The 142,978-nt window shown below is 45.8% G+C and overlaps 2 protein-coding genes, 1 non-coding gene and 2 pseudogenes across 9 annotated transcripts; 4 read left to right on the forward strand and 1 right to left on the reverse strand.

Moving 5' to 3' along the window:
- Positions 1–4,248: 4,248 nt before the first annotated feature.
- On the reverse strand, positions 4,249–44,946 carry SAFB (scaffold attachment factor B). 4 transcript variants are annotated; one of them, XM_036239650.1, is made up of 21 exons: positions 44,598–44,946; positions 41,419–41,503; positions 31,569–31,633; positions 31,280–31,483; positions 29,950–30,012; positions 27,114–27,141; positions 25,664–26,174; positions 25,190–25,239; positions 24,380–24,474; positions 21,408–21,557; positions 21,245–21,327; positions 20,806–20,945; positions 20,532–20,620; positions 17,472–17,578; positions 10,477–10,776; positions 8,810–8,947; positions 8,512–8,554; positions 5,662–5,780; positions 5,277–5,377; positions 4,812–4,878; positions 4,249–4,554 (listed from the first exon to the last, which is right to left on the reverse strand). In XM_036239650.1, exons 1-21 carry the CDS (start codon positions 44,784–44,786, stop codon positions 4,425–4,427), a joined length of 2,757 nt encoding a protein of 918 aa, XP_036095543.1. In that variant the 5' UTR covers positions 44,787–44,946; the 3' UTR covers positions 4,249–4,424. The 4 variants fall into 4 exon arrangements, 3 of the variants coding, with proteins under 3 accessions (XP_036095543.1, XP_036095542.1, XP_036095544.1); XM_036239649.1 differs by having other exon boundaries at positions 5,277–5,383; XM_036239651.1 differs by lacking the exon at positions 44,598–44,946 and adding an exon at positions 43,290–43,317 and having other exon boundaries at positions 4,316–4,554; positions 5,277–5,383.
- Positions 44,947–45,156: 210 nt separating this feature from the next.
- SAFB2 (scaffold attachment factor B2) lies at positions 45,157–92,155 on the forward strand. 4 transcript variants are annotated; one of them, XR_004956394.1, is made up of 23 exons: positions 45,158–45,435; positions 46,551–46,638; positions 48,687–48,751; positions 48,835–49,038; positions 51,191–51,253; positions 52,068–52,095; positions 53,000–53,510; positions 53,935–53,984; positions 54,553–54,653; positions 64,374–64,523; positions 64,613–64,725; positions 69,115–69,245; positions 70,040–70,057; positions 70,811–70,902; positions 74,477–74,613; positions 76,199–76,480; positions 81,529–81,669; positions 83,079–83,121; positions 84,457–84,587; positions 87,596–87,708; positions 87,861–87,927; positions 91,571–91,711; positions 91,870–92,155. XR_004956394.1 is itself a non-coding variant. In XM_036239646.1 (22 exons), exons 1-22 carry the CDS (start codon positions 45,250–45,252, stop codon positions 88,373–88,375), a joined length of 2,865 nt encoding a protein of 954 aa, XP_036095539.1. In that variant the 5' UTR covers positions 45,157–45,249; the 3' UTR covers positions 88,376–88,572. The 4 variants fall into 4 exon arrangements, 3 of the variants coding, with proteins under 3 accessions (XP_036095539.1, XP_036095541.1, XP_036095540.1); XM_036239646.1 differs by lacking the exons at positions 91,571–91,711; positions 91,870–92,155 and adding an exon at positions 88,225–88,572 and having other exon boundaries at positions 45,157–45,435; XM_036239648.1 differs by lacking the exon at positions 91,571–91,711.
- LOC118615133 lies at positions 49,137–50,542 on the forward strand (annotated as a pseudogene).
- LOC118616574 lies at positions 63,736–63,842 on the forward strand. Its single transcript, XR_004956571.1, has one exon. It is a non-coding gene; the product is annotated as a U6 spliceosomal RNA (small nuclear RNA).
- A 13,815-nt stretch (positions 92,156–105,970) lies between the features above and the next one.
- Positions 105,971–109,737, forward strand: LOC118643895 (annotated as a pseudogene).
- Positions 109,738–142,978: the final 33,241 nt, after the last annotated feature.

The following is a 142,978-nucleotide window of genomic DNA, read 5'->3' on the forward strand; positions in this document are numbered from 1 at the left end:
GGGGCAGTCTGGGAGACGGGTTGGTGGAATGGGAAGAATTCATCTCTCCTGTGCCATCTACACACCTAATCTTGCCTTGTCTCCATTCTCACTCGTTCTCCCTGTTTCCTACGATCTGGTATTCCTTGGGAGCACAGGCCTGGAGGTCATTGCCACATAGAAGAGATTTTTCCCAGCCCACAAGGGTCCTACCCTTCCAACTTCATCTTCCAGAGGTACTCTGCAGAAACCTTCCCTGACACCCTATTCCACACTGGATCGGCTGCCGAATGACCTAACTATTTGCTGCTTCATTGAGCTAGAGTTCTGGGAGGTTGGGCTCTCTAGATGTTCCCAGCCACCCCACCATTGAGGGCATCCCACTGTTATGGTACTAGAAGGAAATCTGTGCCCCAGTCAGGGTAGGAGATGGGCATAGATAGGAGCCAGAGGCTGACTCATGAACCTGCCCTAGAGCAAGGAGAAGACCCTAGGGGCATGGGGTGGCCCCGGTTATAGTGCTCCAAGCCAGTATGGCATCCTCTGTTCCTAAAAGTTCTGGATGGGGGGGTGTCCCTCAGTTTAGGGCTCACCCAGGCCCATGATTCTGGAGGGGATGACAGGTGTTACATGTGAGGAAAACAGAGGCCTGGGCATTTCCCCAGAGAAGTGTGTGTCCATTCACCTGGTGACAAGTAGGGAGGGGTGTAGCTGAGGATGGGTGGCCCAGCCTGGGGTGCTTGGGGAGGGAAAGCTCACAGTAACCTGTGGGTCTCCCATGTCCTGGGTGCTGCCCAGTTCCCTTTGCCACCTCTGCCCTTGATGGGCCTTGGCTGGGGTGGGAGCAAGTCTAGGGTGAGGGCAGGATGGGCAAGGCCAGGGAGCATCCCTGATCCTTGGTGCTGTCCAAGAGGGAGCTGGTGCTGGCCATCTTGGAAGTCAGGAGTATGGCCCAGGTTCAGGACCCACCCAACCTTGCTCTCCACCTACTGAGCCCTTCCATCAGTTCCATGGGCCTATTTTACAGATGGAGACACTTGTGCAGCCAAGTTCAAAGCCCACTCTGTTCACCAGGAGCCCAGATGATTAATGTTAAATCCTACCTGGGGCACAGGATTTCCACTTGCCTCACCCCCATGGGTCCAGTCCCGGGCCTTCACATATAGGAGGAGTTTATACTCTGGCTGTGCCATGTGCTCCACCAGGTTCCCTGAGTGCTCTGGGGCCTCCTGTTATCATCACTATTTTATCAAATGGAGAAAGACCTGCCAAGGCCACTCCACTGCACTCTTGAGCAGATGTTAAAGGCCCATAATTGGTCCAGGAAAAGAAACCAACCATTGTAGGTTGGCAAGGGGCTGCCCTAGGGACATGCTCAGCCCTCTTGGCACCCTCACCTCCAGGAAGCTGACCTGCAGCTCTATAAACGTGTATGTGTGTGTATGTGTGTGTGTGTGTGTGTGTGTGTGTGTGTGTCACCCTCACCTCCAGGAAGCTGACCTGCAGCTCTATAAACGTGGGGAGGGGGGGCATTGGAGGGTCCCCTGAAATTGAACCCAAGCCTTGGTCTCTAGTCACTGTGATTCAGTCACTGCCTACAGACTCAGCCCAAAGTCAGTCACTGACTTCTGATTCCCTGTGGCTACTCTCACCATCCATGTGGATCCAGCCACCAGCCGAGACGAGGGTGTCACTCAACCCCCTCCATTGCCTCGCCTAGACAGACTCCCAATTCCTCTCCATCTACTTGTATCATCACCAGTGCCAAGACCGCCTCCAGGCTGGTTCCCGCCAATCTGTTTCTCAAAGTCCAAGTCTGATCATGTCACTGCCCTGCTCAGAAACCTCCTGTGGCTCCCCACTGCACGCCCGTGAGCCCAGATACCTTAGTGGGGACCTCCTCTTACTCCTCTAGGGCCCTCTAGACATCCAACTGGCCCTCAGTTCCTGAAACAGCTGGTTTTCACTTCTAGCCTTTGCCCACAGCCAACTCATGTTCACCTGGACATCACCCTCCTGGCTGACTCCTGCCTACAGCATAGACACTGCTTCCCCTGACACTTTCTACCCCAAGACTGAGTTGAGGGCCCACTCTGGGGCTCCTTGACACCCTTTGGATGCCCCCTCACAGTGCCTACCACCTCAGAGCAGGGTTTCCTCACCTCAGCATCACTGACATTCAGGGCCAGATAAATCTTAGGGTTGGCCATTCCAGGCACTAGACATTGAATAGCATCCCTGCCTCCACCTCCAAGTGCCAGTAGCATCCCCTTGCCTGCCAGTGATGACAACCATATGTCTCCAGGTGCTGCCAGATTTCCTCTGGGGACAATCACCCTAGCTGAGAATTGCCTTGGGGGTCAGTATGAGTATCCTATGGCCACTGCAATGAATGAGCACAGTCTTGGCCCTAACATGCCTTGCTTCTCCCAGTTCTGGAGGTCAGGAGCCCAACGTGGGTCTCACTGTGCTGAAATCCAGGTGGCATCATGCCTGGCTCCTTCCAGAAGCTCCAGAATCTGTTTCCGGGCCTTTTCCAGCTTCTAGAGGCTGCTGCATTCCTTGGTCCATGGGCTATTCATCATCACAGCCAACAGTGTCATCTTCCTCTCTCTCTTACATCTCCTCTGGCATCCCTGCTGCCCTATTTCTAAGGACCCTTGTAACAAATTTGGACATACCTGGATAACCGAGGATCGTCTTCCATCTCAGGGTTCCTAATTTTATTATTTTTTTTAAATCCTCACCCGAGGACATTTTTCCTTTTTTGTTCAGGTAGAGTGGGAGGGAGAGACAGGAAGAGAGAGAGAGAGAGAAACACCGATGTGAAAGGGACACATCGAGTGGCTGCCACCTGCACGACCAACCAGGGCCGGGGACAAACTGCAACCGAGGTACGCGCCCTTAGCGGGAACCGAACCCGGGCCTCTCGGGACCGCAGGTCGATGCTCTAACCGCTGAGCCAAACTGGCCAGGGCAGGGTTCCTAATTTTAAAAATCTCACCTGCGAACTCCCGTTTGCCACTAGGATTCATTTTGTTTGCCCCTACCCTGAGGTGGGATGGTGAGTTCTGCTGAACCACAGGTGACCAAGGTATATGAGCCCCAAGGATTCTACTTGCTGTGTGCTGGGCTCAGGGTCTTCGTGTTATTTGCTGAGAGCAAAGCCCAGCTGATGTTCTGTTCTCAGAGCCATGTTCTGGGCAAAGGCTGAGCCCACCTTGGGGCCAGATGGGCTAACAGCCTGGTCTCTTTCCATAGATAGCTGAGGGCCAAACCAGTTTTTATTAAATCTGGAAGCACAAGGTGACATATCCAGGCAACAGCTATGTTTCCCCATCATGGCCCTGGAAACAGTTTTGTAGTTAATAGGGATTCTGGTGGACTAGAATTTGGGAGGTGTTCTGTGGCCTTCAGAGAATTAGGCTATTTGTACCTGAGGTGGGCGGTGAAGGAAGAGGGGGATACAGTCCCACAATGGCACCTCTTAAAGCAACCCAGTAGCCCCATTATACAGGCAAGCAAATAGAGGCTCATGGAACTGAAGGAAATTGCCCCAAGGCAGGACTTAAAGGCAGAACTTGGCCCAACTCAGGCTGTGTCCTGACTGGGATCATTTTTGTCACAGATCGGGTGGTTGGTCTCTGGCAGAAGGAACACAGCTGGCTGCAGTTGACAAACCCCTGGATTTCAGGCAATGCTTGGTTCCTGATCAAACCTGCCTCACACTGTCCAGCCATAAGGTCTCCTTCCTCTGTATCCTGGGAACTCCCCTTCCACACTCAGGCCCCTGCTCCAGCAGAGTTCATCACTTCCTGGTGTTCAACAGCTCTTCCCTCAGCTCCCCACTTTAAATTGTCCTCACCCCAGTAGGATGTAATTCCACTCGTGAGGTCCCTAAAGGAGTTAGATCCACAGAGACAAAGCAGATGGTGGGTGCCAGGGGCTGTGGGAGGGGAGTGGAGAGTTAGTGTTTAATGAGTTCCAGGTTGGGAAAATAATTTCTGAAGATGAATGATGATGGTTGTATGTAGTGTGAAATGACACTGAACTGTGCATGTAAAAATGGTTAAAATAGTAAATTTCATGCTACATATTATTTTACCATACACATGCAAAATAACAGCCTGCTCAGCAAGGGCTACAGGATTGCTGGAAACCCCAACAGTCCTGGAAGCTGCCTCTTTTGGCCCTCCTTCCCTGAAGGAAAGCTGTAGCTTGGCTATGCTGAGTATAAACTTTGTTTTACTTAAAAAAGAGACAATTCTTTAAAGAGTATGTGAACAGAAACACATTTATTACAAAAAAAAACAAAAAACAAATTCACATTGTATCGAGCTACAATATGGCAGCAGATAAAAAAAAATTTATTGTACACAGTTTAAGATAACTCCTAACAGAACATACTCTGGTTGCCATGTGATGGAACACAGGATTCCAAGCACTTAGTAGCGGCGAGTGAAGCGAGCGTCGTTGGGTCGGCTGCCCCGGTTCTGGCCACCAGATCCGCCTTGCATTCCACCACGTGGGATCACGTGGCCCCGAGAAGCCCTACCTGGGGTAAAGCTGCCTCGCCTGGAACAAACAGATATGCTCATGTCTTCAGAGCCTGTTCAGTGGGCTCTATTGGGTGCCCGTGGGACACGTGCTTTTTGGGACTCTCTTCCCCCTCAAGCAGCACCAGGGAACAGACCCACACCATTTTAGGAGCAATGACACACAACAAAGCACACAGCACATTAGGGAAGTCAGAGTAAGGTGGGAAGACTTGGATTGTTTCTAAACATGCAAAAAAGAAACTAGTACAGAGACCAACAGACAGAAAGTCTTACCCTGACATCCCTCCCCGGTTCATCATGTGACCTGGCCCAGAGTGACCAGACATGCTTCTCTCACCACCTAGAAAACAAGAGAACTTTTCACACTGTGCCTCTAAGCACACAATGTAGTTTCATGGATACCAACACAGAGTTCTGGCAAGTCCAGTCTCTTTCTTGAGCTACCCAGTCAACCCAGGACTTGCAGATCATCTCAGCACCAGAATGCCTTGGACTACCCTCAATAAACCAGAGCAAGGAGTTACCAACACCCACAGTATTCTATGCCACTCCTCACTTCTCACCCCCATCCAGTCATTAAAGGGTGTCTCCTATGCCTGGCCCTGGGGAAGGAGAGCAAAGAAAGTTGCTCCTGCCCTCAGAGCAGGGAAATGAGTAGTGATTAGTGACGAGAAGATGCAGCATAAGCTTTCTAGATGCTTCTCCACAGACAGATGCATCCCTAGAGCCAGTCCTTACCTTGCCACCTCTTGTGGTCCCTGTCTATCATGCCTCCATCAGCAGCGCCCTGCCATGCACGGTCATCCTCTATTCTTCGGCCATGGTCCCCCCAGTCACGTCTGCCCCTTGGAAAAAGACATCTCTGATTTGGGTTGCTCCCATCTCTGCCTCTCAGAATAGCAACAGCAGTTGGTTCTGGAGCCTGGGTTTAACATTCTGTATTCCCAGCCCCCCAGAGAGTAGGGACTGCAGGAAATAGGATGGGCTCTAGCCCCATGTTGCTCAAAGAGCTCCAACGTGGCCTGAGCAACGGTCAGTGCACTGAGTCACATCCCTGAAAATGGTGGGTTCTGTCAGCTATGTGTGAGGCCCACAAGTGCACTGTGGGGAGTGAGACACAAACCTGGGTGGAGGAGGTAGCCCCCGGCCCTCGCTCATCCTCTTGTCAGAGCCGTATCCGCCCCACCCGTCACGGGAGTCCCGCCCGTGGCGCTCTGGTCCTCCATGGCGTTTAGGGTAATGCTGGATGTCAAAGAGCCAAAACGAAAATGCTTTAGTATTAACCCTGCATCCCAAGGCCTTTGGGGTAACAAGTTAATCAAGACAACAACTTCAGAAGCACTTGCAGGCCCAGGATAGTGCTGCCAGGAACTCTACATGCTGTCTTATGCCACATATACCATTTCACCTCACATGACACAGGTGCATCCCTTGAAGTCTGCTCATGGCCTGGTGAAGAAAAGGTGCTCAAAAGTCAAGGAAAGCAGAAGGAAATTTAAGGCTGAAATTCACCCTCATCAAAAGGTAAAGAACTGCCCTGGCCAGTTTGGAGCATCGGCCTGTGGACCAGAGAGTCCCGGGTTTGGTTCCCACTAGGGGCACATACCAAAAAAAATAGGTAGGGAATTGAGGTACTGAGGGGTGCTATGACTTAACAACTGCTCCATGCCAAGAATGGATCCTTGTGCTCACAATATAATCAATACCTCCATAGAACCACAAGAACAGAAGGACCATGAGGGATCCTTTAATACAACTCACTAGTGGGCTTGCTGAGAATGCAGGACACCTGTCTGACAGAGCTGGGAGCCCCGTGGTTGGCACTAACAATGCCACTGACTGTACCATCATTGTGTCAAGTGCTGGGCTGGCACAGCTCCAGGAGTGCCCGGTCCCATTCTTCATGCTCCACAAAGGAGGGATGCGAGAAGCCCTGTCTGCTAGAGGAACATCCAAGGCTGACTTTTAGGGAACTGGGGAGGTGTCTTTCTCTCCGTGGTTTGCTGTTCACAAACCCAACCTGTGACCTTGGGGGCTTTTGCCCCAGGACCATATTCAAAGTAAGAAGGAACCAGAAGGGGGCCCTGGTCATGAAGCTCCTTAGATGCCTGCTCCAGCAGCCCAGTCACTGTCCATAGCCATACTCATCTCCCCTTTAAGCTGGGAGCCCCTCAACAAGAGAAGGGGGTCAGTTTTACAAAATGGAAAAAAATAGAGCACTGTCCCTTCAAGGGGCAAAATCAAAGACCAAAGTGTCCACGAAAGACAGTACTGTCAAAATGAAACAGAGCTGCTTAAACTGGACACTTAAAGTAACACTTCTAAAAAAAATATTATAGCTCATGATTTACAGAGTTTCATTTGGTTATGGACAAAGTCAAATGCTTAAGAAAGAATTTTTTATACATAGCCTTCTATCCAAAAACACAAAACTGGACAGAGGAACATTTTAATACAGGCAAGCAGGGAAGTTCAACTTAGTAAAACCTGGTTCTTTAACTAAAGCCCATTTCCATCTCTCCTTGGTATTTTATTTAAAAAAAATTTTTTTTTCTGTATTGATTTTTAGAGAGAGGAAGGGAGAGAGAGAGAGAAACATCAATGTGAGAGAGAACATTGACCACCCCTTGCAGCCCCCCCATTGGGGATCGGGCACACAACCCAGGTATGTGCCCTGACTGGCAATCAAACTGGCGACCTCTTGGTGCATGGGTCGACGCTCAACCACTGAGCCACACTGGCCGGGATCTTCCTGGTATTTTAAAGTTGAACCAATATTCTTCTGTCCAATCAACCAGCCCATGTAACAGTTCAACAAGGCCCTGAAGGTCTGTGCTATTTTCCTTTTCTGTTGTTACATGTTACCATCTACCATTTGGGCAGCACTAAAAACAACAAACACTTTCAGTTTTGTTTTGTCTGATATCAGATAAAAAACCACTGGCAATGGTAAGAGCTACATGTGAGGGACTATGCAAACACTTTCTGTGGACATATTTATTCAACCACCTATATGCAGTAGCATAATCAACCTCATTTCATGGTAATTGGAGAAACAGGCTTGGCAAAGTGGTGGCACCAGGACATGACCATGGTTCTGATTCTAGAGCCTGGACAACTTAACCATTGCACTCAACTTCACCAAAGAAAAACCAGAAGACTGAGTCTAGATTTGGCTGCATGTAAGATTTATCTCCAAGAGTAGGGAAAAAGCACTCATGTGAGGATCACAGAATTACTCCTGAGGTGGTAGAGGAACTGCTTGATATACCAAGAAACAGAGCCATCTCCAGACACATTTCTCAGGAACTGAGGGAGGAGATTGGGACCAAAAAGTCTCTCTGCTGGAGTCAGGGAAAGGATGGACTCACAGAGCAGCAATTCTGCCAAACACCCTGACCACAACCATCCCTCAATACTCTCCATTTTCTATGTAAGTCCACTCAAGAGTTGGGGCTCCTCGGAGAAGTTCTCAATCCACATGTAAGACAGGAAAAAAAGGAGAAAATTGAGTTTATTTTCTAAGGTGTTAATTCTGCAAAGAGAATGAGCGTGGACGAGAGACTTGAGTTGCTATCTGATGCTCAGCAGGGTAGGCTTGACCAGCAATCACAGGTGCAGTTGGACTCCACAACATGGAAGTGACAGATGTCAGCTATGTGGGTCATAGGTACATTATGACAGAGACTGTCAGACTCACCCAAGGCTCCCTAGCATTTTACTACCAGTGCATTTAGTTACTGGGCATATAGAACTTCAAGTCAAAGCCAAAAAGGACTTCAGAAAACCTGTTTGGATTTCCAACCAAGAATGAACACAGATCATTCAAACTGTCATCCTACAGACAGTGAAGGGCTGCCCATCTCCTTTACTCATTCTTCTACTAGTGCAAACAGGAGGAAGAAGAGGAAGGGTGGTAGAAGGAAAGAAGTCAACTCAATGGGAAAACCTGCAATCCTAGCTTCTGACTTACCTGTCCTTCTCGTTCTCCCATCATTGACCTTGAACCTTCTCTCCTGAAAGAGACAATTGAAAAGAAACCATGAGAGGAAGGATAGATTGGTTAGATCCGCAAATAGAAAACATCTCCTAAATTGAACCGAGTATTACACACACACACAGACACACACAAACACACTCTCTCTCTCATGATTCCAGTGGATTCACAGAACCTAGAAGGGCCAATCTCATTTCCTCATTATTAAAAATGACCCAGGACAAAGACCACCTGCATTAGGCAGGGCCAGGGGGGCCTGGCTGGCCTGACTGACCTGTCTACCGAGTGGTCAGGGTAACGGCCCCGGTCCCTGTGGTCAAAGTCATGGAAGCGGTCCTGGCGGTTGAAGTCAGAATGGTAACGCTCATCCAGGGCAGCTCGCTTGGCTTCTGGCCAATAGGCATCATCTCGCCTGTAAGTGGAAGAAAGAAAGGGCTGAATACATTTATCGCCCCCACCCACCACCAAAGAGATCACCTCAGTGGGAGTTGATGAACTATACCCTGAGACTGTTCCTGGCCCCACCACTTCAGAGAATGAGAATTAACTTTATCAACATAGGATTCTTTGCTGCATGAGCTGAGAGGCTGGAGGGGTGCCATAAGATCTGACTGAATGACTGTTCTATTTTGTCCAACACGACTGCTTTCCCTGAGCAGGAGGGCTTTGGTTTGACTAAAAGAGGTGATCAGTGAAGTAGAGAGGCAGGTGCACATAAGCATCTGCAGAAAGGCCACCACAATGGTCAGCCTCAACCTATCAAGAGAGCAAGGTGTAATCTGAGCTCTACAGTGCACTTCTGTGTCTTCTACCATGACACTGACTTGATCCAGCAAAGACATCCACTGGGAGGACCTTTAGGAGCACTTGAAATGTACTGTTTCAAAACATTCATGAGCAGAACAAACTCTCAGCATCAGTATTTTGCTCAAAGGCATTAAAAAGTCCTAAGGGAGCCTAAGGACTTATAGAAGTCATGACCTCTTTTAGCCCATGCAGTAGAAAGATGATAAAAACAAAGCACGGTTTTCCAAATCTGTAATACACTTGGAAACACTGATAGGATCACTACTGAGATTATCACACAGACTCTTCACAGCAGGACTCAAATTTAGGCCTCTTTTTTACTGGTCATTTGCACTTTAGTTTCACATATCGCATCAATATTGTTTATAATATTATTATTTGAATAAGCAAAAACAGATTACTGCCGTGATTACAAGGTCTGGAAGGGGCCTGGCCAGTGTGGCTCAGTGCCTTGATTGCTATCCCATGGACTGAGAGGTGCCGGTTCGATTACCAGTAAGGGCACATGCCCAGGTTTTGGGCTCCATTCACAATTGATGTTTCTCACTCACACTGATGTTTCTCTCTCTCTCTAAAAAAAATAAAACAAAACATTATTTAAAAAAACAAAAAGCAACCCAGCTGGTTGGCTGAGTGGCTGAGCGTCAACCCATGCACAAAGAGGTTGCTGGTTCGATTCCCGATCAGGGCTCATGCCCAGGTTGTGGGCCTGATCCCCAGTGTGGGGCATGCAGGAGGCAGCTAATCGATGTTCTCTCTCATCAATGTTTCTTTCTGTCTCCCTCTCCCTTTCTCTCTCTCTAAAAATCAATAAAGAAAAAAAAAGCCTGGAGGGGCCCAGAGGCAGCTCTCTTTGGTCTGGCTGTCTGCCCAGCTACTCTGGTTACCTGAAATCTCAACCCAGGGAATCTGTGCAGGGACTAGAACCTAGTGACTTCATCAGCACAACTTTCCTCAACCATTTCCCCACTGACCTCAGACCACTACAGATTCCTTGACCAAGCATGGGACATCAAATTGGGCTGTAGCAAGTACTTGTGCTTCCTTGTAAATAATAATCTTAAGTTAACATGATTTTAAATTCTACATGTAACGGGCCGCCTAAAGACAGCCAGTGGGAGCAGCTTGGCTTACCGGCCATCCACATCGTAGGGCCTCCGTACAGCAGGCCGCCGCTCCTGTTCATAGCGCAACTCCTGTTGCCGCCGCAGCTCCTCCCGCTCTCGGTGGATGCGCTCCTGCTCCTTCCTGCGCTCGTGCTCCACGTGCATGCGCTCTCGCTCCAGCCTCTCCCGCTCCATGCGCTCCCTCTCCAGGCGGTGCCGATGGAAGGCCAGCCTCTCACGAGCAAACTCCAGCTGTTCCCGCTCCTCCCATTCCTCCTGCTCCCACAGTGCCTGCATGAGCTGCTCCCGATCACTACGCTCACGCAACCTGTGGGCCAAGAGCAGCAGTTGCAGGGGTTCACAGGCTGCAGTTCTGGCAGAATCATCCAGTGGGGTAAGCTTTATGAATGCAGAGTAGCAGTTCCCACAAGGAAGTAAGTATAGAACAGCCACAGAACACGGCAGAAATGCAGCTTGCAGGGCTGGGCCTTGACCTGCAGGACTGCTGCTCTAGCAGGGAGAAGAAAGTTGGGGGCCCATTGTCTCTGAAACAGCAACAAGAACTCAGTAATGCCAGCAAGGGCTCTGCTTCCAGCTAAGATTGAGACCAGCCCGGTAACAGCAAAGGGGTGTGTGTGGGATCAGCTATAAATAAACTAAGATCTTTCCAGAGTTCAACATCTGATTCCATAAAATTCCCATTAAAAATAAGAAACAGAACCCTGGCCAGTTTTGCTTAGTGGTGGAGCGTTGGCCTGCAGACCAATGAGTCACGGGTTCAGTTTCAGCCAAGGACCTGTTTCAGTTCATCCCTGGCCCTGGTTGGGGTCGTGCAGGAGGCAACCAGTCAATGTGCCCCTCTCATGTCGATGTTTCTCCCTCTCTCTCCCTTTCTCTCCCTCTCTTTCCCTCCCACTCTATCTGAAAATGAACGGAAAAATATATCCTGGGGTGAGGAATAAAAAAATAAAAAGAAAAGAAACAGAACATATTTTTCATAACAATTAAGTATGAATTAGAACCTTTGCTCTCTAAATCATAAACTTTAATCATCATGAAACCAAGCTAGTGCATTTGAATCAAAATCTTTTGATGCTGTTACATAAATTCAGATAAATTTAACAACAAGCAAAGGCCTGAAACAGCTGAGTGGTAAAGTGCCAACAAGACTGAGCAGGGTCCCTGCCCCATGTTGGACAACTATTCTTCTGATAGTGATAGTGAACACATCACAGTACGTTTCCTTCCAGTCTCTATAGAGGCCAGGCTGCCTGCTTTCCATTCTTTGCTAAGCATTTACAGACACATATCTGTACCAGCAGAAATACACAATCTCGTTTTGTTTGTGTCTGCATTTGGTTCGATTCCCAGTCAGGGCACATGACCAGGTTGCAGGCTCATCCCCAGTAGGGGTTGTGTAGGAGACAGCTGATCAATGTGTCTCTCCCACATAGATGTTTAATTTTTTTTTAATCCTCACCCAAGGACATTTTTGCATTTTATCTTGAGTTATAGAGTGGGAGGGAGAGAAGGAGGTAGAGAGAGGAACATCAATGTGATAGAGACACACTGAGTGGTTGCCACCCACACGAACCCAACTGGGGCCGGGGACTAACTGCATTTGGAGCAAAATGGCAGTTTCCTTGGTTCACGTAACACATCCAGAACCCTCCCACATCCCCACCTCTACCGATCTACAGCATACTTTCGGGAAGGAGCTCATGGAGCAGGCAGGTTTGCATAACTAACATCCAGAGGCAGACCTCATGGCTATTCCCAACCTCACAAAAACAGACACCAATGCCCCCATGCCCCCATTTTCCTGTGCACAGATTACTCCAGGGAGGTTTGAAGAGGTGGCATTTCTGTGGCTGGGGCACTAGGATTTAGAAGTGCACCTACTTGGAACGTTTTCCCAGGTTGCATGCCCATGTACACTCCCACCTCTACTAATACCCATCTCCCACACTGTAATTCAAATGGTGGATCAAATTAAGCTGATGAATAAAAAAACTGGTCTTGCTTGGCCAGAGTGACTCAGTGGATTGAGCGTCATCCCAGGGACTGAGAGGTCCCGGTTCGACTCCCAGTCAGGGCACATGACCAGGTTGCAGGCTCATCCCCAGAAGGGGTTGTGCAGGAGACAGCTGATCGATGTGTCTCTCCCACATAGATGTTTATTTATTTATTTTTTAATCCTCACCCGAGGACATTTTTGCATTTTATCTTGAGTTATAGAGTGGGAGGGAGAGAAGGAGGAAGAGAGAGAAACATCAATGTGACAGAGACACATTGAGTGGTTGCCACCCACATGAACCCAACTGGGGCCGGACAAACTGCAACTGAGGTACATGCCCTTACCAGAAACCGAACCTGGGCCTCGCTGGTCCCTGGGCCAACGCTCTAACTGCTGAGTTAAACCGGCCGGGGCTCACACAGATGTTTCTATCTCTTTCCCTTCCCCTCCCTCTAAAAGAAAATCAATAAACATGTATTTAAAGGGGGAAAAAAACCAAAACTTGTTTCACTGCTGTTTTCACCTGCATTTCCCTGATACTCAGTGAGGCTGAACAATTTTCCATAGGTTGCATGGCCACTTGTATCGTCTTCTGTTCATTTTACTGTCAGGTTATTTTTTCCTTATTACATTTATTTGTATCACTTTTATTCCACCTGTCACATGTCTTTTGACTTTTTCTACATTCATTCATTGCAGAAAGTCCAAGTTAAGATTTTGTCTACTTCTTCTTTATAACTTTTCAGGCCTTCCAAAGCTCAAATTCTTAAATATATTTACTTTCACATTACATGAATTAGTTTTTAGGCTTGTGTTCTGTTATCAGTTTATTTTGACTATTTTGTCAATGATGTTAGTGAGTTGGAGACCCAAAGGACTATCCAAAGGAACAGCCAAATGACCTGAAGCAATTTTTGGGAGAGCCCATCATTTCATAACTAGTGGGATTTTATCAGGTTAATTTCCAGATACACATGGTTCAGTTCTGCTGCTTTATTTGCCAATTACTTCACCAAAACAAAACTTTTGATTGCCCAATGCCTTTCCCTTTTAGGCATAAAGTTCTGTATGGGGCATTAAAAACAAACAACAGCCCAGTCCACCTTTCTCTCTCTGACTTTCCTAGAAATTTCTCCTAATGGTTAGTTATTTTTTAACTATAGTTTAAAAGTTGCTTCTTGATAAATTAACAGTCACCCTAGCTGGTTTGACTTAGTGGTTAGAGAGTTGGCCCTCAGAATAGAGGGTCGTAGGTTCCATCCCCAGCCCCAGTTGGTCATGTGGAAGGCAACTAATTGATGTGTCTCTCACACATCAATGTTGCTCTCTCTTTTAACATCCCTCCCTTCCAGTCTATCTAAAAAAAAAAATCAATGGAAAAATATCATCTGGTGGGGATTAAAATAATAATAGCCCTGGCCAGTTTGGCTCAGCGGCTGGAGAGACCCGGGTTCGGTTTCCACTAAGGGCGCGTACCTCGGTTGCAGTTTGTCCCTGGCTCTGGTTGGCCTGGTTGGTCGTGCGGATGGCAGCCACTCGATGTGTCCCTTTCACATCAATGTTTCTCTCTCTCTCTCTGTTCCTATCTCTCCCTCCCATTAAAAATAATAACAATAACTGTCACTCAACATCATCAATACCATTTTTTTGTTTTTGAAAACTATAAAGAGGAAGTTCCCTCAACTTGTGAGGGCGGTGCACACACCTCGAATCACCTGTCAGAGCTCGTTGGAGGCGGAGGCAACACAGTGCCAGACCCGAGTTTCACTTTCTGGGATTGGACTTTGAGCCATCAGAACCATGAGCAACTACAATGTGTCCCTTGGTTGGTCCAGCTCCTTGGGGTTTCTGGCTGCAAGGTGGCAAGGATTTCAACATGCCTCTAAAAATCTCTAGTCTAAAAGATGGTAGCAAAGCATCCCAGGCAAACGTGAGAATAGGCAACATGCTTCTCAGCACTGATGGAGTTAAGTGCCCATGGGATGACTCACCTTGTAGCCCAGAACAAGATTAAGGGTTGTATAGGCTCTTTGAATATGAATGACTCTGCAAACCCCACTACTTCTCACCTCTTTTTACATGAAGACAAACTTGGAAATCGAGAAAAATGGAAAAAGCTGCTTCTCAGCTTGTCCTGACTCCTAGGCTGAGGAGATTAATTTCTCGGCCAAGTAACTGGGAAGCAGAGCTAAGGCTCAGTGCTTAATTTCTGGACTTTCTTCAAATTGCATCATTCTTCATATACTAAACATTTTCTATTGCTGACCTACATGTTTGTTTCTACCTCATCTCTAAATTCATGTAGTCTGTCCTAATAACCAATACAATGATTCAATCTAAATAAAACTAAGACAGGCAAAACCTGGATCTTATTATGAGCAATATTCCTTCCTTCTGAAATCTCAAACTTAGAGCTTCCCACTACTTTTCAGTTCCCTTACTCTCTACTCTTCCTATTCACACCCCTCCACTTACCTATTAGCTGGTTAATTTTTTTGCTTACTACAAACTGCAAGTGAAATGCATAGTCCCTTCGAAACTTGCTCCTCTTCAGTATGTTATTAATAGCAACCACAAAAACTAAATTTGAAACTTGGAACCTATTGTAAAAAGTTTAAACTTCTTTTTAACTTCTTTCTCAATCAGATTCATCTAGACTTCATGAATCTGTTCTTAGAGCCTTGCTCATCCATTTATTATTTTGTACTATGTGCCTGCTTTAGTTCTGACCTTATCCCAGGATTCTGCACTAACCTTTAGAATGACACTGTCTGTGCTTTCATTCTTTCTCCCTAGATTACTAAATGTTTTTTAGATATCAGACTAGTTAACACTTCCTCTCCATTCTAGATTTTAAACATTAAATAATCATAGTTATGAGTGGTGTATTTACCTTTTAGGATTAGGACTTAAATGATAAATTGACTTAGGGTAATATAGGAACTTTTAAAAGACATACTTTATAGTTTATTGGGTGCAACTGTAAAAACCTGTCACTGCCACACCATTTTGTAATTAAAAGTTTCTGTTATTTTTGAGGTACTGCAAGAGGATTCTGAGTCATGAATTGGATACTAAAATGTTGAACAAACATTTATACACTTAGGTAAATACTGTTTAGATGGAGTATTCTTTAAAACTATTCCTGCTAAATCAGTTCATCTTTAGATATACTTTCTTTCTTTCTTTTTTTTTAAATTTTTTCCTTTATTGATTTTAGAGAGAGAAGTGAGAGGGAGAGAGAGATAGAAACATTGATGAGAGAGAACATCGACTGGTCACCTCCTGCATACGCCACACTGGGGATTGGACCCACAACCTGGGCATGTGTCCTGACCGGGAATTGAACTGGTGGCCTCTTGGTGCATAGGCCGATGCTCAACCACTGAGCCACACCAGCCAGACTATACTTTTCTTTTCTATTTTAGCTTTTTGTGCCCTGGCTATGATAAAGTGAAGCCTTTTATTTTTATTTTTTTCTTTTACTGAATTTAGATAGAGGAAGTGAGAGGAAGAGATAGCAACATCAATGAGAACATCGACTGGCCACCTCCTACATGCCCCTCACTGGTTATCGGGCCCACAACCTGGCTTGTGTCCTGACTGGAAACCGAACTGGCAACCTCTTGGTGCACGGGTTGACGCTCAACCACTGAGCCACACCGGCCGAACTAAAGTGAAGCCTTTAATAGAATTTTCTTTATGTGGAGGCCTCATTACTTAGCAGGTAGAGTTAATGAGGCTAAGGACACTGATCTGATTTTTTTTTTTATCATCCTCACCCGAGGACATTTTTCCATTTTTCGTTCAGGTAGAGTGGGAGGGAGAGAGAGGAACAGAGAGAGAGAGAGAGAGAGAGAAAGAGAAAGAAAGGGGGGGGGGAGGGAAGAAACATCGATGTGAAAGGGACACATCGAGTGCTTGCCACCCGCACAACCAACCAGGGCCAGGGACAAACTGCAACTGAGGTATGCACCCTTAGCAGGAACCGAACCCGGGTCTCTCCAGACTGCAGGCCGATGCTCTAACCGCTGAACCAAACCGGCCAGGGCCTGATCTGATTTCTTAATCAATCAATTATCTTCCTGTTAGTCTGTACTCACAGGTTGTCCTCCAAAATATGGCCATTTCAAAAATATTAGTCATGAGTGAAACAGAGAAGGGGAGTCAGAATTACTCAGTGGCCATTCATTCTAAAACAAATTAAGGCACAGGCCCCTACCAGACTGGTTCAGGAGTTTCATCTTCTCTCTTATTCAAATAACTCACCACTTACTGAATTTTCATAATTTGGCCTTCAACAGTGTTAGCTGTCCATCTTATTTCTCTGGTCTTGAAAGTTGGATGGCTTATTGAATTTACCAAGAGGCAGTGTGTTGAGATGAAAAGAACGTGATTTTTAGAGTCAGACCCTCTGCTCTATTTCTATCACTAATCAGCTGTGTGGCCTTGGTTAAATTTTTTAATCTCCAAGTCTCTCTTTCTTCCTTTGAAAAAAGTACCTACTTTATATAGTTATAAAAATTGAACAAGAAAGTATACATAAGTCACCAAGAAAAAAGTGGATGCATAATAAATGATGAAGTTGTATAAAAAAATAAAAATTATAAAGACATTTTTTTCTCGGCTTATTTAGGATTAGGACCTCTCAACTCACTGAGTGTATCTATCCCACTGTTTTTCCTTTTCCATAGTTTCTGGAGCAAATTGGTGTGTTTTGTTAACTAGCACTATTGCACCAAGAAGCATTCCATTTCCAGTTGCTATTCCCTTCCACAATCTTTAGGAAGAGATGAGTCTATGTGCATGAGAAAATCATTTGAAAAGCCATAGGTTGAAAGTCACAGCACAGCAAGTCTATGAGCTGAAAGCCAAAGGGGCAAACAGATTTAAATAGTTCTCCATGCATAGGGGGCTTTGAAAAATCCCTTCCCTCGCCTTGGACACAGATATAACCAGTCCAGGGCAACAGTCAAACCAACAAATGTTCCTAGACCCTCACTCACCTTCGGGACTCCGAGTCTCTTGACTTCCGAGGCTCTTTGACTTTATCAAAGGACACAACGGATCGCTTCTCTCTGCTGGCTGATTTGCGATCCTGGCTCTTAGAAACCTGGTTCACACCAAGGAACATTGAGAAGTTAAGGTAGAAATGACAACAGGAACAATCAGGCATGTCCAGGTCCAAGCATCCAAAGTGAAGATCAGAAATGAAGATTTAAAGTTTAACAATTAGGTAACAATGTGTTACCTAAGTGAGACAATTAGGTAACAATGTGTTCTCTCCTAAGCAACTTCACATTTTGCTTATTTATTGTACCTCAAAGTCACAGATCTTTATCACAATTTAATACTAATATAGAGTGGGGCAAACGTAGGTTCACAGTTGTTCACATGGACAATACAATAAATAAAATAAATAGTAATACAAGAATAAACTATTTCACACATTCACAACTGTAAATGTTTTTCTTTTAACTGATTTTTTTTTTTTTTTTAGGGAGAGATGGAAACATCAATGTGAGAAAACATCAATCGGCTGCCTCCTGCATGCCCCCTACTGGGGATTGATCCTGCAACCCAGGGATGTGCCCTGACCAGAAATCAAACTGGGACCTCTCAGTCCATGGAATGATGTTCAGTTCACTGGGCCATACTGGCTGGGGCATACATATATTTACAAATGGAAACCTAGTTTTGCCCCACTCTGTATGATCCCTCAAGTACTTTCAATAGGATCAAAATGAAAAATTAGTATTTTCCCCAAAAACTTTTAAAATAAAAAAAAACACATTGTTTTTATACTTTGTCTTTGGCATACAAAATAAATTCCGTAATCTTGTCCTTTTCCTTCATAATTCAATGTGCAATGAGTACCTAACTGAGGCCCCTTCTGGTATCAGAGGACTCTTTATTTGTGCCAACTGCATTCTTTTTGAGATCTACCTATCTTAGCTCTGGAATCCACACTTTCATTTTGACCTCTTCCAAACATTTTTAATAAAGTAAGGGTAAAGGTTATACTATATTAAAGTATTTGCACAAACATGTGCAAACTTCCATAATCAAAATGTTGGCTTGCAACTGATGCACACTATTCAATAGGTGGTATGGTTTGTCATCAGATTAGCATGGGATTAAGAAAACAGGCATGAGGCTAGAATGTAAGAACCTAACGCTCAGAGTGTCCCCAGTGGACAGTTAACTGGTATGGGTTCTAATCCTGAACTATGCAAACGATAGTTTACATTGAACACCTGCTTTTCTTCTGGGAGTTGTTGTCCTTTCTAAATAATCAAAAACCTTGGCTCTGACTCTAATGGGCTTCCCTGGGCAGGAGTATCACCCATATGTTGCTGCATTTTCATTGCTGTGTCAGCCTTCATGGAAGGGAGAGAACACAAAGGAGCCCACGAAGGGTTCTCTCCAGACTCCGCTTGAGTATTTCTACCTATGATCCGCTGTGCATCCTCACTGCATCATTGTAGCAAATCTTAGCTGTGAGTATAACTAGATGCTCAGTCCACTGGACCCTCTAGTGAATCACTGAATGTGGGTGATCTTGGGGATCCCGGACCTACATCTATCAAAGTTGTAAGCTGTCATGAAAAGTTTAATGTATGAACATCGACACTGCCCGTGACCCTAATGTCAGGCAGACTGAAGTGATAACACAGGTACTTTGTAGATTCTGTTCTCTGCAAAGCATCTGCAAGGAGACAGTGCAGAATGAAGCTAAGGTGCAGATTGGCTTAAAGGTGGCTAGAGAGGCCAGGCTGGTGTGGCTCAATGGATTGAGTGTTTTTCCATGGACTGAGAAGACCCAGTTTGATTCCCAGTCAGGGCACATGCCAGGGTTGTAGGCTCAATCCTGAGTAGGGGGCGTGTAGGAGGCAGTTGATGGATGTTTCTCTCTCACATTGATGTTCTCTCTCTCTCTAAAAAAAAAAAAATCAATGAAAACATATTTTTTAAAAAAAAGGTGGCTGGAGAGGCTGGCTGGGTCACATGCAGATTACAAATACACAATGGAGCACTACTAAAACTTTCAGGGCAGGCCTTGGCCAGTTTGGCTCAGCGGTTGGAGCGTCAGCCTGTGGACTAGAGAGTCCTGGGCTCGGTTCCTGCTAGGGGCACGTACCAAAAAAAAAAAAGAAAGAAAATTGACAGCTAAACACTGACTCAGGGAAATGGTCAATCATTCCCATGTTTGAATTTTAAAATAAGCTTTAGAAAAAAAAAAAAAAAAAAGCAACAATTCTTGTCAGAACAAAGGAAAGCATTTATTTATTTATAAAACTTTATAAGTTAGTTATTAGAGCCAAAGTGACAGCCAAATATCTCAAATGCTCTTAAAGGAAAGCTTTTAAGCCCTGATCAGTTTGGCTCGGTGGTAGAGCATCAGCCTGTGGACCAATGAGTCCCGGGTTCGATTCCAGCCAAGGACACATACCTCGGTTGCGGTTCATCCCCGACCCCGGTCTGGGTTGTGCAGGAGGCAACCAGTTGATGTGTCCCTCCAATGTCGATGTTTCTCTCTCTCTCCCTGTCTCCCTTCTCTCTTTACCTGAAGATAAATACAAAAACATCCGCAGGTGAGGATTAAAAAACAACACAAGCCCTGGCCAGTTTGGCTCAGCGGTTAGAGTGTTGGCCTGCGGTCCAGAGAGACCTGGGTTTGGCGCCCGCTGAGGGCGCGTACCTCGGTTGCAGTTTGTCCCCGGCCCTGGTTGGTTGTATGGGTGGTAGCCACTCGATGTGTACCTTTCACATCGATGTTTCTCTCTCTCTCTCTGCCCCCCACTCTATCTGAACAAAAAATGGAAAAATGTCCTCGGGTGAGGATAAAAAAACAAAACAAAAAACTCCCCCACAAAACATCATTGGCAGGGGGGAAAAGCTATTTCATTTCTCTTTTTTTCTAGTTCAAGATATTTACACTTTGAAAAGGGAGATAACCTCCCTCAAATTAAACTCAAGAATTCCCTAAAACAGTTGGAAATGTAAATAGAATAATGTCGAGTGAAAAAGTTACTAAATACCCCAGTTAGAAAATCAATACTCACTCTCTCTTTGGATCCTGATGTTTTGACACTAATAACAGGCACACCTTTAGATTTATCCATTACTACAGTCCGCTCGGTTCCTCGACTTCCTACAGGAAGAAAACAGTAGTGTAACATAAGAAACAAGAAACATCCAAATGAAAATGAAAATACTTAATGCTATGGAAAATAAAGCTACTTTGTGTTGCCAATTGATCACAGCAAACCAACAAACCACACAGGCCAGGAACAGAGCACAAGGTGAGCTCCTGCATATCGATCAGGGGTGGGCTACCTGATTTTGTGGTTCGAGATCGCTCCGAGGGGCCAGATTTCTGATCATCTTGATCTTTACTCTTTTCTCCACTTCCATCTTCACCCTTTTTAGCATCATCTTTTCTGTCAGTTTTATCTTCTCTTTTAAGGTTTGCAGATCTAAGTAAGACCCCAAAACACAGAAGTGTGTTAGATCAGGTATTTAGATAAATCAGCCAGGACTAGATTGTTGCAATGAGTACCAACACCACAACAAAGAAGGAGTCCATACTGCTTTCCCCAGGTGCCCCTGGATTAAGGAAATCCTCCCCAACAACTGGTGTTGAAACCTCCTTTCAAAAAATAGAAAAAATAAAGAGGATCAGGAGCCTCATGTTCTTCCCCATCTGTGGAGAACCTGAAGGATGTGAAACAAAGAATCATATTGGCCACAATTTCCTCAGGGAAGAGAGGAATACCTGTCACTGGTGCTAGACTTCTCTTTTTTCCCTTCACCCTCTCTTTTGTCAGAGGTTTTCTTTCCAGCAGGTTCATTTTTTGCCTGAAAAATAGAAGCAAATGGAAGTATTACCTTATTGTTTCCTCAAATGGTCACAGCCCTGGAAGAAAATGGCCCCTTACCTTTTCCACTGAGATCATCTTCCCATGCAGCTCTGTCTTGTGCAGGTGGTTAATGCATTTTGTGGCCTCTTCTGCTGTGGACATTGTCACAAAGCCGTAGCAGCGAGCTCCAGGACTCCGAGCATTTGTTACAACCTTGGCACCAACCACCTCAAAGGAAAAACACAGAAATATGTCTTGGACACAAAGCCCACACACATAGACCCCAAAACCTACCACTCAAAATGCACAGGTCATAATTGTTCATGCTGCTTTCCTCTGATTCACCCCAAGTCCTGGCTCCCTCCCTAGTATAAAGAGCGATGGGAAAACCCTGTCACCAAGTGCCTGGAAAGAGGCAGATGACTGGGGAAGACAGTGCTTGTCTCACAGCTACTCCTCTACTTCTGGCTGTTCCTCCAAAGAACCAGGATAGCAGTGTAGAGAAGAAAGAAAAGTGAAACGAAAGCAGAGTTCTGCCAACATTCCTTTAGTATCTCAAACTTGTAAAAAAAATTACATTCAAACCTTGGTTTTCAAAAGTCTCCCATTTTGAATAATTTGCTTCTCAACCTGACAACCCTTTCATGCTGATACCTGTATGATCAGTCACGCATCTCTCAGGCGACAAAGGAGAGAATGTGCGAGTATGAGTCGGTTTACCACTGTTAACACCTCGGGAAATTGTGCTATGAATATTTTCGTATTTTTTGCTTTTATTGCTACATTACTAAATTTTCATTTATTACTGTATACTTTATTTCTTTTTTGCCCTTTTTGTGTTTAAAGTGTTTATTCATAGATGTGAGCAGTTAAGTAGAAAGACATATCTATAGATAGGTATCGGCATAAGAACAAGTTTGAATAGAGTACTCTGGAAAGCAGAATCCATCTCACTAGGAATAACAAATTCACTAAAATGTTTGAGGTACTAAAGGTACATCCTCACAAGCTATGTAATACCCCAATGAATCCAGCAAGCTGATGTCAGGCACCAGGCTCAGGAGAAGCCCCACAGGAGCCAGTATTCATTCTCATTGTGCCACAAGGAGTCTTACTCCAAAGGAAGGTTTCAGAGTGGTCTAATTCTGTGTTCAAGTAACATGAAACCTACAATGCACCCAGGACCACGTAAGTTTCAGGGTGACATTTCCTTGACAGCACCCATCCACTGAGGGGCACAGGGGAATCAGGAAAGGGCCCACACTGTATTACTGAGCCCAAGGGAGTCGTCAGTTATTTCTATCACAATGGCATGGTTAGTTTTCCCTTTGTTAGCTCTTGGACATCAATTACCAGGGTAAATACTGTTGGTTTTCTCTCTTATAATTTGTTGAAGCCTTAATATGAACAAGGGCCTGTGTCAAGTTTCACTATCTTGCCCCAAAAGCTGACTCTGAGAGACAAGAAGCACTGGATAGAGTTTATTTTGGAGGTGTGTTCAGGACAAACAGGATAAAGGGGAGGAGAGAGAGAAGGGAGGAAAGCCAACATAAGTACCCAAACAAACAAGGAACTGTAGTGGGAACCTGGTGGGAAGGCTGATATATGAGTATCTATTCATCACTGCCACTTCTGAGGTTGAGTAGGGAGGAAGAGAGGAGAGGGGCAAGTGCTGCAGAGGGGAGGCAGCCATAGCTGCCCCAGCTATGGGTAAAAGCAGGCCATAAGTGAGGGCCACAGGTAGAGTAACCATAGCTCTACTAATGGCTACACACCATCTTTAGGAGGTAGCAACTAAGGGTCCCCAGGGGTAGAGATGATGTTCCCTTAAGGAAAGTGACATGCCCCTGGCCATACAACTGTCAGCGGCAGAGCTGGAACGTGCCAGTGGTGAAAAAGTAAAGGCCCTGTATAGGTACAGCCTCACCCATGCTGTCATGTAGTTACCACTGTCTCAGAGAAGGGCTCACAGCATCTCTGTGCACTGCCATTTGCTACCCCTTGCAGCCCTTCCCGGGTTTAAGTACTAAAGCAATATAAATGAATTCCAGACATCCTATAAAGTCTAAGCAGTTGCTTAAGGGTGAGGGAAGGGGAAGAAGGCATACAAAGTAACCCTGGCTAGTGTGGCTCAGCAGTTAGAGTGTCGGCCCACAGACCAGTCTTGATTCCGGTCAAGGGCACATACCTCCAGTTGCGGTTCGGACCCCAGCCCTGGTTGGGGGTCATGTGGGAGGCAACCAATTGATGTGTCTCTCTCACATCAATGTTTCTCTCTTCCTTTCTTTCTCTCTCTCTCTCCACCTCCTCCCTCCCACTGTATCTGAAGATAAATGGAAAAATAGCCTCAGGTGAGGATTAAAAAAAAAGAAAGCCCTGGCTGGTTTGGCTCAGTGGTTTAGAAAAATTTTGCCTTTGAATGGGAAAATCCTGACACCTATCAAAGTCCTAGTATTATTAGACTATGTTAGCACAAGGATTCCAAACCTCCCAACCCACTGTGGGGAGGCCCTTGCAAAAGATCTGAGAGACCTCCAACTAAAATATGAGTCTGTTTTACAATATATAGGTAACATTCTAATTGCCAGTACATATAAGAAAATTTCAGACAGAAATAACATTATGACCTTAAGAGCGTTGGCCGTGGACCGGAGAGTCCCGGGTTCGGTTTCTGCTAAGGGCACGTACCTCAGTTGCAGTTGGGCCCTGGCCCCGGCTGGGCTCGTGTGGGTGGCAGCCAGTCTATGTGTCCCTCTCATGTTGATGCCCCCCCCCCCCATCTGAAGATAAATGCAAAAATGTCTTCAGGTGAGGATATAAAAAATTTAAAAAAGCAAGACATACAAAGTAGATGGGGGCTCTGGGAGCTTCCACGGACCTGCTACCTCCACACACAGACGGAGTGGGTAGACGACCTTGCACAGGCCATGAGCTGTGAGCTCAAAGAACAGCAAGCTGTCAAAGTAATCACTGAGGGGACAGTAATTTGCATAAAAACCCTACAGTATACTGGCTTAAAGATATCTTCTCCAGAAAACCCTTGGTCTTACCTTTCCATATTTGCTGAATAGATTCTTCAAATCTGTAGCTCTGGTGGTAGAAGAAAGTCCACTAACCCAGAAATTTCTACCACAACTGCTACGACCTATTTAAAAAAAAAAATTCTGGTCAAAAATACAATTCATACTATACCCTGAGTTTTAAAGTCATTCCAAACTATGTATGTTCCCCACTTATCCCAGATACCAGCAGCCCCCAAAGCCCACTGTCCTTACACAACCGGAGTGACACACTAGGCCTAACAGGACCAGCAGTGATGCCACTTACAACAGTGAGTCAGGAGCTAGTAGAACCATAAGAGGTTCCCTCAAAAGTTACCAAATGGCACCACAAAACCCAGTGAGGCTGCTTTTGGGCAAAAAATGCTGATATCTGTGTCAAACCACTTCAGGGTTCCTTTCAAGAGGCACATACTTTTGCACTTATCCCAGGTTCTTGTTCTTTTTAGAACACTGATTAAAAATCAATCTGAATAGTAAAATTTCAATTAGAGAAGAAATTATAACATAGACCTAACGGGCTGATAAAGCTGAAATACCAGGTAACCCCCAAGATTGACACCAGAATCGTGTTTTCGAAAGTGCCCTCACAAAAGCAAGTATCCGCACCACATTGATACAACCACCCTGAGGAACTGGCCTGCTCCCCACAATCTAGGACCTGCAGTGAAGGGCTGGAGAAAGGCCCCATGGAAGACACACAGGAATTCTGGGTAAGAAATGCACTATGTAATAAATCAGAATCAAATACCATACCACTGCTGAGGCTACATACTACAAGAGAATGCCACAAGGACCTACCCTTGTCCTCTTTGGAAAGCCGTTTTGTATCCGAGTCATCTTCGACAGAACTAGAGAGAAAAAATAGTGTCACTCCAGGAGGAAGAAGCAGAGAGGAAACAAACTCAAAATTATAAAATACGTGCTGAGGTTGCATACCTACCCGAAATTTAGTTCTGAAAAAATGATACCCAGGCAAACTTGTATTGGAAATCTGACCTAACCATAAGATTTCACACCCACAGGAGTTAATTAATTCTGCTGGGCTAAAGATACATAGGAAGAATTAAAGAAAACAACCATGACAGGTTGAGAAAAGAAAAAAAGATTATGTAATCAGTTTAAAATAAACAAAGAGAAATAAAACATTCTGTAGAGGTAAACTACAATTTCGTCAGTCTGGCTGGCCAATTGCAGAAAAAACAGCTTATGTGTGTCATTAAACGACCAATGAAAAGGAGATAGCGTCTGGTCTAAAACTGAGAAAAAACAAACCTCATTTTCTGATCAGCGCCCTCACTGGCTGAGGACTCTTTAGGAGCCGGAGGGACTTCATTACAAGCTTCAAAAGCAAACTTCTTCACGTCTTCTTTGCTATCTCTGGGGTCTGGGCTTGAGGCTTCCCGGGGCGCTTCCGCGACCTCCTCGCTAGAGGCTTCTGCGTGTTCTGAGGCTTTACTACTCTGCTCAACTGGCTCCTCTAGCCCTACAGGCTCACAGTCCGTCCTCTCGTCACCGCCTGTCTGCTCCACGGGCTCCCTTTTCACTACCGCTAACAGGGTGTCTGCCTTGCTCCACTGAGCTTGTGCTGTTGACTCGCTGGCCAAATCTAAATCACCCTCCTCCGGATGACCGCTGCCAAAAAGGTCCTCTTCCTCCGCAAGCTTTCTGTCTGGCCCCACGCTACTTGTATCCTGTGCAAATGGCTGCTCCAGCTCGGAACCTTCTTCTTTTACTGGCTCAGATTTACAAGTTTCCCCCAAAATGTCGAGTATTTTCTCATTTTCTACGGATTTAACAGGAATAGAATGGCACAAGGTTTAATTACCAGGGAAATAAAGCAATCACAAATGTGGAACTGGCACGGCTGCCACACTAACACGAAGAGAACTGCTAGCTACACAGAGATTGGAAAACCCGCGGGTACACACGTTACACTGGTTACACTACCTGCACTCCAACCGACTGCTAGAGTAAGCTGCTATGCTACATGGAAGAGAAAAGCATCCCAGAGATTTAACACCCAAAACCTTCTGGCTGTTTCTTGACAGTCTTCATTCTGTCGTCGTTTATATATGACTCTTCCAAATTTAGCTTCCAAAGTCCAAGTTGCTTAACTGAATGTATCACCATTCACTGAACAGCTCAATTTCCAAATTTCTTTGAATTTCTTTTAACAGAACAGTCCAACATGAAAACCAGAATCTCTTCCATCGGTGCTCTGAGATATTTGAAGTCCAGAAAGTGAATAGTATTTGTTTGGAATTCTCATGAAGAAACTCTTTCCTCTTCTGGAATCCAGTTATGTCTCAATGTTTTAAAATTTATCTCCCTACCTCTATCTGCACTGCCTGAATTAAAAACCACAAAGTTAAGGGACTGCCCAATATCACAAGATCTGTTTTGTGGGGTGCAGCTGTATTAGCTTGAGAGGTATGCAAACTCTTTCTACATACATTTAAGTGCCATTTATACTTAAAAAGGCATGGGATCGGTTCACCTCACCGATACATTTTGCAAAATGAGAAGTTAGCCACTTTCACAGATCTGGTGATATGGCTGGGTTTCCAATCTCTATGATCCTGGTATGTTCTGGATCGTAAACCTTTAGAACAATGTATACTACACTAAGGCAACTTTTTAAAATTTAAGAATTCAAATTAGAGAAGGTGGAAAACTAGAATGGTTCCAAACCCCCGCTGGTAAATTTTTCATTGAACAGTACCTGGCTCCAAGGATGGCTCTTCAATTTCCTGTGAAAAACAAAAATAAATACAATAAAATAAAGAAATAAGATTGTACAAGATGGATAAAACCTATAGTTTACTTATACCAAAAACTACAATAACTAAAAGGGAAAATTTAAAAACATAGACTAGAAAACTCACAAATGCAACAGTTGGAGAACTTGCTCGTGAAGGAAAAAGTCCACAGAGCTGGCATTCCAGCTCCTTCCTCTGGGCCCCAAGCCCCACATTTCAGGAGCCTGGTACCTGGTTTCTATTTTTGCTGCGCTTCCCCAGTGCCTGGCAACATTTCATTTTTCATGGTGATGAACTGATCACATGCTTGTCTGTCCCTCTAGACAGAACTCTTAAATGCAAGGAGAGCAGTGTTTTCATTTTTCTACTTTTTGTGTGGAACAGAATGCCTGGCATATCAAACAATCAAGTTTTCACTTAATTAATGTAGCATTAGTTTAATAGGAATGGGGAACCTTTATTCTGCCAACACATTTAGGTCAGGGGCCATTTAGATATTTATAACATCATTAGTAGGCCATACAAAATTATTAACTTAAAAATTAGTCAGGCTAATTTGGTGAGGCATGTGATGTTAGCTGATATTGATTCTGAGGGCCTTATACAGCCCTCAGGCTGGATATTCTGCACCCCTGGTTTAGAAAATTTACAAAGCTCAGGGAATACATGCACAGGTGGTTGAAACCTGTTCTTATTTCACATAGTTGTATCACCCCTGCCTTCTTGTCACCTGAGAGACCTCCAGGATTACATATTCATCCTACAATCAAGGTTTCCACTGGGTCAGCTCTAATTCCCAAATATCCCTCCAACCCTTCCCAGGAAGCCCCATCAATTCAGACCATTACTGTCCCTCACCTACAATAGCCTCTGGTTTACTATTCCCATCCCCAACTGTCTGAGTTTTGCCACTGTGGCAAAATGTCCCCCTGTGGCCTAAAGGCTTTAACAATGGCCCCTCATGCCATCTCCCTCCCCAAAAGGCCCACTTGTACCCTACAAGTCCTATACATTTAGGTCAGGGGCCCTCAGCTCACAGAAAGGTTACCCTGAATGTCTTCAGATGTTGCCCCACTAGTAAAGGACCTTTCTCTCAATATGTAGTCCCTGCCCTCTACCTCTGCACAAGGTATATTATTCTGAAATTCCAACCAATGCTGATGAACACCGACTAAGTTCCAGGTGCAAATTTAAACACCTTACATATACATATATTAATCATCAGACAATCCTAGCAGGTTGGAACTATTAGTATCATCTTTCTTTTCAGATTAGGAGACTGGCACAGAGTATTTGACAACATTGCTCAAGCACACACAGCAGACGAAGCCAAAATCTGAGCAAAGGCTGTTTGATTAGGAGTCTGTACATCAGTCAGGCCTCTTCTCAATGCTCTGTTTACATGTGTACTCCACTCATAGAGGATGAGCCCTGTGAGGATGGAGACCAGCCTTTCTTCACTCATGTCTGTATCCATACCAACACATCGCAGGTTTAATATAGACCCCATAAATGGATGTGGATGGTCTATAGTTTCCACTGGGGATTGACCTGTCATTCTAGGAAGCCCTAGGAAACTGTTCACTTTCCTCAGTTTCATTTAATTGCAATCAATTTGTTTCTAATATAACATATCCCACTAGGGGAAGTAAAACTCTATGAGTGAAACAAAGCATCACTCCAGGCAGAACAATTCTCTTCTTTACTTTTTCCAGAGAAAAATGAATTTATTCCTCTTTGTCTCTGGGAGGGGTTATATGCTTTCCATTTTAACTCAGGAGTCTTTGACCTAGAATGACAACTTGATAAAACAATCAGAATTGGCTCCTTTCTTTTCAGAGGGTGAAATAAATTGCATCTCTTCATATTTGGAAAGAGACATCAGCCCTAAATTGAGCTGGGTTCCACCAAGTTTTTTTGAGGTTTGTACCCTCCTTGAGCCTGGGGTTCTGCCTTGCTAATAAAAATCAACTTTCCCCTGCCTGGCAGAAGCAAATGGAGACCTTGTCTAAAAGGTGATTTCTAATTAAGCAGCATAGGTAACATTAAAAAAATAACAAGGACTGGTATAAGCCAACTATATTTTCAATTTCTCACCAAACTTTCTATTAAAAATTAGCTACCCAAATGACTTTATTCCAACAGTTTATATATATAGACTGGCATAAAAATCAAAAGGAAACTCAAGACCCATATTTATGCAAATCATACCTATAAGTTAGTCCACATCTCAGTTGTTCTCATCTAAAATTTAGTATTTACACAGATGGTAATGAAACAGCCAAGATGATAGAATCATCACACACACACACACACACACAAAAGAAATCTGTGCATTTTCCATAAGGAAAACTTCCCAAAGGCAGAGCCAGCAGCCTTAGAATCCACCTGTCCCAGCTGTGATGTCTATGTTCTGCCTACCCTGCCCCCCTGCATCCTAGTCTGGACCCCATCAATCTCTTTTAGGGAGGGGGCCTTCTTGCTATCTCACCTGATAGTGTTTCTGCAGAGGATGCCCTCAGCAATCAAACCAGCAAAAATTCACCAAGTATTCCCTCTCAACTCTAGGAAAGCCACAGTAATTGAGGGGGAAGCCAAGATGGTGAGTCCTTTGTACCAGGCATGTTGTATTTAGGGAAAGAGGAGCAAAAACCCCTCTAAAGATGCTGACAAAGTAGGCAATGTTGACAAACCTTGCAATGACTTTTCCTTGGGAGTGCTACACAATGTCGGCAGTCATTTCCAGAAACTGTAGTCTAACCTTTGATGCTAATATTATTGAGACATACAACAATTTACCTGTAATATAGTGAAGTCAGATGATGAAGTATCTAAATTATTTATAGTTTCTCTGTCCTCTAGCTGTAAAATAAACAAGAGAAAACAGTTTACTACATCAACAAGGTAACATAATGGTACATCTGTACAATAAAAAATAACAGCCATGAAAAATCACTAACGAGAGCCCTGGCACAGTTGATTGGATGTTGTCCTGTGCGCCGAAAGTTTGATTCCTGGACAGGGCATGTGCCTGGGTTGTGGGCTCAATCACCACCAGCAGGAGGCGTGCAAGAGGCAGCCAATCAATGCTTCCCTTTCACACAGACTCGATGTCTCTCACAGAGACTTGATGTCTTTCACAGAGACTCGATGTCTCTGTTTCTCTCTCCACCCTTCTCTGTCCCTCTCCCTTCCCCGCTCTCTAAAATAGTCAATTTAAAAAAAATCACTTATGACAAAAGTCTAAACAGTGCTGGAATAAAAACAGCAACATAGTGTGATTCCACCGGGAATGTTGGAACGTATCCCCAGGGATAAGGTGGGCTACCGTAGTACACAGACTTTCCAACTAGATTGGAACATGAAGTTTGGGGACACTCTTCCAGGAACAATGTCCAGAATCAAGCTTTGGAGTGGATTTTTGGACTTTCGTTGCCACCACCACTTCCCCAAGCCTGGATCCCAATGACTGGGACTGTTGCCCCTGAGGTGATTCCTGCCCTGAATAGAATGGCATCTCTGAGAACCCTGCCTCCTAGCATTATCAACTTCCAAATCAGAGTATTGGGATAGGAACACAGGACTGGCAAAACCCAGGTAATCCATCACCTCTTTTGTATACTCAGTAAATTCATCCTCTTAAGAGTAAAATAATCTAATAAATGAATGGCATCAAGACAACATGGTATATGAGTTAAATACATGGACTCTGAAGTTGGCCTGGTCTTAATTCTTAATTCTCTTATGACCCTGGAGATATTTCTTTACCTTTTAAATCCAAATTTCTTCAACTGAAAAATGAACATAATAGCATCTATGTCATATTGTTATTAAAAGATAAAATAACATAATGCCTAATGCCTGGCAGACAGGTCTTGAATAATGTCCCTAAAATGTTTAATGTTATATTATGCAAATGGATAGCAAATACTCGTGTATTTCACAAGACACCACTTTTCAACAAAGCAAAGCATGTCTTCAGAATCATCTGAATTTTACATGCGCACAGATTAGCCATTAGCCTACTGAACTGACACTGAGATGAACTTATTCCACGTATAAAACTTCTCATTATGATATTTGAAGACTGATGCATTATGGATATATTCTAGGACTGCTGAATACCTACAGCATGTTCCTGAAGTTGCTCAGGAAGCTCTTTCATTTCTCCCTCTAGATCTCTACTATCAGATAGGGACTCTGGGAGATTATCAGCATCATCGTCTTCCACACAATCTGCAACACTTCCATTATCAATCTCTGCTTCATCTAACACGCTGATATCCATCATGTCGATGTCCTGCAAGTTCTCCAAACTGGTTTCAACATCCTCCTACGACACAACAAAACAAAGCCATCAATGAATGAACTGCCACTGATCCATCACCAAGCAGACTGACTGGCAAGGCTACACATACCTGTCCATCCCCAGAATTTTCCTCCAGCCCATTATCTTCTACACCTTCTTCTTCTGGTTTCCGTCCTGAAGAGATAATTGTCAACAGCATGACATCAATAACATGTATTTTTCAGAAGCAATCATTTTTACTTTTATAGGCCCTCAGCATTACAGAAGTGGCCACCTACAACATCCATGGCACTTTACAACTGAGAGACACTGTGTAATCCAGGAATGGTAAAGCCATCTGGACAAGGCACCCCCCGCCATCTAAGCAGAAGATATTCTTTTCTTATCCAGTGGCTGTGGAAGTATTAGGAGCTGGAAATCAGTTCTTCATAAGGTGAAGGCAGACTAGACCTTTCTCAGGCCTGGTCTTCTTATCAAGTAGCTTTGGTTATAGTGAGAATAGTATCTCATATAAATGTGCTACCCTTTTATTGTTGTTAATCCTCACTCAAGGGTATCCTTCCATTGACCCTTCATAGTGAGGGGGAGGGGAAGGGGAGAAGAAGGGATGGGGAAGGAGGGAGACAGAGGGAGAAAGAAAGAAACAATGATGAGAGAGAGAGACACATCAATAGGTTGTCTTCTGCACAACCCCAATCAGGGCCAGGGATTGAACCTGCAACCCAGGTACGTGCACTTAACTGGACTTGAACCTGGGATCCTTCGGTCTGTGGGCTAACGCTCTGCCATTTTTCTCTACCCAAATTGGCCAGGGTTAAAGGTGCTTTTTATTTATTTTTTATCCTCACCCGAGGACATTTTTCCACTTTTTTTGTTAAGATAGAGTGGAAGGGAGAAAGAGGGAGGGAGAGAGAGAGAGAAAGAGAGAGAAACATCGACGTGAAAGGGACACATCGAGTGGCTGCCATCCGCACGACCAGCCAGGGCCAGGGACAAACTGCAACCAAGGCACGTGCCCTTAGCGGGAACCGAACCCAGGTCTCTCTGGACTGCAGGCCGACGCTCTAACTGCTGAGCCAAACTGGCCAGGGCTAAAGGTGCTTTTTAAAACAGTATTTTTTTAGAGAGAGAGAAACATCAATCGGCTAATTCCTGCATGCCCCCTATTGGGGACCAAGCCCAAAATCCAGGCATGTGTCCCTGACAGGGAATCGAACCAGGACTTCTCAGTCCATGGGACAATGCTCAATCTACTGAGACACATCAGCTAGGCTAAATGTGCTGCTTTTTACATAAGAAATATGGAACATGTTTTCCCACAGAAACAATGACATAGAGCAAAACATAAATAAGCAAAGAGAGAATAAAAGACATTCATAACTACACCTAGAATTAGCCCTCGTGTTGTCACATACTGACATACGTAAATATCTTCCCATACTATGCTATGGACATACATGTACTATGCTTATAAAAAATGGCACTGTATTGTCATTTTATAATCTTTTCACTTACTATGTTGTGAACACACTTCCATATTCTCTGATAGCATTGCTTGGAGATGTCATCATTGATCTCATTAATAGTTATGGCTTGACATTTTTTAAAATGCTTATAAAGATAAATACTCCAGTGGTTTTTTTTTTTTGCATACAGGCAATTATCCTCTTAGAACATGTTTCTTGAAATGGCACCTCCAGGACAGAGTATGTGTATTTTTAAGGCTTTTATTATTAAAACAAACAAACAAAAACTGTACACATTATCACAATATCCCAGAGGAAGGTTATTTCAATTCACACAGTTCCATTAACAGTGAATAAAAATGCCAATCTTCTTGAATCTTCTATAAAAACTGCCATTTTCCTTTATCCTTGCCAATGTGCTAGGCAAAAATTAATACGTACTTTTGTTTTAACCTGAATGTATATAATTTACTGCTTAAGCTGAAATTTTGGCGTTGATCATCTGTAGTTTTATAAAATTCTCATTTATATCCTTTCCCATTAAAAAACTTCTGTTCCATTACTCATTTTATATTTGCAAATCGTATACACAACACATATTTTCTCCCGTCCTTTACCAATCTTTTCATTTTATTTATGGGTTCTAGGTAAATTTCACATTCATGTAGCCAAAGCCATTAAACAGTTTTTATCTATAAATGGTTTTTTACTTTCATGTATAAGAACCCTTCTCCATGCAAACACTATATAAATATTCACCTCTATCTCTTTATTGGTTTTCAACTTAACACTGGACTCTTAGTTTTGTGCAGTGCGACTGTCCTACCTGGAAACTAATTTTCCTACACCATTCACTAATTTTCCCCCTCACCACTGATTTAGAATGTTGGTCCAACTCATTATTATATTCTTATTTATGCCCAGGACTATTTAAAGTTCCTATTCTCACCCTGGCCGGTTTGGCTCAGCGTTTAAGAGCGTTGGCCCGCAGACCAGAGAGTCCCGGGTTTGGTTCCCGCTAAGGGCACGTACTTTGGTTGTAGTTTGTCCCCGGCCCCAGTTGGGGTTGTGTGGGTAGCAGCCAGTCGATATGTCTCTCTCACATCTATGTTTCTCTCTTCCTCTCTCCCTCCCGCTCTGCCTGAAAATAAATGCAATAATGTCCTCGAGTGAGGATAAAAAAAATAAATAAAAAATGAAGTTCTTATTCTCTTCCACTGATCTCTTATTTTTGTCCCAGTTTTAATTATATGGCAGTATAATATTTTTTAAAATATAAAGTATTGAGATTAACTAGAAAAAAGAAAACTAAAGTGAACCAGAAGGAATGGCTTAACTTCAGGTGTTTCAAGAGGTTAGTAATTTAAGGTTAAGAAGAAAAAGAAAAAAAAGAACATTAAGAAGATGGACTCATTTTTAGGCTTGAATTTCACTTTTTAGACAACTTTGACTCAGCACTTTAAAAAAGGAAAAACCATTTCCCCTAACTTCCCTCATCCAACATCGTCATTTTTCTTTCCAATAGATGAGTTTATAACAGTCACAATCTGTTCTGGAGCTAATAGCTCACAGTGGGCATTAGTGTTGGCACTTTCCCCCCAGCAGTATATATGTGGTCATTTAAAATGAGCAAAATAGGGCCCTGGCCGGTTTTGCTCAGTGGTTAAAGCGTTGGCCTGCGGTCCAGAGAGGCCCAGGTTCGGTTCCCGCTAAAGGTGCGTGCCTTGGTTGCAGTTTGTCCCCGGCCCTGGTTGGTCGTGTGGGTGGCGGCCACTCCATGTGGATGTGTCCTTTCACGTCGATGTTTCTCTCTCTCTCCCGCCCACTCTATCTGAACAAAAAATGGAAAAATGTCCTTGGCTGAGGATTAAAAAACAAAATAAAATAAAATGAGCAAAATAGGAACATGTAAATTACGATAATAGAAATGACAGAGCTGAAACAAAATGGAAATTATAAGGCATAAAAATATTTTTAAATTGTAGCAAAAATAAATTTTTGGTCTCTAAAGTTAGGCTTGCTAAAATTAAATAGACTATTTTCTTAATTTTCATCTTTCAGTTACAGTTGACATGCCATATTATAGTTTCAGGTGTACCTGCTGATTGACTATTTTCTATGTGAGTAAAGAATAAAATCACAAGTATAAAATACATAAAATATACTGTGGAGATCATGTCTCAAAAGCAGAGTAGTGTAGTACAGTTTTGTGTCTCTAGAGCTACTGCTAGAGATGCAGCTTCCTATAGCTCTTTATCACGAAGATGGTGCTCAGCTTCTGAGAGGATGTGGGAAAGGACGCTGACCTGCCACACAATTTTAGGAAACCTCACTTCTTGCAAGACCTTTTATGCAGTACGAAGACCAATTTCTCAAGCCTACTAAGTGTTGTCTCAAGTAATATAAAGAAACCTGATGGTAACTTGCCTATATTTAATTAAGCTTGTTAAGTTGTACAAAATGTGCAACATTCAGAGCAAAACAAAACCTACAAAGGACAAAAACCCCAAATCTAATCATTTGTGCCACAAATGGAGGCTTTAAAAAACAATCCTCTCTCAGGGATAAGAATTTTCTTGTTAACATGTTACCTGCTTTTTATTTAGGAACATAGGGCATCGTCATACTAATACCAGAATTCAATACATTATGTAGAAACGGCCTCGGTGGCGCACTCAGAATCCCATTAACATTTTATGATTTTTAAAATTAAATTTATTGGGGTGACTAATAAAATTGTATAGGCTTCAGGTGTACAATTCTTTTTTTTTTTTTTCTTTATTGATTTAGAGAGAGAGGAAGGGAGAGGGAGAAAGATAGAAACATCGATTGGCCACCTCCTGCATGCCCCCCACCAGGGACTGTGCCCACAACTTGGGCATGTGGGAATCAAACCAGCGACCTCTTGGTACATGGGTCGACACAACCACTGAGCCACACCAGCGGGGCTCAGGTATACAATTCTATAATACATCACCTATATAATGTATTGTGTTTACCACCCCAAGTCAAGTCTCCCTCCATTTTATGGTATTACTATAATGTGCTTTGGGCTTCAAAAAAACATTAAGCACTTAACCTTTGCACATATGCTGGGAAGATGCACCAGCAGCATTCCCCAGCTTTACTGGATTTGATAAAGCTGCTATCACTCTGGAAATAGGTACACTGGTTATTGTCCAATTCTATTCTAGTTACCAGGAAAAGTCTGACTAGGTTACCACAAACTTGCCACCCTTTATACCGTATTTCTCCCTTTCACAAGAAAGGCAGCAGATTTTCATTAAGCAGAAATCAGGGGTTTCCACTCTTACAACCAACTTTCCTCACAAGCAGCAGCACAGGCATATTGCAGCCCAAATCTCTTCTAAGGGAGAGCTCATTGGCTAAGACATGATTGGAAATGTCAAGAGAACATGTGATCTTACAATGTTTAATTTTCAATATAGAAAGCATTATCTTCCCATTAGGGCGCTTCTCAACAATCACTATATAAGAAAAGACATCCTAGTTTCCAAAGATGAAAAACAGTATGTTTAAACCAATCCTAAATTAAGGTAAATGAAAAATTTCAACCCCTGGCAAAAACTAAAGCACTGCCTGCCTTTACCCAAAGAAAAAGGTGGCCCTCAAATACTTTCTCCATAAAGTAAACATCATCCTTGTTTGCAGCCTCCAAATTACAGGCATCACTGTTCTTGCCCCTGTAACATGCTTCTGCTATGGATTCTATCTCCTCTTCTGGTTCAGCTTCTGATTATGTCTACACTCACCTGGTAGACCAACTCCTCCCACTTCTGTTGTGTGGTCTGGGGAATGGGTGGGCCATTCCTTCTTTTCATCTCACTACACAGACACAGTTACATAACTATATAAATATACTCATTAAAAGATCCACACTCATTTCACTGCAAATTTTACTTCACTAATAAAACATTCACCCTCCTAAAGATATGAAAAAAAGATAGTTTCCTTTCTCCCCACTGTACTTCTAAAAAGTAATCATTGTTGTCAGCTTGGCGGGCCTTCAAAACATTTTCTTGGGCATTTACATACACATATTACATAAAGAAAAACAAACTTGTTACGTAATAAGATCATATTGTATATACTTGCTGTAACTTGCTTTTGTTACTCAGTAACAGGCCTTGGAGTATTTTCTTGTACTATATGTTGATCTGCCCACACCTTTTATTAATTTATTTATTGTTAAATCCTCACCCAAGGATACTTTTTCCTCAGAGTGGAAGGGTGGGAGGAAGGGAGGGGGAGAGGGGGAGAAAGAGAAACATTGATGCAAGAGAGAGACATGAGACCCCAACCAGGGCTGGGCACTGAACCGAACTGAGGTATGTGCCCTTGACTGGAATTGAACCTGTGAGTCTGTGGTCCGTGGGCCAATGCTCCAAACGTTGAGCCAAACCAGCGGATAAGATAGTAACTTTCAGATGGAGAAATCTGACCAATTTCACTTTAAATCAGTTATAGAATGGACTGCAGGTGTATCTAAAGAGGATACACTGAGGAGAGTAACACTTCCTGTGGTATTGCTAACAAGTATATAATTTGAACCTAATCATAAGAACAGACTTCCAAATAAAGTCATCTATATACTTAAAAAATGGCAATGTCACAAATACAATACAAATCTCAGGAATTGTTCCAGATCAAAGGAAACCAAAGAGGTATGACAACTGAATGCAATGCATGACCGTGAATTTTCCTTTTGAATATGAAGAACATTGCTAGGGGAAAAAAATCTAAATCTAAAATAAGGCCTAAGCATGGATAAAAGCATTTTATCAATGTTAATTTCTTGATTCTGATAAATAATGCTATGCAATGTCCTTGCTTTTAGGCAATACAGTAGTATTTAAGGAAAAGGGGAACAGACTTGCAACTTATTCTCAAATAGTTCAGGAAAACATATACATACATAAACAAAAGACCCAGTAGCATATGTGATAGCTTAAAAAGCAAACGTGTCCGGCTGGTGTGACTCAGTGGTTGAGCATCTACCTGTGCACTAAGAGTTCACCGGTTTGATTCCAGGTCAGGACACATGCCTGGGGTTGTAGGTTGGATCCCCAGCGAGGAGTACACAGGAGGCGGCCAATCAATGTTCTCTTTCATTGATGTTTTGAGCTCTCCCTCCCTCTCTAAAATCAGTAAAGAAAAAAAAAGCAAACGTGCCGACTTTGCTTTTCCACTTAAATGTACTTTGCTGGTAATTATTTTAATTTTTTTATCCTCATCCGAGGACATTTTTGCATTTATCTTGAGATAGAGCAGGAGAGAGAGGGGGGAAGAGAAATAGAAACATCAGCGTGAGAGACACATCAAGTGGTTGCCAGCCACACGACCCCCAAAACAGCAAACAAGGTATGTGCCCTTAGTGGGAACCAAACCCAGGACTTTCTGGTCCGTGGGCCAACGCTCTAACTGCTGAGCCAAACTGGGCAGGGCGCTGGTAATTATTTTAAAAGATTCTTCTAGCCCAGCTGATGTGGCTCAGTGGACTAAGCATCATCCCATGGGCTGAGAGGTCGCAGTTCAATTCCCGGTAGGGGCACATGCCCAGGTTGCAGGCTCAATCCCCAGTGGGGGATGTGCAGGAGGCAGCTGATCATAGTTCTCTCATATCGATGTTTCTCTCTCTCACACACACACACACACACACACACAAAAGAAAGAAATTCTGCTGAACAAATTATTGGTGTAAAACTACTTTGGATGAGTATCGAGATTACCTGAGATATGCTTTCAAGGATTCTGACTAAAATAACCAGTATGCTGGCCCTGTGGTTAGAGCGTCAGCTTTCACACTGAAGGGTCTCAGGATTTATTCCCGGTCAAGGGGCACATACCTGGGTTGCAGGTTCTTCCTCCCCCTACCTTCCACTCTCTTACTGGAAAAAATTATCTCTGATAAGAATTAACAAACAAACAAAAAGTAAGGGAGGGCTTTTTAAAACACAACATAAAATTTAGAAAACACACAGAATAGGTTGACAACACTGCCTCAATTAACAACTAAAACTTCAATGACCAAAACACCACATGCAAGGTAAGTCAAATAACAGATTGGGAGAAAAACAATTGCAACATTTTATAGAGAGTCCTTAAAGGCAAAAAGACAAACAACCTAGTAGAAAAATGGGCAAAGGGCATGGAAAAACAATTTGGTAAATACAGATGACCAATTATCAGAAGCTGTCTAATCTGTGAAGAAAGGCAAACTGAAAACTTTGCCTGCAGGGAAATGCAGATAAATACAACAAAATTTTTCTTCTATATAAGAGGCAACATTAAAAGAAATAAGTAACAGTCAGTATTAAGTGAGAGTTTAACAAAATAGGCACTCCTCTCACACTGTTGGGTTAGAGACTGACCAGTATAGACTGTCAGAATAGCTATTATAAAATAAAATGCATATATCCATTGACCGCGGGATTCTACTTTTAGTTATCAAAAAATATATTCCTTTAACCACACAAACATTTCTGGTTCATGGCAGCACTGAAAATTGGAAATGCTGAGTGAAAACTGAAAAATAATCTCAACAGTCTAGTACCAAGGAGACTGATGAGTTAAATTGTTGCAAGTCATATGAAAGATTACTTTTAACCTATTTAAAAAGAATGAGGTCTTTTACTTGTAGAATTTTGAAAAGATGCTCTTAACATGTTAAGTGAAAAAAAAATTTATAAAATATTTTGTATAGGACCTATTTTCTTTTTAAATAATTTTTTTAAAACTGATTTTAGAGAGAGAGAAAGGAAGTAAGACAGAGAGAAAAAGAGAAAGAAATATCGATGTGAAAGGGAAACATCAATTGGCTGCCTCCTGCATGCCTTCTACCAGGGATTGAGCCAGAAATCCAGGCATATGCCCTGATAGAAAATCGAACCGGCAACCTTTTTGTAGCACAGGATGATGCCCAATCAACTGAGCCACAAGGGCCAGGGAGGACCTATTTTTCTTTAAAGCAAAGAAAAATACACATGCACAGGTATCTTTCTGTATTTATTTTTAAATGATTGCATACACACAAAAAAGTTTGGGAAAGCATGCCCAATTTTCCGTTAGGTTTTCTCCTAAGAAGAAACTTCTACATTTTATTTAATGCATGCCTGTATTTTTAAACATAAACATATTCTTTTAAAGGAAAAGGAAAGCAAAAAGAAGATTCACAATCTCCATTTTCCCACTATAATTGTCTTTTTCTGTTGGTTTTCCTGTAAGCTTTGCCTTGGCAAAGATCTTTACTTGGGCAAAGGCAAAAATGCACAAAATGCACAATGTATCATGGAGCACAGAAGTGACTTCATTCCAAGGTGAGATCACGACTGCTGTTCTCCAGAGCTTACACCACACACATTGTGGCTGACAATGGTGCCTGGCTCTCTGTTTTTGTTGTTGTTAACCCTTACCCAAAGATATTTCTCCATTGATTTAATTGTTAGAGTAGAAAGGAGGGAGGAAGAGAGAGGGAGAGAGAAACATCAATGTGAGAGAGACACATTGATTGGTTTCCTCCCACATGACCCCAACAGGGGCTGGGATCGAACTTGAAACCCAGCTACAAGTCCTTGACCAAGAACCAAACCCTGGACCCTTTGGTCCACAGGCTGACGCTCTAACCACTGAGACAAACTGGGCAGGGCTCCCAGACATTTCAAACCCAGTTCTTTCTTCATCACTGGCCAGGGAATATAAATATTTCATTTTGTATTGCAGCATGAGCAACAAAGTTTCCAATCACCCAAGAGACCTTGCAGAACAGTCCAAATGCCCAATTTTAACTGATTCTTAAAACAGTAGTTGGGTGTTAATAAATTACTAATTACCAAGGGGAAAGAAAAACAAGGAAGACACAAGCCCCTGCCCTCAACAATCTAGTTATAACACATGGCAGAACTACTTAAGCAAAACAGACATGAGTGGGATCAAGAAGTTATCTCTTGATGAACTAGGATGTGAATGCAGCAGGCCAAGAGAGTGAACCACATTTGTAGCCTGATGAAAGCCCAGAATGTAGTAGAGGAAGGTAGTGGAGGAGTAAGTAGGAAAGGAAGGTTTGGGTCAGATGGTGGGAGTCATTCATGCTATGTGAAAGATGGCTTTTATACAGCAGGCAGTTTTTGAAAGCAATGTGTATAAAAGTGACAACTCTGTTTTGGCCAGGTAGCATATAAAAGGGAAGTTAGTTTCCATGAGTCAGAGCAACAGGAGATGCAAGTTGTCCTAAATACTCTCTATTTAAAGAAGGTTAAGGGCATGGATAAGCAAAGGCTACTGAGAAACCTACAGAAGAAAATTAGTAAAGGTGTAAATACCCCTTCCAACCTCTGAATTCCCAAGTTGCACAGAAACAAAATACAGTGATTCATTCCAACCCCAAACACAACCAAGTAAATGAGGCACATTAGCAAAGGAAATAGTTTTGAAGAAGGCTCTTAACATGAGCAGTGCTCATAAAATCCTTGATACCTTTGCTAGATCTCTTTGATGTCTTCTTATTCCCTTCAGAGGTAATTTCAATTTCGTCAGGATTACCCCCTTCATCTTCAATTGCCTAAAGGAAAGGTAAAAAAAAAAAAAAAAAAAAAAAGTTCACCATGAAAGTCAGTGCAGACTTGACTTTCAAAGAAGCTCCAGGCCGCTGATCTGGAAATGCATCATCTTCACCCCTTCCATTCATTCTTTCTCTTGCTCTACACATTGAAGCAAGGGCTCTGGAGTCAGACTCTACCAGTTCTCAGCCATGTGATCATAAACAGATTTATTTAATCACTCCGAGTTTTCTATTCCGTAATATGGGGCTACAAAAAAGTACAGTGCTTACCCTTAAAAGCTGTGTGAAAACTCTATCATCCATGTAAAGCAAGCACTGAACATTCAGCTATTTTTAACATTAGCACCACAATCTGATTTATCCTATTCCTGGGCTCAATGGAACTCCTGGGCTCAATGGAACTCAAAAAGGGAAAGGAACATTCCAATTTCCCGTGTCTTCACCCAGCAAGGTGCTATTTGGCCTTCTCAGTACCCCCACTCAGCACTGTCTGTATAGAACACTAACACTCATTGGCTGAGTTCCTACTGTGTGTGGCATGGATCAAGACATGACATATATTACCTCATGACTGACTCCAAAGATCTTGCTCTCAGCCACCAGGGGACCCACCTCAAAGGGTACAGAATTAGAAGACACTCTTAGCTAGCCCAGCCTCCCACCCCAAGAATTTGTCCTTCACTTCAACAGCCCCACTCACGCTCAGCAAATCAGTACTAAAGTGTCAATGATGACACCCTTGGATACTGGGCTTCATGTTTAGGTTTTACCAATGACCTTTTCTCTTTTTACTGTACTATCCTATGAGCATAATTTTCATTTTAACCCACTTCAAATACTATGTTTTGTTTGTAGGCACTTTCAGATTCTCAGGAGTTTCCCGTTTGCTACCTGAATTTAGAATGGGGCTTGGGGGTCCTGTACCTACCTAATCTGTATCAGGAGCAAAGAAAATTTCTCCCTTCTCTTGGAAGCCAGAGCTAGAAAAAAAAGGGAGTTTTGCCCTGGGATCAAGGAACAGACAATAATAAAGTCCCTTAATTCTGGACCACTAACAGTATAGAAGAACTGCTCCAGACAGGAGATGTACATTTCACCCTCACTATGTCTCTTTGGGGAGCAGTGTTTACAGGTCATCTTTATCGGGACTAAGGGTTCTAAGTCATCCTTATAGGCTTTAGCAAATTAACTTTGTGTGTTCCCTCCACCTTTTCCTCTTTTACCCTCTTCCAGGAAAAACAAACCAAGGAAGGGACACAAACTGGATGACAGAAGTGGAAGAGAAAGAGATGATCACTAGTAATTCCAGACTTGCTTCGGTGTGGTAGTAGATGAGAATATAGGCTCACAGTATTTACATAGTGCCCATGTCCCTAAGAAACTGAAAAGAGGGATTAGGATGAATTTATCCCCTCAAAGATGACAATGATGGAAGATTCCTGAAGTCACACACCAGTCTCAGCCACCAGCCTGACAGGAAGGTTCAATACCATCTTATCAGTTTTGCAGGTTTGCAGACTGTCTGAAGGGGAAAAGGATAAAACCCTCAACTTGGTTTTGACAGGAGGCCCTGGTGACCAAGAGAATGGACTACATCTCCCCAGTGCCAACCCTCATCACCCTCCTTGCATTTTCTCTAGGTAAGCATCTTGGTTGATGACAGGCCTGCCCTGCATAGAGAAATTTAGTATCCATAGTAAGTTAATAAAGAAAGTTAGTATCCATAGCAAAAGAAATACAAGCTCTAGTTAGGAAGGTTCCAACTGGCTCTGTTATGTCAACTCACCTCTCCAGCCTGAGCCTCCTTATCGAGGAAATTAAGAAAAATACCCACTTCCTCTCAATAGCAATCAATAAAAAACAAAATCCCAATCCTCAGTTGTTTGGGAGCCAGGTGGAATGAGTCACAAACCACACTGTAGGAAGTGGGAGATAGGTGTCAAAGCTGAGAGGGTCCCAAGACAAGAGGAGCTAGGTGGGGAAAAGGTAAAGAAAGAAGTCAACAGGAATAAGAAAAACGTAAAGGGTGAAAACATTTACTTAACACCATGCTTTCCACACCTATCCTTCAGTACCCAAGGTAGGGATTATACCCTCCGTTTTGCAAATGACACATGGTGGCAGAGAAAAAGTGAATTGTAACAACAATCACATCTTCGGTGTTTACATGTCAGGTAACATGCCAAGGCCCTTTCAGGCAACCTCACTTAGTCCTAAAATAAAAGCATTATCTTTTTCCTTCGTTTCACACAAGAATGGGCTCAGAAAGAATGGAATGTCTTCCATGCTAAAGATCAAGCCACGGAGACCTGACAGAGCCCCCAAGTCCTGTCGCACACTCTGCCTGCCTTTTGGGGAAGTCCTGAAGCCATCCTGGCGTCCTCCACAAGTCTGTCTTTTACGTTCCTGGTCACTATTGCAAAACACAATTCCCCTTCCGTGTTATACCCCCCAGCTAACGATGACAAAACCCCAAACTCTTTTTTTTAAGTATATTTTTGAGATGTTTACTTTATAAATTAGCCTCCTATTCAAGGCTTCTTGGCCCTAATGGGACAATAAACATCTATATTTCCAGAGAAGACTCCCGCGGCCGCAGGGAACCAGCCGGCTTGGGTTCAAAGCCCGCCGCCTCCTCTCCCCGACCGTGTGACCTTGGCCGAGTCCCCTGCCTCACCTAGAAAACTGGACTTCTGGGTTTCCCATCGACTTTTGGAGTCTGGGAGGATACAATGAGAGGAAAATGCTCAGCGACGTGGCTGATGCGGAAAACAGAAGCCCTCGGTCCATGTAACCCGCCATCTAGAACTGCGGGGGCCGCTGCGGCTTCCCCCGATCGCGTCAAATTTTACTTTTATTTTTCTCGCCCCAGTGCGACACTGGGATTTGAATCTGGGCCTGGCTAGGCTCGCAGCTCCCACTGGGGCCTAGAAAGAGGAGGAAGAAGCGCAGAGCGCCAGGCCGGGCGAAGGCCGCAAATGGATCCAGGGGCGCAAATGGGGCCAAAGGCGGGCCCCGAGTCCAGGGAAACTCTGTCGCGTCCGCGGGGGGCCCCCGACCCAACTCTTGCCCACCCCGAGGGGCCCGGCTCCACCTTTCTGAGCCTCTCCATCAAAACGCTCTTGTTGCCGCTCGAGTCCAGATTCCGTTTCTTCAGCTCCGCCCGCAGATCGATCACCCGCAAGTCGCTGAGGCGCCGCGTCCCGGTCTCGGACGAGGCGGAGCTCAGAGCCGCTGCGCCCGCCGCACCCGAATCGCCTAGGCCTGAGAGAGTCTCCGCCATTCCAGGGACCCTGGCTCCGCCACCCACTTCACACAGAACCGGGCCGGGGTTCTCTCAGCTCCTAGCACAAAATGGCGCCGCCTGCCAGAGAACTGCTCCAGCCGCCCCGGCTCGCCTCCCTTCTGCGCAGGCGCACCCGGCGCAGGACCGACACTCTCGGTAGCGTCTGCAAATGCGTGCTTAGAGCCCTGGGGGGAGTGAACAGACGCGTTGCGTCTCTCCGGCCTCCCGCCGCGAACCGCCGGGACGCATGCGTGTTGCAGATACGGCACCTGCGCGTTGTCGCTGGGAACGTGTGGTTGGTCGACGCGCTAGCCCGTTGCCGCTAAGAACGCATGCACGGCCGGAAAGCGGGCGGGAGGAAGTGAGTGCGTTTTCCTATTAGGCGGCGCCATTTTGTGCTCAGAACCGCTACAGCCGCTGGCTGTGTCGGGAGCAGGTGGCTGAGACGGGGAAACTCGGGATGGCGGAGGCTCTGGCAGGGTCCGGCGACTCGAGTTCTGGCACAGCTACAGTTGGTCCGGGAGCCTCGGAGACCGGGACGAGGCGGCTCAGCGAACTGCGGGTGATCGACTTGCGGGCGGAGCTGAAGAAGCGGAACCTGGACACGGGCGGCAACAAGAGCGTCCTGATGGAGCGACTCAAAAAGGTAAGGTGGCTCGGGGCCCGGGGATGGCGCAGGAGGACGGGCTACGCCCCCGCATGGACCTGTCACCGTGACTGCTGGGCCTGGGCGTCCCCGGCCTGCCCCCCTCTTGGCCGACCCCCGGCCCGAGCTGTCGGGGACAGGGGGCCGGGCTATGTGACCTTGGCCCCTCAAGTGCGCTGACAGCCCGCTTTCTTAAACACTAGGGTGGCCCCTGGACTCCTCCCCGCTCGAGTTTTAGACTGGGCTCTGTGACCTTGGACAAGTGCCTGCCCCTTTCTGAGCCTCAGTTTCCCTCCTTGGAGAGTAGATGACTGAAGGACCTTTGAGATCTTACAGGAAAGAGAGCTGTGCTTGTATCTGTCCCCAGGGCCTTTACACTTACCATGCCCTGCACCAGATTGCACTTCTCGCAGGTCTTTTGGCTGACTCCTTGTCATTTTGGATGTTTGAGATGCCACCTCCCTGATGATTGTCTCTAAATCACTCTGCAAAATGCAGCTTCCCTTCTCTGTCTTTCTCTATCTTGTCATCCTGTGTTTATTATCCACCACAAAGCACACAACACAAAATTGAATGTGGGTTTCGGGGTTGTCATCTCAAGCAGAAAAAGCTTCTTAAGAGTAGGGAACGTGTAAGTTTTTTGTTGAGTGCCCAGTCCTGTGCCAGGCACTAGGAAAGCACTGATGTACCTCCACCAGCACAATCTGTTTGTTCTCCCCCACCCCCGCCCCCAACACACACACCCAGGTCAAAGATGGCTTGTGGAACACCACTCAGCCCTTTGCCCATGTACACCAAGTACAAGCCTCTTGTTGCTATTTGTTATATTGTTAACTTAAACTATAAGGTTGGGCAGTTTTGAGGTTAGGAACCATTTTGGATCTGGTCATTGACCCTGATTCTGAAGACCCAGGTCACACACCTTTTTGTCTTGTGGTAATGGGGCCCAGAGAAAACCAAGTTCTGCTGGGTTCATCCTGTGCCTTTTTGGGCTTGAAGCCCAGATAGCAGAACCAGACTTGCTCTTTGCAAGGAAGGGTTAGAAGTTGTTACTTTAAAAAAACAATGTGTGCCTTGAAGCTCTTGATAATGTAAAATCCATTTCTTTCTGACAGGCAGTTAAGGAAGAAGGGCAGGATCCTGATGAAATTGGCATCACATTGGAAGCCACAAACAAGAAGACAGCAAAGCGATGTGTTAAAGGTATCCACCTATGTTTATAACTGCTTGAGATCTGAGTGTTTATTTTGAGAGCTTAACTTAGAGAACTGGTTTTTTAGCACTCTTTTTGCCCTCCGGGCCAGAAGGAGAATGTCTTTGGCTGTAGTTGTTCTCCATCTCATAATTAGGCCTGCTCTTCACCAGCTAACAAGTAGCTCTGTCATTGTGCTGGAGGAGGACACCAAGTAAAATTAAAATATATACTGAAAACATCTCAGCTCTTGACATTAGTATTTAAAAAGAACTAGAGTAAGATACTGTAAAAAGCTGCCCCAACTGGTTTGAACAACTGAATGCACCTGCTTGGCTTCCTTCTTGGTTCAGAAACATAGAACTTAAATCAAGGAAAAAACAGCAACCCAAGACCATATAGAACCCAACTTCTCTAGGGTCCAGAATAGATTGTCAGAGTATTTGTACCCAGCCTATTTAATTACCAGTGTGGTTTTTTAAAAAATTGAGATATAATTCATATTCTGCAAAATTCACCCTAAGGTAGCCCTGGCCACGTGCTCTCAGTGGTTAGCACATTAGCCCTCTTACCGAATGGTCTTGGCTTCGGTTCCAGATCAAGATCACGTATATGGATTGCAGGTTTGATCCCCAGTTGTGCACATATGGGAGGCAATTGATCAATGTTTCTATCTTACATTGATGTTTTTTCCCCTCTCTCTCCCCCTTCCTTTCTTTCTCTCAAATCAATAAAAACATATCCTTGGGTGATGATTTTTTTAAAAATTGAGGTTTCTTATGTTTAATTTTTTTATTTTAAAAAGTTATAAAAATAATACTTTTCAGTAACTTGGAAAATGTGAAAAGTACATGTGTAAAAATAAAATAATCTTTAATTATACCACTCAGTATTTTAACTATTGTTGGTGGTTTCCTTAGTCATCTCCATCTGTATGTATCTGTATACAAACATATAGGTGCTTTTTAATAAGGCACATCTACATGGTTTGTTTGTTTTTTTAACTTTATAGGAATTTTACCATATCATTAAATGTTCCTTGAGAGCTTATTTATTTTTTAAGTTGCAAGACACTGTATAGTGTACCACAGGGTTTCACAACCTTAGTACTGTTGACTATCTGGAGTAAATATTTGTGGTAGGGTGCTGTCCTATGCAATATGGTATGGTGAGCAGCATCCCTGGTCACTCACCATCCACTAGATAGTTGCCAGTAGCACATACTCCCCAGGTCTGATGGCCCCCAAAATGTTTCCAGATATTGCCAGGTTACTCTCCACTCTTCCCATTGACTCCCCATGCTGGTATCCCACATATGAACAAACTGTGCTTTGATTTGTTTCCCTTTCAGATGTTACGCTGTATACACTTCTAGATGGAATCCCTTGTCATGTTTTGAATCCCTTGTCATACATGTTAGTGCATGTCCTAAGGGGAACACCTAGAATAAAGTACATGTACTTGAAGGCTTTCAGTATATTTGGAGCCTCTCCTTCCCCTCTAACCCCCTTTGGGAATACCATCCTAGCATAAACTATAAATGGTTCTTTTGCATTCATAAGACTCAGGATAACCATGGATTTTATGGTAGCCTTTGCCTTGCAGAAAAAAGTTCCTGATCAGAAGACTGCTGAAAAGCAGGTGGCCTGTTTGAAATGGTGGATTATAGGGAAAACCAGCAAGTTAATAATCCAGAATGTTATTTGAGGTTGCATTTCTTTGATGACTAGATGGATATTACATTTTTAAAATGATGTTTGTTGAAAAATGCCTGTTATCCTTTGCTCACTTTTCTTTTGGGATGTTTGTTTTACTTTAGAGTGCTTTTGAAATCTTTTGAAGCCCTTAAGTATTTTGAGAAAAATCAAAACGCTTTGTTTAATAGAATTACAGAAATTCTAGATATTCGTTCCAGTGGAGACAAAATTACACACATTAGAACAGGCACTTCTTCTGGTTTCTACCTAACATGTTCTCTCCAAGATTGAAATCATTCTGCTAAACTAATTATGAGACCAGACCTGAGTGTTATCTGATTGAACAATTATTCTGTAATTAGGACAGAAGACAGAGGAAGAAGGCACAGAAGACAATGGCCTAGAAGAGGATTCCAGAGATGGGCAGGTATGTGGCATGACTGGAGACAGCGGTAGGAGCTCCAAGTCCTGGTCTACCTGGTCATTGACATCTCTCATTCCTCTTTATAGGAGGATATGGAAGCAAGTTTGGAGAGCTTGCAGAATATTGACATGATGGACGTTAGTGTGTTAGAAGAGTCTGAAATGGACAACAGCAGTGCTCCAGACTTTGGGGAGGATGGCACGGACAGCATCCTCGATTCCCTTTGTGATAGCAAAGAGTATGTGGCTTCACAGCTGAACGAGCTCCCAGCTCAGCTCACAGAACATGCTGTAGGTAACACTGAGACACCTGGAATGTGCCAGGAGTCCTGAGGCTCCCAGTGCTTATATGCTATTTATATGAGTAAGAACATGGTAGAGGTTGATTAAATAACAAGCAATAGAGTCAATCACCATAAACACATAACTTAGGATCTGAACCTTGGTGGTAAATTCTGTCCATGTAAACATAGGTCTGATATTAATTAATAAATAACTTCTCTGTGGTCCTGGAGAATATTTATAATTGGGTGGGAGACACTTTTTTAAGCGTAAATCATAAAGGGTTGACAGTTGATAAAAGTATTTTCCTTTTTAAAAATAGGTTTAAAAAAAAAAACTAGAAAGATAAAACAAAAACGGTTTATAGTCGCATCACCCAGGTAATCCTGTAGGTATTTTAGAAAGTTCACTATATGCATAAGAATAGACAGTCACATTAAAAGACGTGAAATACAGTGTTAAAAGTATTTGTCGACCCAGAAGAACCCCTCTTGTTAAAGCGATCCATTAACATCCTTGTGTAAGGTGGGCTTTAATTCTGTGACCAGTGTTGCCTTCCCAAGTTCTCCCGGTATCTTGGTGTAGAGCTCTCTGTGGCGGCCATCCTAGAAATGATGGTCGTTTTAATCTTACCAACTTGGCATGCCCAGCCATTTTATCTTAGTTGTGGCATTATGGCTTTAAACTGCCTTGGAAGTACTGAACTTTAAATCTTCAAGATCAAAAGTCACAAACTCCAATCATTACCACATTTTGACCTATGATAGAATTAAGCAACCGGTTTGCCCTTTCCGGGCATGATCCTGTTGTATCATGTTAATTATTTTCAGAGCACATACTGGGTTTCTAACTTCTTGGTTAATGGAATAATCCAGTTTCTGGAAAGGGATATTTTTGTATTTCACTTAAAAAGGTAAAAGGCCTTCTCTTCCCCAAAGCAGCCAGAGATGACCTCTGAAAATAGTTCGCTATTCACTTGACCCAGAAAACCCCACAAAATCATGCAAATCAAGAGGTCAGATCTTTGTGTTCACTTTGAGAACACTCATGAAACTGCCCAGGCCATCAAAGGTATGCATATTTGAAAAGCCACCAAGTATGTCTGAAGGATGTCACGTTATAGAAGCAATGTGTGCCTTTCAATCATTAGAATGGCGGAGTTGGTAGGTGTGCCCAGGCAAAACGGGGCTGGACAAAGGTTCGGTGGCCCAAAAAGAGTGCTGCGTTTTTGCTGCACGTGCTTAAAAATGCAGAGAGCAATGCTGAACTTAAGGGTTTAGATGTAGATTTTCTGGTCATTGAGCACATCCAGGTAAACAAAGCTCCCAAGATGCATCATAGAACTTACAGAGCTCATGGGTGGATTAACCCATACATGAGCTCTCCCTGCTACATTGAGATGATCCTCACTGAGAAAGAGCAGGTTGTTCCTAAACCAGAAGAGGAGGTTGCACAGAAGAAAAAGATATCCCAACAGAAACTGAAGAAACAGAAACTTATGTCCCGGGAGTAAATTCAGCATAAAATAAAGACTAATAAAAGAAAAAAAAGTAAAAGGCCTTCAAATTTAGTAAATTTTAAGTTGGGCTTATTTATTTTTTGGGGGGTTATTTTGGTATAGTAAATGGTAAAAACAAACAAAAACAGTCAAGTTAAATGTTTGTTAAATAAAGCACTGTAGAAGAAAGTGCCCAGTTACTATTGTTTATCCCTGAGTTTCGGGCTCGATTTCATGTAGGGGGTGTGCAGACAGCAGCCTGTCAATGTTTAAATAAATAAATAAATAAATAAATAAATAGAAGTGTTGCTACCAAGTGAAATCAGAGGAGTGCCTGGCTTAGAGTTCTGCTTTGGGAATTCTGTGGTTGGTATATGTAGATGACCAGTATGTGGAAACTGCCTGGGAAGTGAATTTATTCATTTATTTGGGCAATGCTGACAATACATGCCCTCTGCAACCCATTGTCAGTGATGCTGGTGTTACCCAGTGCTGGAGCAGGTTCAGGGGCAAGGAGGCAAGTACTAAACTGAATCTAACAGTTGATTTGCAGGTGGCAGTAGATATCTGAGGAAATAGACATGTGGGTTGCCTGTGACATAGTGACACATAGGCCTTGGCATTAATAGCTATGTCCCCACAAAGTGACCTTCCATCTTTCAGGTAGACGGGGAAGGCTTCGAGAGCACTTTGGATGCTTCATCGTTGGACTTCAAGGTACCTTCGGTAAGTGACCATCTGTTTCTGCATGGCTGGAAACTATATGAGTGGTTAACTCTCTGTAGTGGGAAAGGATGTGTACATGTATGTACACATGATTTGCTGAGCATAGGTATTGAGCTGGGTGCTGGGGATAAGATGTTGAGAGCCAGACTGGTCAATTTCAGGGGGCAGGGTTAATAACCAACAAAATTGTAACTGACAGACAAGAGAAGTTCGATAGGGGGAAGTTCAGGTAGTTGGCCAACAAAAGCATCTAGACGGCTTCTTAGTGGAAGTTCTATTTGAAGTAAGGTCTGATATCTGTCAGGAGTTAGCCTAGTAAAGGGGAAAAGAAGACTTTGGGGCAGAAGGGAGCATGGCTTACTGTAAGGATGGAGTACACAGGAGCAAGGGTGGGGCTGACTGCCAGAGTCTACAGGCCGGGTAAGGATTTGGCAGGCGGTCTTGCATACAGTGGGAAGTCGGAGAGGTTTCAAGCAGGGCAGAGAGATGGTTTTGTTAAGAGGGTCCAGTTATAAATAATAGTTTGTGTTGGGAGAAACACATTTTTTTCTCCAGTTCGGTTTGATGTATAAAGCAGTGGCCATCTGTGTGACCTCTGCCTTGATTGTGGGAGTCTGCCAGCTATGCAGGCCATTACATCAGCTTAGACTTGGGGTCAGGTGGCCAGATTCTGAGGGGAGAATTGAACAAGCTAAATAGTACCACTGTCTTTCTGCTTTTGCTGGGGAGAAAATGACAAAATGATTGTAGGACAGAATGGATCTGCCCAGTTTTTAAGTGCCTGTGGTTTTTCTTTCTCTTTTTTTTTAATTAGGATATTGAAGAACCACTATTGGAGCCAGGTACTGATAAGAGAAACACAACAGTTATGGTTTGAAAGTTTTCTCACTACTATTTTATTCAAGCTGTCTATATATTTTATGCCATGTTATGGTCTTATAAATGATTTTAATGGTGGACAATCCAGATCGTACAAGGATCAGAGATTGGAAACCCATTCATATCACCAGATCTGTGGAACAGCCGTTCTGGTTTCTAGAGGTCATGTATATGTGGTGAGATGTAATGATTATGTTCATCTCTCTAACCACATAGAGTGGCATTTTTGTAATTTCTCCTTGTGATTCTTCCATGTGTTTCTACACATGAAACAGATCTTGTGATATTTCTCTGCAGTCAATTTGAGTAATGGAGTTAAGGCAGGATAAAGGTGTTGTCAGGGCTTATAACCTGAGAAGTGACTGGATTCCAGAAGAGGAAACAGAGTTTCTTCATGAAAATTTCCAACATATTATTCCCCTTCTGGACTGCGTTTATCTCGCCATCTGAAGAGTTTCTGGTTTTCATATTGGACTGTTCTGTTAAAAGAAATTCAAAGAAATTTGGAAATTGAGCTGTCATTGAATGGTGACTGCATTCAGTTCAGCACCTTGGACAATGGAAAAATAAGTCAGAAGACCCAGACTTGAACAAAACATGAAGAAGACTGTTGAGAAGCAGCCAAGTGGTTATAGGTGTTTAATCTGTGGGGGCCTTTTCCATGTAGTGTAGAGGCTTACTCTAGCAGTCGGTTGGAGTGCAGGTAGTGTAACCAGTGTAACGTGTGTACCCGCGGGTTTTCCAATCTCTGTGTAGCTAGCAGTTCTCTTCGTGTTAGTGTGGCAGCCGTGCCAGTTCCACATTTGTGATTGCTTTATTTCCCTGGTAATTAAACCTTGTGCCATTCTATTCCTGTTAAATCCGTAGAAAATGAGAAAATACTCGACATTTTGGGGGAAACTTGTAAATCTGAGCCAGTAAAAGAAGAAGGTTCCGAGCTGGAGCAGCCATTTGCACAGGATACAAGTAGCGTGGGGCCAGACAGAAAGCTTGCGGAGGAAGAGGACCTTTTTGGCAGCGGTCATCCGGAGGAGGGTGATTTAGATTTGGCCAGCGAGTCAACAGCACAAGCTCAGTGGAGCAAGGCAGACACCCTGTTAGCGGTAGTGAAAAGGGAGCCCGTGGAGCAGACAGGCGGTGACGAGAGGACGGACTGTGAGCCTGTAGGGCTAGAGGAGCCAGTTGAGCAGAGTAGTAAAGCCTCAGAACACGCAGAAGCCTCTAGCGAGGAGGTCGCGGAAGCGCCCCGGGAAGCCTCAAGCCCAGACCCCAGAGATAGCAAAGAAGACGTGAAGAAGTTTGCTTTTGAAGCTTGTAATGAAGTCCCTCCGGCTCCTAAAGAGTCCTCAGCCAGTGAGGGCGCTGATCAGAAAATGAGGTTTGTTTTTTCTCAGTTTTAGACCAGACGCTATCTCCTTTTCATTGGTCGTTTAATGACACACATAAGCTGTTTTTTCTGCAATTGGCCAGCCAGACTGACGAAATTGTAGTTTACCTCTAAAGAACGTTTTATTTCTCTTTGTGTATTTTTAATGGCTGATTTGATTCCTTTTCTTTTTCCCAACCTACTATGGTTGTGTTCTTAAATTGCTAAGTGTTCTCTTCAGTTAAATCGAATTGATTTAAAAATCTGACATTGTATTTTGGGGGGTCAGATATCCAATATAAGCTTGCAAAAGGTGTCTATTAAAATTTTATTTCAGACTAATTTTCTGGTAGGTATTCAGTTTTAGCATTTACTATATTTTTAATTTAGTTCTCTTGTTTTTTCATGTATGATTAACATTAACTTTTGTCTCTAGTTCTTTTAAGGAAGAAAAAGATATAAAGCCAATCATTAAAGATGAAAAAGGTATGATTTAACTTATGTGACAGGGAGTCACCTATGGATCCCTTACCTTGGGAGGGAAGGGCTTAAAGATTGCCACATTCTGGATATAGTAGTTTGTTTTATTGTGGGTTACTGGAATAAACCATCTAGTTGTATCTTGAGAGATTAGTTTAAAATGCTGTGTCTTTTAAGTCTCTTGTGATTGTCATTTATGGGATAGTAAAAATTATATTACAGTGCATCTATTACAACCCTATTCTCCATTGAATAATGTGACAAGAGTTGTAGAAACTGCTATCATGGTTGAAATCTGATCATTGGAAGACATTAAAGTTTGTAACTGACCTGGACATGATTATTTCTCAAGTTAGAAACTCTGTTTCTGCCATTTAAATTTTTCAACTCTGTCTTAGGTATTGACAGTAATTAAATTCTTGAATTAGAAGAGTTGAAATTGAAAAAAAAAAAGAAGAAGAAGGAGAATTGAAATTGGATATAGTCAGGGTTTAAACGATGGCCTAATCTTAGTAGTGGTCATGCTTCCTTTCATTCCTGGTGGCAAAGCATAATCTTCTCCCCTCTGCTACAGGTCGTATCAGCAGCAGTTCTGGTAGGAATCTGTGGGTCAGTGGACTATCCTCCACAACTCGAGCGACAGATCTGAAGAACCTTTTCAGCAAGTATGGAAAGGTATGCTCTCCTTTCATCTTGCTATCCAGCCTCAATTTGGCATTACAAAATACACTCAAGAGTTTAGAAACCTACTTCATAATAATTTTATCATCAGTCATTTCTGGTTTAAAAAAAGGAAGGAGGGGGTAATCCTCAAAGGGGAGAAATCCACCTGGTTTTGGGTAGTGTGCCTTTTGTTTTTTAGTTGAGAGTAAGTAACAGGCAGAGCAGATCATCATGACATAGAACTCCATGCAGAAAACAAGTGTAAATAGCTACAGTCTGAATGTTCTTGTGGTTCTTTCTAACTTCTCTCCAAGAAATTGCTACATCTTTTGACTTATACAAAACTTAAAGCTGGCATCCTGGGTTTTTTTTTCTTTAACAGTAAATGAAGTGTTGACTTTGATATTTTAAAGTTATCTTAAGTATATAGTTTAAGAACTGGAATGTGATAGTGGTATACAAGTAAATTGCCTAATATGCTGCTTACGGGAACAGGAGGGAAATAATACAGTTTAGAAGGTTTCTGAGGTTGTTAAAGGACTTTTCAAAATGGTTCTGTTATTTTGGAATTAGGTGATGAAGGAGTCTGTTTTGTTTTTTTCTTTATTGATTTTAGAGAGAGAGGAAGTGAGAGGGAGAGAGTTAGGAACATCGATGAGCGAGAACATCGATTGGCTGCCTCCTGCATGCCCCACCGCTGGGGATCAGGCCCACAACCCGGGCACGTGTCCTGACCGGGAATCGAACTGGCAGCCTCTTGATGCATGGGTTGATGCTCAACCACTGAGCCATACCAGCCAGATGAAGCAGTCTTTTTTAAGCCATAGAGATTGCCCTGGTCTCCTGGGTGCCTATGGGAAGTGGCCCTCTGAGGTGGAGGTAGGAGACAGTGCCTTGAGGTTGAGAAGTTGCAGGGATTCCAGGCAGATTTTCTGCAGCTACCTCATCCTGGCTGCTCAATCATACCTTTGCTCAGATCCATGTCATCCAGTTGGGTATTGGTGAATGCATTCGTGACTTAAGCAGACAGGATCCAGAAGAAGCATTCAGAAGGGCTTGGAAAACTATTAAGCTGTAACCTACTTATTTATTTTGTTAACCTCTTTCTGGACTCAGGCTCTAATTATAAAGCCTAAGCAAACAGATAGAAGGTCCCTCTCATTGTAGAGCTTACAGGCTGGTGGAAAAAATTATTTGCAGAATAAACACATTCAGTAAGTATGTTAAGCAAAGTTACAGCATGCCAATCATTTATGACAGGGAGACCTAATTTTTATTTTTATTTTTGGTATGTGCCCCTAGCGGGAACCAAACCTGGGACTCTCTGGTCCGCAGGCCGACGCTCCAACCGCTGAGCCAAACCGGCCAGGGGGGGGAGACCTAATTTAGATTTGGGGGTTGTGTTTGGCAAAGCTCTCTGAGGAAGTAATATTTAGAGCAAGCCCTGAGTGATTGGAGTTTAGCATGCCTGTGGAGCTTGACTCTGGGCAAGGAAAGGCCCAGTACTAGGACAAGGCTTTGTGATTTGGATCAAAGGCTGCTATGAAGAGCTCCAGGGTAGAGTGCAAATGGGGGTAGTGGGTGGGGGTGGACAGGGAGGGATATGCGAGCTTCTCATGGTATCTGCCCTCATTTGGGTTTAACTGTCATTGGAAGTGATGCCTTTGCAAGGATAATTAGTTTGATGGAAAGGTCGTATAACTCCATAATTGGCTTAGCCCCCTGACCTTGAGGAGAGTTAAGAATTCGAACCTTCATCTCTGCTCTGAGAACTGACACCTATGTCCTCAGTCGAGGCTTCTGTCACCTTTGGTCCTGTATGTGGTGCTCTGGGGGCTTTCCTCTGCAGAGCAGCGTTTTTCCATCCTGGGTGGCAGAAACAAACATGAAGGTCCATAGGAAACCTAGAGAGCATAGACCACTCACCCCTGAAATTGGGAGCACACGTCCAAAAAGAGGGGATGGCTTGTTCAAGTTGACTCACTAATCAGAGGTGGTTAGAGCTAGAACCCAGGGTTCCTGTGTCTCAGGGACTCTTTGCACTTTCAAAGAGGCTGGCCCTTACTCCAGATGTCCTACAGCAGCAGTTCTCAACCTGTGGGTTGCGATCCCTTTGGGGGTCAAACAACCCTTTCACAGGGGTCGCCTAAGACCATCAGAAAACACATATTTTCAGTGGTCTTAGGAGCCGGGACACTGCTCCTCTATCCGTCTCCAGGCAGGTCCACCCACAGGCATATATGCCCACATACGAGTACCCGGCATGATGACATCATCATGCCAACCCCATCACATACACCTTGTACAGATACAGGTGTATGTGACAGGGTTGGCGCCATAATGTACTTAGGCGTACCAGTCACACATGTAGAGGGAAGCTGCTGTGTAGAAAGCAGCTACTCTGTTAAAAGCAGCTACTATGTTGAAAGCAACAGTATTGGAGGTAAAGCGACACTTCATGAATTATAATAACTGGGTAAATGTAAAATCATCAACTACTGCAAAAAAACAAAAACAAAAAACATCTGTACCACAGGAACTTAATCTGAATGCTGATCAGTCTTTTTATATTCAGCTGTGGTTGATGTGAATACTGCCCCCTTGTGATAGTAACAAGTGTGTTAAAAGAAACAACACAGAGAATGGTAAATTATAGGAAACTTTAATGAATGTATTGACTAAACTATGCCATGTATCATCTTTTGCTTTTTTTTTTTTTTATCCTTACCCAAGGACATTTTTCCATTTTTTGTTCAGATAGAGTGGGAGGGAGAGAGAGAGAGAAACATCGACGTAAAAGGGACACATCGAGTGGTTGCCACCCACATGTCCCAACCAGGGCCGGGGACAAACTGCAACCAAGGTGCATGCCCTTAGCGGGAACTGAACCCGGGTCTCTCTGGACCGCAGGCCGACGCTCTAACCGCTGAGCCAAACCAGCCAGGGCATCTTTTGTATTATTAAAGTTATTATATATTATTTTTATTAGCAAACCATCTCATGACAACGGATCATGTAGAGAAGAACATTAAGAAAATATAGTGAGGATTTTTTACAATATGGTTTTGCCTCCATAATTACAGCAGGAATTGAGAAACCGCAACGTGTTATTTGTTGTGAAGTTCTATCAGCCGAATCTTTGAAGCCAAACAAACTAAAACGCCATTTTGATAGCAAGCATCCGAGCTTTGCCAGCAAGGATACCAACTATTTTAGAAGCAAAGCAGATGGACTCAAGAAAGCCAGACTTGACACTGGTGGCAAGTACCACAAACAAAACGTAGCAGCTGTTGAAGCTTCATATTTGGTGGCACTCAGAATCGCCAGAGTTATGAAACCTCACACCATTGCTGAGGATTTACTGTTTCCAATGGTCAGACATTGTTCGAGTTATAATCGGAGACGAATTTGTTACAAAATTGAGTGCAATTTCCTTATCTAACAACACTGTCCGCAGAAGAATAGATGACACGTCTGCTGATACTCTTTTTTTTTTCTAAATCCTCACCCGAGGATATTTTTACATTTATCTTCAGAAAGAGCAAGAGGGAGAGAGGGAGGGAGAGAGAAACATCAACATAAGAGAGACACATTGGCCCTGGCCGGTTTGGCTCAGCGGTTGGAGCGTTGGCCTGCGGTACAGAGAGACCCGGGTTCAGTTCCCACTAAGGGCACGTACCTCGGTTGCAGTTTGTCTCCGGCCCTGGTTGGTTGTGCGGGTGGCAGCCACTCGATGTGTCCCTTCACATCGATGTTTCTCTCTCTCTCTCTCTTCCTCTCTCTCCCTCCCGCTCTATCTGAACAAAAAATGGAAAAAATGTCCTCGGGTGAGGATAAAAAAAAAGAGAGACACATCGAATGGTCACCATCCCCACTACCCCAACTGGGGCCAGGGACAAACTGCAACCAAGGTACGTGCCGTTAGAGGGAACCAAACCTGGGACTCTCTGGTCCGTGAGCCGACTCTCTAATCACTGAGCCATACTGGCCCGGGCATCTGCTGGTATTCTTGATCAGGTAACCTAGGAAATTAAATCTGCTCCACTTCCAATATTTAGCATCCAGTTTGATGAATCTACAGACGTTTCAAACTGTTCACAGTTACTGGTTTACCCGAGGTATATTAATGATGGCGACTTTAAAGATGAGTTTCTTTTTTGCAAACTTCTTGAAATGACAATTACTGCATGTGATGTATTTGACACGGTTCATTTCTGAAAGAGCTTAAGATCTCTTGGGAAAAGGTTTGTGGTGTTTGCACAGATGGTGCTCCAGCTATGCTAGGATGTCGATCTGGATTTCAATGTTTGGTACTGAATGAGTCACCAAAAGTCGTCGGAACTCTCTGTATGATTCATCAGCAAATATTAGCAACGAAGACACTGCCACAGAGTTACAAGAAGTAATTAAAAGCGTCATAAGTTCTGTCAGTTTTGTAAAGGTGAACACTTTAAACAGTCAACTGTTTTTGCAACTGCAACGAGTTGGATGCGCTGAACGATGCTCTGCTATTTTCGCACAAGTGAGATGGTTGTCAACAGGAAAAGTTTTAAAACGTGTTTTTGAGCTTCGTAATGAACTCAAAATGGTTTTTTGTTTTTTTTTATCCTCACCTGGGGACATTTTTCCATTTTTGTTCAGATAGTGGGAGGGAGGGAGAGGAAGAGAGGGAGAGAGAGAAACATCGATGTGAAAGGGACACATCGAGTGGCTGCCTCCTGCACAACCCCAGCTGGGGCCAGGGACAAATTGCAACCGAGGTACGTGCCCTTAGTGGGAACCGAACCTGGGTCTCTCTGGACTGTGGGCCGACGCTCTAACCGCTGAGCCAAACGGGCCAGGGCTCAAAACGTTTTTTAATCAGAAAGCAAGACCGCAGATTGAAGTACTTTTCAGCAATAAAAGTGAACTGCAGAAAACAGCTTGCTTGGTTGACATCTTTGCCATCTTGAATGAGTTAAATTTATCACTGCAAGGACCAAATGCAGCATGCCTTGATTTTTCTGAAAAGATCTGATCATTCCAAATGAAACTTCAGCTTTGGCAAGAAAAATTGGATGAAAATAAAATTTACATGTTGCCTACCTTATCTGCTTTCTTTGAAGAACGTGACGTTGAACCAGACAAAAGGATTATGACGATAATTTCTGTGAAAGAACACTTGCACATACTTGCAGACGAAATTTCATCGTACTTTCCAAATCTACCTGACACCTCATTTGCACTTGTCAGAAGCTCATTCACAGTCAAATTTGAAGATGTTCCTGAGACAGCACAAGAGGAGTTCATTAAACTTATTAACAGCGATGCAGCGAGAACTGATTCCTGTACAATGCCAGTTACAAAATTCTGGATCAAGTGTTTGCAGTCATATCCTGTTCTGTCTGAGACTGTTACGCCGCCTTCTTCCATTTCCAACAACATATTTTTGTGAAACGGTTTTCCAAGTTGTTGGTTATACAGAAGTAGACTTATTGTGGAAGATGATCTTTGTTGTGCTCTTGCAAAGACTGCCCTGGGAATTTCTGATCTGGTGAGAAAGAAGCAGTCTCAGCCTTCTCACTGACATTGGCTTTTTACGCATACTGTCGCAAAATGTAGCAATGTAGTTTACTGTTGTTATATTAAGACTGTTACCCATGCTACACCATGCTTCAAGACAAAATTTCATTTATTTGTAATTAGAAATAAATATTTCACAATATATAATTACATATTCTTTTTGTGATTAATCACTATGCTTTAATTTTGTTCAATTTGTAACAATGAAAATACATCCTGCATATCAGATATTTACATTACAATTCATAACAGTAGCAAAATTACAGTTATGGTGGAGTAACAAACTAATTTTATGGTTGGGGGTCACCACAACATTAACTGTATTAAAGGGCTGCGGCATTAGGAAGGTTGAGAACCACTGTCCTACGGGAACATATACATTTAATGCAAACATTTGTACATTGGGCTTTAAGTCTGTAAGCTGGCTCTTTTTTCTCTTTCTCTTGTTTCTTCTTGAAATGCTTGTTTCTGTATATTTGCCACCTTTTGTATTGGGTATTTTCTGTGATTTGTGGCTTATTCCCTATGACTGTATGTATAACTAGTTGAAATTATACCAGTACCTTAGAACAGTACTACTACTATTACCCCCTCCCAGCCTTTGTGTTGTCATTACACATTTTACTTCTATTTAGTAAACCACACAGTGTATCAAAGGCTTGTTTTTGTGGGATTTTTTTTTTTTTTTAAATCCTCACCCGAGGACATTTTTCCATTTTTTGTTCAGACAGAGTGGGCGGGAGAGAGAGAGAGAAACATCGACATGAAAGGGACACATGGAGTGGCTGCCACCCGCACAACCAACCAGGGCTGGGAACAAACTGCAACCGAGGTACGCGCCCTTAGCGCGAACCGAACCCGGGTATCTCTGGACCGCAGGCCGACGCTCTAACCACTGAGCAAAACCGGCCAGGGCTTTGTGGGATTTTTTTTTTTTTTTTTTTATCCTCACCGAGGATATTTTTCCACTTTTTGTACAGATAGAGTGGGAGGGAGAGAGAGGAAGGGAGAGAGAGAGAAACATCGACGTGAAGGGACACATCGAGTGGCTGCCACCCGCACGACCAACCAGGGCTGGGGACAAACTGCAACCGAAGTACGTGCCCTTAGCGGGAACCGAACCCGGGTCTCTCCGGACCGCAGGCTGACGCTCTAACCGCTGAGCCAAACTGGCCAGGGCGTTTGTGGGATTTTTTAAAAATATTTTTAATTGGTTTTTTAGAGAGAGAGGAAGGGGGAGAGAGAAACATCCATGTGAGAGAGACACATGGATCAGCTGTCTCCTGCATGTCCCCTACTGGGGACCAAGCCCACAACCCGGGCCTGTACCCTGAGAATGAATCAAACCAGGACCTCTCAGTCCATGGGATGACACTCAGTCACTAAGCCACACCAGTGGGACTGTGGGTTTGTTTGTTTGTTTGTTTGTTTGTTTTTTAAACAATTACCTTTGAAAAGAATTGTAAATAAGAAGAAGTGTGGGTTTTTAATTTCTCACAATGTTCACAATTTTTCTTTATTTTTGTTTTTATCTAAGTTTTCACTGGTTATTCTCCTCCCTCCTTGAACATTTCTTATAGGGCAGGATTGCAGATGAGGAATTTGTCTGCAAGTTGTTTTTTTTTTTATTTTTTTAATAAGTTTTATTGACACTTTTAGAGAGGAGGGGAGAGGGAGAGCTAAACATCAATTGAGAGAAAAACATTGGCTGCCTCCTGCATACTCCCTGCCAGGGATCAAGCTGGCAACCTAGGGATCAAGCTCTCTCCCTCCCACTCTGTCTGAACAAAAAATGGCATGTGCCCTGACCAGGAATCGAACTGGAGACCTCTTAGTGCATGGAGCAGCTCTCAACCAACTGAGCCACACCAACCAGCGCTGCAAGTTGTTCTTTTGCCTTTATTTTGTAAGCTGTTTTCACTGGGTGTGGAATTCCAGATTGATTTGTTTTCTTCCAGACGGCACAGCTATTGCACTGCCTTCTGGCCTACGTTGTTTCTGACCAGTTGGCTGTTCTTCCCATCTTTGTTCTTAGCACCCATGTGGCTTTTCTTCCTCTGGTTGCCTTTATCACTGGTTTGGAGCACTTTGCTGATGATGTGTTGATTTCGTTAGCTGTTTTTTTCCTGTGCTCCTTGCCTTTGGGGATTCCACAAGTTGCACTGCAAGTCAGTATTGCTCTGATTTCTTTTGTATTGTGAGTCTTTTTTCTCCGTTTCATTTTGAATAGCTTCTCTTATGTCTTCAGGTTCCCTAATCTTTTCTTCCACGGTGTCTGTTGTCAATCCCATCTAATATATTTTTCATCTCAGAAGTTTGGTTTGAGTATTTTTAAATATTGTCCATGTGTTTACCGGACATGTTCAGTTGTTTGTTCGCCTTCTTGAATACTTAGGGTATAGCTAAAACAACTTAGTGTCCTTGTACACTAATTCTGTCACTGTCATTTCTGAGTCTGAACTATTGGTTGGTTGGTTTTCTTCATTAAGAGTTGGACTTTCTTGCTTCTTGGCTAACCCAGTCATTTTTTATTGGTAGCCTGGCATCGTGACTTTTACCTTGATAGCTAGTTGTTTTGTGTCCCTGCAAATGTCCTTGGGCTTTTACTGGGATATAGTTCAGTCCTTTGTTTCTTCTGAGGCTTGCTGTTTAGCTTCATTTAATCAGGTCAAAGCTCAGGGCTAGCTTCATCCACTCCTGGGGCAGCACCCTTCTGAGCACTCGGCCTGGTGCCCATGAATTACAGGCTTTCCCACCCAGCCACTGGATTCATTCTAGGGAAAGTGGGCGTGTGTGTGTGTGTATTTTTAGAGAGAGAGGGAAACAGAGAAACATCTGCCTCCTGCATGCCCCCTACAGGGATCGAGCCCACAACCCAGGTGTGTGTCCTGACTGAGATTCGAACCAGCAACTTTATGGTGTACGTACAGGACAATGCCCAACCAACTAATCAACACCGGCTAGGGTAGAAGGGCCTTTTACAGCACTGAATGAGCCCCTGGGATTGTTCCCTCTGCTGCAGGTGGTCTTCTCTCTAGCTTTGATGATTTTCTCACATATGTGTGCTACTCAGAGGGACCCTGTGCAGCTCTCTGCAGCCGTTTTTGTGTGGCTCTCCCTGTGATAGCATGATTGCTCACTGCTTTGATGTCCTCAGACTCTGACATCTGCTCACTTCAGGGATACCACCCCTCCTCAGTTCCTCCTCCCTGCCATGGCCTAGAACCTCTGGGCAGTAAGACTGGGCAAGCATAGGGTTGCCTCATGTGTTTCCAGTTTTGCAGGTGTCACCATCCTGTGTAGCCTGACATCTGGTGTCTGAAAACCCTTGTTGCCTACATTTCCTCGCTTTTTTTAGTTTCAGGCAGCAGGAGGGTTAATGCTTGGTTCTCCATGCTGGCTGGAAGTTTGCTCTGCATCTGCGTCAGAGGTCTTCTTAGCCTTGGTCCACATAGATTGGGGTGTATTTCTAAGTAGATATCCCCTCAGCTATCTGTGGATACAGAATAATTGGAGAAAATGATCCCAATGGGTGCCTGCTTCGGCAGCACATATACCAAAATTGGAACGATACAGAGAAGATTAGCATGGCCCCTGCACAAGGATGACACACAAATTTGTGAAGCGTTCCATATTAAAAAAGAAAGAAAATGATCCCAATGGGAAGAGCTTGTTTAATTAACAAGTTGTAGTTAGTGAAGTTTAACTGCCTTTAGCTTTTCCAGTTTGTTTTTTGTCCCTATGTGAGCTAATCTTGTGTTAAAAGCAATTGTATTTTGATAGGTCAGGATTAGCTAGAACCACTTTAATAACTATGAAGAATGGACAATTCCTGGAGAAGTACTAGTAGAAATGACTTTTTTCAGATTGCTTTTGTTTTATTTATTTAGCTGTGGTCATGGAGGCTATCTCAATTTTCCATAAAATCATTTTGACCGTGCTGTAAAGTCACAGCATAAAAGATTCCAAGTGCCACTAGACATAAGGACATTGTTGTTATAATCATTATTTTGGGTAATATTTGAATGGGAGCATTTTATATGGATAGTCAGGTGAAAAGGTACCAAAACGTCTAGTGAAAATTATTTTTGATAATCAGTTAACTGCAAGTAATTTTTGACATTGTGTGGTTATTTGTATGAGAAAATAAGAGTGCCCTTTCTCGTGAAGGTTGTCGGGGCCAAAGTAGTGACCAACGCACGCAGTCCTGGGGCTCGGTGCTATGGTTTTGTCACCATGTCGACATCCGATGAGGCTACGAAGTGTATCAGCCATCTTCACAGAACTGAGCTTCATGGAAGAATGATCTCCGTAGAGAAGGTGAGGCAGTCCTTGCCTGTTCTAACTCATGAGCTTTACATGGGGGAAGACCTGGTTCGTGAGCTACTTCTGTCTGCATTATATTTTAGGCCAAAAACGAACCTGCTGGGAAAAAGCTGTCTGACAAAAAGGAGTGTGAAGTGAAGAAGGAAAAAGTATCTAGTGTTGACAGACATCATTCTGTGGAGATCAAAATTGAAAAGTAAAGTATTTTTTTTTAAGGCTTCTCTTGGGATTGCTGGGAGGAGGGCAGGTGACTGCCACAGGGTCACTCATGAAAAAGCATGTGTCCTTTGCATAGACAGACTCACCAGCTTCTCATTTACATCAAAGGTGATTTTTGTGTCTTGCTGCCTCTTCAGTATTCAGCTTTCAACAGATACTATTAAAATAGTATATATAAAATATAAAAAACTATAAAAAAACTTATAACTATAAAAAATGGATTCAGATGATCCTTAATGAGTACTTACATCCAAACAACCTAGTAGCCTGCTGAAAAAAATAACACACACAAAATGAACAAATAACTCCGTTTTTATTTTGAATATCCTGGGCCCTTGCACAGCCTCTCAAACCTTGGAATCATTTTGTGGCCCAGGTTGATTATCATGTGAGTCTTGCTTTTTATCCCAGCAACTGCAAAAACCTAGCTTTGCAAAGATACAGCAATAGCCAAAGGAATGTAAGCTGATTGAATATTGAAATGAACAACCTTAAGCTAGTAGTTTGTACAGCATCTGACAGTTGTCAAGTATTGCTCTGTTGAAATATCCCAGAGTACCTGTGAGTTCACTGTGGTACCTTGGCAAGTAATTTGGGGACCACAGTTCTGAGATACTATTTTTATAAAGTAGGTGGTTTGTAGCTTTAATCAAGATTGAAATATGGACAGATCTTTCAGAGCAGGCATCATTTATTTATTATACTTTTATCAAAACCATAGGCTTATCTCTTGGGGTGGGTAGGCTTTGGTGATATACTTGATAACAGTTTTTTTCTCAGAACACTGTGTCTGTGTCAAGTTTATTTTGTCAACATAGTTTATTTCCACTTTAGGTCCACTCACACTATAAAAATTGAACCCTTTGCTGACAATCTGTTAGTCTTTCAGTAATTCCATTTTATTATTTTTTATGTAAGAAAATTTATAGTTTTGAGTAAACATGGCTGTGGACTTCAGTACTTATAAGTTGGATTTGGTTTTTTTTTTTAATTGCTAGTCTTTATTATGGCCAGGTTGGAAATTATAGGCCTGTGAGAAATGGCTGTCAGTGAGAACCACAATTTTATCAGCAACTTCTAAAAAGAGAGACACATATATTAGCAGTGCTAAAAGTATCTGTATTAGAATATGGGGCACTGTTGAGTGTTCGTGGTTTTCTTAGTGTCTTGCAATGCTTTTCATTGATTTTTTTTTTTTTTTTTTAATTCAGAAAAGTGAGGTGTGTTTATGGAAAAAAGGAAAGGGATAATAATCAGGTAATATGTCAGGGGGTCCTTTAGTCCCTGGAAGAGTCCTAGGAGGTCTGTACTCTGTGTAGAAAGAAGAGGAAACTGGCTCAGAAGGAGGAAGTGCCGACCCAAGGTCACACAGCTCAGCTAGCAAGTAGCAAAGCCAAGATTTAATCCTGGGCTGTTGCTCAGTGCTGGGGCACTTAACTGGGTGATGAACTTAAGATGTTTAAAACCAAACTGCCTTTAGGTGGTTTGCCTAGGAAGTTGAACGTTTTAAAATTTGTTTTTAACCTTATTTCTTTTCTTCAAATAAGCATCGTTATTATCCTTTCATTTTAAGAATTTCTAGGCTTAGTCATCAGCCTGAGTGAAATAGAGAAGCTTGTCCACAGAGACGGCTTGTCTTGGCTTTTGTGGATGAGTAGTGATTTTTCTTAATTTTTTTTTTTTAAATCCTCACCCAAGGATATTTTTTCTATTTATCTCAGATAGAGTGAGGGAAGGAGGGAGGGGGGTGGGGGAGAGAGAGAGAAACATCAGTGTGAAAGAGACACATTGACTGGGTGCCTCCTGCACAACCCCAACCAGGGCCAGGGACCACAACTGAGGTACAGGACCTTGACTGGAATTGAACCTGAGACTCATTGGTCTGTGGGCTGACACGCTAACCGCTGAGCCAAACCAGCTAGGGCAAATAGTGATTTTTCTGTAATTGCCATTTGGAAAGCACGCACTGAAGTCAGGCATAATCCCACTACCTGGTGGGAACACTTTTTGGTGTATATCCCTCCAGCTTTTTTTCCTACATGGGTTTTTTGTGTGGGTTTTATTTAGAAATTATATTTTAGTGTTATTAACAAGTTCTTTGGTTTTTTGTTTGTTTGTTAACCCTCACCCGAGAGCATTTTTCAGTTGATTTCTAGATAGAGTGGAAGGGAGGGAGAGAGAAATATATATGTGAGAAAGGCACATCAATTGATTGTCTCCCGCAGGACCCCGACTGGGGCTGGGGATCAAACCTGCAACCTAGGTACATGCCCTTGACCAGGAGTCAAACCTGAGACCCTTTGGTCCGCAGGCTAATGCCCTAACCACTGAGCCAAACTGGTCAGGGCCGTAATTTTTTTGTGTCTAGGAGGTGTCGTGTGAGTACAGAATAAGTAGAGAGGGGTCTTCTATTGCAACATTTTTCAGGTCTCCTTGGAGGGAGGAGGCATCACTGCATAATAGTGGAAGAGGCACATTAGAGATGATTCATGGTGGCTTTATTTGCAGTTACATAGTCATTGGAAGCAACCTCTAGTCTATCAGAAGGGAAATGGTAAACAACTGTGAACTGTTGTGTAGCAGTTGAAAGGAACCAGATCTGTCTATATATCCACACAGACTAACCTTTAAAGCAGTGATTTTTCAACCAGTATGCCGTAAGAATTTTTAAAATGTAACACCTAACTATTTAGTCAGGGGCACTGTCCTCTTTTCCTTTAGGTTGTCAGATTAAAAAATGACAAGAGCCAACACAACAATAGCTGTCTGGTGTGAATGAATCAAAATCAGACCTTTTTTTTTGTCAGATCGGCAAAAAATATATTTTTGGTATGCTGCAGAATTTTAGTAATTAATTTGTGTGTGCCATGAGATGAAAAAGGCTGAAAATTTGCTGCTTTAAAGCATGAAGTGAAAAGCGCTAGAGAGTGACATACCAAGGGCCATCCCATTATTATATCACTATCTAAAAATGTCATAAAACATCTGAAGATCTTCAGTCATATGAAAGTGCCTATAAAGGTTTGAGAGGTGGGGCCAAATGATTGACAGTTATGGCACCAAGGGTGGAGGTTGTCTTGGGGATAGGACAAGTGTATCTGTGACATTCGCTGCATGAGTGTTTTTTTTGTGTGTTTTTTTAAGGAAAACCAGTATGTTAAAAACATTAACAATTGTCGCCCTGGCCGGTTTGGCTCAGTGGTTAGAGCGTCGGCCTGCGGTCTGGAGAGACCCGGGTTCGGTTCCCGCTAAGGGCACGTACCTTGGTTGCAGTTTGTCCCCAGCCCTGGTTGGGTCGTGTGGGTGGCAACCACTCGATGTGTCGCTTTCACGTCGATGTTTCTCTCTCTCTCTCTCTCTCTCCCTCTCCCTCTATCTGAACAAAATATCGAAAAATGTCCTCGGGTGAGGATAAAAAAAAAAAACAAAAAAAAAAAAACATTAACAATTGTCAATTTTGGTACACACCATCAATGATTATGGTATGTACTTGCATTATTTAAATTTTAAAATTAAAATTTTTGTCTTAAAATGACTATTAAAGATGACAGCTCTATGCTATGGGAATTTATGAGGGAGGAAGGATGAGCTGGGAGAAGTTTCTTCCACCAGTGTGAGCTCTGCTCAGGTCATAGGGAAGAGAGGACAAGAAATGCTACTGAGAGAACCCAGTGGGATCTGGTTTTCCTGTCCTGGACCTTGGTGCATGGTGGACATTTAATGGCTAGAATTAAATTGCCTGAGACAAACTGCATTAGGAAATATAGAAGACAAATTTAAATGGCAACAATGATTTATTTCACTGCTTAGAATAAAACTGCCTTTGGTTGAAATGTTACAGTTTCCATATTTGTTGTCATATAACACATCATTAACTCCTCCAAGTATTCAGAAATGACCAGGTGTTGGTGGGTAGGTGGCTCACTGCTTCGTGCTACAGGAACTTCCAGTCCTTGTACTGTACCTCCATTCTATGTTATACTGTATCTATTTGGGGGAAATATTTTTCCCACAAAACTTAATATTCCACACATACAAAATTTTTCAAAATGAGACATTTAAAATTAGTTTTTCACAAGCATTTTTTCATCCTGTCTACTTGCATGCTTGTCATATGTAAGGGTGCATCTAGCATTTTGGGAAAACATCCACATGAGCCTGCAGTTTTATCTTGCATATGTTGAGATGTGGCAGATAAGTGGGAATAGGGGCTGTATCTAAACATGGGATTATTACTGCAGTTTTCAAATAATTCTTCCCACCTACTTGCCACCGGGATGGTTTGTTTTGTGCAGCAGTTTGAACAAGCAAACAGCTCCTATTAGAGTCTCAGGAACTCAAGTTTGATAACCATGTTTTTACATAGAACTGTAATTAAGAAGGAAGAGAAGATTGAGAAAAAGGAGGGGAAAAAGCCTGAAGACATTAAAAAGGAAGAAAAAGAAGAAGATGAGCTGAAACCAGGAACCACAAATCGGTCCAGAGTCACCAAATCAGGTGATTAGAGTCTGAGTGTTCATGAAGTGGAAAGAGCCAGTCAAAATGAGCTGGTGGGTGTCATAGATCAAGCAAGTACAGGAGCTTTTTGGTGACTTTGCTGAGTTTTGCTGCTTATAGGAAGCCATTAAAGCAACAGAGCCTCAGGTGATGAGGTGGCTTAAAGGAGTTTCTACATGACAGCAGAAATCCAGGGATATTCTGGTCAGTGATTTAAGTTTACTGGCAGCTCAATGACCTGGGTTCTTGTTTTTCCTGAATCTTTAACAGAAAAGAGTGTGGGATTTGCCAGAGGGGGATATCCTAGTTCTTATAATTCAGTACAATTCTGCAGATGTGTAATCCCATTTTTTGTGCATGTATGTTAAAGCCAGAATGACTGAAAACCTCATGATGTCTATAGCCTGGGGAGCAGGAGCAGTTGCACTTGAAGTGTGCCACCTCTGTTGTCGTTTTTAAAAAATTTCTTGTGCTTTGCACCTTCAAATTTCCATGAGGCTCCACGGAATGTTTTGTTGCAAAAAAAAAGCCCATTCCTCCCTGGCAGGTGTGCTCAGTGATTAGAGCATCGGCCCTTGGATCAAAGGGTCTCAGGTTTCATTACTGGTCAAGGGCACCTACCTGGGTTGCAGGTTTGATCTCCGGCCCTGGTTGGGGTGCGTACATGAGGTAACCTATCGATGTGTATCTCACATTGATGTTTCTCTTTCTCTCTCTCTCTCTCTCTCTCTCTCTCTCTCTCTCACTCTTTCTCCTCCCCTCTTTTCCTCCCTCCCACTCTCTCTAAAAATCAGTGGAAAAAATATCCTTAGGTGAGGATTGAGGGGGGAAGAGCCCATTTCCTCCCCCTTTCAAAAAAGAAAAACAGAAACAAAATCTGACCATCTGGAGCATTGGGATTTGATGCAGCGAATTACAAGTTAGATCTTAATCATTGGGTTAATTTGCCAGCAGCCTCATGAGGAACATGTTTTTAAAATGTTCCTCAAGTATTGCACATTTTCTTAAATCAGTGGTTGTTCCAACAGTTAAAGCCTGCTTAGTGTGTCGTGAGAGGAAGAATTGGTCTGGAGCCTTTATTACTGAAGACAGATGAAGGGAAGCCCACTTGTGGGGGTGGTGAGGGTCTCCTGCAGAGCCAGCAGTACCTGATTCAGAGCACAAGAGCCTGGGTTCTGTAGAGCATTCCAGAATGTGTGGGAGGAAGAAAAATCGAAATTGGTTATCCTGGAGCCACTAGGATTCAGTGAGGGGTAAAGGAAACTTGTAGGTGGGATGTGTTTGTGCATACATTGCAGAATGCATTTGGATGCAAATTTAAATTGTAACATGGGAGCAAGTCAAAGCTACTCCATTCTAGATGAGCAAAGACCTGTTTGGGACTGCCAGCTGTTTTCTGCCCAGTGTGGCCATGTTGGTAGTGCTGCTTTTATATCATAATGAAGACAAGAATGAGACACAGAGGCTCCAGCGTTAGCATCAGTCACTTGACAGAGCAGCAAGAGCCCCAAGCTGGCTTGTGTGCGTCAGCATGTTTTCACAGATTGCTGTGTTTCTTCCTGAAGGAAGCAGAGGAATGGAACGGACGGTCGTAATGGATAAATCAAAAGGAGAACCTGTAATTAGTGTGAAAACCACAAGCAGGTCCAAAGAAAGAGTGAGTATTGCTTCTGCCACCTCAAGTCCAGCAGTTTTTGACTACTTTGACTTGCATTATGAAAACATTGTTTGGGCCCTGGCTGGTTTGGCTCAGCGGTTAGAGCCTCGGCCTGAGGTCCTGAGAGACCCGGGTTCGGTTCCCGCTAAGGGCGCGTACCTCGGTTGCAGTTTGTCCCTGGCCCTGGTCGGTTGTGCGGGTGGCAGCCACTCGATGTGTTCCTTTCACATCGATGTTTCTCTCTCTCTCTCTGTTCCTCTCTCTCCCTCCCACTCTACCTGAACAAAAAAAGGAAAAATGTCCTCGGGTGAGGATAAAAAAAACAACAACATTGTTTGGCCTTTAAAATGTTAAGAGTTCTTTGAAGTCCTCAGGTAGCACATTGTTCGCTCTTTAGATTACATGTGCAGACATGAAATTAGGTTTTAGACCTTATTTTAGAATAAAGCTTACCCATGTTTGCTTTCTAGAAATGTGTTTGCCTTTCTCTGATTCTTTGTCAGGTTATACCATTTTCTCGAGAACTGATTCCCCAGTGACAGCTCACCATGGAGTAAGAGCAAAACCCAGGCTAAGTCAGAGGGAGCTTCTACTCTTTGGTTAATCAAATAGCCGTTTATTCATTTTCCTTAGTTGATTTTTTTTTTTTATCCTCACCCGAAGACATTTTTGCATTTATCTTCAGATAGAGCGGGAGGGAGAGAGGGAAGAAGAGAGAGAGAGAAACATTGATGTGAGAGAGAGAGACATTGCCTGGCTGTCACCCACTTGACCCCATCCTGGGCCGGAGAAAAACTGCAACTGAGGTACGTGCCTTTAGCGGGAACTGAACCCGGATCTCTCTGATCCACGGACCAATGCTCTAACCGCTGAGCAAAACTGGCCAGAACTTTAGTTGATTTTTTTTTAGTCTTCTGTTAAATTAACCAAAAAGAAAAGTGGACTCTACCCTAAAACTGTCATGTCGTCAGAAAACAAGCTACATTGCTTATTAATTTTATACACACAGCCGGACAAGCTAGGGACTTCTCAGTTTGCTCTTTCCACTCTCCTTCCCAGATGAAGGTTCCAGCTAACACATTAGTGAGGAGAGCAGCATTTTTCTGATGAATACACGTTTTTATGATCCATCCAAGAACACTTTGTGTTGTTGAGACTTAAGTTTTAAATAAACATTTGGATTCTATAGAGAGCAGTTTGTAATGCCATTTTTTCTATGGGCTACATGAAAATCATAAAATACAGAGAAATCTAGAGAAGAAAACAAAAAAGGCCCACAAACTTACCACCCAGATAACTGATGTTAAAAAAAAAAAAAAGTAGTGATGTAAGCATGATTAAAGCTTTCAGATAGTACAGAAAGGCACAACACAAGCAAAATGTGTCTTTGCTTCTCCATGGGCTCTTTACACTCTAATAGTATTACACACACACCACACGTGTGTGCTCTGAAACACCAACAGCGGTGTTGTACGTAATATGTCTTGGAGACATGTGAAACAATTCTACTTTCTCATTTAAATTTAATTTTGAAATTATAGATTCACAGGAAGTTGTAAAGAATAAGGACAGAGGTCCCATCTGTCCGTCACCCAGTTTCGCCCAGTGGTTTTATTTGCTGTAACTAGCACAGTATCAAAGCCAGGAAGGTGATGGCATTGGTGTACAATGTGTGTGCAGTGCTAGGACATTTAATCACCAGTGAAGATGGATATGTCCCCTGTTGAAAACTGCTGTGGTGCAGCCTTCTTGTGCTTGCCTCTTGGCAGACTTGTAATCACCAATCAGTGGGGTTGCTAGATCCAAAGGTGCGTGTGTGTTATTCTTTGTGGTAGATGTTATCAGGTGCCCTTCAGAAAATTACAGAGGATGCTGACATTCATGGGCTGCCAGTAAGTGGCGAGGCCTTTTTGTGAATGCAAGAGTCCAGTTCACGGATGGCAGTGCTGTGCTGGCCTCTGCACTAGATCGCAGCCTCCCCCGGAACTTAGGGTAGCTAGCTTTCCCTCACTCCAACCTGCAGTGTGTGGAGCACACTTTAAACTTTGCCCATCTTACAGGTGAAGAGTGTCCTGTAATGTTTTGGGTTGTGCATCTGTCCTCTATCTGTATGTCCCTCTCTAATCCCCAACTTTTTTTTAGTAGAATATCTGATCCTAATCTTTGTCCATACTTCTTTCAGGTTGCTTTGTCTTTCATTGATTCCCTCCTCCCTCCCTGTGTGGGCTAATTAAGAAATTAAACTGACCAGCTTTTTTTTTTTTTAAGATTTTTTAAATTGATTTTTAGAGAGTGAAGTGGGAGGAGGAAACATCACTGTGAGAATGAAACATTGATCAGCTGCCTCTTGCAAACCACCCACTGGGGATTGAGTGCAACCTGGGCATGTGCCCTGACTGGAAATGGAACTGGACACCATGTACGGGATAATGTCCAACCAACTGAGCCATACCAGCTAGGGCAGAACATCTTTTTGAAAATGTAGTTTCCCATGGGTCTGCAGGAGGCCCTGGGTTCTGGGCTGTGAGAAAGCTTCTTAGGAGAGTCTGATTTGTGGCCAGTTTGGGTGTCACAGCCTCAGATGGGAGTTGGCCATCAGTGTTTCCTACCTTATGCCAAAAATAGAATAGCATGCTAGTCGCTTATTAAGCTCTTCTACCTTGTTGGGAGTGTGCATTATAGTACAGTGCCTTGGCTTGTTCTATTTCAAGGCTGCCTGCCTGAACCCTGAGCTACTCTTGAGAAGTGAAAGGTGCAGTCCCTCATTCAACTGTCCAAACAGCTGGCTTCATAGCTGCCCCCCAGTGAATGAAGGGGGTCTTATGTCCCCAGGTATACATGCCCTATCGCTCTGCTACACTAGAAAAACTACCTGGAGGTTTCCTGAGATTTCATCATATCTTTTCTCTTCCCTTTGTTTACAATGTTTAAAAGCTAGACTATAGGGTGAACAGTGTGGCTCTGATGTAGAGTGAAGTGGCTTGTGCTGGGTCCTCCATGTAACCCACTTGTGACAAAAGAATCTTAGTTGAACCCATTCCCCATTTGCCCTGAGAATACTCGCAGATTAGAGTTCTAAACTTACCCCCAAAGTTTGCCACAAAATATCTCGCTCTTATTATTATTTTCACATCACTCTAGTATATTGATAGTCTTTGGAAACAAAAGACATCATTCTATTTATAGCATTCTATTTTTAATAGTGGTATTTTTATTTACAAAATACACTAATCCCGCTTTGTGTTGTTCCATGCTTTGAAATTTACCACACGAAAAAAAATATTAAATACTGGTCATCATACACATTTCTGTTACATTAGGATTAGAGACAAGTTCTGTTTAGAAATAACTCCCCAAGGACAGTTTTTATATTTTATTTTCACATTGAAAAACCAGTCAGATTTGCTTCAGCCACAGAGAGTGTGTTTATGTAAAATTAAATGAACGCTGGCAGCGAGCTGCACTTTTTTTCCCCAAATGATAAAAAGGTTAATCCATATATGCATATTTAACTTTCATTGTGTATTTGTTATAATCATTTTTCTGATAGTAATAAACTAATTTTGGTAAACAGAGCTCCAAGAGTCAAGATCGCAAATCTGAAAGCAAAGAGAAGAGAGACATTTTGTCATTTGACAAAATCAAAGAGCAAAGGGAGCGAGAGCGCCAGAGGCAGTGGGAGCGGGAAATCCGAGAGTCGGAGAGGCGGAGGTGAGTGGGGTTGAGCCAGGTTGCTGGTCTCCTCTGGGGATGGTTGTCCTTTCTCTGCAAGTGAATCTCCTATATAGCCTGGGCTCACCTGTATGTTTTTCCTGGGGCCAGAAGGCCTATTGTGGGTGGCCAGTGTTCCTCAAAAGCTCACTTTCTTTTTTGTTTTAATTGAATTTATTGGAGTGACATTGGTTAATAAAATTATACAGGTTTCAGGTGTAAAATTCTACAGCACATCATTTATATATTATATTGTGTATTTACCATCCCACTATCCAAAGCACATTTCTGCTGAGCGTTTTCTCTGGCTAAAGTGGGGCCCTGGCCCATGGAGCAAGCTCACCCAGGGGTGGCTTTAATGGAAGAGTCCTAAGGGTTGAGGTCTCATTCTTCCCTCTGGAAACCTTCTACATAAGTAAAATCAAAAGTGGCAACCAAGGTGTGTTGCAGCTTTATTGGAGATGTTATCATAGGAGTGGCCTCTTCACCCCTTTGGTGTCGGGGTTTTGTGGCCTTTACAGGCAGCAGTGGTCACACAGCAACATTCTTTGCCCGTCTCACCATTTGTTAAGGTAGTTTATTGAAGTAAACCTGTCATTTCCACTTTTGCATTTTGCCAGTTCACGTCAGGAAGTCTAGTCACCTTGTCATTTCCTTCCAGTATTGTTTCATGAAGCAAAAGCTTTACATCACAGTGTTTGGGGAACATTCTTGAGCTGAAGCAGATCATGTACAAACCTCTTAAGTTATGCTACATTTGTTTTTCTCTTAAGTCGTGTGATTTTAGCTCCTCCCTATGTCACTTTAGAAAATAAAAGGGCATTGAGAAGCTTTCTGATCCCATTTGGGGGTCTTCTGATTCTGACTGCCTCATGCTTGGTTTGGAGCCTTTCCAGACACCAGCAGCGTGTATGAGGAGCAACAGCACGTCCTCCTCTCAGACGCAGAGAGAGGTGGCGCCAGTCTCTGCTCAGCTCCTGGTGTGCTGTGGCTGAGGATCATGAGACCTTGGCATTAGCTACTGGTGCCAGGCCAGCATACAATCAGCCCGTTAGCCTTCTCCTGTCCCCACACCCTCCTAGGTCTGTTCAAAATGACACTCATTTAAAAAGACAACTCATTTTACAGCATTAACCTGCAATAGAGTATCCTTCACCCTCAGGGAAACTATTATGATCACTCCTTAAGGGTTTTCTCTGTATGTACATCAGTTACCCTTTGCGTTTCTTTTTTTTTTTTCCCCCCTTACTGGTGTGTAGCTTCATTTGGGGGCCTTTAAGCCAAGTCCTTCTGACGAGGACCTGAAGCTCTCTGTCTCTTTGTTGTTATCTGCTCCCTCCCAGGCCTCCTCTGGTTTTGCTCTTTTGAGAAAGGGAAGATTTGGACATTGGGGCTCCTGGCTAATCCAAGCAACTTAGTGGAAGTGGGTGAGCACCTGCCACCTTGTAACCTGGGGCCCAAGCCAGTGAGCATCCAAGAAACCCAGAATGGCTAGATAGAGGTATCCAGGTCCCTTAGGAGGTCAGTGCCTCAATGGCCAGGAACCTCCACAGCGGGAAGTCAAAGTGGTCTTGTGTCACCGTAGAGAGCGGGAGCAACGGGAGCGGGAGCAGCGCCTGGAGGCCTGGAAGGAGAAGGCACGGCTGCAGCGGGAGCGCCTGGAGCTTGAATGTCAACGTCACCTCCTAGAGCGCGAGCGCATGGAGCGAGAGCGGCTAGAACGCGAGCGCATGCGTGTGGAGCGGGAGCGCAGGAAGGAGCAGGAGCGCATTCATCGGGAGCGTGAGGAACTGCGGCGCCAGCAGGAGCAGCTGCGCTATGAGCAGGAGCGCCGGCAAGGACTCAGGAGGCCCCATGATGATGGGAGGTAAGGATTCAGCCCACTTGTGGCCTAAAGGTAGTGCCTCTCCTCCCATCCAGTAGCCGCTTCTGCTCTTGTCCATCTAAGCATTGAGAATTGGGGATTTTATTTTATTTTATTTTTTTATTTATTTTATTTTAAAATATTTTATTTTATTTTATTTTAAAATATTATTTTATTTTATTTTATTTTTTATTTATTTATTTATTTATTTTATTTGTTAATCCTCACCCAAGGGTATTTTTTCCATTGATTTTTTTTTTTTTTTAGAGAGTGGAAGGAAATGAGGCTGGGATGGGGAGAGAGAAAGAGAAACATCAATGTGAGAGACACATCAAAATTGGTTGCCTCCCACACCTGTAAACCCTTGGTTCGAGGGCCAATGCTCTAACCACGGAGCAACATTGGCCAGGGCGACTTGGGGCTTTTTAACATAGAATCTGGACAGCTACCCAGAACTCATTGCTGCCATTGCCTCAGTTGTGTTCTCTGGAGAATCTTGATAGTTCTACTGCTGAAGGGTTTGTGATGCTTTTACTTAGGTTGTACCATTATTTTCACTGTGATTCCTGGTGAAGCATAACCACCTTCCATGTGCCGTTGCAGGAGATGACCAAGCGTGCATTAGGCCCGCATTGGCCATGGTTGCTTCTCCATCTCTTGTCCTTGTAGGACAGGGGTGGGGAATGTCTGGCCCGAGGGCAATATAAGGCTCCTGAAATCATTTGTTCTGGCCCTGTCAAGGCAACTGCAGGCCGAACTTGAATTTAAATAAATCTAAGAGCTCTTTTCATAACAACAACAACAATTTATATTAAGTGAATCATAAGATAACATAAATTTTGAGGAACAAGCAAGGAACATCCATTATGGGATAGACAGGACACATGAGTACATAACGGGGCAGACATGTATGCTTATCGTGGGCTGCCTGCAGCCCATCTGCCTATATCGCAGTGACTCAGAGAGGACAGTCGGCACCAGGCAGGCTGGGAGCATTCACGTTGCGGAAGTGTTAACACACTGTGGAGAAACTATGGCGATCCAGTGATGATGAGACAAGATATGATGAGAAGTTTCTGCGCAACATTAACGACCTTGCCTCCGATGATTGGCAGCCATGTTGTTGACTTCTTTGTCGACACAGATGATAACTCCAATCCAACATTATCCACATACCCAATCAATCCTCACAAAAACTGAATCTCAGATGAAGATTAAGGAAATTACAGTACACAGAAAAGACCTCAAGAGTCAGTGATATGGCCCTGGCCAGTTTGGCTCAGCGGTTAGAGTGTCGGCCTATGGTCCAGAGAGACCTGGGTTTTGTTCCCGCTAAGGGCATGTACCTCGGTTTGTCCCCAGCCCTGGTTGGGTCGTGCAGGAGGCAGCCATTCGATGTCTCCCTTTCACATCGATGTTTCTTTCTCTCTCTCTCTCTCTCTCTCTCTCTCTCTCTTCCTCTCTCTCCCTCCCACTCTATCTGAACAAAAAAAATGGGAAAATGTCCTCGGGTGAGGATTAAAAAAAAAAAGAGTCAATGATATGAATGTTGGATGTGTTCCAAATCCAAAATGCGGGTTTAGAACAACGATCAGAGCAAGATAGTCATGTCACTGGCAACACACACACTGGATAGTTATCAAAACTTAAGTGGTGTGACATTGTACAAATGGCAACTACAAAGAAAAGAAAAGTTGGTGCAGTGTCCATCTTTTCAAGAGAAAGGGATAAATGATAATTTTTTTGTTGTTGCAGTCAAAGACAAACCTGTGTGGCTAGTTTGTGGCAGTGTGTTAGCCAATCTGAACATGGTAGATGCATTATAGCTCAGAACATGGTAAATGCAATGAATTGGGAGGCCAAATGGGCCTGGATAAAATCAGTGCTCTTCAGGGGAGTTTGAAATCGCAACAAACTGCTTTCACTAGGCCTCGTTGTGACAGACACAACATTATTCAGACAAGTTATGTGCTGAGTGAGCTAATCACAAAGAAGCTAAGGCTGCACCCTGGCCAGTTTGGTTCAGCGGTTAGAGTGTCGGCCCACAGACTAGAGAGTCTCCGGTTCAGTTTCCGCTAAGGGCATGTACCTCGGTTGCAGTTTGTCCCCGGCCCCAGTTGGGGTCGTGTGGGTGGCAACCTCTCGATGTGTCTCTTTCACATCAATGTTTTTCTCTCTCTTCCTCCCTCCCTCTCTCCTGCTCTATCTGAAGATAATGCAAAACTATCCTCTTGTAAGGTTAAAAAAAAAAGCTGAGTCCTTGTGTATGGGGAGAGTTGGTGAAAGAATGCACAGTGGCTGCTGCAGAGTTGTTAGCACCGAAGTAAAATTGTTTCATTGTGTTAGTTAGTCTCAGAGAACTGTCTCAAATTGGATTACTGACTTAGCATAAGATATTGGAAAATTCTGCAGGAGATTTCCAGTTTTTCTCTCTAGCTTTTGATGAGGCAGCAGACATAGATGATGCCAAATTGGCCATTTTTGTTCGTGGGATAACTGCAGAGTTTGACAGTCAAGAGGAACCACTGTCACTGGAAGCCATGCATGGTCACTGTAAGAGGTGAGGACTTGTTTGAGAAACTTGTTTTATCAATGAAAAAACATGAACTATTTTGAAAAGTTAAGTGGTCTTACTACAGATAGAGCTCCAGCCAAGGTTGCCTCACAGAAAGAGTTAATTGCATTTGTCAAGAAAGAACTGAATCATCTCAGTCTTGATCCAGATGATTTGATTATATGCCACTGCATCATACACCAAGAAAGTCTCTGTGCACAGTCGTTGCAGCTCAATAATATGATGTCAGCAGTAGTGTCATGCATAAACTTTGTCAAAAGCAGAGGATTTAACAGCCTCCATTTTAATGAGTTACTGAACGATCTTGACTCTGAGTACAGTGGTCTTTTTTATCACTGTGAAGTGTGGTGGCTGAATTGCGAGAACATGCTCATGAGGTTTTACGAACTGTGGAATGAAGTCAAGCATTTCCTGGAGATGAAGGGAAAACCTGTCAGGTAACTCAATGGTAGCAAGTGGTTGTGTGATTTAGCGTTTGTGGTGGACATTACCAAGTACCTCTCAGAGCTGAACATCAAGCTGCAGGGCCCGAACCAGCTTCTCAGGAGTAACATGGTGCCATTTCCCAACTCTGGAAGGACAAAAGGCCTTCTACAACATTTGAAAATGTTGGTGAATGTGCAAAACTAATTGAGGTATTTAATGAAAGATTCAAGGACATGAAAAGTAAACAAATGGAATTGAACATCTTTGCTACACCATTCCATGTGGAACCAGCTAATGTGCCTGATAACCTACAACATGAAATTATTCAGCTACAAAATGATGGTGAGCTGAGAGCTAGGTACAGCAACCTCTCACTGCTTGAATTCTGTAAGCGTTACATAAGCAACGATGAGTTTCCCACTTTGAGAAGACATGCATTGAAATAATGCTTCTGTGTTTGGAACAAGTTACTGCTGCAAGCCACTCTTTTTTTTTTTTTATTCTCACCCAAGGACATTTTTCCATTTTTTGTTCAGATAGAGCGGGAGGGAGAGAGAGGAAGAGAGAGAGAGAGAAACATCAATGTGAAGGGACACATCGAGTGGCTGCCACCCGCACGACCAACCAGGGCCGGGGACAAACTGCAACCGAGGTACGTGCCCTTAGCGGGAACCGAACCCGGGTCTTTCTGTACTGCAGGCCAACGCTCCAACCGCTGAGCCAAACCAGCCAGGGCGTAAGCCATTCTTTTTAAAACTTATCGCAAAGACTAGGCTGCACTCCAGACTGACTGATGCAAATCTGGAAAAGCAATTGCAAGTAGCAACGTCATTAATACCAGCTAACGTGACATGCTCACCAAAGAGAAACAGTTCCAGCCATCACATTAGGAGTGAGTTAATTAAATGTTTGACCAAATACAGCAGGCTAATTTTTAAGTTGATAGTTTTGTATGGCCGGTGAATGATGTTACAAATATCCAAATGGCCCTTGGCAGAAAAAAGACACCTCATCCCTGTTGTAAGGGGAGAGGCACAGAGTCGGCACTGTGGAAAAGGACATTGCAAGTAAGTTTGTTGGTCTCTAACTTCTCTGAGCTACTTAATTGACGGTCACCCATCACCTCACCACCCGTGAGCCTAGTTTTCCAGTAAAAATCAGGAAGAAGATAATTGGATGCTGTCTTGAGCTGTATGTAGTTCACTATCAGCCGATCTAATTCCCTTTACTTTTTGCAAAGATCTCAGGGGAGGTTCAGGTTATCATAGAAGAGGGTAAGATGAAAACGTGGCACCTCGGAATACCAGTCCTGAAGAAGCAGATATTTTATTTCACTTGCATTTGAGCTCAGGCAGGGATCAAGGTATTAACAGCCTCGTGACACAATTAGCATACACCAGTCTGTTTTTCAGGATTTTCAGATGAGGATACTCATATACCTCTTGACAGTTTGGGGGATATTAATTTATCACATCAAAGTGATAATGATTGAATGTTTAGAGATTAGCCCTGCAGAACTTTTTTGTGGCTGTTAATCCTCACTGGAGGATATTTTTTCCATTGATTTTTAGAGAGAGAGTGGGAGTGAGGGGGCAGGTGGGGAGAGAAAGAAACATCGATGTGAGAGAGACACGTCTATTGGTTGTGTTCCGTATGTACCCTGACTGGGGCTGGGGATAAACCTGTAACCCAGGCACATGCCCTTGACCTGGAAACAAACCTATGACCGTTTGGTCCTTGGGTGATGCAGGATTTTTTTTTCTTTATTGATTTTAGAGAAAACGATAGAAACATCGGTGAGAGAGAACATCGATTGGCTACCTCCTGCATGCCCCCCACTGGGGATTAGGCCCACAACCTGGGCATGTGCCCTGACCAGGAATCGAACCAGCGATCTCTTGGTGCATGGGTCCACGCTCAACCACTGAGCCACACTGGCCGGGTGATACAGGATATTTTAAATTATACTGGGTCTGAAGACAGAGCTCCACTTCTTTCTTTTTTTCTTTGTTCTCTTTCATAAATGAAATTTGCATCCTTTTTATAATAGGCGAGATGATGCCTATTGGCCAGAAGGAAAACGTGCAGCCCTGGAGGACCGGTACCGCCCAGATTTCCCTCGGTATGATCACCGCTTCCACGACTTCGACCATCGAGACCGAGGCCAGTACCAGGACCATGTAGTCGACAGGTCAGTGTCTCACCCTCTTTCTGCAGTGGGGACAGGTCTCCATCTGTTCTCTTAATATCTGATTTATTTGTGAGAGCCCTAGTAGACTTTGACCAGCTGCACATGACATGAGATTTAGAAATATAGGCCTTGCCCAGCCAGAGGGGCTCAATGGTTGAGCATTGACCCATGCACCGAGAGGTCACTGGTGTGATTCCTGGTCAGGGCGCATGCCCAGGTTTCAGGCTTGATCTCTGGTAGGGTTGTGCAGGAGGCAGCCAATGGATGTTTCTCTCTCATTGATGTTTCTCTCTCTCACTCCCTTTTTCTCTCTAAAATTTGATAAAAATATAAAAAAAGAAAGAATGAAACGTAGGCCTTGACCAAGGTGTTGGGATCAGTGGTCACTTATAGCATCCACAACTTGTCTGTCAGGGCTCGTTTCATACGCTGTCCTTTGCACAGATAGGACAGATGAGGCACTGTGCAGGACCTGAGTCTCAGCATTCCCCAGTACTCAGGTCTCTTGAGGGTGGTCCAGGCTCTGAGTTTCACATCTCCCTGGGGATTCCTCCCTGTTCCTCCCGTCAGCACCAGCCCCCCTGGGATCACAGGGCTTTGTTAATATACATAGATGAAAAAGCAGTTTTTAGAAGAGGTTTGACCTGCCTGAGCTTGCAAAGACAAAGTAGGCAGGAACCCACATCTGTGAGGTTCATTGGCATGTGTAAGTTTCTGTGCCAGCAAATTACAAAGAGAACTGATCGGAGAATATGGGGCATTTCTTATTGGGCCTTCTTTGTGTTTCACAAGTCTGGGTGGATTTTTTTAGCCAGTGTTCTTTTTGTCTTTGTAGTGCCTTGTTTAATGAGGACTATATCTACTTGATTAGGAAGACAGCCCTCACTTTTCCAGTTGAAGAGTTCTCTCTTTGGGAGAAATCTTACTGGGCTCCCCTGGGCTGCATATCCTGGAGCCATTTCACCATTCATTAGCTCTCTGTAAGGGAAGAGGAAACAGGAGAAAGGTAGCTAAAAAGCCACTCATTTAATTCATTGTGGCTGGAGTTGGTTGAGATTTGGTATGAGTCACATGTGTTGGGCTAAACCAGAGATTAAGTTTTTCTTTTACCTTGACTATTGTCACCAGGCCATGTAAATGAGGCCTTAGCTTCATTCAGGGGTCTCTGTTTCTGAGACCCCTTCCTCTGAGGGATTTCAGTAAAATTCTTATTCCTCCCTTGTTGGGGTCTGACTTCACTCTCACCACGAGGGAAAAATATAAGCCAGCTTTCTTTTTCTTTAATCAGGCAGTGTTTACATGGGGAAATAGAATGAGTATCCTAATTTTGGAACTGTTATGTAGGGCCTGCACAAATGTCGTATGGTACCATCAGCTGCCATTGGAATTAGATTTTTTTCCCCCTTCAGGAGAGAAGGCTCAAGGTCAGTGCTGGGAGAGCGAGATGGACAGGTGAGTAACACCCAGACACCGGGTGCCTGTTCTGTGTCTGGGTGGGCAGGGGAGTGTTCTGGCCATTATTACAAGTGCACAGAATTGCTTGTTTTCTGATGAGTGGAATCTTTGTTCAGATGCTTGGGGCTTTTTCTTGTTTAATTTTGTCCAGCAGAATCTGCAGATATCTCTTGTTGCCTGCTTGCTTAGAATGCCTCTGAGTGTTGGGACTGAGGTGCCCACTGTACCCCAGATGGGGATTAGTGGCCTATTAGGGGGTCATTTAGCCCATGTTTGAGGGGGTCCCTCTGTTTCAGGTGCTAGGGTAGGTCCTGGTGTCTTCAATGTGCCGACACCTGGTAAGGGGTGCATAAGGTGTTAGCTCAGAGAAAAAGGGAGCTTGCATAAAAAAGGCAGGGGACAGCCATCAGAATCTTGGTTTTTAAAATAGGAGGCCCTGGCCAGTTTGGCTCAGCAGTAGCGTGTCAGCCCAAGGACCAATGAGTTGTGGGTTCGATTCTGGCCAAGGGCACGTACATTGGTTGTGGTTCATCCCTGGCCCCAGTCAGGGTCTTGCAGGAGGCAACCATTCGATGTGTCCCTCTCACATCAATGTTTCTCTCTCCCTCCCTTCCTCTCCCTCTCTCTCCCTTCCACTCTATCTGAAGAGAGATAGAAAAATATCCTCAAGTGAGGATTTTAAAAAATTAATTTAAAAAATAAAATAGGGGTGTGTTTTCTGAGAACAGTAGACCAGCTCTGTCACTGCCCAGATGTGCTGGGTTCCTGAGCACAGAGCTGGTTGGCCAGGGCACTGAAGTTCCTTTCTTCAGCATTTGCCTCCACTGTCAGCTATTGAGAGGCTGTGCCACCTCCATAGATTGATGGCAAAGGAGGAAGTCGGGGGTGTTGGAGGGGCCCTCCTGTCACCAGCAAGAAGGATGGTCCCAGTCTTCGATCCCCAGTAGGGGGCGTCTCAGTGGACCCTTCAGGGGAGGCATCGAGTGCCATAAAACTTGACTCTCCACACTCACAGGGCCAGAGAGGCTAGTACTGGCTCTGTGTGTGGCACCAGTGATGGAGCTCTAGGGGCACTCTGTTCTCAAGCAAGAAAGCAAAGAGCTCTGCCAGGAGCTACTATAGCATTGTTAGGGTTTCAGGCAGAGCCTCCAACAAAGTGAGATTCAGAATGGGCCTGGGCAGGTCCTCTCAGAGTGGCCAGAAGTTCTTCGCCACACCCTGGCCCACCTCAGCAGGGCATACAGATTGACAGACTTTCCAGAAGATGGGCCTGCCTCAGGCTTGTAGGTAGTGATGTGGCTAGAATTGCCCTGTTCCTCTTCTGCCTTTCAGCACTATTCAGATGACCGCCATGGCCATGGAGGGCCACCAGAGCGCCATGGCCGGGACTCTCGAGATGGCTGGGGAGGCTACGGCTCAGACAAAAGGATGAGCGAGGGCCGTGGGCTGCCACCTCCACCCAGGTTAGTGGGCGGGCCACAACAGGTGTGGGCATCTTCCCCAGGTTAGAGGCCTGCCCCTCTGAAAGTGAACTGGTTGTGTGCACCTTGCCAGGTTGCCTACATTACCCCAGGTATGAACATCTCCATCACAAGGCCCTTGCCTGCTGGAGGAAATATCCATGGAGCCTTTCTTAGATTTGTCCCCCTGGACAATAGAGAAGCTTTATTCTCCCCCTTAAGCACACACACACCCAAAGTTGTCTTTAGGAATTTTGAAGGCCAGCATCTTCGATACCAGAAAGTTCTACTTTATCTCTCATGGGGTTTCAGGTGTTGGGCAAAGACTGCAGCGCCAGTCTGGTAGATTAATGCAAAGTGTACTTTCTTGAGCAACCTACTTAGTGCTTGGTCGTTTAACATTTAAATCATTTTTTTTAAGTACCTGTGGGAAATGTAAATGGGAGATCTCTTCCTCAGACAGGAGACAGCCCTGAGCAGCATCACTGCATGATTGGGTGGCTGTCACCTGCTGGCATACATTAGAAACTTTCAGGTCTCACTTTTGGGGAACAGTATTACATTTGCCCTCGAAGACAGGTGTTAAGGGTTGTCGTGGGTTCCTAATCCTGGCCTCTGAGCACCAGTCAGCCAGGTGGCCAGTGCACTTGTCATTCCAGGCTCAGCCTTGGTCTGGGAAAGCTTTCCTGGACAGCCATGGTGACTGCTGGTGCCCATACTCTGTTTGGATTTTAATCTTCCAGAGTTTCTGTCTGAAACATTTTTCTTTTTTAAACACCTTTTTTGAGACACAGTTCGCATGCCACACAATTCACTCATTTAAAGTGTACAGTTCAACCCAGCCGGTGTGGCTCAGTGGTTGAGCGTCGACCCAGGAGGTCACAGGTTTGATTCCTGTCAGGGCACATGCCCAAGTTGTAGGCCCAATCCCCAGTGTAAGGCATGCGGGAGGTGGCCAATTGATGTTCTCTCTCATCAGTGATTCTATTTCTCTCTCCCTTCCTCTTTCTCTAAATAAAAAAATCAATAAAAACATATTAACATGTACAATTCAGCCCAGCTGATGTGGCTCAATGGATTGAGCATCGGCCCATGCATCAAGAGGTCATTGGTTCAATTCCTGGTAAGGGCACGGGTCTGGGTTGCAGGCTCGATCCCCAGTAGGGGGCGTGCAGGAGGCAGCCAATTGATGTTTCTTTCTTATCGATGTTTCCATCTCCCTCTTCTTTTCCCTTCCTCTCGCTCTAAAACATCAATAAAAATATATTTTAAAAGCCCTGGCTTGTCTTGTTCAATGGTTAGAGCATCAACCTGTGGACCGAAGTTTTGGGTTTTATTCTAGTCAAGGGTATGTACCTCAGTTGCAGGTTCGATTCCTGGCCCTAGTCAGGCTCGGGTGGGAGCCACCAATCAGTATGTCTCTCATCAATGTCTTCTCTCTCCCTCTCTCTATCCCCCTCTCTCCCTTCTTCCTACTCTGAAAAATCAATGGAAAAATATCCTCAGGTGAGATTTATTTTATTTTTTTATTAATGTTTTATTGATTTTTTTTTTTTTTTTAAGAGAGAGGGGAAGGGCCCTGGCCAGTTTGGCTCAGCGGTTAGAGCGTCGGCCTGCGGTCTGGAGAGACCCGGGTTCGGTTCCTGCTAAGGGCACGTACTTCGGTTGCAGTTTGTCCCCGGCCCTGGTTGGTGTGCGGGTGGCAGCCACTCGATGTGTCCCTTCACGTCAATGTTTCTCTCTCTCTCTCCCTTCCTCTCTCTCCCTCCCACTCTATCTGTACAAAAAATGGAAAAATATCCTCGGGTGAGGATAAAAAAAAAAAAAAAGAGAGAGAGAGAGGGGAAGGGAGAGGGAGAGTAGATGGAAATATCAATGCCTGCACATCCCCTACTGGGATCGAGCCTGCAACCTGGGCATGTGCCCTGACTAATAATTGAATCAGGACCTCTCAGTCCGTGGGACGATGCTCAATCCACTGAGCCATACTGGCCAGGCCTCTTGTTTCTAGTTCTCCTTTACTCTCTCTAAATAATCAATAAAAACATTTTTTAAAACTATTATAAAAATATATATATTTTAAAAATTAAAAATGAAGTGTGTAATTTAGTAGCTTTCAGTATGTCCATAACTTGTGCAGCCTTCACCAGTCTATTCTAGAACATCTTCACTTCAAAAAGAAGCTCTGCCCCAGGCAGCATTCATTCCCCTCCCTCAGTCCCTGCAACCACTTCCTATATCTGGATGTGCCTGTTCTGGACATTTCACATAAACAGAACCACACACCCCGTGTGGCATTTTTGTCTGATTTCTGTCATTGAGTATCATGTGTTCAAGGTTCATCTACATTGTAGTGAGTGACAGTGCTTCACTCTGTTTTTTTATAATGTATTGATTTGAGAGAGAGAGAGAGATTTGTTGCTCCACTCATTTGCATACTCAGTTGAATTTTTTCTTTTTTTTTTTTTATCCTCACCTGAGGACATTTTTTCCATTTTTTGTTCAGATAGAGAGGGAGGAAGAGAGAGAGAAACATTGATGTGAAAGGGACACATCAAGTGGTTACCACCCGCACAACCCCAACCAGGGTTGGGGGCAAACTGCAACCAAGATACATGCCCTTAGCGGGAACCAAACCCAGGTCTCTCTGGACCACAGGCTGACGCTCTAACCACTGAGCAAAACAGGCCAGGGCTCATTAGTTGATTTTTGTATATGCCCTGTCTTGGGATCAAACCTGCAACCTTAGCTTATCAGGACAATGCTGTAACCAACTGAGCTACCCAACCAAGGCCTGTCTGTCTTTCTGATAAGCCATGGTGGGTGGATCTCATGTGTCTCATTATTGTGGTTGTGATGTTACTGGTGCTGAACACCTTCTCATGTGCTTAGTGGTCATGTGTGTACTTTTGGAGAAGTTTCTGTTCCCTTCTTCACCCCCTTCCCTCAGAAACTTTGATGAGAGGCATACTGGGACTGTGGTGTATCTGCTTTATTTCCCTCCGGTACAGGGGTGGACGTGACTGGACAGAGCACAGTCAGAGGCTAGAAGAGCACCAGGAGCGTGCCTGGCCGGGCATGGTAGACACAGGCACAGCAGGCCGGGAGCATGCCAGGTGGCTAGGTATGGGCTAACTCCCACCCATGGGGGGAGGGGGAGCGGGAGTTCCCAGGGAGGGGTGGCTAGTCCCAGAACTCTCCACAGGCCAGCTTTCCCCCAGCATTTCCAGAAACTTCTAAGAAGGGAGTGTTTGCAGACTCTTTCTTCTCTTCCAGGTGGTGAGAGGGGCCTCTCTGGGCCCTCAGGGCCAGGACACATGGCCAATCGGGGTGGAATGTCGGGGTAAGAAGTTTTGTCCTGGATAAAATTGATTTGTTCCTACTCCTCACTTCCTCTCCCTTTTTTGCATGTTTGATCAACTTGCTGGGTTGAATGTTTTAAAAACAAATCTCAAAAGCAGCTCTTGGCAACTTGCACAAGTAACACTGTCCAGTGACCAGGAATGTGGTCTGTCATTGGGATGTTTCTCACCCGGAGAAAACCACGCAGGCTCTAAAGGCTGCAGAGCTGTGTACCACGCCATATTATGGTGAAAATGTAAAGCACTTCGAGGGGACAAACATGTGCCTTTGTTCCTAGGCGAGGCGGCTTTGCACAAGGTGGGCATTCCCAGGGCCACGTGGTGCCCGGTGGAGGACTGGAAGGTGGAGGACTGGCCGGCCAGGACCGGGGCAGCAGAGTCCCGCATCCCCACCCCCACCCATACCCCCACTTCACTCGTCGATACTAAACCCCACTCCCTCCGCCTGTTCAGGTAGACAGATGCACTGTTGAATCTCTTAGCCAGTTACCTTGAACTTGTGGAATGTTTTAAGAAACAAAAACAAATCCTGCCACCATGTTGTAGCTCTATAATATGTGAATTCACTTTTTTTTTTTTAAATAAGTGTGGTCTTGTCCTGCCATTTTTGAGACAAGGTTTCTGTAACAAGGCATTCCATTTTCCATTAATAAAAGTTTACGGTTCGCATTCTGATGTGTATGTTGTGGTGATTACAGAGCAGAGAGCAGCACCGTTGCGCACTTGGGTGTCAGCTACCACTCATCATACTTGAACTCTCCCAACTGACAATGAAGTAAATGTCACCTCCCCATCTGAGAGATGAGGAGCCAGGTGCAGGGGTTAGATCACATGCCCAAGGTTGTAGGTGGTATTTTATTGAGGGGAGGGCTGTGTGCATTGTGGAGCCTCTGACTACTTCACCCTTTGTGCCAGAGTGCCTAGGGCAGTGTCCAGTGATGGTGTGGGGTTTGGGGGCCTGGCTAAGGGGTGGGTATGTGTGGTGAGCCCTGCAGTGCTTAGCAGCTGCCCTCGTCCCCCCCAGAGCACACTGGCCCTTCTAAAAGGGCAACAACCCTTGCTCGGCACAAGCTCAGTGTGCCCAAGCCAGTAATTTTTCTGGAAGTGCAAATTCACATGTGAAATCTCATTTGTGATAGAAGTGGTTCCAGTTTTCTTCATCAAAGACTGCTGAACAAGGCACCTGGCTGGCCAGAGGTGCCATGTCACAAGCTCCCGGTCAGGCACCACAGTGAGGTGCTTCTCTTTCTCTGGGAGAAAAGCAGTTGCACAAGCAGACTGCCAGCAGGGAGTGGGTGACTGCAGGCGTGTTGGGGCAGCAAAAAGCCAAATCCGTCATCTCATGAGTGGGAGGTCTAGTGGCCCCAAGGTTCCTGGAGCAGGAGGGAGAGCTTGCTTCCCACCATTCCTGGCCCTGGTCCAGTGTGGTAAGAGTTAATCCACTGTGCTGCCTGCTGGGGACCTCAATTCTCTCCCCTTGGTAACTAGGACAGCCACCCCACAGGCCCCCAAACAATTGCAAATTCTCCCTGAGTACCCTGAGTTCCTGCTGGGCTGTTTAGTTTTAAAAGAGCAATCTGAAAATCCCCAGCATTAAAGGCAGGTCAGTGCTGGCCCTCTGTGTCCTGTCTGTTTGAATTGCTGCAAATAAACACTTCGTTTGCTTCCTCCACCACAGGGGCTTGTAGAGTCCTTTTCCAAAGACAGGTTGACAGGACATCAACTCCATGTTGTGCATGGGGGCCTGCACAGCATGTTGTCTCCTGCACGGAGGTCTGTCTCCTCTTTTCAAGCTATAGTCTAGAAATTGGGTCTGGACTTTCCATTTTGGGTGCAAAAAGAGACTCGCTGGCCGGTTTGGTTCAGGGGTTATGGCGTCGGCCTGCGGTCCAGAGACACCTGGGTTCAGTTCCCGCTAAGGGCACGTACCTCAGTTGCAGTTTGTCCCCGGCCCTGGTTGGGTCGTGCGGGTGGCAACCACTTGATGTGTTCCTTTCACATCAATGTTTCTCTCTCCCTCCCTCCCATTTTATCTGAACAAAGAAATGGAAAAATGTCCTCAGGTGAGGATTTAAAAAAAAAAGAGACTCAAGCTTGGGTAGTGGGTGAGACCAGTTTTTAGCTGTTGTCATAGATGCAATGGAGCAACTACTCTGGCAGGCAGAGTGGCGTCCTGGAGTGCCACCAGGGCTCTCAACTGGGGCACTACCATCAAGCTGCTCCATGGAGCCTTGGGAAACAGTGTAGGCTGTTGTTCCCTCTGGACAGTCCCTGGGGGTGAGAACAGCCCCTTCCTAGTTAGCTGGGCCTAAAACCAAGCTGTTTTATATAGACACAAAATACATTTATTTGCTAGGGCTGCCGTAACAGTACTGCAAACTGTGGTTTGAAACAAATTTATTCTCTCCCAGTTATGGAGGCCAGAAGTTCAAGATCAAAGTGTTTGCAGGGCTGGTTCCTTCTAAGGCCATGAGGAAAATTCTGTTTTAGGCTTCCCCTTATTTCTGGTGGTCGCTGGCAATCTTTGGAGTTCTTGGCTTGTGGAAGCACCCTATCTGCCTGCCGCCTTCATCCAGCCTCCCTGTGTGTCTGCATCCAAATGTTCCTCCACCTTTTATAGATAGATAGATAGATAGATAGATAGATAGATAGATAGATAGATAGATAGAGATAGAGATATATTTTATTGATGTTTTGAGAGAGAGAAACATCGCTGTGAAAGAGAAACATTGATCAGCTGCCTCCTGCACGCCCCCTACTGGGATCAAGCCCGCAACCCAGGCATGTGCCCTGTCCGGGAATTGAACCAGGACCTCTCAGTTCATGGGACTACTCTCAATCCACTGAGCCACACTGGCCAGGCTAAATGTGTCCCCCCCCCCCCCCCCCCCCGCCGCCTTTTTAAAAAAAAATATTTTTTTCTTTATTGATTAAAAAAAATTTTTTTTTTCTTTATTGATTTTTTGTTAAGAGAGAAAGAGAGAAACATCGATGAGAAATATCGTTGATTGGCCATGTCCTGCATGCCCCGCAACGGAGATTGGGCCCACAACCTGGGCATGTTTCTTGACCGGGAATTGAACCGGTGACCTCTTGGTGCATGGGTCAATGCTCAACCAGTGAGCTACACTGGCCGGGCTAAATGTCCCCTTTTTATTTTTATTTTTTAATTTTTTTTTTATCTTCACCCGAGGACATTTTTGCATTTATCTACAGATAGAGCAGGAGGGAGACAGGGAGAAAGAGAGAGAGAGAAACATTGACGTGAGAGAGACACATGGAGTGGTTGCCACCCACACAACCCCAACCAGGGCTGGGGATAAACTGCAACCGAAGTACATGCCCTTAGCGGGAACCAAACCCAGGATTCTCTGGTCCACAGGCTGATGCTCTAACTGCTGAGCCAAAATGGCCAGGGCTAAATGTCCCCTTTTTATAAGGGGACATAATCATACTGGTTTAGGGTCACCCCAGTGACCTCATGTTACCTGTGTAAAGGCCTTGTCTCCAAATGGGGTCACATTCTGAGGTCCGGGGCCCAGAATTTCAACATGAATTGGGGGGGAGCACCATTCACTGGCTAATAGTACTCTTCACAGTTTTCATACATATGGATTTTTTCAGGGATGCAACTTCTGGGTAAATTGAGAGGATTGCTCATTGTTCAGTACAGAATCTTACCAAGAGTGCACCATTTCTCTGAGCAGAGCTGCTGGGGTCTCGATTCCTCCCCATGATTCTGTCTGATGGGCACCGTCTGAATAGGTAGGTCCTCACCATCGTGCTCGTCAGGCTGGGTGAGACAGTATTGGACATTCTTTTCTTTTTATTTCTTCTGTCTGTATCTGATAAGACATCACACTGGTTAGCTTGTTTTTAAATTGTGCGTAGTTAGATTATATTCACTCTGATTTTTATTTCAGGAGAGAAAAGGAAGGTTGAACAAAATATCTGTTATAAAAGGGGCTGCAAATGGACACTCGGGTTATTTCCACGTGGACTTTTGGCTCCTGTGAACAATGCTGCCATGAAGACGGGTGTATGGGTTTGTCATTCTCCTGGGTGAGACCTAGGAATGGAATTGCTGGGTCAGTCGGTAACTCTGTTTAACTTTGAGGAACCACCGCCTGTTACCTACAGCGGTGGCACCATTTTTCATTCCCACCAGCCATGCACAAGCATTCTGATTTCTCCACATCCCTGCCGGCACTTGCTATTTCCTATTTTTGTTTGTTTGTTTGTTTGTTTGTTTTATAATAGCCATCCTAATTGGAGGGGTGGTGATCATCCAGACAATAGAATATTTTTCGATCTTAAAAAGGAAGGAAATGCCAACACCTGCTACAATGTGGATGAACCTTGAGGACATTATGCTTAGTGAAATAATCCACTCAAAAAAGGACAGAGACTGTGTGGTTCCACTCATAGGAGGTCCTTAGGAGAAGTGAGCTCTATAGAGACAGAAAGTAGATGGTGGGAGCCAGGGGCTGGGGCAGGGGGATGGAGAGTTAGTGTTTAATGGGGACAAGTTTCAGTTTGGGAAAATGAGAAAGTTCTGGGGATGAATGGTAGGGATGGTTGCAGGAAAATACCAATGTACTTAATGCCACTGAGCTGTGCACTTAACAATTGCTTACATTTTATGTGTATTTGATCACAATTTTAAAATAATTTTAAAGGTAGTGGGTCTGTTAAGTATCAGGAGTGAGAACTACCAGGATATAAGCTGGGGGCAGGCTCAAGAACCCAGACTGCTTGCCCACAGGGAGTTACTGGTTTTTCTCTGCTCTGGCTTCCTTAACTGGAAGAAGGGAATAATGATAGTATTTACCATAGAGGACCTTTGCTATAGTTCATTTAATTAATATAGCGCTGACTGAGTGGCTCAGTTGGTTGGAGTATTGTCCATATACCAAAAGGTTGCAGGTTTGATCCCTCATCAGGGCGTGAATGGGAGGCAACCAATGTTTCTCTCTCACATCAAAGTTTCTTTTTCCCTTCCTCTCTCTAAACATCAATAGACATATCATCAGATGAGGATTTTTTTAAAAAACTTAACATACTTATAAAGCTCAAAATTGCTCCTAGCATGCAGTAAGTACTTAATAAATGTTGACAGGCACTGAGAGGCCCTGCAGGAATAGGGCCTAGGGTTCTCTGTTTTACGGGAGACCTGTGCAATGTGAAGCCTAGCAAAGAGAAGGAAGAATCTATTGACTCCACAAATACAAAAAGAAAACTGTAAAATCAGAATAAATACCTTATTAAATGTCTCCACATCTACAAAAATGTGTCAATTTCATCAACTGCTAAATTTTGTATCATAAAGATCTCATTATATTTCAAAACAGCTCCTAGGTTAAATTTTCTCACTTCGTAGGAATTCCCACACCCACACAATGATTGCCAGGCTTACATTGCATGTGTTACTTTTAGTCAAAAAATGTCAAATGCAATGTTATAAAAATGGCTTTTGATTTTTTAAAAACACAGCCACAGAGTCATTGGTTAGTGGGGATGAGGTGCCTTTTAACTGGCTTGCAGGTTGAGGGGCAAGGTCTCCACTGTAAAGTAAGATTGTCTCTACCTTGGTCACACCATCCAGGATGAGGCTCAGATGTGACAGCATCAAAAACCAGAAAATAAAGACATAGCCAATACACCTGGAATGTAGTAGGCACAGAGCAAATGCTTACCGAATTTATGAAGAGGAGAAAGAAAATACATAGTAATCCTGTATTTTCAAGTTTTCAGATTGCTGCATCTCTTGAGTGGCCTATTGGCGCCTTTGAGGCCTGGTAGAAAATTCCTCTAGTTTAAAGTGTGATGGGGCCACCAAATCCTGTCTCCTGGTGTCTTCAGTAAACACCAGGTGGCAGACTATCTGCTGAGATTCAGAGGGAACACTGCAAACACGTTTGGGCGTGTGCAGTAGTAAGGCTGCCATTACTAAGAAAGGACGGAGCAATACATCTAGCAAGAGTTACCAGCAGCTCTGAGTTGGGGTTCCCAAGCCCCAATTCAGACCTCCTGGTTTGAGTCAGACCTTATCTCCAGCCACTCCTGGGATCCTGAAAGTTGAGAAGCGTTGGGATGGTGGCCCCTTTGGGGAGGCCTCCATGACGGTTGGATGACTTGAGACCAAGCTAGGTGGGAGAGTTTCAATCCCAATTCTGCCCTTCCCCACCTGGATGACCTTGAACCCTTCTGAATTTTCTTATAAAATGGGCAGGGTGATTCCGAGGATGTGAGGTGATGCATTTAAAGTGCTTTACACAGTATCTGCATGTAGTAGGCACTTAGAAAATGGTTGTAGTTGCTAATTCTAGCTAAAAGAACAGGTCTAAATTAGGCCTTCTGCCTCATTGCCAGAAAGCTCTCCCCCTAAGGATTAAGTGTGGCCTTTGGATGTAGGGAAGGGGTCCATTCGGCATCCATGTTCATCGTGGCTATAATCTATTATGTTGCATTAGCAATTTTTTTAAATCCTCACCCGAGAATATTTTTCCATTTTTCTTCAGATAGAGTGGGAGGAAGGGAGAGAGAGAAACATCAATGTGAGAGAGACACATCAACTGGTTGCCTCCCGCAGGACCCCGACTAGGGCCAAGGAATAACCACAACCGAGATACGTGCCCTTGACTGGAATTGAACCCACAACTCATTGGCCGATGCTCTAACTGTTGAGCCAAACTGGCCAGGGCTCAATTTTTTTATTTTAAATGTTTTTATTGCTTTTAGAGAAAGGAAGGGAGAGAGAAACATCAATTGGCATGCTCCCCACCGCGGACCAAGCATGTGCCCTGACCTAGAATCAAACTGGTGACCTCTTAGTGTGTAGGTCAATGCTCAGCCAACTGAGCCACACTAGCCAGGGCACATTAGCCATTTTTGTTTGGGTTTTTTTGTTTGTTCATTTTTTAGAGACAGAAGAAGGGGGAGAGAGAGAGAGAAATATTTATCAGCTGCCTCCTGCATGTTCCCCACTGGGTATCGAGCCCACAACCCGGGCATGTGCCCTGACCGAGAATTGAACCGGGACCTCTCAGTCCATGGGATGACACTCAATCCACTAAGCCACACCAACCGGGCCCATTAGCCATTTTTAAAGCCAGAGGCCCAGATTCAGCCTCTTGAATACTGCACACTGCAGGGTTAAGCACTGGGAGCCGCTGATGTCCTCTTGCTGCTGCTTCTGGTTCTACAGTCTTACCTACCCTGGGCCAACCTGCTGTGAAACTGCCGGGACGCCCCACATACCCAGTCACAGAAACCTCGAGTTAGGCCCTACGGGGAGGCTCATTAAAGGCACTGAAGCTTCTCCTGCATAGATGCTGCCGGCCACGGCGGACCAAATATTTACAGACTCAGCTGAAATGAGACCCAGCAGGGTAGATTTCACAAGCAGCCCAGAAAATGTCCCTTTACCCCCTGTCCCTGGAAAAATGGGGCACAGAGAGGGAAGAAGCCCCTTTCCACCCCCCAGCAAGGCAGGATCAAAGATCTTGGCTTAAGAGCATGCCTCTGAGCCTCTTCTAGCTCACACTTTCATTCAGCAAACACTTCCTTGAGCATTTCCTGTGTGCTGAGCTCTGTGCCAGGGACATAGCTATGACCATCACTGAAGCAGACCTGACCTCTGGAGCTCAACGGATGATTTCAAGGAGGGGTGGAGTAAACTCTGGCTTCCTGGAGGAGGTGACTGGAAGGGCATTCTGGGAGAGAACAGAATGGGCAGTAGCTCAGAGGAACTGAGCAAGCAGGAGCAGGGGAGACATGGAGTCAGACAGAGTGGACTCCAAAGTCCAGGATCAGGCTGTCAGCTAGCAGGCAATGGGGGACCGTGGTGGATTTTTACTTTTTTTTTTTTTTTTTTTTTTTTTATCCTCACCTGAGGATATTTTTCCATTTTTCGTACAGATAGAGTGGGAGGGAGAGAGAGGAAGGGAGAGAGAGAGAGAAACATCGACGTGAAGGGACACATCGAGTGGCTGCCACCCGCACGACCAACCAGGGCCGGGGACAAACTGCAACCGAAGTACGTGCCCTTAGCGGGAACCGAACCCGGGTCTCTCCGGACCGCAGGCCGACACTCTAACCGCTAAGCCAAACTGGCCAGGGCGGATTTTTACTTTTTATTTTATTAAAAAATATGTTTTTATTGATTTTTTTTTTTTTTTTTTTTTTTTTAGAGAGAGAGATAGAAACATCGATGTGAGAGAGAAACATCAATCAGCTGCCTCCTGCATATCCCCTACTGGGGATGGAGCTGGCAACATGGGCATGGGCCCTGACTGGCAATCGAACAAGGACCTCTCAGTCCATGGGACAATGCTCAATCCACTGAGCCACACCAGCTGGGCCTAATAGTGGGTTTTTAATAGAGAGGAGATCCCTGCCCTCCCAGCAAGGTTCAAGGGTATCTCTCGCCTCTCTCTCTTCTCTTGCTCTCTCTCTCTCTCTCTCTGTCTCTCTGTCTCTCGCTCTCGCTCTCGCTCTCTCAGGCCTTCCTTGCTTGGGGTCCAAATCCTCACTGCCCTGGCGCCCCCCTCCCATGCAACTCGTATGTGCCACCTTTAGGGAGCCAGCAGCAGCCAGCGCTGGGGAAGGGGTAAGCCAAGGTGGGCTCATGAGCCTCTTCAATCACCTCTCCCTGTGCACCCTTCTTATTAGCCACATCCTCTGTTCTCCTGCTCTGCAGGCTCTATTTGGACAAAGGCAGAGCAGGAGACCCATGTGTTCCTCCAAGCATGAGGTCCCCTCCCCAAAGACCAGAACATAGGAGGTAGGTGTGGCTGGCAGGCAAGGCTGATGAGGTTGGTTATCACAGCCCACCCGGACTGAGTCATAGCGACAGCCTATGAGTGGTAGGAAGTGCCAGGAGAATGCCATGGGGGACAGAGCACAGAGGATGCATAGGGAAGGGGAACTGGAGGCCCCTGGCTCAGTTATTGAAGAGGCCTTGTTCTCTGGCTGTGGGGAGAAAGAAAAAGAGAGATGGAGATCTGTAGAAGAGGAGACAGAGCTGCAGAGAGAGGCGGACACAGAAAGAAGAAAGACAGAAGAGAGCAGAGACTTAGACACAGAGAGAGAGAGACGCAAATAGAGACAAAAGCAATCTCAGAGGGACTCGGGCACCCAGAGATGTTGAGCCTCGGAGCTGTCATGCCCCCGTCCCCTGTGCCCGCCAGGTGGCGCCCCAAAGCCACGGTCTGTGCCACAGCCATTTCTGCCTGGCTTTTCCTGGGGCCCAGGGCTGAGACCAACTGAGCAGGAGGCCCTGGACCCCAGGTAGGAAAGGTGAAGGTGAAGGCTGGAACATTGAGAGCCTCCCTAACCTGGCCACCCCAGGCCAAAGTCCTGAGTTGTGTGTGCATATCTCACGTACATATCTGAACTTGTTTTGAGCTGTGTTTGTGTTGGTCTCTGTGTGCTTGTTTTGAAGTGGATGTGTCTGCATTTGTCTTGGAGTATATGTTCACATGTATCCTTGTGTGTCTGGGGAAGAGAGCTAACTCTTTACGTGTCTAATGTGTCCATACCCACAGAAACCTAACACCCTCTCCATTCGCCTTCCCCAGCAACTCTGTATTGAATCACCCAAAAAATATGAGAACTGAAATATTTATGGAGCACTTACTGGTACCCACAGGCTGTCAAGGGCCCCTCAAAGAATAACTCCCTGGGGAGACAGGAACAGGTATTCATGGAGCTGATTGAACAAGATTTAGGTTCTACTTAACCTAAGCACCTACTATTTGCCAGGCCCTAGCTAGGGGACTACTTTTATGCTGTGGACTCAGTTTCCTTGTCTATAAAACGGATCTGATATTAGCATCGACCTCATAGCTTTGATACTAAGTGATTGAGCTGAGTTTTATAAAGTTCTTTGAACACTGCCTGGCACAGCCTAAGGATTCAGTAAGTGTCAGGAATCATCTCATTTAATCCTTATAACTACAAGCACATTCGTACCGCGGGCCAGCAGGAGCCTCTGAGAATCCTGCACTCACTGCTCAGGACCTTATGGTTGTCTGAAAGACCTAACGAGGCAGATGCTGAGATGTCTGCACAAAAACTTCTCTTTTGGTCTAGCTCAGTGGTTCTCAAAGTCATTGTGTAGAAAAATGAGTAGATGGGATCATGCTGGGTATATAAATCAGAGTTAGGTGCTGTTCTAGGCATCAGGGACTCAGCAGTGACCAAAACAGACAAAAATTCCTGCCTTCGGGGAACTTCTGCTCTAGTGGAAACAAAACGTAATAAATGAAATAGAGTTGTCACTCAACAAAGGTGAGACATTATAATTAGTTACTATCCATCAAAGACTTTCAATACACTTTGCCATTTTACCTTCCAAAAGTATGGTACTAACTTATTCCAGCAACAGATGTGAGTGCCCATTGGCTTGTACCCTCACAAAATTTAATATCATCAGATATCTTTACTGAATATTAGAATAGGAGAGAATTCTAGGGTGGTTAAACACCTTTCCATGTGAGTCTGTCTTTATTTTATGATTTCCCATCTATGTTTTTTGTGTGTTTAAAGTGGCACCCATGTTCTTTGCATTTCTCTCTGTTTTTATTTATTTCTAACAACTCTTTATATATGAATAATCCACTTCTGTTTTTTTTTTATTAAAGTATTTTTTCTTTATTGATTTTAGAGAGAGAAATGACAAGAGAGAGATAGACACATCAATGAGAGAGAACATCGATTGGCTGCCCCCTGCATGCCCCACACTGGGGATCGGGCCCACAACCTGAGCATGTGCCCTGACCGGGAATCGAACCAGCGACCCCTTGGTTCATAGGTCTATGCTCAATCACTGAGCCATACTGGCCAGGCTGTTTTTTGTTTTTGTTTTTTAAATCATTTTTTCTTATAGATGTTAGAGAGACAGGGAGAGGGAAAGAGATAGAGACATCAATGGCAGAGAACATCAGTTGGTCGCCCCCTGCATGCTCCCCACTGGGGATCGGGCCCACAACCCAGGCATGTGCCCTGACAGGGAAGCAAACCAGCGACCTCCTGGTACATGGGTTGACACTCAACCACTGAGCCACACCAGCCAGGTGAAGAATGTCGCATTTGAACATGTTGCTAGTAAATAGCCTTTGTTTCTAATAGAGCTGGAGTGGAATAATAGAATTAACCAACAGGGACCACCATGAACTCTCATTTACCAGGTATCTTAGCAATGAATTTCTTATGAAATGTCCCTGGAGTGGGACACAGAAACCCAGGAAATAGTAACCATGAAGAGAGTACTCTGACCTGAGACAAGGCCTTTCTTAGCTAAGGATTAATGTATCCATCTTCTAAAATAGATTTCACACTGCCGGGGACCCTTCTAACACATAAATTAGATCATGCCGCCCGCTCTTTTCAAACCCTCCCACGGCTCCCCATGCCCTTCTCAAAGCCACCCTCTCCACACCACATCTCCTTTTGGTACCAAACCAGGTAGAGGCACCTGAGCCCTCCTGCTAACTCAGTCCTGCCATGTTCCAGGGGCTCTGCTCCACCTTCCTGTGTGGCTTTGGGGAAGCCTCCGTTTTCTCTTCTGAGAAACGGGAGAACAAAAGTACAGACTTCATAGGGTTGGTGACAGGGACCCAGTGGGGTAACTGAGTATAAAGCATGGAGAGACATCCATTTGCTTTTTTCCAAAACCATTTTAGCTTCTCCCTGGGGCGGTGAGGGGCAGACATTGGCAAACAGCTGCTTCTGGACTCACTTTCTTGATCAAAATGAGGATACAAAGTTAGTACTATTGCTAGTACAGGGAGGACAAACCCTTCAGGACTCGGGAAGTACACTGAACCTGGTAGGGACTGTAGGGAATTCATGTCCCATGTCCTGTCCATAGAGGGCCCAATAGAGCTCCAACTTCTTGGAAACACTCATTTACTGATTCTTAATAAACAAACAAACAAACAAACAAACAAACATTGTGTGGGCCTCTGGGCTTGCAATTTGAGAGACCTCTGGCCCAAGGGAATAAGTTAATAAGAAAAACGTATTTTGTATCACAAGAGGCTAAGCATCTGTGATTCCAGCATTTGGCCAAGTTCAGTGGGTATCACCTGTACTGGCAAACTGGCACATGCCCACCTCCCTTCCTATCTGCCTGCAGTATTGGGGGATGCGGGCTCCACCCACACATATCCCTTCTATCTCAGAGGACCCATGTATTATAGCCCCCCTCCTTTTTTTGGTTATTCCTCACCAGAGGATATTTTATTATTATTATTTTTAATCCTCACCCGAGGACACTCCTCCGTTTTTCACTCAGACAGAGCAGGAAGGAGAGAGAGGAAGAGAGAGAAACATCGATGTGAAAGGGACACATCGAGTGGCCGCCACCCACACGACCCAACCAGGGCCGGGGACAAACTGCAGCCAAGGCACATGCCCTTAGCGGGAACCGAACCCGGGTCTCTGTGGACCGCAGGCTGACATTCTAACCGCTGAGCCAAACCAGCCAGGGCACCAGAGGATATTTTTCCATTTATCTTCAGATAAAGTGGGAGGGAGAGATGGAAGGAAAGCGAGAGAGAGAAACATCGATGTGAGAGGGGCACATCGATTGGTTGCCTCCCTCATGACCCCAACCTGGGCCGAGGACTGAACTGCAACTGAGGTACATGCCCTTGACAGGATTCGAACCCGTGACTCTGGTCTGAGGGCCAACGCCTGAACCGCTGAGCCAAACGGGCCAGGGCTCCATTGATTTTTAGATAGAGTAGAGGGGGGGAGAGAGAGAGAGAGAGAGAGAGAGAGAGAGAGAGAGAGAGAGAGAGAGAGAGAGAGAGAAACATGCATCATTGTAAGAGAGACACATGGGTTGGTTGCCTGCCGCATGACCTAACCGGGGACAGGGATATAACCTGCAACTCAGGTACACGCTCTTAACCAGGAATCAAACCTGTGACCCTTGGGTTTGTGGGCCAACACTCTTAACTGCTGAGCCAAACCTGCCAGGGCGCAGTCTGGCCCATTTCTAAAACCTGTTTTTCTCACTTCCCATTGATTCTCTGGACTCCCTTAGAACCTTCTTCAACATTCCTTTGCCCCCTAGGACAGCCAGAAGTAATATGTTGATTGCCACTCAGAACCCTAACCCTCATACTAGTGAGCCCTGGATTCTAGAACGTTTATGAGGAGAGGTGAATATTCCGAGGGTCTAGAACACCAGGCCTTCAAGATGCTGGGAGTCCACAATTTCCGTGATCCCACAGTGAGTCTCCCAGGTTCCAGAACTCAGGGATTCTCCAGCTTGTCCCTGTCTGCCCAGCTCTTCTATAATTGCCCATGACAGATAATAGTGTCTCTGGGCAGAAACCATGATTCCTCTAATCCAGCAGCCCAGGCAGAGGGCTTGCTGCCCACAGCCACCTGGCTTTTCCTAACAGCTTAATGAGAAAGTCTGAATTAATTGGAACCGGCACCCAACACTCACAGGGCTCAGTGTGGTCGGCTTGGCCTCCATATGTTAAAGCCAAGTGTCCCTGGGCCTTGCTCTAATCTGTTCTAGACATTAGCAGGTGTGACACGTGAGACCTGGAGCTTAGCCTGATAAGGGAGGAGGCTGGGGCCATGGTGACCTGGTTCTGCAGGTAGAGCCAGCCTGCTCACCTTCCCTAGAGAGAGTGCACACCCTCATTCTAGCACTTCCCTCTGTGAGCCTGTGTTCCCCCTTTGTTCCAGGAGCTAGCCTCCTGGTTTACTGTAAATTGCTCAGCACGTGCATTGCGTGCATTGCGCTATAATCTGTCCTCAGGCACTCAGGTAGATTCCCAGAGGGTTATAACTAGTTTATCATTTCAATAGCTATTATCAGAGAGATTACACCATTTCACTCTCCAAACCCCAAGGTGTGAGATGGCTCTTTTCCCAAACTTCAGCAACACGGTGAATTATCAAACTTTTTATCTTCAGCAACCTGATAGATTTACTTTTTAAAAGGTATTTCATAGTAGTGTTATTTTATATCTAGTTTACCATGAGTAAAATGACTTCCTCTTATGGGTTTAGAATACACTTGTATTCCCTTTTCAATAACTGTTCATGTCTTTTGCCTCTATTTCTATTGGCCTGTTGGTTATTATTGATTTTTGGAAGCTTTTTACATATTAAGGAAACCAGTTTTTTATCTATTAGTCTTGGAAAAATTTCCTTGACTTTGTCTATTGACTGTCTAGTATTTGTGTGTGTCTGTGCCTGCAAGAATTTTTTAAAATGTTTTTATAAGAGAAGAAGGAAGAGGGAGGGAGGGAGGGAGGGAGGGATGGAGGGAGGGGGAGAGAGAGAGAGAGAGAGAGAGAGAGAGAGAGAGAGAGAGAGAGAGATGTGAGAGAGAAACATCGATTGGTTGCCTACTGCATGCACCCTGATGGGGAATCAAATCCACAACATGGGAATGTGCTCTGACTGGGAATCAAACCATCAACCTTTCAGTGCATGCAGCAATGCTCAACCAACCAAGCCACACCAGCCAGGGCAAGAATTTTATATTGGTATGTAGTCAGTTATTAATCTTTTAATTAAAGGCTTCGGGGTTTAATGTCATGCTCTAACAAACTAGAATTATTATTATTTTTAACTCCCATGTTTTCTTCTAGTAGTTTTATAGTTTTGTTTCTCTCTCTCTCTCTCTCTCTCTCTCTCTCTTCTGGGAGTGGTGATCCATCTGGAATTGGCTAACTTCAAAATCTCTATCTGAAATCTCATGATTGTGTAAGAAGCTGCATAGTCATCAGACAGTAGCATGAGAGCTGAAGCCAAATGGCTAGGGTCCAAATCCTGGCTCTGCCATTTTTCACTGTGTATTGTCAGGGAAGTCATTTACCCTCTCTATGCCTCAGTTTACTCATCTGTAAAATGGGAGATAATAGTGTCATGTGAGAATTAAGGGACATGTTCTATTTTTAAAATATGTTTTTATTGATTTTAGAGAGAGAGGAAGGGAGAGGGAGAGAGAGAGAGAGATAGAAACATCAATTGGCCCGGCTGGTGTGGCTCAGTGGTTGAGTGGCCACCCATGAACCAGGAGGTCACCGGTTCGATTTCCGGTCAGAGCACATGCCCAGGTTGTGGGCCCAATCCCCAGTGGGGGGCATGCAGGAGGCAGCCAGTCGATGTTCTTTCTCATGTATGTTTCTATCTCTCTCTACCTCTCCCTTTCTTTCTCTCTAAAAGTCAATAAAGAAAAAAAAAACTTAAAAAAAAAAAAAGAAAGAGACATCAATTGGCTGCCTCCTGCACACTCCCCACTGGGGATTGAGCCCAAAACCGAGGCATGTGCCCTGACCAGGACTCGAACCCATGACCTCTTGGTGCATGGGAGGATACTCAACCAACTCAGACACACCAGCCAGGCAACAGGCAACATGTTCTATTTTTTAAATCAAGTACCAAGCCCTGACTGGTTTGGCTCAGTGGTTGGAGCATCAGCCCTTGGACCAAAGGGTTTAATTCCTGTTCAACGGCACCTACCTGGATTGCAGGTTTGATCCCCAACCCTGGTCTGGGTTGTGCAGGAGGCAACCAATTGATGTGCCTCTCTCACATTGATGTTTCTCTCTCCCTCCCTCTCTCCCTATCTAAAAATCAATGGAAAAATATCCTCAGTGAGGATTAACAAAAACAACAAAAAATCAAGTACCAAAAGACCATCTGTCACTTAGCAGGTGCTTTTTCTACTTGCTAATCTTGTTTTTATTTTTTTAATTTTATTTTCAAGAGAGAGGAAGGGAGAGGGAGCGAGAGAAACATCGATGAGAGAGAACATTGACTGGCCGCCTCTTGCATGCCCCCCACTGGGGATTGGGCCTACAACCTGGGCATGTGCCCTGACTGGGAATCGAACTGGTGACCTCTTGGTGCATAGGTCGATGCTCAACCACTGAGTCACACCAGCTGGGCATTAACTTTGTTTTTATTTGCTTTATTTGAGAGTCAAATTGTACTTTAAAAAAAAATTATTTCTGTCCGGCCGGTGTGGCTCAATGGTTGAGCATCAACCCATGGACCAAGAGGTCGCCAGTTGATTCCCGGTCAGGACATATGCCCAGGTTGTGGGCCTGATCCCCAGTAGGGGCATGCAGGAGGCAGCCAATTGATGTTCTCTCTCATCGATGTTTCTATCTCGCTCTCCCTCTTACTTCCTCTCTCTCTACAATCAATGAAGAAAAGAAAAAAATTTTTTAAATTATTTCTTTATATATATAGAGAGAAACATCGCTTTGTTGTCCCACTTACTTATGTATTCATTAGTTGTTTCTTGTATGTTCCCTGGCTGGGAATTGAACCCGCGACTTTGGCATATCGGGATGATGCTCTAACCAACCAGGGCCAAATTGTACTTCATTCTGAATATCCTCCAGCACAGCCAGTTAGTAAGTGACTGCTTCAGGAACATTTCTCAGTGCTCCACCCGCAGTCATTTCATCCTCATAACAACCCCACTGGATAGATGGGAACATGGAGGCCCAGGGTCATTAAGTTCCTTCCTGAGGAACTTCCAATGGTCAAAGCTGGGGCTAGAACCCACTCTCTGTCCACTGTCCTGTTCTGGCCTCAGCCTTCCTCCCAACCTTCCTCCTTCCTGCCACTGCTGGAGGAGGAGTTCTCGGTGGATTTCACCTTAACTGGCTTCTAAGTATAGACTGAATCATTGAGGTCAAGCCAGTATAGTGGATACCCAGAACTGGTCAGTCCTGTCCTGGAGGGTATGATAGTCGGCAGGGGCAGGCAGCAATCAGGGAAGGCTTTCGGGAAGAGGGTGCATAGGTAAGTGTGACTGGAGAGACTAGAGGGACCTGAGAAAGGGGCTGCAAGGGTGGGTGGGGGACAGAGAATTACAGGTGGGTGAGCCCCTGCTCACAAACTTCCCGTGGCTGCCACTGACCACAAGCCTTAACTCCTGCTTTTCCTCTACTAGGCAAACACTGAACTATATAGTTGGTGATCATGGGCAGGTGTCTTCTTGGGAATCTTGAACTGCTATTCATCTGCCAAAGCCCTAGCTCCAATGCCTACCCATCTGGGAAGCTGTCCCCACATACTGGTCTTTCCCAGTCTGGGTTCTCTCCTTCTACTCAAGCCCTGACCTCATAGGGTTGGGAGTGTCTGTATCCAACTCTGTGTCCCCTACCGTCAACTGGGAGACTCTTGGTTGTGATTTCTTTGGTGCCCAGCATTGCCCAGTCCAGCTCAGCCAACACAGAGTAGGTGCTTGTTGACTATGTCTTGAAGGAAATGAGGGAATGAAAGAGTAAGTGGCTTATATAAATCTCAATCACTTACCTTCCTCTGCCCACAGCCCTCCAGGGTTGTCACCTCCCTCTGGGTAAAAGCCCAAGTCCTCCCCAAAGTGTATGACCTGACTCCATCCCCTCCTGGTCCTCATGTCCTCCCTGCTCTTCCCCTAGATCACTATGCTCCATCCAGCCACAGGGGACTCTTTGCTGTTCTTTCAACACACCAGGCATGGTCCTGCCCCAGGGCCTTTGCACTGGCTCCTTCCTCCTCAGCCTGCAGTATTCTTGACCCTTTGCATGGCCGACTCACTGCTTCTCACCTTTAGAACTCAATTGAAAGGCTACTTCCTCAAAGAGATCTCTCTTGACCTAGATCTCTGTCTAAGAGAACCACCAATCTCTCTTCTTCCTTTTTCTCTCCCTAGCACTTCTCCCGATAGGATGCATTGTGTATTTAAGTATTCATGTTTATGATGTGTCTCCTTTTTGTGGGTTTTGTTCGCAGATACCCTGGGCGCTTCCAGTAGGCACTGAATACATCTGTGCATAAGCAGAGGGGTGTCTGAAGGTGGGAGAGAGGGGCCCCCAGTCTGCCCTCCCTAGGCGCCCCGCCCTCGCGGGACCTCCCTGGAGCACACCAGGCGTGGCCGGCGGGCCGGCCGGGCGGGGCGCGGCGGGGGCGGGCAGCTAGGCTTGTCGGGCGGGTGCGCTGGCCGCGAGAGCCAGGCGGAGTGGGGAGCGCCCGGCGGGCGCCATGGAGGGGCTGCGGCGGGGCCTGTCGCGCTGGAAGCGCTACCACATCAAGGTGCATCTAGCGGACGAGGCGCTGCTGCTGCCGCTCACTGTGCGACCGCGCGACACGCTCAGCGACCTGCGGGCCCAGCTGGTGGGCCAGGGCGTGAGCTCCTGGAAGCGCACCTTCTACTACAACGCGCGGCGACTGGACGACCACCAGACGGTGCGCGACATGCGCCTGCAGGACGGCTCCGTGCTGCTGCTCGTCAGCGACCCCAGGTGGCCGGGGACGGGGCAGGACAGGGTCCTGGAGGGCGGGCTGGCCAGGCGTGAGAGGGCCTGCCTGGGGTCCTGGGTAGAGAGTGGGCCAAGGCTGGGAGAGGATGGCAGGGACTGGAGGGCCTGCTGGGTGAGTGTGAATCAAGGCTGGGGGCAGATGGCGGGGCACGAGAGGGCCTGGCTGGGGCGTGGGAGGTGGGAGGTGGCGGTAGGGTGGACTAGGGGTCCTTCCCGCCCCCTGGAACGCCGCCTCCCGGCGGAGTTCTGCTCTTGTGTGTACTGGCAGAGAGGGGTGGAAGGCGGGCGCTGGGAGAGGCCAGAGGGCGGCTGGATGCCCCTGTCTCTTTCTTTTCTTTCCCTCTGTCTCTTTCTGGCCTCCTCTGTCTCTCTCAAGATCTCTCTTTGTCTCCCTCTCTCAGTGGTGCTCTTACTTATTTCACTTCCTATCATTCTTTCTGTCTCTCTGTGGCTCGGTCCATTTCTGTCCATTCCTGTCTCTGCTCTTTTCTCTGTATGTCTCCTTCTCTCTGCGTCTCTCTGTGCATTTCTGTCTCTATTTGTCTGTGTCTCTCATCCTTCTCCTCCACTACACCTGCCCACCCCACATTCCCATCCTGACACTTGCTGCCTGCATTCTGACCTGGCCATCTGGAGTCTTGGCCAAGACGGCCCACGAGGGATCTGTAGAGAAGGACACCTGGGCCGTGGGAATAGCACACACCGGGGCCTAGGGCAGCTCTGGGAGATGGTGGAGGCTGGTGCTTGGCGATATGAGCAGTGAGGTGGGGGAGATGGGCAGGAGCTGGTCCCAGAGTTCCAGATGCCACCTTGGAGGTGTTGGGCAGGGGACACACTGGAGCCATATGTGTAAACCTGGATTATGGGGGTCATGCTTGCCGGGCTATAGAGACTTGGTCTGCCAATCCTGGGGTGACATTTGGGAGCAGGAGCCTCAGATGCTGGTCCTGGAGACTCGAGGTGTGTGTGCCGGGGGAGGGCTGCATCCCCAGGCTCTCAGGAGGGAGCATCTCAGAGGCAGGGAGAGATGGTGGGATGGTGACTGATGGGGGCTGGGGCTTGGGGCTTGGGGCTGGGAGAGGGTGTTCCTGCAGTGTACCTTCTCCTACAAGGTCTGGAAGCTTGACAACCCACAGCCGTCCACACACCATAATCATCATTCAATATGCAATAAATATTTATTGAGCGCTTACTGTGTGCCAAGCCATGTGCTAAGCACTGGAACCCAGTTGGGACTCAGACCAGGCCTGCCCTCACGGGGCCCATAGTCAGTTCAGTGGCAGAGAGAGACATGAAACCAAATAAACATATGATTAATGTCAGATGGGAATGTTTTCTACCTTCCTCCTTCCCTCAGCTCCTTCAGGCCTTTGTTCAGATGCCACTTCAGTGCATTCTTCCTGATCACCCTGTGTAAAATCCCTCCCCCGCTTTTATCTTTCTCTCTGACACTTCCCAGCCCCTGACTTCTCTATATTTTTCTAATTTTTGTACCCTATCTCCCCCACCAGACTGTAAACTTCATGAGGGCATTGTTCATCTTATTCACTGCTGTGTTTCCAGTTCAGTGCCTGACACATAGTAGGTGCTCAATAAATATTTATGGACTATATTGTCTGGAGGTGACGAAAGGGCTGCTCAGAACATTTTCCTGAGCCTTTATGGTGCCTGGAAGTGGGGGGAGAAGGTCTCTAACATGGAGGTAGGTCCTGGCAGATGTGAGAAGATTCATCAGCAGGACACTGAGTAGATAGGAGAGACCTTGAGGGCTGAGGTGAAGGCTGTGTTTATCCTGCAATCTGTGTCTTTCTGTTTCCTCCTTCAGGTAGTCTGGGAGGCAGAGCCATGACCAAGGGGACTAAAGATGCTGGCTGAAGGAGCAGGCTGGGGTGGGGGACATCTTCAGGAGGTAAGTCGTTCCAGGGACCTTACATATTGTGAGGACCACAGATAGATGAAAATGAGGCCCAAAGAGAAGGGACTCACCTCTGCTGAGTGTCACCCCCCACAACCCCCTGACTCCAATCCTCTGTGTTTTTCTTTTTATTTTTTTAATCCTCACCCGAGGATATTTTTTTACATTTATCTTCAGACAGAGTGAGAGGGAGAGGGAGGGAGGGAGTGAGGGAGGGAGTGAGGGAGGGAGAGAAAGAGAGAGAGAGAGAGAGAGAGAGAGAGAGAGAGAGAGAGAGACAGGGAGACAGAGAAATATCCATGAGAGAGAGATACATCAATACATCAACTGGTTGCTTCCCGCACAACCCCAACCGGGGCTGGGGACGAACTGCAACTGAGGTACATGCCCTTGACCAGAATCGAACCCGGGACTCTTGGTCTGTGGGCTGACACTCTAACTGCTGAGCCATACTGGCTAGGGCCTCACTTACCTTTATACTAACATGTGTTGCCCCTAACATGAATGATGTTGCCCCAACTTGCTGTGTGACCTTGGGTGAATAACTCTGCCTCTCTGGGTGGGCTCTGAATTCCTGTGACTCCCACCAGGTGGCTCCAAACAGCCAAGCTCCCTCTAAAACTGGCTGACTACCCGTGGCTAAAGGGCCATCCTTGTCCCACCTGGAGGGCACCAGACCCATGGGGAAGGAGGAGACTGCAGGTGTTGCTGTCCACATCCATTGGGAAGGGATATTAGGGAAAAGGAAAGAAGGAAACCTGGCCGGAGAGCTGGTGTTTCACCTTCCTAAGGGCCTGAATTGAGATTGTCTTATCTACCCACTCCTGCTGTTCCAGGTTCTGGGCTCCTGGGGTTGACAGTGAAACATTGGCCTGACCAGCTGATGCCCACTGCCTCGGACACTCCTGATGGAACCCCACTCCCTGACACTGAACTAGGAAGGAAGGACATTGTCGCCCCAGCCCAGCCTGTCAAGTTGTATTGTGTGACCTTGAGGCGATGGCTTCCCCTTTGGGGACTCAAGTGCCCAGTCTGCAGCAGAAACCAGTGTACCAACTTGGGAGGCTCCCATGGGCAGCCAGGGGATATCGTATAAAAAGAAGCACAGGGTGGAGAGGAGAGGAACTCAGGGCATTGCCTCTCCTACCTTGTACATTCAGTTGGCCACAACATTGCCCAAGCTGTGCCTCCTCCATAAGGCACATTTCATACTCCTCTCTGCGCTCACACTTGGAATTCCAGCCTCCTCCAGGAAGTCTTCTTGGATGCCCTCCTGCCCAGCCAGTGAGCATCTTGTCCTCTTTTGGGTTCCCACAAGCCCTGTCTACTGTGAACAGCCTTGGCTGTGGGGTACAGCCAGTCGCTCAGGAAATCTCAAATGACTAAAGGTGGAGACTGGGGGACCCCAGCTCTCTCCCAGTTCTCCATTGTCATTCTGTGTTCCACCCCTTTCCCCAAATACCTCCGCTCCATGCATCTGTGCCCACCCTCTCGTAGGTGCACTCACCATCATGCCTCGCCCACCTGCCTCCTGCTTGGGGTTTCCTGGTTAGGTCTGGTCAAGTAGGCAGAGATCTGGGGCCTCTCTGCCTGGCAGAACGCTGAGGCATGGGTGGTCATCTTTTTTCTTTTTTTCACCTCACTCATTTTTATTGTGACAATAAAACATGTTTTGGCCGGTCCCAAATGCTGCAGGCAAGCCCGCAGCTGCTTACCCTGCTTTTCAGTCCCTGAGCCTTGTGTCATGGGTGGTAATTTTGGGGGCATTCCAGGCAGTGTGTTGTGGGAATTCTGGGTACAAGAAACCCTGGGTAGAATGCTGAGCCTCAGTTGGATCTCTTACCTGTGGTCACGTGGAGTCTGGTCCTTTGCACAGACCTGGGAGGCTGGTCGTAGGGGGATGCAGGGCCTGCACACGGTGTTCATGCTCCATGTGCTGTCCTGGTGCAGGGAAGAGGTGGAGGAGCCTGGGAAGAAATAATGTTTTAATTAAGAGTCATATTGGCCTCAAGGCCCAGAGCGGAGACAGGTAGATAAAAAATCGGGGGTGGCCGTGGGGATAGTGTGGTCAGACCATGTGTTTGCCTACTGCAGGGACAGCACCAGGCCCACAGGCACCTCTCCTGGGGCCAAGAGAGGGGGATGGAGAAGACAGCCAGCCAGGGAGGGTGGGGAGAGGCAGAGGGCTCCCCATTTACTGATAGCTGGAGGTGTAGCACTGTGTCTACTGGTGTATAAACCGAGGCCTGTGATTGTTTCCAAGCACCCCGGGGGCACACAGCTGGGGAGGCATCCCAGCCACTACTCCTGCCTGCTTTGGGCCTGTCACTGGGTCACACATGTGCAAACATACACACACAGTTGGGGGAGTCCAGCCTTCCAGGGCCCAGCAGAAAGGTGAGGGTTTTAATAGTCATCCACAACTCCATTACTCAGCCACCACTACCTGCTCAGGTCTGCCACATTCTCGTGAGACCTCAATGTACTCTAAGTTGCCAACTATGCTACTTAGCCAGGTGGTGGCCATAATTACAGCCCATTTTACAGATGGGGTGTCCAAGGTCACCACCCTCCCCTCCAGGCTGCTACTCCAGCAGCCTTTGAACTGAGAGGGTCCCTCCAGGAGGATGGAGGAGGATTTCCTGTTTCTTGACTGGGGATAGGGGTGGGGGAAAGCATTTTCAGGGTGATTTCATGATTAATGGTATGCAAATTTAATGCAAATAACATGCAAATAGCCACCCATTTCTTAAGCCTGGACAGCTCTGGCATGTTCTGAAATAATATTGGACCTTTCCCTTGTGTTGACCTGCAGGTGGGATGCAAAGCCTTTCCCTTCTTTCCTCCTCCCTCCCTTCCTTTTCCTTCTCTCCCTTCCCTTTCCCTCTTTCCCTCTCTCTCCTTCCTTCCTTTCTTCCCTCCCTCCCTTCTTTTTTTTCTGTTTTCTCTTCTTTCACATTATTTTTTGAAGTTTCCCCAGTCCTGAAATGAACATAAATGGCTTCTAGTGTCACAATTTTCCAGATGGGGAAACTGAGGCACAAGCCTGACCTGAGGTACCACAGTCACATCATGGAAAGTATCCCCTACCAAGTGTCTTTATGGACCAAAGTGGGTGGTACCTGTGACCCAAGGAGGAGAGATGACAGTAGCTGGAGCAGGCCAAATGGGGTTTCTTGGCCTTGAATGGCAGGCTGCTGACTTGAATCTAGAGAAATCTCACATGGACTTGCCTAACTCCTCCAGTCCTTTCTCCTGCTACTCCATAAGCATATTCCTTGAATTCTGGCCACAGCCTTTCTGCTCCATTTGCATGCCCTACCTTCTCCGTTTGGCAAGCTTCTATTCATCCTTCAAAACCCCAGCTCCAATGCCCCTTCTTCATGAAGCCATTTCTGATCCTCTAAGAAGAGTCTCCATATCCCTCTGGGCTTCCGTTGCCCTGTCTCTTTTTGATCCGGCCATGACCACTTGGGGCCAGCAGTGTCACTGTACACTCTGGCTGAATTCCAGCACTTGTCTGGTTATTATACACTTCCAAGCCTTTGCATATGCATATTCTCTACACAGAATGCCCTTTCAGTCTTTTTCACCTGGCACACCTCAACATATTCAAGGCCCACAACTAACGCCCCGCCTCCACATGGGCTATACCACTCTCTCCCAGACCACATCTGGGTCCTGCAGCCTCCAGCCCTTTTTCTGGCTCACCCCTGACCCTTGGGACTGGGAGGTCTGTGTGTCCTCCCAGTCTGAGGAGTTGCCTCCTGGGCCCTGGGACCAGCAGCTTGGAACTAGGTACAGAGGGGCTGGCTGTCTTTGAATGTGTATTGAATAAAAGATGAAGTGTTTGAAAACAAAATTGAATTCAAACTTCCTACCTAAGCACTTCCTCCACCTTTCCCTCCCGCTCACCTCCAGGCCTTTGCATAGATCTTCTTTGTCAGGAATGCCTTTCCCCTTGAATCCTATTCTGGGGGACCCCAAGCCAGGCGTCTCCCCTCTGGGCTGTGAAACTGGGGGAGCCTGGCCCCCACCCCAGGGCCTCTCAGGCTCCTGGCTCCACCCCAGGAGCAAGTCTGGGCTGTGAGGAGTTTCGGGTGAGACTTGGCAGCCACGTCTCTCTCTCTCTCTCTCTCGGGCCAGCGTCCCAGGGAGGAGCCTCCTCCTGCCTTGGCTGCCCACCTGTTTGTGCTCCCAGAAAGTCAAGGGGAATTTTCCTGGGTGGCAAGTAAACCCAGGCAGTTCCTAGAGGAGGCATCTGTGACTTAGCTAGAAAGTATAGGTGCTTGACTTCCCGCTTCAGTCCTGCTCTGTCTCCATCTGTCTCTGCCTCTCTCTCGCTCTCCCTCCCTCCCTCCCTGTGACTCCAGGCCTGGTTCTGGCAGTCTCTAACTCGTTTATTAAGCAGGAGTTCCTTCTATGTGCGGCTCTTGCTGGAGATACTGAGACAGACCCTGCTCCGGCTGCCCCAGCCAGTAGGACAGGTTGTTCATTGCACAGAGCATCCAGCTGAGGGGTGAGAGGATCCTACTGCAATTCACACAAAGGCTCCTCTACAGGTTAGTGGTGGTCCTGAGCCTGCCACTTTTCTCTCTTTCTCCATCTGTCTCTGCTTCTCCATCTTTTTTCCACGGATCTGCTCCCTGTTTATCACTCTCTCTGTGTCTCCAATATCTATTCTGGGTCTCTGTCTCCATCACTGTCTCTGTTTCTCTATATCCTTGTATCTGTCTCTCATTTATTTACCCTATCAAAAAGGACCTCCTTTCCCCCGATGCCCTGAACCTGACCTCTGGGGTGTTTTCAAAAGCTGCTGGGGCCATCCATTTTTAAATCATTGATTAAGGCCCTGGCCGGTTGCTCAGTGGTTAGAGCGTCGGCCCGCGGAGCAGAGAGACCTGGGCTCGGTTCCTGCTAAGGTCACGTACCTCAGTTGCAGTTTGTCCCCAGCCCTGGTTGGGGTCGTGTGGGTGGCAACCACTCGATGTGTCTCTCTCACACTGATGTTTCTCTCTCTCTCTCTCCCTCCCTCTCTTCCTCCCGCTCTACCTGAAGATAAATGCAAAAATGTCCTCAGGTGAGGATAAAAAAAATAAATAAAATAAACCATTGATCAAGCACCACCAATTTGCAGGCCACTGGGGACAGTGTGGTGACCAGGATATCCATCTGTTGGCCCTCATGGAGCTTGAGGTCCAGCAGTAGAGACAGAGGCTGCAGGATAGGGGTTGCTCCTGGGATCCCAGATACCCCTCCTCTGGGTCAGGTTCACATTCCTCTGAATGACCTTGGGTGGTCCTTGTCTCTCTGAGCCTCAGTTTTCCCACCTGCCAGAGGAGGGAGGTGTTAGAGGGGCTGGACCAAGAGCTACTCTCATGGCATAGGCTGTTTGTTGGCAGAGAAATCCTGATTCATCCCAGTGCCCAAGTGGGTTTGAAAGAATCCTCCAAGGGGAAAACAGTTGTAAGAAAAGAAAAAAACACATGAGAAAAGCAGAGTTGACCACCCAGCCTGCCATCTGGCTCACTCGGGAAGGAAAGCCTCACTGCCATCCCTGGATCCTTGAGACAACGTGCCTGTCTCTTCCCCTCAGGGCCCCTGGCTGTCCACTCAAGGCTGCTGGCCTCACCGGCAGGGCTCCTGACTTGGCACTGACCTCACACTTGTGTTCTGAGCTCCAGATCCACTAAACCCCTTGCAGGGGTCCCACATGGGACACACTCTTTCTAGCTACGGGGCATTTGCATGTGCTGTTTTTAAGTGTGCAGTACCCTCTTCTCACCCCTCATCTTTCTCTGCTTTGCAAGTTCAATGTCACTTCCTTGGGGAAGCCCTAAACAAGTCCATTTTGCATTCTCACACCATCCTGTCCAATTCCTTTGTAGCATTAATTATTTAAATGATTTATTCATTCAATGTATATTTTTCTCCACTAGCCTGTGGGCAGCTTGAAGGCTGGGAAGGGGTCTCATCTGGTCACCACTGGATCATGCAGCATTTAATAACCCAGTGTAAGGGAGTAGAGTTCTAGGAACACCCTCCCTTCTCAGGTTCAGTGAGGAAACCCTGCCCCAGTTCCTGTACTATTGTGCTCGGCTCCAGGTGGCCAAGGGGCACAGAGACTTGGGATTGGGATTCCAGGCATTCTGGCTCCTGCCACTGTGATAAATGGGAAAATTTCAGAATTAATTATTGACTGCTCCACTGGCCTGATCTGGACAGATAGTATGTCCTTGCTGCTGTGTCTGCCCAACACCTCTCAGGAGTTAATTAGAGATTGGGAGGTGGCTGGCTCAAGGGAAGGTCCCAGAAGGCACTGGCACCAGACGGAGCTGGGTGCAAAGCCTAGCTCTGCTGGGCCACTTTGGGCAACTCACTGTCCCTCTCTGAGCCTTAGTTTTCTCATTTGGAAAAAAGAAAGAGAAACCATTCCTATCTTTTTTAGAATGAACTTCTTGGGAGAATCACCTCGAGCTAGGAGAGTGTGGCATACAGTAGCTAGCCAATGAGTGCTGCAGAAGCGGTGAGTTGTCTTTGGAGGCTTAATTCTTCCTCTCCTACCACCACCAACAGAATCAAGTGAGGGTCAGAGGCTGAATCCTTACCCAGAGGTAGATCTGTCTCCCTTAGATGGTGAGAGATAGCACATGGCAAACACAGGTCTGTCTGTAGGAATTGGTCTGTGACAACAACCACAAAGGATCAACAGTTTGTCTGAACTACTTTCTTTTCCTTCAAATTTCAGATTCCCTGACCCCACTGCAAAGGCACAGTGCTTTCTGGTGGGCGGTGCAAAGGTGGCAGCATTTTAGAATTTAAATGTCATCAAGTCAGCCTAGCACTGTCTGCTGGAAAGATCATGGAAACCACACATGTCATTTAAAACTTCCTGGTACCACTAAAAACAAAAGCAAAAATAAGCAGGTAAAATGAATTTTAATAATGTGTTTTGTTTTTTTTAATCCTCACCCGAGGACATTTTTCAGATAGAGTGGGAGGGAGAGAGAGGAAGAGAGAGAGAAACATCGACGTGAAAGGAACACATCGAGTGGCCGCCACCCACATGTCCCAACCAGAGCCAGGGACTAACTGCAACCGAGGTACGCGCCCTTAGCGGGAACCAAACCCGGGTCTCTCTGGACCACAGGCCGACGCTCTAACCGCTGAGCCAAACCGGCCAGGGCACTAATGTGTTTTATTTGACTCATTACATTCAAAATATTTGAACATGCGACCAATATAAAATTTTGTGAATGAGTTACCTTACATTCTTTCTTCATACCAAGTCTTTAGAATCTGGTGTATATTTTATACTTATTGAACATCTCAATTTGAACTAGTAAGATTTTTCAATGCCAGCGGCGCCAATATTGGACAGGATAGAATTAGGGTATATCATTATTGCTTGCCTGGAGCATGCAGTCCTCTTCGCCCTGGTCCCTCAACTCCAGCTCCCACCCTCATCCCTCACAGGCTGTCCTCCCCACAGAAGCCACTAGAGGGCATCTGTGAGCACTGAGTCAGGTAACACTCTTCCTCTGTCCATTTTCCCCCTTGGATCTCATTGCCTTTGTGGGCAGTGAGGAGGACAAGGGCTTTTCCCTTGAATGAGGTGGGAGCCCAGGTGAGTCATGATGGGGAAATAGTGTTCCAGGCAGAGGTAACAGACAGTGCAAAGACCCTGAGGCAGGACAGTGTCTGGTCTGTTAGAGGAACAGCAAGTAGGCCACTCATGTGACTGGAGCAGAGTGAGTAAGGGGGGGGGGGGTGACGGAGCATGTTCTGAAGGGCTGTGTTGGGGAGGACTTGGGATTTTCTTCCTAGATGGATGGTAGATGGGTTTAGGAAGAACAAAGGCTCTGATGGGTGGGGGTAGGCTGGTTGCACAGTCTCTGAAATCAGGACAGGCAATAACCCCACCTCAGTGGAGTTAAGGGTTCCAAGCCTGCCTCTGCCTCCCCTTAGTCCAGTGACTTGTGGCCAGTGACTTGCCCTTCTGGGCCTGTTTCCCATCCATAAAATGAGTCCAATAATAGACCATCCTCTGACTGTGTTGAGGCTGTGGATGAAAAAGGGGCCACATACTAAACCTGACAAGGTCAGTGGAGGCTACAGTGGCCTTATAAACTCAGAGAATAAAAATAACCATGTAGGATGTTCTGAATATAAGAATTTTTTTTTTTTTTAAACTGATAGAGCGGGAGGGAGAGAGGGAGGAAGAGACAGAGAGAAACATCGACATGAGAGAGATACATCGAGTGGTTGCCACCCACACGACCCCAACTGGGGCCAGGGACAAACTGCAAACCAGGTACATGCCCTTAGCGGGAACCGAACCCGGGACTCTCTGGTCCTCAGGCCGATGCTCTAACCGCTGAGCCAAACCCACCAGGATGAACATAAGAATTTCTAACTAAAAGCCAATCATGGCCGGTAGTCATGTCTTAGGCCTATAGCTTCCTTGACAAAGGTCAATCTTTACCTAAGTGAACCTATTGTCTTTTTGCATCTAAGAAAACATACCCTTGGAATGTCAGAGTAATCTTTTCCAGACCCCTCAGGGGACATCACCCACATCAGAGCATGAGACTAGAGAACCCCTCATTGTTACCTTGTTCCCCAAATGCCATCTCTTTGTGCTGTGAATGTTAATTATTAACTGTACTCACTGATGTAAAAGAAGTATGTCTCTGTTTTACTTTTTATCCAATCTCAGAGATTTTCCCACTCTGCTTTCTCCTGCCTCCCTAATCTTCCACCAATGGACTTCATGTAACCCTCCTTATGTCTCCTCCTTTGAGTCTAATGTATAAATAAGCTGCAAAACTGACATTCTCTGGAGCATTTTCTCCATTCTTTGAGATTTTGCTTCCTGGCAGTTGTCATTGGTTTGGCTCTAATAAACTCATAAAAGTTCTCTACAGGTTTGGACGTTTCTTCTATGGACAAGGCTCAAATGAGCTCCTGACTCCATGCAGCAGTCACGATTGGGATCAGGGTGAGAGGGGAGAGGCACTGGCCTGGGAACACAATTTAAGGAGGCTCCACCAAACTCGGTCATCTGGATGAACACTATTTTAATGCAACATTAAAACAACAAAACACCAATGAAGCAAAAACATCTACAGTGAACAAAGTATCAAGGTGTTAAATATTGGCAAGATCATGGCTCAGTGGATTGGGGGTCATCCCATGTACTGAGAGGTCCCAGTTGGATTCCCAGTAGGGGGCGTGCAGGAGGCAGCCAATTGTTTCTCTCTTACATCCATGTTTCTGTCTCTCATCAATGTTCCTATTTCTCTCTTCCCTCTTCTCTCTCTAAAAAAATCAATAAAGCCCTGGCCAGTTTGGCTCAGCGGCTAGAGCGTCGGCCTGCGGTCCGCAGAGACCCGGGTTCGGTTCCCGCTAAGGGCACGTACTTCGGTTGCAGTTTGTCCCCGGCCCTGGTTGGTCGTGCGGGTGGCAGCCACTCGATGTGTCCCTTCACATCGATATTTCTCTCTCTCTCTCCCTTCCTCTCTCTCCCTCCCACTCTATCTGTACAAAAAATGGAAAAATGTCCTCGGGTGAGGATAAAAAAAAAAAATCAATAAAAAACATATTTAAAAAATGAATAAATATTGGCAGGATCTGCCCTGGCCGTTTTGGCTCAGCGGTTAGGGCACGTACCTCGATTGCAGTTTGTTCCCAGCCCCACCTGGGGTCGTGTGGGCGGCAGCCACTAATGTGTCTCTCTCATGTCGATGTTTGTCTCTCCCTCTTTCTTCCTCTCTCTCCCTCCCACTCTATCTGAAGATAAATGCAAAAAAAAAAAAAAAAAAAAAAAGTCAGGTGAGGATGAAAAAATATATATATATTGGCAGGATCTGACCCTGCACTGGTTCTACGCTGCTTCGCTTGCCTCCCCCTAGTCCAGGCTCTTGCAGCACCTGGGAAGCCTTAAAGGCCTCTGATTAAACCTTAATTCCCCATAATTAAGCCTGGGGATCTTGTGGGCCCTAAGCACCTAAAAAGGGAGGCCTTGGCAAGGGTGGGCCAGGTTGGGATTCCCTGGGGGAGAGAGAAGGCCTGGAGGGAGGTCACTGAGTGGCTGGAGTGGAAGCCCAATCTTTTTTTTTTAATCTTCACCTGAGGCTATTTTTCTATTTATTTTCAGATTGAGTGGGAGGGAGAGAGAGAGGGAGAGAAACCTCAATGTGAGAGGGACACTTGGACTGGTTGCCTCCTCCAGGACTGGGGATGAACCACAACCGAGGTATGTGCCCTTGTTCAGAATCGAACCCACAACTCATTGGTCCGAGGGCCGATGCTCTAACCACTGAGCAAAACCGGCCAGGGCTGGAAGCCAGTCTTAATTAACTCCTCAGGATTAATTACTGGGCCAAGGAACAGGCTGAGAAATCTTTCTCTAAACCTACCCCCATTCTTTTCTAACAAAATATCTTTATTTTTAAAACTGCACTTTTGCCCTGGCCTGCTAGCTCAGTTGGTTAGAAAATTGTCCCAGTACCCCAAGGTTGCAGGTTCGACCCCCTGTCAGGCCACATACAAGAATTAACCAATGAGTGCATAAATAAGTGGAACAACAAATCGATGTTTCTCTCTCTCCCCCACACTTCTTTTCTCTAAAATCAATAAATACAAATTTTTAAAATGTGGTTTTATATGAAAACTCAAATAAATATATATGAAATAAACAGTGTATATAAATTTTGGGGAATATATATTGAAATGAATATATAACTGTTGAAAAATGATCTACGTGGTCTGGTTTGGAACCATGGTGACAGCAGCTGCTTTGTGAGCACTGAGTATGTGCCAATTGTTTACATATTTCGTAGCTCATCTCACGATAGCTCTGGGGGTATATGAGCTATTGTAACTCCCATTTTCCAAGAGCTTGCTCGACTCTAGGATCTGTACTCTTGGGCCCCAATGTACACACCAAAGTGGGCTCTAACTTGAGATCTTGGCCTGCAAAGCTGTTCTAGGAAGGAAAGCCACTTTGGGTTTCAGGTGAGATTGGAATTTGTGATTTTTTTTTTTCTTTTGCTTGGGCCCCTAAGCATTTGCCTGGGCAATTTCCTCCACCAGGAATGCCTTTCCTTCCCATGTGTGAATCCTCCTGGATCTTTTAATGTACATTTAAAAATTGTTTTTTCTTTATCGTTTTTAGAGAGAGAGAAAGGGAAAGGGAGAGAGAGATAGAAACATTGATTGGCCACCTCCTGCATGCCCCACACTGGGGTTTTGGCCCACAACCCAGGTGAGTGGGAATTGAACCAGTGACCTCTTAGTGCATGGGTTGATGCTTAACCACATCCAGCTGGGCCCTCCTGGATCTTTTATTTTTTTTATCCTCACCTGAGGACATTTTTTTATTTTTTGTTCAGATAGAGTAGGAGGGAGAGAGAGAAACACCGACGTGAAAGGGACACATCGAGTGGCTGCCACCCGCAAAATCTAACCAGGGCAGGGGACAAACTACAACCAAGGTAGGTGCCCTTAGCGGGAACCGAACCCGGGTCTCTCTGGACCGCAGGCCGACGCTCTAACCACTGAGAAAAACTGTCCAGGGCCCTCCTGGATCTTTTAAAACCCAGAACACACGTTTACAGGAAGCTTTCTCTGTGACCCCCCCCCCGCCCCTGCCAAATTGAGGCTTTATAACTCCCACCAAGTGCCCCCTAGTCTCCTTTGCCCAGCCTGTCTGCTTCCGTTACTCCCAGCCTCATGCCCAGCCTCATGCCGTCTCACGGGTATACCTGCCACAGAAATGTATATTTTGCACACACCGGGGGGTCTGCTCTGCAAGCCCATGTCCCCACAGCAGTGCCAGTGGGTGGCAGGTCGGTCCCCCTATTCCCCAGCCTCACACATCGGCCCCCCTTCTGCCTCCAGCCCAGAACAATTATAGTGTCAGAGACATTGCTGTCGTCCCAGACAGGTCGGCCTCATGTTTAATTCATCTCCAAGCTAATTATAGCCAGGCTGGGGGAGGGGCACGCTAACCTTGACTTCCCTTCCCCAGCCCTTCCTGCTGCCTGGGTGTCCCGGAAAGAGGGAGGGGGTTAGGTCTCTCTCCCCTAACCCCACCCCCAGCTCAGGGTGGTGGGACCAGCCTTGGCACCTCCTCCTAGGGTGCAATCTCGGAGGCAGCACTGATGGCAGAAACTCGGACACAGCACCAGCGGGTGGTGGGAAGGAGACACGGGAACTCCAATTCCAGACACCTGTGCACAAGCATCAGGCTGCCTCCTTCCTTCCTACCTTCCTTGTTTCCGCAGATTGACAATAACCCGCAAGCTAGTCCACCATCTTCCAGGTGGGCCCACCAAGGCCTGAAATCACTGCAGAGTCAGTGGGCCCCTAACGATAGTAATGGTAGCCAACTATTCGAGTTAGGTGACATTCAGTATTGTGTGTGTTGCCTGGCCCTCCTGGAACAGTGGCTGCATTTACCGTCACCGTCCTAGAGCCCTCACTGTGCGCCAGGCACAGCCCAGAACAACTGAGGTGGTGATCACTGGGCTGGGATTCAGAGAGGCGAGCGAGGCACTCTCCTGGGTGGCAAAGCTTAAGAAGGCACCAGCAAACTCAACAAGAAAAATACCATTTTCAGCTACATTTTAAAGAACCCAAACAATACAAAGAAGTCCTGGTGAAACAAAATATCCCCATGAAACAAAATGTTGAATATAGACAGATCAGACCCTGCTCAGGTAGAACTTGTATGACTGTTTTGATCTGTTCAATAGCCACTAGAAAGTGGGGAGTGTGATGATCAACACAGGAGGGGAAACTGAGGCACAGAGTGGCAAGGCAGCATGCTCTTGTTCATTCTGCTCTCCTCTCTGCTTCATTACCCCTGTCTTGGCCCAGGTCTGGTCCTTGTTCTCCCCTCCTCAGCTTGGACCCCTTCTTCCTATCTCCAGCTTGTCCCTGTCAACTTGCCTAAGTGACACTGCCCGAAATAGCCGTGGATGTGTCTCAATGCCCTGTGCACATGACCCCTCCATGATAGCTCTCCTGGGTTGGAGACACAGACTAAAGCTCCAGAGCTCTGGAGCACTGGGCACTTGCTCCCATCCATGCCTCAATGTCCCCATGTGTACCCTGGGGGGCTTCCAGTCCAGCAAAGGGGTGTTGAGAATCAGGCCCCGCCTGCTTGAGAGGCCACCATTCATGAGGTCTTCCTTGAGGGTAAGTGCGACCCCCTTCAAATTCCAGTTTAAATGTATGTGCAGTTTTGCCCACCAGTGTAGTTCAGCGGATTGAGCATCATCCTATTGACTGAGAGGCCCCAGTTCGATTCCTGGTCAGGGCATATGCCCAGGTTGTGAGCTTGATCCCCAGTAGGGGGCATGCAGGAGGCAGCTGATGGATGTTTCACTCTCATATTGATGTTTCTATCTCTCCCACCCTTCCTCTCTCTCTCAAAAAAAAAAAATCAGTAAAAACATTTAAACAAACAAACAAACAAATAAATGTATATGCAGTTTGGAGCCAAGATCCCAGAGCCAGCTGGCCTGGGTTTGAATCCTGCCTCCAACTACTTGCATGCTGCGTTATTTTAGGATGACCACATCAGCAAACTGCAATCTGCAAAATGCCTCTGGATTAAATTAATTCTTGGAAAGTTTAGGGTGATGCCTGGCACACAGTAGGTGCTCAATGAGTTGCTGAAATCACTGGGGCCAGGTGGTTGGCTTTGACCTCCAGGCATCCTGGTCCTCGCTGATCCGATTAAAGATGAGGGCCCAGCCCAGACCATAGAGTCTTGGGTTCGATTCCGGTCAAGAGCATGTACCCCGGTTGTGGTTCATCCCAGGCCCTTGTTGGGGTCGTGTGGGAGGCAACCAGTGATATATCTCTCTCACAAGGATGTTTCTTTCTCTCCCTCTCTCTCCCTCTCCCCCCTCTATGTGAGATAAATGGAAAAGTGTCCTTGGGTGGGGATTACAAAAAAAAAAAAGAAGATGAGGGTCCTGGCTGGTTTGGCTCAGCTGTTGGAGCATTGGCCTGCAGACCAGTAAGTCGCGGGTTCGACTTTAGTTAAAGGCAGGAACCTCGGTTGTGGTTCGTCCTTGGCCCTGGTTGGGGTCGTGTGGGAGGCGATGTTTCTCTCTCTCCCTCCTTCCCATTCTATCAGAAGGTAACTGGAAAAATATCCTCGGGTGAGGATTAAAAAAAAAAAAAGATGAGAAACCGAGGCTCCAGGAAGGGTCAGGACAAGACTGAAGTCGCGCCCCTCGCGCCCGGCAGGGGTTCGAACAGGAGCCGAGTCTCCAGTGTACGCGCTGACGCCGCCCACCCTCTAAGGCCCAGAGAGGGGCAGAGGCGCCCCCAAGGCCCACAGCACCGGCGCGGAGCGCACGCCGGGCCCCTCGCGGGCCGTGGCAGCGACGGCGTCCAGGCTCCAGGCTGGGAGGCCGGAAGCGCGGGCTGGGACCAGGACGGAGCTCCCAGCGGAGGTTGAGCATTTCCATGGCAGCCCGGCGGGAGCCCGGCGCGGCGATTAAGGGTCCAATGGTGCGGCTGCTAAAAATAGCCCGCACCACGCGGGGCTCATTAGCTGTCGGGCTTTTGGCTGCCAGGTACTCCTCCCGGCTCCTTCCTGCTCGTGCCGGCACAGCCAGGTTGCAGGAGGCTGCAGCGGGGGAGGCGCCCACCTGGCCTCCCAGGCCTGGCCCCGCCTGGCCCTGCTCCCGGGATCTTCCTCAAAGGCAAATCTGATCTCACTCCTCCCCTGCTCTAAAGTCTTCCTTAGCTCCCTATTGGCCTTGACCTCAAGCCCCCGCATTTTGCCCCATTACCTCCCTGATTTCATCTCCCCTGCTCTGGATGTCTCTCAGGGGCTGGGCCTTCGCTTCTGCTGTCCCTTCCATGGGGCTCTTGCTGCCTTCTGCTCTTCATCCTTCACTTCTCAGCTTATGCATCACATCCTCTGGGAAGCCTGCAGCCCCAGTTTAGTTCAGGGGCCCCTTCTGGGTTCCCTCATCCCAGCTCTGATACTAACCTGTGAACTCCGAGGGGGAGAGGATTAATGTATTTTGGTCCTAGCATTAGGAATAGGACATGGCAAACAGCAAGTGCTCAATAAGATTCTGTGGAATGAGTAAAGGAATGAGATTACCCAGCTCTGATGGAAGCATTTCCTGGGGGAATAATGGTGGGCACACAGCTGAGGGTTCCCATTGTCCTCTGTCCCCAGGCCAGAAATTCAACTGTCCATCTTCTCTCTCCACCAGGTTCATTCTTCTCCTTCCTCTGGAGAAGATGGTCTGCTGTGTGATCCAGCTAGCTCACTCACCCTCTCTGATCCCCTTTCTGCCTTACAGAATCTCCACAGACATAGGACTTAGAGGTTGAAAGGACCCAGATCAGTTCTAGTGGAGCTGCCAAAATTTGGAAAGGAGAGGGAGGGAGATACAATGGTGGAGAGGATGGACATCCATGAAAATATATTAAGTCTGTTGAAGAACCAGTTGCAACCTCAGGCGGGCAGGGATTTCTGAGGAGAGAACCAAGAAGGAGATTCCAGGCTGGCCTTATAAGGTGCTGAATTTGGCATGGTACAGCTTGGTTGCAGCAAGAGGGGCGAGACCAAGAGCAGACTCAGGAGGGGATGGGTGTTGATGGGCAGTTTGCAGCTGAAGCGTGTTAGCACGGAAGTGATGAAGTCTGGGGCCTACAGTGTGGGCAGTGATAGTGCTCAAAACTCTTTTTTTGTTGTTGTTAATCCTCACCTGAGGATATTTTTCCATTGAGTTTTATAGATAGAGTGGAAAGGAGGGATGGAGAGAGAGAAAGAAACATCAATGTAAGAGAGACACATCCATTGGTTGCCTCCCTGCATGACCCCATCCTGAGCCAGGAATCCAACCTGCGACCCTTCAGTGCATGAGAGATGCTCTAACCAACTGAACCACACTGGCCAGGACATGAGCAGACTCTTTTTATGTTTTTTTAAAAAATCCTCACTCAAGGATATTTTTCTATTTATCATCAGATAGAGTAGGAGGGAGGGAGAGAGGGATAGATAGAGAGAGGGAGAGAAACATCGATGTGAGAGAGACACATCGACTGGTTGCCTTCCAAACAACCCTGACCAGGGCTGGGGATGAACCACAACTGAGGTATGTGCCCTTGACCAGAATTGAACCCATAACTCATTCGTCTGCAGGCCAAAGCTCTAACCACTGAGCAAAACCAGCCAGGGCATGAGCAGATTCTATTTTTATTAAAAAAAAAATTTTTTTTTCTTTATTGATTTTAGAGAGAGGAAGGGAGGGAGAGAAAGAGAGAGATGGAAACATCGATGAGAGAGAACGTTGAATGGCCACCTCCTGCATGCCCCCAACTGAGGATCAGGCCCACAACCTGGGCATGTGCCCCGACTGGGAATTGAACCGATAACCTCCTGGTTGCCGGTTGATGCTCAACCACTGAGCCCTACTGGCTGGGCTGCAGATTCTATTTTTAAAGGAGAAACTAGAGCATGAATATTGGGGGCCACCCACAGCTTCTGCCACCAAAGGGGTTGGGAAGGAGGAGTAGACATTTGTCACCATTAAATGCCCCATGTCCTTGTTTTCTGGATGACCTCCCACCCCCCCAGCCCTCACCTCCTTCCTCTCCTCTTCTCACTCACTATGCTCCAGCCACAGGTGCCTACTTGCTGTTTTTTCAATACACCAAGCATGGTCCTGCCCCAGGGCCTTTGTACAGACTATTCCTTCTGCCTGGAATGTTCTTCCCCTAGATTTCTCTATGGCTCCCTTCCTCCTCTCCTTCAGATCTCTGCTCATATGTCACCTTCTCAGTGAGGTCTTCCTGAACATCCTGTTAAAATTGTAAATATCCTCTCTCCCCAATTTTTGTTTCATTCTGCCCTAATTTTCTTCCCAGCATTTAGCGTTCTCTATAACCCTACAGATAGGGAAATAGAGGTCCCAAGGGGAAAGGTGATTCACCCAAGGTCTCATGCTAATGGGTGGCAAAATAGGGTTGTGTTACCTGCTGAGTTCCCATTTCCTCTCTGTACTTACCCTCTTTCTCCACCTCTCTCTCTCCCCAAGAGTTTCCTGTATATTTCCATTCTGCTCAAGTTTCCTGGAGTGAATTCCTGTTGCTTTCAGCCAAGAGCCCAGGATGACCAAAGAGGCACCTCTATCATTCCAGGCACAGTGACTGGTGCATTAGCTGCTGGGTCACATATTTATTTTATTTTATTTTATTTTATTTTATTTTATTTTATTTTATTTTATTTATTTTATTTTATTTTATTTTATTTTATTTTATTTTATTTTATTTTATTATTATTTTTTGGTACGTGCCCCTAGTGGGAACCAAACCCAGGACGCTCTGGTCTGCAGGCCAACGCTCCAACTGCTGAGCCAAACTGGCCAGAGCGCTGCTGGGTCACATTTAATTGCTGCACAGATATGAACACATTGCAGATTTCGGAGCACATGCATAATGCTCTTAGTTCTGATTCTGGAGGCTTGGAGAGACTGAGGCACAGTGGGAGGAAGGTATGGTCTGGCTCAGACAACCAAGAATGGCAAGATGTGGATTCCACCCTTCTGACTTCCTGGCCACCAATAGATGAGGCTCACTGCCACCCAGGACAGTGCAAAGCTGATGGTCTTGGGTTCAAACCCTGCCTTGTGTGGCCTTGGATATCCTCTGCCTCACTAGACCTCAGTTTCCTCTTCTGAGAAATGGGATCCTAATAGCTATCCTGGGTGTATCACACAGAATGTCCCAGAGTGTGGCATATGGAAGGTTCTCCCAGGAGGCAGGGAAGTGAGGACATCAACCAGTTCCCTAGGGCTGCAGATGCCCTCGACCCAGACCTCTCAGCTCCTCAGCCTCGCTTCATATTCTCTCGGCTGCCCTGTGCCAGGTTTCTGTTTAGTTTAATAATCTCCCGAAAGTTTAATTGTTGTTTTATTCATCCGTGACCTTTCTCTCTCATCTGGAGACGTATTATTGCTAATCTACAAATTTCAAGAACCAGATTTATTTGCAAAACCAATTACCTGCCTATGCAAATGACCTCTTTCTGCTCCCACCTCCCTGGCCAAGCTGGTTGCTGAGGGGAGAGGGGGGCCGGTGCCTGCCCCAATAGAGCTGCTGCTTAAACACTTGGACGCAGACTTATCTATAATTCCTCCAAGCAGGCGGCCCTCTCGGCCCCGGAGTTAATCAGAATCTTAGTAATCAAGAAAGGCCCTGACCCCATGTCTCTAAGCTCTGACCTCCTAAAGGGGCCTCTTGAAGTGGCCAGAGGCTCTGATTGCCTTCCTACCTGGCCCTTTGGATGGGAATGATGACTGTTCAAGTGTTCATTTATTCATTTGTTTATTAATTCATTCAAAATTATGCACTGATTGTCTACTGTGAGCCAGGCGCTGTTCTAGGCTTTGGAAGCAGAGCAGGGAACAGGAAGGCCAGAAGGAAAGACGTCCCCATCTTCATGAAGCTCATAGAGAGAGAAAAAACAGGCAAGATAAATAAGAAAATTATATAGCATGGTCCAGGGTATAAATCTCAGTGGAGGACAAGCAAACAGGAGAGTTAGACGGGGACTGCCAGGGATGGATGGTCAGGGAACATGGACCTCTTACCCCCTCCTTCCCTCTGCTCCAGCCACAAAAAGGAGTTGATTCTTAAAATGCCAAACTGGTCCTACCTCTGGGCCTTAGCACTTGCTGTTCCCACTGCTTGGCCAGACCCATGTTTCCCCCCACAGTCTCAGCTCACATGTCACCACCTCAGGGCAGCCTTTCCTGGCCTCCCCAGTTAACAGGCATCTCCCCAGACCATTTTTGTCTCCTTTCCTTGCTTTAAAATTCTGAGTGTTTTCTTAAATTAGACTAGGTATTTTTGTGGTGTTATTCTCTGTATTACTCTATTTTATTTATTTATTTATTTACCCTCACCCAAGGATATTTTTTTATTGATTTTAGATAGAGTGGAGGGAGAGAGAGAGGGACAGGGCGAGGGGAAGAGAGAGAAACATCGATTGGTGGCTTCTGCACACACCCCAACCGGGGCCAGGGATCAAACTTGCAACCCAGGTATGTGCCCTTGACTGGAAATCAAACCTAAAACCCTTTGGTGCACATGCCGACACTAACCACTGAGCCAAACCGGCCGGGGCTCACTCTATTTTAATATCAGCCCCTTGAGACAGAGGAACTGTGTCTGTTTTGTTCATAGCTATATCATCAGTATTCAGAACAGTATTTGGGCACTCAATAAATAGTTGTTGAATGAATGAATGATGCAGGGGCAAAGAGGCCATGCTAGTCATAGATAGAGGACATAACTTTTTTTTTTTGTATGTACCCCTAGCGAGAACCGAACCCGGGACCCTCTGGTCTGCAGGCTGACGCTCCAACCGCTGAGCTAAACCGGCCAGGGCAAGGAGGACATAGCTTTTTATGGTCATCTTGTGCTCAGCACTTCCCCATAGCCTCATGGAGTGGCTGAAATGTTCCCATTTCACAGCTGAGAAGATGGAGACTGCTAGATTAGGTGCATGGCTTGTCCAGCAAGAGCTGACAGGACAGAAACCAGGGGCTGAAGGGGTTGCCCTCAATGGTGCTCAGGGTCCCTGCAGCCCTCCAACATGAAGAAAGAACAGAGAGGTCATTGGTGAGAGCCTGAGCTGGGAGGCAGGACCCTGCCAATCCCTAGACCTCAAGTTCTTCACTTAGGCAAGGCCTTCAAGATTTTACCCACCTCATTTTCCATCTCACCTCTCTGGCTGTACCTTCTGACTCCTTTACCTTGTCACTTCCTATAGCTGATTCTTGCCCCTCCCGTGGATACCTGCCCTTGAGTCAGACACCAGACATCTGCCTCTCCTTTGCATATGCTTTTCCTTCTGCCTGTCATGCTGTTCCCCCTTGAAGGCCTTTCACGGCCTTCCCTGCAATCTATATCCCAGAGCAGCCTGAACATGTCTTAAGGAAATGGCACAATGTCAACGATGGAGTTGTTTGTTCAATTGTTTGTTTAACATTTATCTTCCTGACTAGACACTAAACTCCAATTGAACAGGGACCTTGGCTGTCTTTAAAAATTTTTTTTTAAATTGATTTTTAGAAAGAGAAAGGAAGGGGGGGGGGGAGAGAGAGAGAGAGAGAGAGAGAGAGAGAGAGAGAGAGATTTGGTGTTCCACTTATTTGTGCATTCCTTGGTTGATTCTTGTATGTGCTCTGACCAGGGATTGAACCTGCAACCTTGTCATATCAGGAGGATGCTCTGAACAACTGAGCTTCCCAGCCAGGGTGCTTCAGCTGTCATTTTTATCCTGGCATCGACAGCACCCAGCTCAGAAAAGGGCACTCAGTGGGAGCTCACGTGTTTTTGTTGAGTGATCGACCAGAGAGTGGGTGGGCAGGTGGGGAGATGGATGAATGCATGGGCAAGCAGGTAGGTGAGTGAGGGATGTGGTGTGGGGAATGAGAGGATGGATGAGTGGTTCGATGGGTGAGAGATGGATGAAAGGATGGGGGAATGAGTGGGTGGGATGGAAGGATGGCTTTGGGTGGGTGGAGGTGGGCGAATGTGTGGATGAATGGATGATGGGTAATGGAATCTCGCCCTAATGAGGTAGGCTGCCCCTGGCAGTAGTCCTTGGTGAAGCTCCCATGCCTTCCCTGCCAGTGGCTGTGAGGACTTGTGTTGGGGGGTGCAGGTGGCCATGGCCACAGATTTCTAGCTCTTTCTGTAGGGCTCGGATGGTCTCATTCCTCACACCTGCACTCCTGCTGCCCATAGCTAAGCATATCCCCCTGATGTGGGCCCCCCTTTTAGCCAGGAATTTGGCCCCCAGCCCTCTTCTCTTTACCCCTTCACTTGATTCAATCCTGGCCACCTGCCGATTCAATTATTCTGCTGCTGGGGTGGCTGGCAATTACCTTTCAGGGCTAAGAAGCTGTGTCTGTATATCTGACTTTGAAAAGCATGGAGACCCAGAGACAGAAACACAGAGACAAAAGGAAGAGGAGAGAAATATGGAGAGAAAATTTTAGAGAAAGAGAGAGACAGAAAGAGAAAGGCAGTCTGGGCTAATCTCCCCCTCTTCCCTCAGGGTTTTATTTTTTAATATTTCTATTGATTTTGGAAGAGAGAGGAAGAGAGAGGACCTAGAGAAGCATCCATGGGAGAGCAGGACACTGATTGGCTGCCTCCTGCACATACTGGAGATCAAGCCTGCAACCTGTGCATGTGCCCTGACCAGGAATTCGACCAGTAACCTTTCCACCTGAGCCAATCAGCCAGGGCCCTCCCCCAAGGCTTTTAAAGTATTCAAAACAGAAACCACCCTGCAAAGATTCCAGAATTTTCCCCTTGAGATCTCATTTCACTCTCCCATCTTTTAACACACACACACACACACACACACACACACACACACACACACCAGGGCAAAAAACTCAGCCCATAGTTTGTTGAGGACCTTGCTAATGACCAGACAGTTCAGGTAAAATGGGAGAGGTTGTTAGGTAATGAGCTTCTCATCCAGAGAGGAGTCCAAGCAGAGGCCATGGAAGTGCCTATTTATTCTGCACAGGGTTCTTTATTTTTTTTCTGGAAGGAGTGGGGTGGGGTGGCAGAGGGAAAAGGTGAGGGCTGGAAGGGGACAAAAGCAGGTTGTGCAGGGCCTTGGAGGCTGGAGAATTTGGGCTTTCACCCTGAGGAAGGTTAGAGCCCTAGAAAGTGGTGGGCAGATGAAGGGAGGGACCTGAGTCAGGTGCTCATAGGCGCCCTCTGGCTGCTGCTTCTGGGAGGTTGGTTGCCAGAGGACCAGGGCAGAAGCAACTTCACTGGTCCAGGTGAGAAAACTGGTCTAGATGATGGGGGAAGAGTGGTAGGCAGAGGAAACAGTCTGTGCAAAGGTCCTGGGGCAAGAGCATGCCTCGTGTTGGAGGAGCAATGAGGAGGTCTGTGTGGCTGGAGCAGAGTGAGGGAGGGGGAGAGAGTGAGGCGGTGAGGGCAGGAAGGGGATGAGGGCAGGTAGTGCAGGTCCTAGTAGACCTCAGAAAGGACTTGTGCTTTTATCCCCAGGGAGGTGGGAACCCTGGAGGGCTGTGGGCAGAGGAGGGATGGGTCTGACTCAGGTTTACCATGGATGGCTGCAAGTATCTTGCACCTCTTTGGCTGCATTACATTGGGCAGGTTTGTCCCGTCTCTGGTTCTTGAGCCCTTCTCTCCACACAGAGGTGATGGACAGGGTCATTTCCCAGTACCCTCCTGGTCGCAACTCTTTGGCTCCACCCTCTGAGCAGCCTCGAGGATCCTTGAAGACTCCACTGCCATGTATCATGGCTGATTATCTGTAAGCTCGAACCCTCCCAAGAGCTTTGCAGACAATAATGAAATCACCTAATCTCATGATCAAGGACTTAACAGAGAGGTCCTCACCAGCTGGCTCCTGTCTCCAGGGACGAATTCCCCAGGTTCGGGCAAGAAGAGAAGACGCTTCCTTCTCATTCTGCCTCCCCCGCCAGGAGCTTAAGCAAAATCAGCTGCTCCCTGGAGAGGAATCCTGTGGGACCATCTTCTTCATTCAGGCCCCTTTCAAGTCTCTCCAGTTCTGGCTGTATACCCTGTGTGGTTCTGGACAACTCCCCACCCTCTCTGGATCTCAGTGTCTCTACACTGGCTCCTGACACTGTTTCTTTTTTTTTTTTTTAAAACTCATCCGAGGACATTTTTGCATTTATCTTCAGATAGAGTGGGAGGGAGAGAGGGAGGAAGAGAGAGAGAGAGAAACATCGACGTGAAAGGGACACATCGACTGGCTGCCTCCTGCACAACCCCAACCTGGCTGGGGACAAACCGCAAGGTACGTGCCCTTAGCGGGAACTGAACCTTGACTCTCTGGTCCGCGGGCCAACGCTCTAACTGCTGAGCCAAACTGACCAGGGCCTAACACTGTTTCTAAGCCTCCTGTGAGGGGTTACACTGTGTGGCGCACAAGCTGGGGTCACCCTATGAAAGGCAAAACCTTCTGCTGCCCCCTCCCCCTGTCCAGCTTTTAAACTGTGGTCAGATATACATAGCACCAAGCTTCCTGTCTGGACACAGCTCTGTGGCATTAAGCACAGCTCTGTGGCATTAAGCACATGCACACAGTGCAGCCATCGCCACCATCCATCCTCAAAACTGTTTTTTCATCATCCCAAACTGAAACTCTGTGTCTATTACTCTTGTGTTTTCATCTTAACAAAGTATCTTAGTGATACTTCCATGACATTCCTTATTCTTGTGTACAGTTGCAAGGGACTCCTGATGCTCTGGACCATCATCCCATCATTTATTTCCCCCACTATGCCTAAGCTTTCTACACAGGTCTAACTCTAGTGTTTATGCTATTAACCACTGAGCTGAGAACCCTTGCTTTCTGGGGTGATATGACACATATTTAGTTACAGGCACAGCTTGTGTCACACTGACCAATGAGAATGGATGTGCTGGGGCAGGTCCCAGCAGTGCTGTTGGTGGCTACAGCCATCATCTATGTACCAAGCATTCCTGGACGGTGACAAGCCCAAAGTCACGGCCAAGTCCAGAACACAAGTTGTCTTGCTCCCTATCTACTAGCGCTTTGGTCTGAGGCTTCCTGAAGCCGGTCCTTCCATCCTCCACCCAGCATGTAATGTTCCTTCTTTCGAGAGGGTCTTGGTTGTTGGAAAGAAAAGACCAGCAGATTCTGTGCTAGACTCATAGAAAGCAGCTAGGACTAAGATGGCACAACAGTCCTGTTTGTGGCAGCTAAAGGGACCTGAAAGCCCTTGGCTAGTCCCTAGTTCAGCCCGAAAGCCTAGAAGAGCATCCCCTTGCTCCTGGGCCCCCTGAGAAGATGGATGGAAAGGGAGGGGACTGGGATGCCTGGTGGAGTGGAACTTAACATTTTTTAATCAGGAGGAACTGCCAGCCACCTTTCCTTTGTAGAGTGGGGACAGCTAAACTCTGTGAAGCAGAACTTCTTTATTCAGGGAGACCCAGTAGAACACATTCTCCTAGTTTCATTCACATTCAGGGTGTCCATTGTTGTGGAGGAACAGTGATGATATCGCCGTAGCAGATCGGATATGTCAAAGCAGTCCCAAATCCTACTGCTGAAAGCACTATGTGTTTATTTTTGTTCAGTAGTCTACAGATTAGCTGGTGATCTAGGATTGACTGGCCTTGTTCCTGCCTTTGCACTCCACTTGGAAATGGGGAGGCCACTCTGCAATTTTTTTTTATCCTTACCTGAGGACATTTTTTCCACTTTTTGTTCAGATAGAGTGGGAGGGAGAGAGAGAGAAACATTGACGCGAAAGGGACACACAGAGTGGCTGCCACCCGCATGACCCAACAAGGGCTGGGGACAAACTGCAACCGAGGTACGTGCCCCCAGCAGGAACCGAACCCGGGTCTCTCTGGACCACAGGCCGACCCTCTAACCACTGAGCCAAACTGGCCAGGGCCACTCTGCAAATTTTTACTGGGCTCTCTTGTTTGGGGGTCAGCTAGGACAACTGAAGAGAAGGATGCTCTTTTTTTTTATTCTCACCTAAGGACATTTTTGCATTTATCTTCAGATAGAGTGAGAGGGAGAGAGGGAGGAAGAGAGAGAGAGAGACAGACAGAGAGAGACAGAGAGAGAGAGAGAAACATCGATGTGAGAGGAACACATCGACTGGTTGCCACCCTCATGGCCCCAGTTGGCCTGGGATGAACCGCAACCAAGGTAGGTGTCCTTAGTGGGACCTGAACCCGGGACTCTATGGTCTACGGGCTGATGCTCTAACTGCTGAACCAAACTGGCCAGGGCGAGAAGGATGCTCTTGAACTTGCAAGCAGACTCTGTTCCAGTAGAACCTGGAGATTACGGTGGCTGGAGATGACAGTGACCCCAGCTGACACCTTGCAGCCTTTCAAGAAATCCCAGAGCAGAGGACCAGCTAAGCCATGTCCAGATCCTTGACCCACAGAAATGGTTAGATAATAATCAAGTATTGTTTTAAGTTGCTTTGATTGTGGCAATTTGTTACACAGCAATAGCTGGCTGATACACCTTTCCCCATACTTCCTGATGTGCAGAGTGGGCCAATGGAGACGAGGTGGAACCCGCCAAGCAAAGGGATGGAGATTTTATTTTCTTTCCTTCTGAGGCTCTTTCTGACAAGTTGAAGTGGCCCCGAGGGAGATCTAAAAGCAGAAAAAGACAGTGTTGTCAAATCAAAGACACCCAGGGCAGGGCCATCAGAAGATGTTGAACCCCTGGCTTCAGCAATGGCTCAGGGCCACCCACCATGACCCAAATTGGCTCAATCAGAGTGAAGTCTTGGACATTTGCTAGATTTATGGGGGAAATTCTGCTATGGGGGAGAAGGTTCTTTTTCTCAGGGGTTATTGAGCTGATGGAGACTTGGTCTTCCTAGAAGCTATCTGATCACCATGTAGGAAGCATCTTTCCATGAAAAGAGCTAATAGAGAGAAAAGAAAATGATCATTATGTGACTTGAGCACCTGGATTGAACTGTACCTGAAGCCATATATTTTGTTACAATAGCTCCATTTTTGCTTAAGCTGTTCTGAATCAGGTGTTATTGTCATTGTTGTTGCTGCTGCTGTTGTTTTGCCACTTGCGACCAGTCCTGACTACAGTGATACCTCGGTTCTCGAACGCCTCGGTTCTCGACCAAATCGGTATTCGACCAGGAGATTCGAGAAACTTTTGTCTCGGAATCCGAACAAATATTTGGAACTCGAACTTCCGAGATGAGCCGAGTTGAGCCGAATGGCGTTCATTCGGCCCAGCGCGCCTTGCTTGCGTCATCAGTGTGAGTGCAGAGAGAGAGTCACGCTTTGTGGAGAGAGTCACGCTTTACACTGAATTTAACCCTTAGACATACTGTACACTTTTATTTCTTGTTGAGACTTATGTTTTTCTACATATTATATACAAATTAGGCCAGTAAATAGGCATTTTCTGGGGCTTGGAACGAATTAATCCAGTTTCCATTATTTCCTATTGGTTTCATTGCTTCGGTTCTCGAACAATTTGGTTCTCGACCGTCCTCCTGGAACGAATTATGTTTGAGAACCGAGGTATCACTGTATTGAAGAACCAGGTCTGGTGAAGCTGGTCTCATGGCACTTTGTGAGTTTGCTGGGGCTGCCATAACAAAGCCCCACAGACTGGGCGACTTAAACGACAGAAATTTATTTTCTCACAATTCTGGAGACTGGACACAAGTCTGACACAAGGTGTCGGCAGGATTGGTTTCATCTGAGGCCTCTCTCCTTGGCGTATAAATGGCTGTCTTCTCCGTGTCCTCACGTGGTCAACCCTCTGTGCATGTCTGTGTCCTTATCTCCTCTTACTCTAAGGACACCAGTCATATTAGATTAGGGCCCACCCCTGTGACCTTACTTTAACTCAATTACCTTTTTAAAGGCCCGATCTCCAAATCCAGTCACATTCTGAAGTCCTGAGGGTCAGGACTTCGACATATGAATCTGGGGGTGGGCACAACTCAGCTCATAACAGGCACCAAGCAAATGAGGTGTGTGTGTGTGTGTGTGTGTGTGTGTGTGTGTGTGTGTGTATGTGTGTGTATGGAATCAGCAGAACTTCTTTAACTGCAGACCTGTCTTGGTTGGTTCTGGCTTCTGGGGGTGACAGAGGAGGGGATCAGCTTCTAACACCCAGGAGGTGCTGGGACAAGAGCAGCTGAGTGAGCAGCTTTGGGGCTGGAGCTTGGTGCTACTGGCAGAAGCCCTTTCTGCAGAGTGATTACAGATGAGATCCTTATGCCACACTGCCAGGGTTCAAATCCTAGCCCTGGAACTTGCCTGTCCTGTGGCCGTAAGGTAGGAACCTCTCTGTGCCTTAGTTTCCCCTTACGGGCGCCAACATGCTTATCTTCTTCCACCTGAACCGAGGCACTGCCTCGCCTCCCCTCTGTCAGTTCTTTCAAATTCTCCTCATAGTCTAAGGCTCCGATCACATGTTGCCTCTTCAAGGAAGCCCCACTGGACTACCTTGAAATCTCCTAGGAACTAATACAGGACTTACCTGCTCTCGTGTCTGGAGTGCTTGTCGTAGTTCCCGTAACCCTCACGTCAGCCCTACGATGTACAGTCTTTTTCTCAAACCCATTCTGCAGATGAAGAAACCAAGGCATAGCAAGATTAATTAGCTGGCCCAGTATTAGAGGAGGGGCTGAGATGGAGACCGGGTCCCCAACCCCATGGATTGTGATCCTACCCTCTACTCTCCCTCTGGCTGGCGGATCCTGTCTCCGAGTGTTTCTGTGATGGACAGGCTGCCCTTCCGCGCCTGGATGAGCCTGGCACAGTGCCTCCTCCTGGATGCTCCGCTGTGTCTCTCAGGCCCTCCTTTGCATCAGGAAGCTGGGCAGAGACCAGGAGAGGGAGGGACGGAGGACACCAGTGAGAGAGACGGGGAGAGATTGATCTTTTGCAGAGTCCCGGGCCTCCATGGCTATGTGGCTGGTGACTTTTGTGGAGATTTGTCGCATTGCAGACTCAGCACTTGGCCTGCTTCCCCTCGACTGCCGTGCCCTAGTCTCTGCCAGAAAGAAAAAGGGCCAAGTGAGTCCCTGGAGCTTCCAAGTAACCCATGCGGGGTCCTTGGTGGCCCCCCTTAGGCAGTGGCTTTCTCCCCACGGGCAGGGAGGGCAGTGGTCTGTAGCCAGGCAGACTTGGCTTCAAGTTCTGGCTCTGCCGCCCACTGGGTGACCTTGAGATGCCCTTCAGCCAGCCCCCCCACCCCCCGCGTGCCTCCAGTCTCCCTTCTCTAGAGGGTCAGCTTGAGCATGAATCTTGGAGGCGGTGTGGACGTAGTAGGCGCTGGGTGAAGTGGCCACAGTAACAGTGACGATACGAACAGCATGTGGTTAGAGGCACAGGCCTGAAGTCACACACGCACCGGTTCAAATTCCAGCTTTTGGAATTTATGAGACTAGGGGACCCCTGACAAGTTGTTCCATTTCTGGGGGCCTCAATGTTCTTATCTGGGCAATGGGTCCATCAGTGTTTTCTTCCTCACGGAGGCTGTGAGGAGGAGTCGAGCAGGCCAAAGAGGGTGAAGTTCGGAATTCCCAGAGCCCATGATGACAGTGTTAGGTTACATGGCAAAGGGGGATTAAGGATGCAGTTGGGATGAAGGTTTCTAGTGAGCTGACTTTAAGAGAGAGAGATGATCATGGGGGGTCCCAGTGGGCCCAGTGAAATCCCAAGGGTTCTGAAAATGGAAGGAGGAAGGACAGGGACAAGCGGAGAGAGGGCAGCATCAGGAGGACTTGAGAAGCTATTGCTGGCTGTGACGATGGAGGAAGGGCCATGAGCCACAGATACGAGCACCTCTAGAAGCTGAAAAGGCAGGAAGCAGAGTCTCCCCTGGAGCTTCCAGAACAAACCAGCCCTGCCCACCGCTTGACTTTCGCCCAATGAGACTCTTGTCAGACTTCAGACTGCAAAACTGTCAGATGCTCAATGTGTATTGTTTTTACTAAGTGTTTTACTCAGTGGGTGGTAATTTGTTATGGCAGCCATCGGAAACTACTACAGGTGGTAACTGGCATGGGCAGATGTGGGAGTCAGGCGGATGTCCCTTGTCCCCAGACTCCTAACCAACACCCTTCTCCTAGTCTTCCTCACCTGCAGAACCACTGCTGGATGGCACTCTGTTAAAGACCACATTTCTGCCCTGGCCAGTTTGACTCAGCGGTTAGAGTGTCGATCCACAGACCAAGAAGTCATGGGTTTGATTCCAGCCAAGGGCACTTGCAATTTGTCCCTGGCCCTGGTCAGGGTCATGTGGGAGGCAACCAGTCGATATGTCTCTCTTGCATCGATGTTTCTCTCTCTCTCTGTCTGTCTCTCTCTCTTCCTCTCACCTACTCTGTCTGGAGATAAATGAAAAAATATCCTCAGGTGAGGATGAAAAAAAAAAAAGACTGCATTTCCACCCAGCTGGTGTGGCTCAGTGGATTGAGCCTTGTCCCATGGACTGAGAAGTCCTGGTTCAATTCCCAGTCAGGGCACATGCCCGGGTTTCAGCCTCAATCCCCAGTAGGGGGCATGCAGGAGGCAGCTGATTAATGTTCTCTCTCATATCAATGTTTCTATCTCTCTCTCCCTTACTCTATCACTAAAATATCAATAAAAACATTTAAAAAATGGAAGTGGCTCCCTTGCAGATAGCTAGCTATGAGTGACCATGTGACTGAGTACTGGCCAATGAGATTTTGGGGTGGGCTTCTGGGAAGACTCCATAAAGGAGACAGCCCACTGAAAAAAAGCCTATTTTGTCCTTCTACCCTTCTTCCTTCCTGTTGCTAGAACAGGGATGTGATGGTTGGAGTTTTGGCAACCATTTTGGACCATGAGAAGCAACATGGTAGACATACTGAGGAAGACACAAGACTATGTTATTGAATAGCTAAATCAATCATCCCTAGATGAATAAATCATCCACTTATTTAACAAGCATTTAATGAGCATCTTTTCTGTACCACTGGGAACATACTGATGAAGCAGATAAAAATTCCTGCCCTCAGGAAGCTGACATTTGAAGGAGCAGAGAGCAGATCATGAACAAATACAGTGTCAGGAGGTGATGAGTGCTAGGGAGGAAAATGAAGATGTGTTAGGGAGGAAAATGAAAGTGAGCAAAAGAGAGTAGAGGGATTGACCAGCGAAGGCTTTTGGAAGAAGTACTTTTAAGTAAAGATGTTAATGATTTCTTGTATAAAATGAAAAATCTTTCTTTTTTGTTAATCCTCACCTGAAGATATTTTGTCCATTGATTTTTTTAGAGAGAGGGGAGGGAGGCAGGGAAGGGGAGAGAGAAACATCGATGTGAGAGACACATCAACTGGTTGCCTCCTGCACACGCCCCAGTAGGGGCCAGGGATCGAACTCGCAACCCAGGTATGTGTCCTTTACTGGAAATCAAATCCACGACCTTTCAGTTGGCAGCCGATGCTCTTAACCATTGAGCCAAACCAGCCAGGGTGAAAATGTTTCTTGTTTCTTAATATTGAAGCAAGTTAACTTGGGTTTTTCTGTTATTTGTAGCCAAAAGAATTGATACTGTTATTCCTTTCTTTAAATTCTCACACCATATCCATGGGGTGTGGAAGTAATGACATCCTGTTTTACAGATGAGGAGACTCAGGCTGGGTGGGGAAGTAACATACCCAATATCACACAGCTAATAAGAGGGAGAGTCAGGAGTAGAACCCTTAGGTGGGGTGGGTAGCTGGGAGTCATGGAAGGTCTGCGGCTAGGAATAATGCAGTGAGATGTAAAGAGACATGTCCAACTGTCACACCTTGCAGTCGCCCCGCCTGTGATGCCTTCTCTTTCTAACTCCAGCTGTGGCCACACTTCCTTCAGGAAGTTCCCCAGGCCCCACTGTCCTCATTGTCCCATCATGCCCTTCCTCTGAGAGCTCAGAGGGTTTGGGGACAGTTGCAGGTCCCCCTCTTTTTTCCAGCCACCGTGCCATCATGTTTATGCATTGCTCTGGAAAAAACTGATTACATTCTGGCCTGACCTTCTCCCTGTCGGCAGGGCCCATTACTGCATCAATCACACGGCTCAGAGGGGGAAAAATTATTTTATCTTTAACGATACTTAAAAGTGCTCAGCGGGGCCATCACGGGGGCTGGGCACGGGCAGCTGCTGGGCTCTGCGTTCCAAATCCCTGATTCTTGTTTGCTTTCGCCATGCCTTGCAGAAACTATTGAAACCTTCTGACTTACAAACTTAATTTCCACCCTCTGGGGATACCCCATTCCAAAGCGGACACATACATTTTCTTCTGTTGCTCTCTCTTTGTCTCTCTGCCTTGACTTTCTCTGTCTTTCTGTCCCTGACTCTCTGTCTCTCTCCATCATTGTCTCTCTTTGCCTCTAACGCTCTGTCTTTTTCCCTCTGTCTTTGTTAGTACTCTGGGAACCTCACGTGATCTCTTGAGTGCTCATCCAGGCGTATGCCCACAAATCAGTTTCTCTTCCTCTGCACCCTGTGATGGAGATGTCACGATCATGTCCATTTTACAGTGCTGGAGATGGGGACCCAGAGAGGCAAAGCTCTTTCATCAAAGTCACACAGCAATAATGACACTGAAATGGGGCGATCTGAAACCACAGCTGTCTGTCACCAGACCTGGGAACCAGTCTAACCTGCCCCCGCATAGAAAGAAACGCTGTTGTCCCTTCTTTCTGAAAGCTGTGTGGGATCCTGAAGGCTTTGGAAAGCTCAGCCCTCAGGACTGGGTTTGAATTTTAAGCCAGCCACTCTGTGACCTTGGACGGGCATTGAGTAACCTCTGCCTAAATCTCATCAGGAGACTGAATCTTCGTGGGGCTGTTGGGAGCTGAGTTCTGAATGTCACAGTGGTATTGTCAGGTAAAATACAAATGCCCAGCTAAATTAGAATTTCAGATAAACCATGAATAATGTTTTAGTATAAGTATATCTCAAAGATTGCATGGGATATACTTATACTAAAAATTCATTTATTGTGTCTGAAATTCAGATTTAACTGGGCCTCCTGTATTTTTGTTGACCAAACTTGGCAACCCTCACTCAGGGCTCTCTCTGGAGGAATAGAAGGTTTTGGACACTATGGGGCAGACTCATTTATGCACACGGTGCCAGGCTCTCATGGCTGCTCTAGGTGTGACAATGAGGTCTCCAAACACGAGACACATTGAGAGATTTGTGGGCACTATGGCACACGTGCCCCTGCTGGATTCAGGGTCACCTCAGTTATTTGGAAATGGCAGCCTCCACTGAGGCTTGACCCTCCAGAATAAAACTGGCCAGAAGCCCAGCATCTCATGAGGTGACAAGGAATGCAGCCAGACTCAGACCACTGTCTTCCCATCCCCGTGTCCTGTACCCATGCTGGCCCTGCCAGTCACCCCATCGTGGACCATCTGAAGGCTGGTGGCCCTGTCCTCAAGGTGTCAGTACCTCCCGTTCTAAATTTCACCTCAGAAATCAATTAGGTCCCTTAGGCAAATTGACTATAAATCAGCTGTTTTCATAATTGTTATGTCTTTAATAAATCAAAGCTGTGCACATTGCTGGCAAAATGGTGCTATTCTCCGGGGTCACTAATTACCCGGGAGAAGACAGGGCCTCGTCCACAGTCCCTCGTCCTGCACCCAGTCTGGAGAGGCTGACGCTGCCCGGGGAGCTCCTGGACCCAGGTCAGGCTGTTCCATTACAGAATTGCTTAAGCAGCGTTTTAAATAACAAAAAGGGATATCATTTAATTTTTTCTGCAACGTGGAGATCAATACGCTGTCCTTCAGATGGCATGACAGATAGTCTTGGCTAGTTCTCCAAGTTAATCCAATTTCTCAGAGTCTGGCTGTGACTGGTGGGCTGGCCCAGCCTGGAATGCAGCGTTCACGGGTCTTCCCAGCCACACAGCCAATGAGCGCCGCAGGTGTGTGCGCAGTGGGGGGGCAGAGAGGTGGGCAAGGAGCCAGTTCTGCAGGACGGTGAGCCTCAGCCATGGGTGATTCTGTCCCCCAGGGGACACTGGGCAATGTCTGGGGACATCTGTGGTTGTTATGACTTGGGGAGCTCCTGGCATTGTGTGGGTGGGGGTCAGAAATGCTGCTCAACACCCCACAGTGCCCAGGACAGCACCGCCATAGAGAATGTGCTAGCGCCAATGTCAGTAGTGTAAGGGGGAGACTCTGCTTTAGGGCAATTCATAGAGGGCAAAGAGAAAAGGCCTCCCTGTCTTCACTTCTGAGCCCTGGGTCCTGGTTATTCCAAAGCTTTGAGTTCTAGGTCTGCCATTAGTGGGGCTGTAATTTGGGGCAAAATTGGCTGTTTGGTTTCTTCCACCACAACATGGGCCTCTGGGTCCCTCCCCTGCCTCTCTGAAGGACTAAAGAGATCCTGGAATCAATGTCAAGTCAGCCAGTATACATTGAGCACCTACTGTACACCAAACACCATCCTAGGTATTGGGGCTCCAGCCACCAAGACAAGGCAATGCCTGACCTCGTGTGGTTTAAATTCGAGTTGGGGGAGAGAGTGAACAAGTAAGTAAGTAAGTGAAGAAGGCGGTTCCAGAGGTTGGTGAAGAAAATAAGGAGGGAGTGGCTGGGGGCAGGCAGTTAGGACAGGAAGTCATGGGGAGTGGATTAGTCGGGGTTCTTCAGAAATGCAGAACCAGTAGGATGTCTATATACTAAAAAAGAGATTTGTTTATTATAAGGAACTGGCTCACACAATCATGGAAACTGAGATGCCCTGAGATCCATTGTCCACAGCTGGAGACCTGGGAAAGCTGATGGCGTAAGTCCCAGCCTGAGAGCAGAAGAAGACAGGCGTCCCAGCTCAGGAAGTCAGGCAGAGAGTGAATTCTCCCTTCCTCTGCCTTCTTGTTCTATTCGGGTCCTCAACACATTGGATGAGGCCCACCCACACGCAGGAGAGCCATCTGCTTTACTCGGTCTACCGACTCAAATCTGCACCCAATGGGCCAGTCAAATTGACATAGAAGTAACCACAGGGGACATTTCTGAGGAGGTGACATTGGAGCAGGAGCCCTCTGGCAGCTGCAGGGGGCAGAGGAGTCTCAGCTTGGATAGCAGTCAACCTCCTGACTTCTCTTCCCAGGATTCCACTGCTGTGCTACTTGTGGGCCTGCCACTGGGCGGGGGAATTGGTGGGGAGCAAGGGGTGGTTAGAAGGGTGGAACAAGCCAGCCAGGTGTGAGCAAATACCCAGAGGTGGCTCGGCTGGTGTGGCTCAGTGGTTGAGCGTTGACCTAAGCACCAAGACGTTGCCAGTTTGATTCCAGGCCCGGGGATATGCCTGGGTTTTGGGCTCAATCCCCGGTAGGGGGCGTGCAGGATGCAGCCAATAGGTGTTTCTCTCTCTAAAAATTAATAAAAACATATTAAACAAACAAACAAAACAAAACCCCAGAAGGGGAAAAACTTGGAGAGTTTTGGGAAGAGACTGGGACTATATGTTAGAAGAGAGAGTAAACTTTGATTTTTTTTTTTTTTTTAATCCTCACCCAAGGATATTTTTGCATTTATTGTCAGATAGAGCAGGCGGGAGAGAGGGAGGAAAAGAGAGAGAGAGAGAAACATCGATGTGAGAGAGACACATCAAGTGGTTGCCACCCACATGACCCCAACCACGGCCAGGGACAAACTGCAACCAAGGAACGTGCCCTTAGCGAGAACCAAACCTGGGACTCTCTGGTCCACAGGCCGACGCTCTAATCGCTGAGCCAAATCGGCCAGGGCTGATTTTTGTTTCTTTGTTTTATCCTCACCCGAGGACATTTTTGCATTTATCTTCAGATAGAGCGGGAGGGAGAGAGGAAGGAAGAGAGAGAGAGAAACATCAATGTGAGAGAGACACATCGAGTGGTTGCCACCCACACGACCCCAACCGGAGCCGGGGACAAACTGCAACTGAGGTACATGACCCTAGTGGAAACCGAACCCAGGACTTTCTAACTGCTCTAACCGCTGAGCCAAACCGGCCAGGGCTGAACTTTGATTCTTGATGACCAGTTGGAATGCTGACCAAACCATTCCTGAAGTCCACATTACTCCTGTATTAAATGAAAACCTGGCCTTCTTTTGCCTCGTGAGCCTCTTAGGCTGGAGGACATGCAAGAAACCGACAAACTCTGTGTGAAGACATACGAAGAGCTGGCGAAGCAGTCTTCTTCCCTAGCACTGCCATGACTCACTGTTGTTTGTC

The sequence above is a fragment of the Molossus molossus genome, unplaced genomic scaffold, assembly GCF_014108415.1.
Source record: "Molossus molossus isolate mMolMol1 unplaced genomic scaffold, mMolMol1.p scaffold_m16_p_4, whole genome shotgun sequence".
Taxonomy (NCBI): Eukaryota; Metazoa; Chordata; class Mammalia; order Chiroptera; family Molossidae; genus Molossus; species Molossus molossus.

Excerpts from the sequence above, each read along its gene's own strand:
- SAFB (XM_036239649.1), bottom strand. The coding sequence starts at position 44,786 with ATGGCGGAGACTCTCTCAGGCCTAGGCGATTCGGGTGCGGCGGGCGCA. Across the intron at positions 10,777-17,471 it reads AGAGACTCGGAGTCCCGAAG|GTTGCGTGAGCGTAGTGATC; the intron begins GTGAGTGAGGGT and ends CTTGGCCCACAG. Across the intron at positions 5,384-5,661 it reads GGGCTACCTCCTCCACCCAG|GGGCAGACGTGACTGGGGGG; the intron begins GTTTGTGTCTCA and ends TCTTTTTCCAAG.
- SAFB2 (XM_036239646.1), top strand. The coding sequence starts at position 45,250 with ATGGCGGAGGCTCTGGCAGGGTCCGGCGACTCGAGTTCTGGCACAGCT. Across the intron at positions 53,511-53,934 it reads GGCGCTGATCAGAAAATGAG|TTCTTTTAAGGAAGAAAAAG; the intron begins GTTTGTTTTTTC and ends TTTTGTCTCTAG. Across the intron at positions 87,709-87,860 it reads GGAGCATGCCAGGTGGCTAG|GTGGTGAGAGGGGCCTCTCT; the intron begins GTATGGGCTAAC and ends CTTCTCTTCCAG.